The following is a 142,579-nucleotide window of genomic DNA, read 5'->3' as shown; positions in this document are numbered from 1 at the left end:
ATGGTCCCTTAGTAAATCCAGTGTAAACAAATTTGGGGGAAACAGGCATACCACACAGGGTCTCTTATTTTGTTATCAAAGAAACTCATTTTTGTATATTCATTTCAATATATTTTGTATATTTTTGTATATTTCTTTTGGTATTAGAAGCCACAATTTTGGGAGCCTCTATGGACTCTCATTAGGACAGTGTCAAGTCTATATATTTTCACTATATTTTTCTCCTTTCTGTTCAGATTCAGCGTTAAATATATGCTAATCAAGAAGACCTGTTTATGACCTGATTAAGATAATACATATTTCAAACCATACAGTAGCTACATGCACATACATAAAACATATAGAATGTTTTATATTTACTTGAATAAACTCCCCCAGCTTTGGTACATGGTGACAGGTTGTAAATATGTCCATTTGAATAAAATTGATTTTTAAAAATATGCAGTTTTGGTAATTAAATTGTTATGAAATTTAGGGGAAAGAGCACATTTTAAAGAAGCAATAATAGTTTTTGTATATATAAAAATTGTGTCTGAAGGGACGCTTTCAGAAGATCTAAAGTTGAAAATAAAGGATCCTGTTTACAGATGAACTGGTATGTGATGATTCCTTAATTACAGTAATTGGATTATCGCCATTGTGATGCGCTCATCTCATCTTTCTGATCCTCTTTTCACTTGAAGTGACAAGTTCTCTTGTCTAGTTTAAGCCATGAAAGCTGAGGAGGCTTCAAGGTGGTAATGCCAGGTTTCTTTCCAGGTAAATTATACTTTCTCCTATTTAAAGAGGAGCTCATAAAGATCTAAATTCCTTTGGTAGAATAAAACAAACAGCATGTACTCAAGAGAACCATGTCACCAGTTTTAGGCACCCAAGTGAAGTACTTGAAAAACGGCCTCTCTGATGCCACATAACAAAACTGTTTTTAGAAACTTAGAGGAGCTTTATGAGCAATTTGTGCTAAAGCATAGAGATCCACTGAGCATGGAGAATCTACTGGGCATCCCCAAGGCCTTGACCATGTCAAAAGTAACCGTTTCCAATATTTCCTATGGCTGGGGTGCATTTTTAAAAAAATCCAACTGGCCAGTAATGTTGAACTTGCACATTAAGTATAAATTGCAATAAAATAGTTTTATTAGTTAGAAAACAAAAGTAAATGTATCCATGAATTCTGAACACACTGAACTGATGCAATGAAAAATGTTTTCATAAACATTTGGCTAGGTTAACTTTATTTGGCTAGTTTAGCCTAATAAACAAATAGTTATTGTATTTATACAGTTCCTGAGTTTTTAAACTTTAAAGAAATGTGTCCAGAAACTGGGCGCTGTCATACAGAAGGGCTAAGTGGCTTATTTTGTTTTGGGCAGTTAGTTTTAAATAGTGATACTATGGTAAATTTCCTACAACTACACTCCCAAACATTCCTTATGGATGTTTGAATTCTTGTGCAAACTGCTTGGAGAGTAAAAGTAAATGCCGACCAGACAGTTGGGGATTTCGGAATGCCACAATGAAGGAAATACACCTTCCATCAAAATCAGCGGTGCGGAAAAAAGATAGCATCTGAATGCGCAGCCAGCTGAAGCACAGACAATATCTGCATTTGGTTTCACAAAGGCACACAGCTAATGGCCATGGCTACTAAAGGCTACAATATCTCGAGACTATGGGAATGAAAGGTAGAAAGGGTGGGCTATATCAACCACAAATTCTCAGGGTATTTGTGATGTGTGGAGTTTTCACATGCCACATTGCACACATACTGTACGCCTGTATGATGGCCAATGCTGCAGTCCTGGGTGTGCATACTTCGAAGTATGTTCACTGAATACTGTGGGACTTATTTCTTAGGAAACGTACTTAGAAGTGCACTGTAATTCACACTATCAGTTGACTATTTGCACATTCAGTAGCATACCTAGGCTCCCTTCCGCCATCCTCTGGCAAGGAGTTTTTTCCCCCCCCCGCTGTGGTTAATTGGTAATAGCACAAATGTCACATCTAACTTTGCCCTGGGCCCACTGAATATTTATTGCACAATAAACTGATTATACAGATCAGTCAAATCTTGTTTCCCTAATATGTTTCTCTGAGGCGGTTTTTCCTCTAAGACCATATTCCTGCTATTTCATAAAAAAAGCTCTTCTGGAAAGTTTTCTTGAAAAATAAAGCTTGTTAGATAATGGTAATCCCATTTTTTTGTGTCACAGTTTAGTTGTCAAGACATGCTATAAATGCATTATGCAGCAGTTCTTAACAATACTCTGATTAGTCTTGCATATTTTACTCTTTTTAGAAACCAAAATCCAATTATGTGTTTTAAGTTTATAAACCAAGATTACATGATCTGGTTCTCTTCAGAATTAAGGTACAGTATAACTAATCTGCTGAGTATTCCTGTAAATTATTAAAGAATATAAGCACCCTAAATCAGACCAAGGTCTAACTTGTTCAGCATCCTTTTCAATAAACCAGGCAACCAGTTGGTATTATGTGGTCTAACAGAAATTGCCCACTGATCCACTCTTAAACCACTGTCTTACCTTTAAATACAGTGGGCTGTACTTTTGAGTAAAAATGTACAGAACTGTGGTATTAAACACATTTCCTAGGGAAATGAATTCTGCTGGACTCAGACTAACTTCTGAGCGAAATGCTTAGCATTCCTATGGCACTCAAATACAGCCGGATGTTTTAATCTAGGTCATTGTTTCACATGATACACAATTATTTCATTGGTATACTAAATAATATGCAACTTACATAAAAGTTGTTTTTTCTTCATAGATATTGAGTAGGAATATTATTTTTAATGTGTAAACAGCTCCCGGGGCTTCTTGACACATGATGGGGCAATAAAGTTTGTTACAGATCCATGTACCCAGGGAAGGGAGCTGAAGCCAAAAAAATTGAGCTCCCTGAAAACACACACCCAATCCCGAAATGACAGGCTTGCCAAATTCATCCAATAAAATATATTTTAAGGGTTGGAACCTCGTGGCACACTTAGAATGGGAACTTCTCACAAACTAAGTAGTAAACAGGTAGACTGCACTGCCTCAGGATCATGAGGCATCACATTCAATATTTCTCCAAGCACACTCCTTACAAGTCTGCTAATGAATGAGAAGGCTCGTCTGGGATCCTTTGTTGAGGCATCTTGGTTTCTAGAGGCAGGGAATTATTTGTTGTAAGGGAGAAGAACATATTCAGACATCCCAGCCCTTCACCTGCAGTCTGAAGGGATAAACAGTTGGCCCTAGTCACTTGCATTTTGTGAGAATTAGGCCTTTTACTGAGCTCCGAGTCCAAGGACCTTTACATACTTCTATGTGGCATATATACTTTTAAATATATGGGAAGTACCTCCAAACAAAGCTCGCCGTTACAAGGGGAGGAATAAAGAACGGGCCCACGGGGCTTCCCGTCCAAGCCTGCAGGTTTTGGCAGAACTGTGGCGCGGACGTGCGCACGCCCCTTCCCTGCTCGCCTCCTTCTCGAGCTCTGTGAGGGCGCGCGCGGCTGCAGCTGCTGCTAAGTGCCCAATTGCCGGCGCCTCGCTCCGTTTTTTGTTTAGCTTAGCAACGGGCGCTCCCGCCCTCCGTCGGCGGCACCTGGGGGTAGCGAGCGAGGCAGGCCCCAAGCAGCTGCAAGACCAGGAGACTCTCCCGCCTTCTGACGGCGGAGTCTCGCGCCTCGTCGCTCGAGCGTGCGGCTGACTGAAAGAAGGCGCTCCTTCGCTTCCCGAGTCCCTGAGGGAAGCGGCGGCGCTCTGCCGTTCGTGTCTGAGGAGACGCTGAGAAGCTCCTCGGGCCGCCGGGCGGAGGCGGCACCATGAAGGTGGCGGTGCTCGACTTGGGCACTGTGTTTGCCAAACTCTTCAAGCCCTCTTCCTCCTCGTCTCCCCCTTACTCTCCAACCACCACCGCCGCCTCCCCTTCCAGCGGCGCGCCTCCGCCCAAGGCGCTGCTGCCCCTTCCTCCGTCTCCGCTGGGGTCTCTGCCCGCTCGCCCTGCCGCCTTGCAACCCGCAGGGGGCTCGTCTAGCTTAGCGGCAGCCAGTCGAGGCATTCCCGGCGGGGCGGCGAAGTCCCCCGGTGGCGCCGGCGGCAACAGCTCTCCGCGCTCGGCGCCGCCGTCCCTGCCAAGGGAGCCCGGGGCTTGGGCAGCGCCCGCGGGCAAGCAGCTGCTCTTCGTCACTCTGCCCGATATCGGCGAGGAGGGCGCGCCCGAAACCGACCCCCTAGAAGAGGCATCGGAGCCCAGGCAAGTGGGAGTCGTGGGGACGCCGCGACGTGGGGCGCCCTGGCCTCGGGTGGGAAATACCATGTAATGCAGACCCTTTCCCCCTGCGGTAACATAATCTCCGGGTGGATGTAGCTACTTGGCAAACTAGTTGCCTTCTCAAGGGATACATTTTCTCCTTAAGGGGCGAGGAGACGCTAACTCTGCTTCCCTGAGTCCCCTGCTTTTCTGATCAGGTACAGAAGGTGGTAGCCTAACTTCTTCATTGTTTGGGAAGAGAATACAGTATTGTATATGCCACATCGTGAAACAACAACAACAACAATAAATTGGTTAATTATATTATTACTAATATAATTACTAATATCACAGGTGACAAGGGGCAGGCGGGCACACTTTGCAAAATGCTTTCCTGTGTATATGAGGCTGTATAGACATTTTTATTTTGAGAGAGACAGCTTTGTATTTTTGGGGTGGTGAGGGATTTGCTTGCTTTGTTAATTGGAGAAAGGTTTTAAGTTATTTCTCCAAATGCAAGATCTCATTTTTTCTGGTGGTCCAGTTCATCTTGAATAAACCTCATACTCTAGTTTCCAACTTGCAGGATATTTTCCTACACAGTTCCCATGGATACCATTCTATGTCCACTTACTTGGGAATAAGCCCTATTTAACTCAGTGGGGCTTACTTCCAAGTAAATGTGCAATTGATAGAGCTGTAAAAAATGTGTTTTGTCTGTTCCTGGTTTGGAGTTTTGAATTACTTTTATATAAGATCATTTCTTCCATTTACAGATAAATATAGACCGTACATGCCAGTCATAGCTCTAAAGGTGCTGTACAACATACTTTAAAGCAATATGGTATAAAACAATTTTCAGTGTCCTGTGTGAAAGCTTTTAATGTGGGAGAGAAATTTTGTGTGCTGTGACCAACATATGAGCGCTAACTGTGCATGTGAAAACATTTCAGAGTTATTGGCTAGGCTATAAATTCAGAATAAAAACGGCTCTCATCCACTTTCTTTCTACTGTTATTAGTGTTATAAGGGGCAGGGTAAGAGGAATTTGCCCCCATGCATTACGAGACTACCAATGTACAGAGAGGGGACAGTTTAGCCAGAGAGAAGCCATTTTCTTGACTTCATGGTTCAAAAGTCAAGAGAAGCCTATTCTGCCGTATCAAGGTAAATTAATCCCCTGCTGACCCAGACAGTTCCTCCAGACCTCTTGGAAAACACACGCACCCTTTTACATAACCCATTGCTAAATCCTGTCTCACACCCACATGGAAACTTGCATAATCGCACCTCCAGCCAGATAACCAAAAACGATAACGATCACCCATTCTCGGAACTTCCACCCTCCCAAATCCCCGCCTGAGGTGCCCTCCCTTGTACTTTTCATGACCCAGATTCAGCTGAACCATGGACCTTTTTAAGATATATATATTTATCCCTAATAAACTATTCCGTTGTTCCTTTAGTAATGTTATGGTGTCCTCTATCATGTTACCCGATGCATCTCCCTATTCTCTACTCTGTATGAAACTGTATCTATTTACGAAACCGCAATAATATAACCTTGCACTGATACCTTGAACCTTTCTATCAAATTGTACCTGTTTAAAAAATCCTGCCATCCTGAAGAATTAATTGTTTGACTCTACTATTTGCAAAGGTTTCCACTTATGCACCCTTCTAAGCTTTTAGTTCGTTGTCCTTGATAAAATGTTATAAGCTGTCAAACATCGCTCTGAACTGTGAACGTTTTACCGCTGTTAGAATTGTATCCTCTCTGTGTATTATTAGTTACTGTATAATATCTTCTTCTTCTTTAACTTTAAGTGTAGTCTTTTCTCTCTATTGCAAACGTTGAATATTTGTATAAACTTTGTTGCAAGTTAATAGGCACCTCTGTGGCACAACATATTTTACGGACTGTTTCCACTTCTTCTTGATACCACACTGCCACCTAGCCAGTCTAAAAGAGCACGACTCAAATACACACTTTCAGTGAGAACAACAATTTTATTTGATAAACAGGTGTTATCAACAATCTTCCCACATCCGCAGAGTCTTCCTGTCAAACAATAAGGAGACATGCATAATCATTACCTGGACTATCACCATGATATCTTACATCAAGAATTCCATCAACCCCTTTGTCCTCTCGCGATTACCCCCTCCCAGAACCCATTTCCCCACCTTTTATGCAATTCTGTACTATTGGAAATGAAACCTATAAATTTGTGAAGCTTCCTTTGTTCGGGGTCCCTTCACTTCAACTTGCTTGTGTGGACGGATCGCTATTGCAATAGCTTTATTATTTAATTAATAAAGTACCTTGCTTCGTACGTCCTGGTTTGGCCTCTGTTATTTGGTAGGCAGGAGACGCTCAAACTTCGTCTGCCTGCCAGGATACCTGGACTCTTCCTGGGTCAAGGATCCACTTAATTCTAGGACCGTGTAGCTCTGCAAATTTTTACAACAGTTTGGCGACCACTTCGGGGACCCAGTTTTGCCTTGAGCTCCGGGTTCACTGAGGAAGGGGAGCCCAGCGCGCCCTTGCCTCTTTTGCAGGGGGGTAAACCAACCTCAGGACCCGAGGCGCTTGGTAGTAATTGAGAGTCCAAGCGGGACCCCCAGGACGAAGCAACGTTTAAAGGGACAAGGCTGTTTTTTCTTCAGGAACCAGTGGGAAGCTGGAGACAACGGGATTCGACTGAAAGGATCGGTCGTGAGTATTAAAAGGGGACACGCGGTGGGCTGATTACTGCAGCAACTAAAATTCTAAAACTTCACTCTTCACTGTTCTCTCCTTTTCTGTTTCTTATCTTGGGCTCTAGTTGCAGCTAAGCTGTAAAGGCATAAGGGATAAAGAAGAATTAGAGCCTTTGGGATCCGTCCTTTCGTTAAACGAAATACCCAGAAGGACGGACCCAGCTCGCTCCTGCCAATCTGCGCAGGAGTTCTGAGCAATCTACCCAACCTTTTTTCCGTATTCCTCTGCTCTTAATCTTCGGGTGAAGCCGCCCCTAGACACCCCCGATCCCCACCGGGAAGTGACGGGGTTGTTCTAGATCGCAAGGTCACCCGTTCTTTTCAAAAAACCTTCCTTCCAAGGCTAACCACCCGGCATTGCGTGGGCAAGCGTCCAGGGCAGGTAGTCTTTCTATTAGATTGTAAGAGGCAGGAAAGTTGCTGCAGGACCCTAGGCAATTGATGACCAGAAGGGGGTCCTTAGGTATCTAGCTGCACCAGGCCGCCTAGTAGTTAGTGCACGCGAACGGCAGGCAGGAACACCACAAGGACGTGGGGGTGAGTCATAGACTCGGGAAGTTAAGAGTGTCCAGGAACAGGGTCGGGGACCCAGAACTGCAGTATAAAGAGCCAGAATAAACATGGGTGCGCATAATTCAAAGGAATTCCTGTCCCAGACTCCCAGCCGTGGCAAAGCTCAATGGAAGCTTCGCCAAAGTGGGGACTCTGAGGATGAAAGCCCATTACAATTCATATTCGAACATTGGCATGAATTACCTGGGGTGGAAAAACTTGACAAAAATCGGCTAAAAAGACTCTGTCAGAAAGACTGGATCCGCGTCACTGCGGACCATCCAGAGGGGGAAAAATGGATCCCGAGAGGTTCCCTTAATGCCCAGCGAATCTCTGCACTAAGAATAACACTGGAAGACCAATACCCCTTGCAAATTCGATATCTCAACTTATTTGAAAAGGCAAAAATCCTTCTTAAAGGGACTGAAGGTCCAACAGCCCCACAAATGCCAGTAATAACGGAAAGGAGTTCAAGACCCCCACCGTACCAGGAAACAATTATAGAAGAGCCGGTAGACCAGCTCTGCAGCCCTGCCGAAGCCCCGGCACCATCTCCTTCTAACGCAAACAGACAACGGGAGGCTGAGGTCCAAGACTCCCGGAGTGCAGTGGAGGGCGGATCTGTAACTCCTGCCATGCCTAGTCTAAGTCCAGCACCTCAGGGCAACCTCGAAGCCCGAATTCCTGCTGAAGTACCCCCCCAGCTAAGTCCTGTTGCTAGCAGAACTCGTAGTCGTGACCCAGAAACCAATTTAGTGGAGCAACTAGTGACAGTTTTATCGGAATTAAAGGGATCGTCCACAAAGGAAAGAGACCCCATAGAAAAGGAACCAGAGGCTACCGAGAAAACCCAGGGACAATATCCCTTAAGGTCAGTCCCAGTTTCAGATGGGACGAACTTCGTCTATTCCCATGTTCCCTTTTTAACCTCAGACCTACTGAATTGGGCTCAGCAGATGTCGACCTTAAAAGACAATCCTGACATGTGCTATCGTAAAATTGCCATTATTTTTTCTACTCATAATCCCTCCTGGGCAGACGTACACATGCTCCTGAATGGTCTTTTTAATGAGCCCGAACGGGAGGAGATTTTAGAGAAAGCAACAGAAGCCCTAAAATTACCTGATGTCCAACTCAATAAACCTGCAGGGATCGAGCCTCTAACTGCAGCCCAACTTAGAACCGAACCAGAATGGGACTATAACACCACGCCTGGGATTTGGTATCTGAAGGCGTTTCGAAAAGCCATCTTACATGGGATAAGGCTCGCGGGAAAAAAATCTACAAATTGGACTAAGATCAGGGAGGTAACCCAAGAACCTGATGAAACTCCCACCGCCTTCTATACCAGGCTAATAACCGCCTTTCGAACATGGGGGGGGATCGATCCTGATACCCCAGACAACCAAGTAGTGGTGAAAAGCTTCTTTAAAGACCAAGCTTGTCCAGACATCAGAAAATTCCTCTCCCTCCAAGTAGCCTATGAAGGGAAACCCATGAGTGAGATCCTCGGGCTTGCGAAAACCATTTATGATGGAAGGGATGAGAAAAAGAAAAAGGAGGCAAGGAAGGAAAAGGAGGACGATGCTAGAGTCCTCGCCTTGGCTTTGAGTGCAGCCAGTACCGCATATAACCCCCAACCTAGTTACCCCTTCAGAAATTCAAAGGCTCCCACACAACCTAGAGGGATGAACGCACATGCAAATCGACAAGCCTCTCCTTACCAAAGGGCTAACAATGTCCAGCATCGAGAGACCACCTCTCAATGCTTTTTCTGCAATCAAATAGGGCATTTCAAGCGAAATTGTCCATTATTCTTAAATACCGTGGCACCAAAACCAGCTCTAGGGATGGGATCCAATGCAGCACAAAACCCTAACCCGATAGCGCCAAACCCTTTCCAGAATCGGCGCCCATTCCAACTACCGCTGGAATTTAACCAGGAGCAAATGCAACCCACTCTTAATTCAGAGACTAACCAATGACAATTAAACGGGGATCCTTCAAACCTTGCCCTGGTATGCCCGACAATTGCCTTATCAGCCCATGACCCCATATGCACAATCACCATAGATGGCCATGAGTATCAGTGTTTACTAGATACAGGGGCAACTTTCTCAACTTTAAACGACAGTCATCTGAGGTCCAGTCAGCAAAAACAACGTATAATGGGCATTGATGGGATCCCCAGGACATGCGCTCTTTCAGAGCCAGCGAAAGTAACGATAGGGCCCCTGACTGCTGAGCACTCATTTCTACTGACCCCGAGCCCTGTCAACCTACTAGGGCGAGACCTACTATGTAAATTACAGGCAACTATAACTTGCAGCACTGAGGGTATCTACCTCCACATGCCAGAAGAGGCGGCAGTCTCCTTTCAAGGCATTTTAAAGGAAGAAAACCTGACTGATTTAGAAATACCAACCCCTCTGATTGACAAGGTACCAGTTCACCTATGGGGAAATACTAATACCTCTGTGGGACTCTTAAAATCGGCAGATCCCGTTGTTATTAAATACCGCACTGATGTCCCATACCCCTCCATCAAACAGTACCCCTTGCCGCAGGAGGCAATAGAAGGATTGAGGCCAATGATACAGGATTTTATGGATCAAGGCATCCTTGTTCCCTGCGTCAGCCCATACAATAGTCCACTCCTGCCGGTACGCAAGCCATCACCCCCGGGTGCCCCAGTTAAATACAGGCTTGTCCAAGACCTCAGAATTATCAACAACTTTGTGATACCCCGCCACGCCATCACCGCCAACCCTAATACAATTTTGACCGGAATCCCACCAGATAGTACATATTTCAGTGTCATTGATTTATGCTCCGCCTTCTTTTCCATAAGAGTGCATGAGAAAAGCCAATTTCTGTTCGCCTTTACGTGGGAAAAAGGACAGCTGACTTGGACTAGACTCCCACAGGGATATGTAGAGAGCCCAACAATTTTTGCTTGTGCATTGCATAGGGACCTACAAGACCTCTCCTTTCCTGCTGGCTCCTCCCTTTTAATATATGTAGATGACTTGATAATTTGCTCCACCTCCGCAACTAATTGCCACATGGACACCGTCCATCTACTAACCGCCCTTGCCGACAAGGGCCACAAGGTCTCACCAAAAAAACTACAATATTGCCAAACTGAAGTAAAATACTTGGGCCACATAATTGGCCACGGAACAAGAGCTTTGACAACTGAAAGAGTAGATGCTATAGCTAAGGTTCCCCTGCCAAAGACCAAGAAACAGCTCCGCGGGTTTCTAGGAATGAGCGGATTTTGCAGGTCATGGATCCCAGGGTATGGAGAATTAACCAAACCCCTTGTAAAGATGACTAATAAGGACGAACCAGAACCCCTTGAATGGTCCAAAGAAAGCCTACAAAATTTTGAAACTATCAAAAGGGAACTGAGGTCCGCTCCAGCCTTAGGATTGCCAGACTACCGTCTCCCCTTTTCGCTGTTCGTGCATGAACAGAAAGGGGTAGCCTCCGGAGTTCTGACACAAACCTTCAGAGGCCAGGAACGTCCTGTCGCCTACTACAGTATTCAATTAGACCCGGTAGCTAAGGGGACTGTAGGTTGCCTCAGGGCAATTGCTGCCGCTGCGGAATTAGTGGACAGAGCCCTAGAAATCGTTCAAAATCAAGAACTAATCCTAAATGTACCACATGCTGTAGCCACCTTGTTAAACTTACGAAACTGTCAACATTTTAGTAACGAACGACTAAATCAGTACGAAGCTGCCCTGCTCACACCATCCAACGTGCGCATTAAAAGAGTCAATACCCTAAATCCAGCCACCCTACTGCCTCTGCCCGACGACGGGACCCCCCATCACGATTGCACCTTAGCAGTCCGCTTGGCCGAAAGGCCACGGGAAGATTTAGACCACCTTCCCTTGGAAAACCCAGATATCTCAATCTTTACAGATGGAAGTTCCAAGGTCGTGGCTGGAACAAGACAAACTGGGTACGCTGTGGTAACACACGACACCATCCTAGAAGCTGCACCTATAAACCCGCGCTACAGTGCGCAGGCAGCTGAGCTTATTGCCCTTATCAGAGCTTGCGAATTGAGTGAAGGCAAGCGCGTAAATATCTATACTGATTCCAAATATTGTTTCGGACTGGTACACGCTACGGGTACCCTCTGGAAACAGAGGGGATTCCTAACAGCTGCAGGAACACAAATCTCTCACGCACCGCTAGTGAAAAGACTAATGGACTCCATACATTTCCCGAAGGCCATCTCAGTAATACACTGCAAAGCACACACAAATGGCACGGACTTTGTCTCCTTAGGGAATAGTATTGCGGACGCCGCTGCCCAGAAGGCAGCGGCCATGAGAGGGGAAATGTATGAAAATGAATTTCAAGCCATCTTAGTTCCAGCCGATGTAGACTTCAATCGAATGTATCGCACCGCTAGTGTAGAAGAAATAAGCTCATGGCAACAACTGGGGGCACACCAAAGGGACAATGCGTGGGTTTTGCCGGACGGACGTCTAGCAATGCCTAAAGCCTGGGTACCCCGCCACCTCCGGGTTTTACACAATTTCACACACTGGGGAGCAAACCGCCTAGCAGACAGCATCCTTAGGCATTGGTATGCCCCAGGTGCACACCAATTTGCGAAGGCAGTATCCAAAAATTGCACCATCTGCGCCGGATTCAACCCAAAACAAGAACCACGCAAACCACCAGGGTCTAGACCTTGGGCATATATACCCTTTGAAAGCCTACAACTAGATTTTGCAGAACTCCCGAACTGTATGGGGTTTAAACAATTACTTGTCATAACAGACCGACTTTCAGGTTGGCCAGAAGCTTTTCCATGCAAACGAGCAAATGCTCAAACCGTTGCCAAAATCCTCATGCAGGAAATAATTCCCAGATACGGAGTTCCACGTCGATTAGACTCTGACCGTGGGACACATTTCGCTGCAGAGGTAGTTCAGTCTGTCACCAAGGCATTTGGAATTAAATGGGAACTCCACACCCCGTACCATCCGGCCTCTTCAGGTCAGACGGAGCGGATGAATGGACTTATAAAAACCCAATTGGGAAAAATCTGTAAGGCTACCGGGCTAAAATGGATAAATGCTCTTCCGTTAGTCCTACATAATATTCGTAGCCAGCCGAGAGGACTCTTGAAACTATCTCCCTATGAACTCCTGTTCGCCAGACCCTCCCCGACTCATACCACCCAACTCCCCGTCTCTGAGCTAGAGACTGGGGAAAACGAACTGACTGTATATGTTACACAATTACAACGACAACTAAAGAAACTACACCATTATGCAGCAACCTGTCAGAATGTTCCCCTTGATGTCGATGCTCACTCCTTCACGCCTGGACAGTGGATTTGGGTTAAAACTTACAGGCGAGCCACCTTACAACCCCAGTGGGAAGGACCCTACCAGATTCTCCTGACGACCCCAACTGCAATCAAGGTCTCTGAACGTTCTGCCTGGATTCATCACACCTTCTGTAAGTCCGCACCAAACCCCAACGACCTGGGTGACGTTGCAAGGACCTCCCCATCTTCCATCAACTCCACCGAAGACACCGTCCCACTCGACAATCCCGCGCCAGCCATCGAATCCCCCCAAGACCCTCCCGAGGAACCCACCTCGATCCCAATAACAGCCAAGGAAGGTGACCAAGGAGACCTGGAGAAGTGGATGTCAAAGATCCTTGTAGTACCTGAACCAGACGACCCAGATCATCCACCCATACGAATGCAGTTCCGGAAACAGAAATGCCACGACACCGGGAGCGGGACCTGAAACCCCAGTTTTTGTTTTACCTTCCCTTTCTCATACCACCTTCCCAAAACCCAACCCAGTTTTCCCACCCTCCTCCCTTATCTTTCTCAAACCCCAAAACCACCACCCCCTCCCTTCCCTAACTGTATCGTGTCTGTCGAGTTCTTTCTTTATTTTTATACAGATTTTCGCCTCTGCCAACCCGTGAGATGGACCGGACCCTGCTCCTGGGATACTGTCTCGCCTTCATCATCTACGTCGCAGCCCAGCAGCTCAATTGTGGAGAAAATCCTTCTGAGTTCTTCTTCCTGGATCATCGGACCGTCGACTCCTCTGACCCTACTTCCTTGAACAACCTTGGAGACTTCAAATTCTGCCTTCCCGGAACTAAGAGGTGGCTACCACATGCCTTTCGACCCCAACTGCGAGGCACCCAAACCTGGGAATTACTTATAAGGTCTGCCTCCTTCTCTATATTGGGACGTGCTTTCTTTACCCTTGACCATTCCTGGAACCGGTTAACTTGCCACAATGGAACTTCTCATCAGACCCAATGGGGCACCACTATTAAGACTTTTGACCCCGCAGAACAAGGACAAGGACTTTGGGGGGAATACACGGACTCTATGCATTATGACTTTTGGACTTATGGATTCATGTGTACCAATCCATCCACTGCTACGACCATTCAAGGTATCTGCGTTCGAAAATTTTGTTGTATATGGGACATAGGGACGGCATCAACCTGGGAAGGAAATAGGTATGTCGAGGGATGGTTACACTCAGTTGGAGGTGGGGCTAGTACGGAATGGGACCATGTAGGACCCCAGAGATGCGGGGGAGTCTCAACTGACCTACACTTACTCCACCGACAGGACCCTTTACAGCCCCTCGGCACTGCCCCTAGAAACGTCAACCTTACAGGACTTCCCTTGCCCCCGCGCATTTCCGATATCTCTGCATGGCAAAGTAATACGTACGTCCAGCTCCTTCAGCGGGCCGCCCATGCCACGAATTTAACTGACTGCTGGATCTGCACCCATATCCCATCCCACATAGAGCAGGGAGTGCCTTTCGTTGCAAACCCCCTCACCCTCCAACAGTATAAGAGTACCTACCTCCTGAACCGGAACCTTACTTTCTTAAAGCCCACTTCACAGTATATATACCTGAGTGGTGAGTCCCAAGGACCCATTTGTAGAGAATTTACAGGAACTGGAAGCCATGTGGGTTCTAGCAAATGCCCCGTTACGATCTTAATAAACCCCGGAGAGGACCTCACCTTAGTCAGGAATCACACGCATTCCCGTTCTTACCCTGATCTCAAGTCTGCCCTGACAGCCGTCTTGTTCCCGTTCATTCAAGAATCACCCATTGACGGTCTCATAGAAGCCTTTAGCACCGGACGAATTGGGAAACCCCTCAGCGGGCTATTCTGGCTCTGTTCCTCCCGAGGTTATACGTGGGTCAGTATTCACATGAGAGGATCCTGCTTCCTCGGCCACATACACCCAGGGTTCCGGGTAACCCAGGACTTACCTACCGGCCGCTTGAGAAACAGGAGGTCCCCGACTACCCCGTTAAAACCTAAGGCAAAGGCAGAGACCTGGCTCCGCGCAGTGTTCCCAGCCTATGGGGCTTTCTCGAACCATATGGACATCTTAAAACTAACGGATATTTTGTTGCGGTTCATCAATGAATCTGAGGCCGCCACGCTAGCAGTGTTAACAGAACTCACTCAGGTCCGATCCCTCTCTATTCAGAACCGCTTGGCTCTTGATCTCCTCCTGTCAGCGCAGGGCGGGACCTGTAAGCTCATCGGGGCGGAGTGCTGTATGTATGTATCCGATCAGACCCTGAATATAACAGCACACCTCCGAGCCATCGATTCCCTAACAAAAGATCTCCACGAGGTGCAGAATGAAGGGGTCTCAGACTGGGATATCTGGTCGTGGCTTCCCAATGCCTCCTGGCTCAGGGAAATCGTGAAAGGCACCCTTTTTCTAGCTCTATCTTTGATCCTCCTCCTTACCTCCCTTTGCTGTTGCCTCCAATGTTTCCCGGCTATGTTAACTCCCCGCAGACAAAAGCCCTCCCCAACCTCCTTTCAAGCTCCGTTATGTCCTTCCCCTGAGTTCCCCGAGATAGTACCGATGTTCCACCTTGGGAGTGGGGAGTACATTACCCCGGTGTGCGGAAATAATTTTTAATTACTTAAAAATTAATCCGCAGAGAGGGGAAATGTTATAAGGGGCAGGGTAAGAGGAATTTGCCCCCATGCATTACGAGACTACCAATGTACAGAGAGGGGACAGTTTAGCCAGAGAGAAGCCATTTTCTTGACTTCATGGTTCAAAAGTCAAGAGAAGCCTATTCTGCCGTATCAAGGTAAATTAATCCCCTGCTGACCCAGACAGTTCCTCCAGACCTCTTGGAAAACACACGCACCCTTTTACATAACCCATTGCTAAATCCTGTCTCACACCCACATGGAAACTTGCATAATCGCACCTCCAGCCAGATAACCAAAAACGATAACGATCACCCATTCTCGGAACTTCCACCCTCCCAAATCCCCGCCTGAGGTGCCCTCCCTTGTACTTTTCATGACCCAGATTCAGCTGAACCATGGACCTTTTTAAGATATATATATTTATCCCTAATAAACTATTCCGTTGTTCCTTTAGTAATGTTATGGTGTCCTCTATCATGTTACCCGATGCATCTCCCTATTCTCTACTCTGTATGAAACTGTATCTATTTACGAAACCGCAATAATATAACCTTGCACTGATACCTTGAACCTTTCTATCAAATTGTACCTGTTTAAAAAATCCTGCCATCCTGAAGAATTAATTGTTTGACTCTACTATTTGCAAAGGTTTCCACTTATGCACCCTTCTAAGCTTTTAGTTCGTTGTCCTTGATAAAATGTTATAAGCTGTCAAACATCGCTCTGAACTGTGAACGTTTTACCGCTGTTAGAATTGTATCCTCTCTGTGTATTATTAGTTACTGTATAATATCTTCTTCTTCTTTAACTTTAAGTGTAGTCTTTTCTCTCTATTGCAAACGTTGAATATTTGTATAAACTTTGTTGCAAGTTAATAGGCACCTCTGTGGCACAACATATTTTACGGACTGTTTCCACTTCTTCTTGATACCACACTGCCACCTAGCCAGTCTAAAAGAGCACGACTCAAATACACACTTTCAGTGAGAACAACAATTTTATTTGATAAACAGGTGTTATCAACAATCTTCCCACATCCGCAGAGTCTTCCTGTCAAACAATAAGGAGACATGCATAATCATTACCTGGACTATCACCATGATATCTTACATCAAGAATTCCATCAACCCCTTTGTCCTCTCGCGATTACCCCCTCCCAGAACCCATTTCCCCACCTTTTATGCAATTCTGTACTATTGGAAATGAAACCTATAAATTTGTGAAGCTTCCTTTGTTCGGGGTCCCTTCACTTCAACTTGCTTGTGTGGACGGATCGCTATTGCAATAGCTTTATTATTTAATTAATAAAGTACCTTGCTTCGTACGTCCTGGTTTGGCCTCTGTTATTTGGTAGGCAGGAGACGCTCAAACTTCGTCTGCCTGCCAGGATACCTGGACTCTTCCTGGGTCAAGGATCCACTTAATTCTAGGACCGTGTAGCTCTGCAAATTTTTACAACATTAGCATTCACACGTGTATATAGATGAAGGCAGTTAAGCTCAAAAGTGCTTTTAATTTCGTATCTGAAAATGCCCACAGTTACTAATATCAATTTTCAACAGATGAAAAAACTAGTCAATGAACCTTTTCGTAAATTAAAGAATGACCTGCTTCCATTTTGTATTGCTTCAAAACTGATACACTAGAGATTAAAAACATTGCTTGTGAAATTGCTCTGGAGGTTGTGCCTGCGTACCCTTCACATTTGTGTTTCAGGACCAATCTCCATAGAGTTATCACTCTCCCAAGGCACTGTGACTTCTGATTGACATGTCATGGAGCAAATGGGAGAAAGTTGTTGGCTTCATGTTCCATTACAGAGCTTCATAGCAGCATATGACAGGCCAGTGTCAGAAACAGAAGGTGGATCTAGGTGGGCCCTTTGCTCTGATCTAACAAGATGGTTATTGCGGTATTATGTTCCTCATATGAATTTGGAGGCAGCCATTATCACCAAAGGCGCATGATGACTGTGGCCGATAGGGCAATATATCAATATATGGTCCAAAAAGATTTGAAGTCCATATCATGATATTGGTTTCATATTTTTCTGACCTGGAGATATATCACAAATCATGATATGTTTCTGTGTGTTCTATGCAAAAATCACAATGTGGGAAAAATTGTGAAGCCAGCCAGTGCTCCTCTCGATTCCTGCAGCCCCTGTTAACTCTGCCAGCTCAGCTTTCCCCTGCCTCCTGTAATGGGCAGCAAATCACAAGAGCAGGCACCAGCAAAAATCATAGTGCGGGGGAAACTGTGAAGCCAGCCAATGCTGCTACATAGCTCTATCCTTATTTCAGACCTTGTGATATACCGGTATCAGTATATCACAATATTTATCTGGTGATATATGACGATGCTGAAAACCAGATATCACCCAGCCCTGGTGGCTGGTGCAAGGGAGGCTGAAAGTATGGACTCAGGAGACTGAAATTGGGTTCAATTAGACCACAACTTTATTGTTTATGGAAAATAGTAGGTTTGGCTAAGGCAATGGGCATGTATCTAGCACAGGCCCTTGCAAAGCCAGGCAGAGGACTGGGCCAGGTAGATAATGTGCTCCCCCTTTTCATTTTACCCTGGGGACCACTGAAGTCTGATAAGTAAGTATACAATTAATTTTCACAAATGTTATGCTGACCAATAATTTCATTTCAAGGCTTGAGCCGTTATCTGCATATAAAGACAAAAGGGAAAAGAGTTCATTTTACAGATTGTGAATATGCTGGCCGAGGCCCCCTTTGGAATCGGAGGCCCGGGCCAAGTGTCCCATATGGCACCCCCTCTGTCTGGGCCTGATCCAGCATCGGGCAGCCTATCTGCTACCTGATAGGAACCCCATGAAAAGTCACCTCCGACATGGATTGGTTGCCACGAACCCCTGATGGCCACCATTGGGAGAGGTGTATAGGCCCATTGCCCCCCCCCTGTGGACTCCCAGACAGAGTCACACCTCCAGGACCCCTCTATTGGGTTACTTATCTGCTAAAGTTGTGACAGTTGCTATGAAGTAGATGAAAACCTGCAAGCCAGCCAGTTTGCTTGCAGGAGAAAATTTCTCCCTGGTCGCAAATATGGCATCCAAGTAAACCATAGCAAGGTCCATATGCAACTCACCCACTCCTCCACTGGGTGGGTGGATGAGTGAGAAAATCCTTCAACGGTCAACCAAGAGGGCAGCCTGCACCTGGCCGCTCCCTTAAATAGGCCAGGGGCAGGCTGAGCGCAGCTCTTATGCCCTTGATTCCAAGGTCTTGTGAGTGCTGCCTGCCCATACCTGAAAGCTCCATTGTAGCCAGAGGGGGGGGTGTCAGGTGGCCATCCCATCCCCTGGCCATGCAGGAGTACGATGGGCTCCCCAGATGAGCTGCAGCCATGCTGTAAAGTTGGGTCTCCTGATGACAACTATACATGTTTTACTCGACATTTGCTAAGGTGTACGGTATTTAACATCTGCAGACATGCTTCTCTTGATGCTGAGTTTCTTTGCATATGTTTATAAGCAAACCAAATATTTTATTCATATTAGGAAGGTATGTGGTGAACCTGCATTGTCTGCCTTTTAGAAAAGAAAGATACATAAGAGGGAATAAGATATGCTTCTTAGAAGACGAAAGGCTATACCTTCACATTAGCATTTTTTTAATTAGACATTTCCACTTAAGCTTTTAGAAGGAACACCTTAATAAAATATTGATCATTGTAGCCTCCTTAGCCTGAGTTCCAATTCAAGTTTACCTAGACTCCAGAATATGATATTTATTTCAATTGTTATTCAGCCATGTGTGGAATGCATTGCCTCATGAGAATGGGTTTATGGGGGGAAATGGTGCATTTTGTAAAGTTTTGAAACAACAAGTTCAATTATAATGTCCAGCCTTATGCTGCTTTCAACCTGCTGTAATAGTATTTCTTTAAAGACTAGGGGATTTCTGGCTGCCTATAGATGCACACAGGAATGGTTCAGGTTTTCCATTTCAGGATGGACTTTGTGTTCCTTCTCCCCATCATCCTCAAATTACACAGGTACGACCTTCAGTCAAATACTTGTAGCCTTTTCCTTTATACCCCACCATACATCCACCTTTCTCTGCTCCCCACCTCCCACTGTGGTGCCTTGCATGTTGATCTGTAGAAACGTTTGCTTCAGTGTTTTAAAATAAATATATGTATATTAAACCTAAGCCATGTTTTTTTTTGTTTTTTTTACTGCTGCTCTGAGAAAGGAGGAGGCGATTGCTTGGTTGGTACATGCTGTGCACAGCAGCTTCAGTTGCAGACCAGAAGATGGGGTTTCTCTTGAGTTTTTCCGGGGGGGGGGAACTTATACAAAGTTTCCCAAAGTCTTCCCAAAACACAGTGTGTGTGTGCTTTCACAATGGATTTGCCACTACCGTAAACATATGTACACCTGTTCACAGGCTTGGGGTAGGTATTCTTTCCATCCCAGTTTTTTCCCTTGAGGAAGAACTACACATTACCCCACTGCCCACCCCTGCTTATGCCTTGAAAGTTTACTGTCTGCAGCTTCTCCCATGCAAAGCAGCATTTGGAAAAGGTTATTTGCAGGGCATAAGTGAAGGGTTAGCAGGTGGGCTGCTTAATATTTTTATTTATTTATTTAAATCTATATACTTCCCTTGTACACAATTTTTCTGCCACAGCTACACCTTGCCACTCTCCTCCCCAACAGACATTTCCTGTGCTTCCATTACAAATTAATGCCAATATATTGTAATAAACCATAAATTCACGTGAAAGCTTTGACAGTATATTACCGGTTAGTTTCATTTGAATTTGATTTTTTTCAATGACTACTTGTGGGAATTTGGCAAAATGCAAAATCCTAATTGCTGGTGTTAATGTATGCAGGTGATCTTGGCGCATGAACCCATTTGCTTGCCCAGTCACCGTAGGTAAGTTCAAGATGCAGAAGTAGCTAACCTAGTTTGAAAATACGTGTGAAAGCCATCATGTGAATCAATTCTAAATAGCTATTGGAGGCATTTGGCTAGTTCACACTTGCACATTTATCATCTGAAGTCTCAAAGCATCAAGTGATGACTTGTATGTATAAATGACCCCACACAGGTCAAATGCCATAGGTAGAATTTCCATCTTGTGTCACCTCAGATTTTGTGTTTCAGAGTGAAGCCAGTTCAGACAGTCATCATCAAGTGATCTGCATGCACTTGTGAATTAGGCCACTAGATGCAAGTGCCTGGCTCAGGGGGAAAGATAATCTCATGTTCACCAGATTTATAGGTTGATAACAGACTGTTGCTATCCAATATGTACAAGTTTCCAATATGGATGACCTTACTGGTGAACAAATTCAGTTACGTCATATGCATGGAAGGCCTGGTGAAAAAGCATGGGAAACACTGCTCACAAAAGCTATTTTGCAGTACCGGTAGTTATGGAGTACTGTATTTAGTATTAAGTGTTTATAGGAAAGTGGAATATAAAGTAACAATTTAAAACAAAGACCACTAGACCTGCAGCAAGTTTGGTTTTGATGAGTGAAAGTCAATTGCAAACAAATGTTGTGAGCATCATGGGACTAGCTGATGTGATTACAATGTGCTTGTGTGCATGCATTTTTTCCGGTAATGTTACTCCTGAGGTTTCTTTCCTCTATTCAACAGAGACCTGTTTTGCACAGATTTTCTGCTTTCAATTGTAAATGCTCCCTGGTAATGAACAAAACAGCTCTGCCTTGTTGATTTTGGTTGCTAACAGGGATTCACATATTTTGGCATGGTTTATTCATTGTCAGCCCTTATTTGTGGTTGCCATTGACCCATTCTTCTGAGTCCTCCTGAAGGGTGTGTGGTTTCTCTCCTTATGCTGAGCTTTTGTAGATGTCGGCGAGGTAAGATTCTGTCTTCCAAAAAGGCCCAGTGATAACAGAAAAACACCCTTCCCCAAGTTCTCTGTGAATTACAGATAAGAGAGAGGAGGGGTAATTCCGTTCTTCTCCTGGCTGTTGAAGACTGCATAGCAAACATATCTCCTACATCCCCTGGCCACAAAGAACTCAGAATCTTTGTGCTGGTCAGGGCCAAGGGTAGTTGCCAGAGAGAGGAAAGGGCAACTCACTGATGTGTTTCTGGAGTCTGGTCACTAAGAGTCATGCATAGCTTAGTAATGAGTGCTGGGTTGTATTCAACTAAGTTATACTCAGAGTGGACCCATTAAAACCTATGTTATGCATGTCCATTAACATCAATACATCTGGATGGGCAGGGTATAAATAATTATTACAGTGGTACCTCTGGTTACAAACTTAATTCATTCTGGAGGTCCATTCTTAACCTGAAACCGTTCTTAACCTGAAGTACCACTTTAACTAATGGGGCCTGTTGCTGCTGCTGCTGCTGCCGCCGCCGCCCAATTTCTGTTCTCATCCTGAGGTAAAGTTCTTAACCCGAGGTACTACGGTACTTCTGGGTTAGCGGACTCTGTAACCCAAAGTGTTTGTAACCTGAGGTGTTTGTAACCTGAGGTACCACTATATTATTATTATTATTATTATTATTACTACTACTACTATTATTTCTACTCTGAGGGGGGCTAGCACTGAATGAAACCTTTTGTTCAGAAACAAAAACAACACAATAAAGTCTATTCCAAAATATTGCTTCCAAAATATATGCGAAAGCCGCAGCCTCTTGATAGCAGCAACAAGATTTAAAATGTATTCTTCTTTTATTAATGATTATAGAGGGGGAAGTGGTGGTGAGATGTACTGTACTTGTGCTATTTTGCAAGGGCAGCTTGGAATTCATTGGAAACTGAATAATAAATCCACTTGAGAAAACTCAGCAAGACCTTTCATTATATCTGCATTATTACAAGAGTGAGTAGCAGATGCATCAGGCTCATCTGTTGAAGTCTCATGCCTAGCAACCACTTTCATTGTACTTCAAGGTTCTTATGAGGATGAGCACAATATTGGCTGCTTCTACATTAGGCAATTAGCCTGGAATTGACAAAATTTGTTCATTCAGCTTTCACAGAGTATCCAGATGATATTGATGCCAACTCATTGTATCCCAGCAATTTTTGTGGTGGTCTCCTGTCTTTTTTCAGACTTGATTTCTGGCATTAATAAAACAAAACATAACAGCAGTGTCAGCATTCTAGTATGGATTATCAATATAATAGATACTCTTTAGAGCTGCTGGTAATAACTTCCTCTTGCATTTTTTCTTAAAGTAGCTCCAGAATCCCTACATATCTACAGTAGATGTAAGGTCACATAGTTGGACCATAAATAAACAGTTTTAAAAATATCAGCAAATGACATTCCTACTAACACATTTCCAATAAACTTCTTCCAAGGGAAAGCACCTATTTCATAAAACAAGACCATGATAAATATTTTCAGTAGCCAAGCCAAGTGTACAAAGCTTTTTGCTCTGGTCAAAATGTACAAGTGCTTAAGAGGGCATTGCTTTGAATCACATACAGCTAAAAAGTCGTGTTTGGGGAGAAGACAATATCACAATATCACATCAAGGAAATAGAACTCTCAAATGCAATTTTAAAATAATGAAGAAAAAGTGAGGATGGTACATTTTTAACCAGTTACATCAGTTAGATGTCATTCAAATGGCACTATAGCAAAAGGATCCTGCTTCTAATTCAAGCCCACCTTACTTCACATAATGGAGGGACCGATGTTTACCAGGTCTTATATAATATAACCAGTAATATGGTGGCGAGATTATTGCTATCTGCAGCTTGTGCCTTGTTATAAGATTGTATTCTTACCATTCTTAGAGGCGCATGGACCATTTCCAAGATTTTTATTCAACCTTCCGTCCCTTCTGTTTCAGGGACACTTGATCTTGTTATAGTAAATGCTTCCTATCTGATCCCAAAGAAATAAAACACCTCTACCAAGACACTAATTAGCCTCCTTTTTGTGACAGTTAATTAAGCTGATTGCATTTTTCTTAACTTATAAATTATTTATATACAAAATACATTGCAGTCATTTTTCCCCATTGACAATATTCTTTCTTAATACATATGCTGCTGTCAGAACTGAAGTATAGCTAATCATAATTAACTTTTGTTATGAGTTTGAGGTGTGGGGAAGTAGGCTGTATGCAGAGACCTTGCTAACCCCTGGAACCTGGAATTTTAAAATATAAGCCAGGTTAGCTTCCTGTTGAGGTGATCACCTGAGTGATGGACCATTAGGGAGGAACAAAGTAAGTGGATTTGGGTGAGGCAGCCCCTCCCTCAACTCATAGATAGTTAGTTGGAAGGACAAAGCCTGTTATGTGAGCTGGAAGCTGGAAGAACCGCAAGCTGGAAAGACAGAGGAGAAGAAGAAAAAGAAGAAGAGTTTGGATTTGATATCCCACTTTATCACTACCTGAAGGAGTCTCAAAGCGGCTAACATTCTCCTTTCACTTCCTCCCCCACAACAAACACTCTTTGAGGTGAGTGGGGCTGAGAGACTTCAAAGTGTGACTAGCCCAAGGTCACCCAGCAGCTGCATGTGGAGGAGCGTAGACGCGAACCCGGTTCCCCAGATGACAAGTCTACCACTCTTAACCACTACACCACACTGGCAGAGTATGTTTGATTTCTGTTGGAATCCAAAGTGATGGCTATGGGAGAACTTGGGGTAATGCTTTGAAATAACATAATTTAGCATCTCAGCTGAGGAGGGAATGAGGAACAGACGTGAGCAACACACAAGCATCTGCTTTGCTGCTGATTAATGCCCTGATGTTGGGAAAGATTGAGGGCACAAGGAGAAGGGGACAGAGGACGAGATGGTTGGACAGTGTTCTCAAAGCTACTAACATGAGTTTGACCAAACTGCAGGAGACAGTGGAAGACAGGAGTGCCTGGCGTGCTCTGGTCCATGGGGTCACGGAGAGTTGGACATGACTAAACAACAGCAACAAATGTCCAGGAACTCTGAAGGCAGCAACAGAAGATCTGGAGTAAATGGGAAGAAGGCTTCCCACCACCACCTAGAATGATGTGCTGGTCCTTCTACTCCATTAAGTCAGTGACGAGGGGTTGGATTGCACACGTATTCTGATGGATGCACTAATTAATAAAAGTTTGTGATAGATTAATTCGGATGCTTGAGTACTTGATTCTACTGCTGGTTTTTTTTTTTAAATTTGGGAATTAGCTACATGAACTTAAAAATATATACTAATGACTGATTTATTTTCATGGTAATGGGTTTGATGAACCTAGAACTGATTGAAGCAACATGTTGGAAGTAAAAAATTAAAACATGAATGCCTACTAATACTTGAATAATATAATAATAATAATAATAATTTATTATTTATACCCCGCCCATCTGGCCGGGTTCCCCCAGCCACTCTGGGCGGCTTCCAAAAAAACAGAAATTCTAAAATACAGAAATCCATCAAACATTAAAAGCTTCCCTAAACAGGGCTGCCTTGAGATGCCTTCTAAAGGTCTGGTAATTGTTCTCTTTGACCTCTAGTGGGAGGGCATTCCACAGGGTGGGTGCCACTACCGAGAAGGCCCTCTGCCTGGTTCCCTGTAACTTGGCTTCTCGTAATGAGGGAACCGCCAGAAGGCCCTCGGAGCTGGACCTCAGTGTACGGGCAGAACGATGGGGGTGGAGACGCTCCTTCAGGTATACCGGACCGAGGCCATTTAGGGCTTTAAAGGTCAACACCAACACTTTGAATTGTGCTCGGAAACGTACTGGGAGCCAATGTAGGTCTTTTAGGACCGGTGTTATGTGATTTCGGCGGCCGCTCCCAGTCACCAGTCTAGCTGCCGCATTCTGGATTAGTTGTAGTTTCCGGGTCACCTTCAAAGGTAGCCCCACGTAGAGCGCATTGCAGTAGTCCAAGCGAGAGATAACTAGAGCATGCACCACTCTGGAGAGACAGTCACTGGGCAGGTAAGGACTCAGCCTGCGTACCAGATGGAGCTGATAAACAGCTGCCCTGGACACGGAGTTGACCTGTGCCTCCATGGACAGCTGTGAGTCTAAAATGACTCCCAGGCTGCACACCTGGTCTTTCAGGGGCACAGTTACCCCATTCAGGACCAGGGAGTCCTCCACACTCGCCCGCCTCCTGTCCCCCACAAACAGTACTTCTGTCTTGTCAGGATTCAATCTCAATCTGTTAGCCGCCATCCATCCTCCAACCGCCTCCAAGCACTCACACAGGACCTTCACCGCCTTCACTGGTTCTGATTTAAAAGAGAGGTAGAGCTGGGTATCATCAGCATACTGATGGACACCCAGCCCAAACCCCCTGATGATCTCTCCCAGCGGCTGCATATAGATGTTAAAAAGCATGGGGGAGAGGACAGAACCCTGAGGCACCCCACAAGTGAGCGCCCAGGGGTCTGAACACTCATCCCCCACCACCACTTTCTGAACACGGCCCAGGAGGAAGGAGCGGAACCACTGCATGACAGTGCCCCCAGCTCCCAAGCCCTCTAGACGGTCCAGAAGGATGTTATGGTCGATGGTGTCAAAAGCCGCTGAGAGATCCAGCAGAACAAGGAAACAGCTCTTACCTTTGTCCCTAGCCCGCCGGAGATCATCGACCAGTGCGACCAAGGCAGTTTCAGTCCCATGATGAGGCCTGAATCCTGACTGGAAGGGATCCAAATGGTCCGCTTCTTCCAGGCGTGCCTGGAGTTGTTCCGCAACCACTCGCTCAATCACCTTGCCCAAGAATGGAAGATTTGAGACTGGGCGATAGTTGGCCATATTGGCCGGATCTAAAGATGGTTTTTTAAGAAGCGGTTTAATAACCGCCTCTTTCAGCGGGTCTGGGAAGGCTCCCTCATGGAGAGAAGCATTTACCAACCCGCGAAGCCCATCGCCCAGCCCTTCCTGGCTAGCTTTTATAAGCCAGGATGGGCAAGGATCAAGGAGACAGGTGGTTGGTTTCATTCGTCCAAGCAGCCTGTCCACATCCTGAATGACTTGTTTTGACCTGAGGGAATCTATCTACATAATGAATATTTATATTGTTTATGAATTCTGGATTTGGTTTAGTGGCTTATGATTATTTTTTAAAAAAGTATGATATTTATCTGATGAACTTGAATTTGATTGTAGTAGCATAACTGGATTAAAATCTATAGAATGAATTAAGAATTTGTATATAGTATATGCTAGGTTGGTTTTGTTTAAGTACAAAGGCATCTGGAACTGTGTAATATATAGGTGTAATTGCATGACTGCATGCTGGAGGGGGGGGGGGTTGGGAGTGAGGGAGAGATAATACCCTAGGAAGAGAGACAAGAAAGAAACGTGACAGGAACCATCTCTATAGGTTCCTTATTCGACAGATTGCTTGAATGTCTAAATTGCCCATAATATGTGAAAGGTTAACAAATAAGAGACAGGGTATGCTCATTGCAATTAGACAGGACAAGGGAAGAAAACTAGAATTACTATAGTGTAAACCAGGGATGGCCAACTCCCAAGAGACTGTGATCTACTCTCAGAGTGATCTACCCCCTTTCTGGGGGTCCAGGTCAAAGTTGTTGAGCTTTTTTTTAGGGAGGAAGACAGCCGTCCAGTGATCTACCAGTAGATCACAATCTACCTGTTGGATGTGCCTGGTGTAAACAATTTAATTAATAGCGACATCTAGTGGTGATGTGTAATCTCAATATGGCTGCCGAAAACAAAACAATTTCAAGGCATGATGGCATGCTTTGGATGTGCATATGTCAGGCATATGTATCTGAAGAAGTGTGCATGCACACGAAAGCTCATACCAAAATAAAAAACTTAGTTGGCCTTTAAGGTGCTGCTGGAAGGAATTTTTTTTATTTTGTTTCGACTACGTCAGACCAACACGGCTACCTACCTGTAACTAGGCATTTATAGTTTAGTTTAACTGTAGTTTCCCTTTTGTAGTTCAACCTGGAAACTTTGCTTGGAGCAAGCCAAGATCTTAAGCCAGTCTGAAGTTTGCTCATGGCTTGTTCCATACTTGATAACATTCCATTTCTTGGTACTGGGAAACAATGGTTAATGGAATACCTCCTGGAGTATTATTGCAGGGCTGGGGGAAAGGGATGGCACAAGGATGGAACACATGGACACAAGTAGGCTGAACAAACTCTGCAGTAGAGTTAAACTGTCCTCTGCAGAAGAAATGCAGAAGAAATAGAAAACATACCAGCATCACCTCCTCATGAAATGGACTTAAGGCAAGCCAAGTAAAAGATTTAATTTTTTTAAAAAATTGTTTCTAGCTTTGGGGCATCAAGTAACATTTTCTATTTCATTCTAATAGAAGAGCTAAGATTGGACCTAATTCTTCAGAGGTGATAGTACCACTTGGATGTGCTGCTAACATTTGTTCTATCGTGAAACTAATGGAATGGGGTAACAATGCATGATGTTAAAGTGCTGTGATTATAGCTCCTTTTAAAAATGAATAAATTAAAATGCGGTGGTGGTGGTGGTAAGACTGTCAGGTTTTTATGGTATAGCTGCGGAGGGGTGGAGTATTTCATCTTTTCCCCACTATGCAATTTTACCAATCAGAAATTGCCCACAGGGTAAAATAGATATAGATGTGTTTTTCCTTTCATGTGGCAAAAAAAAGTCAGAGGAAAAGTTTTGAGTCTATTCACATGCCCCGCACATCACCAACTACATGGGTCCCTGCAGAGGTAGCATTATTTTACACATCTAGAACTCTCTTTTTGATAATATAATTTGCCCTTAGAGTAGCGTAGAATAAGGTTCCCCAGTTGCCCACTGTGATCTCCTATATTTGTCAAAATAGTATATAATTCCGTCAGTTTCAAGCAAACTCTGCTTGTGGTGCCTCAGACTGTCAGTATTATGTGAGAGGGATTCAAGAGCATAACAGAACTTGAGGACTGTGCAGTTAAAGTCCATCAAATAGCTGTTGCCCTAGTGTAGGGGTTCCTAAATTGTGGTCTAAATTTCATTCAGGTTGCCCACAACATTTCTGTGGATTTGTGATAATAGGTTGAAGAAAGGGTATGTATTAAGCACATTAACATTTTTAGACTGTGATTAGGGGATATTGTACATGAGTGCACTAATTATACATGCTTAATTATACATGCTTTGATCGCAGGCAAATGCCCATTTTTGGCCGCAGTGATGTGCATCTAAGCTTGTAACATCTAACATCTAAACTGTAACATCTACCTGCCCTACCTCTGTCCTGCCTGCAAGGAATGGAAATATGTATGAACTGCACAATTTTGAAAAGAACCATATCTCCCCACTTCTGTATTTTCTGATGTGTATGACTGTTCGGATGGAAATCTGGCATTTCTGACACAAGACTTTATAAACCATTCCAATGAAAGGGCTGCAGGAAGATGCATCATGAATCTCCAACGCCCCTCCCCCTTCCCTCTCTCTCATGCATGCCATGGTGCAGATGCTGTCATAATATTTTGGGTTATCAGAAAGGAATGAACACCTGGAGAAACTGCATAATGCTAAATAACGGTATAATACTAAATGACGTTTTGCTGCCTTTGTTTACTCAAGCTGCTTGCTGACAGACTCGGGATATGATTCCAGCTAGACAGTAGTAGTTGATATCCATGTCCTCTCAGTATCAGACAAATGCATTGTGAATCAACGCTGTGACAGAAGTACATTACTGTATTGTGCAAGTCAGACACACCTTTTCAGATTGCAAACACTGTAGCAAAAATGTAACTGGTAGATTTTGCTTATATAGACAGTATTGCACTCCCCCTTCCCCTTCAATGCAGCTGTTTTAGAATGCTGTTCTCCACAAGATGTGTTTATATCTGGGAAGCGCAGCCCTTTGAAAAGCACTAGGAAAAGAGCATGAGGCAGAAGCAAAGCTGGAACAGCCTCTGGGAGCAGCTTAGTACTGCAGACCTCCCTTCTTTCTCCTCCCCTCTTACACACACACACACACACACACACACACACACACACACACACACACTTTCCTAGAGGGAGATGGAGGACAATGTGCTGAAATGAAACGACACTCTGTGTGTTTGTGAAAGGGAGCGAGCAGAGCTTGTGAGGAGGGAGGGACAGAGAGCCTTCTCCGACTCTGCTTTTTCATGCGCTTTGTTAGCGGGGTACGTTGCCCCTGCCATTTGACTGCGGCTTCCAACCCTCAGCAACGTGAGCAACAACCGGAGCCAGAGCTGGTTATTATAGGGTAAGTCAGAAGTGATGAGGCTTAAGATGGGTATAAATGTACTTGCATATTCTCAGCTCATGGGTCTCTGGCCGTTTGCTCATCCACCTACTCACATTCAGAGCAGTAAACTCGGCCTTAACGTGCACTAGCCTTATGCAGAATTAGTGAAGGGAAGGTGGGGAGCATTGTGCGGCCCCTCCTATGTTTCTGTTGTAGTTCCTTGTAAATGCTGCATTTCCAGCTAGGGGGGTAAACACCCTAATACAGTGCAGAAAGTGAAAATGAACACACTGGAAATACTAAAATGCAAATATGATATTTTAATGGTGCAATGCAAACATAGTCTTCCCTCCATTGCATTTGTACAGTATTCTTAATGCTATATTTTTATTATTATTTCAAATTGAATCTAAGGTGGGGCTATGCTACATTTGGGGAAATGTTTAAAGGATGAGCCATCCCAACCAAGTACTGATTTAAAACCTTGTATGACCTAACCATAGGGATGCGGGTGGCGCTGTGGTCTAAACCACTGAGCCTAGGGCTTGCCGATCAGAAGGTTGGCAGTTCGAATCCCCGTAACGGGGTGAGCTCCCGTTGTTCTGTCCCAGCTCCTGCCCACCTAGCACGTCAAAATGCAAGTAGATAAATAGGTCCCGCTCCGGCAGGAAGGTAAACACGTTTCTGTGCGCTGCTCTGGTTGGCCAGAAGTGGCTTAGTCATGCTGGCCACATGACCCAGAAGCTGTCTGCGGACAAACGTCAGCTCCCTCAGCCTATAGAGCGAGATGAGCGCCGCAACGCCAGAGTCATCTGCAACTGGACCTAACGGTCAGGGGTACCTTTACCTTTACCTTTATGACATAAGCATAACAAGTGCTTGCCTATCCACAGGAGTAATTTTTGAATGAAAGAGCTTAACATGCTTTCTGGTGCTGTATTTCCATACCTTTTTTTGTACTTTAAAATTGTTGGGATCCCTATAGAGTACTACTATCACAGGGATATGATTTCAGGTACATTATCCCACCCCCAAGCAGTATGTGCCTTTTAAAAGGAAGTGGAAGGCCCCAGATTTTCCTTTCAAATGTTCATTGGAAGAATTTGTTGATCATTAACTATATTATGAGTAAATGAATAGTCAAACTTGAACTTCACGGAAGAAAACAGCTTAGATTTTCATCTAAATAGTGACGTTGTGAAAACTCATTATGTATTGCATTGTACGTAATTGTATTTTAAGAAAAGAGACTTCCTTTTATATTGTCACAATATTTTATTTTTCAGAAGTGCACATGCTAAAAAATAGTGATTCACTGGAAGGGGCATATCTACGTGGCTTAAGAAACTGGTGATTGGCTCCCCTGTTGCATGGATTTTTTTCTTTTAAAAAAACCAACCCATGAATTTCTTTCCTATAATATGTGAAGTGGCTTCGTAGCAGGGGCGGGGAGAGGAGGAGAACTTATAATTTTCAACGATTCATTGATTTTATTAAATTTGTGTACTGTTCTTCATCCGTATATCTCAGGGCAGTTCGCAACATAAAAATACAAGACAAAAAACAAAATACACAATAAGAACAAAAAACAAAACAATAATACCCCCTCTCCTCTACCGTCTCCTACAACACTATTTCCTTTCACAATCCCTTTCCCAAGCCCATTTCATTTGGTAAAATCAGGGCTTTTTAAAGCCAGAACTCACTGGCCATAACTATCCCCAGGGCTTTTTTTCAGGGGGAGATCCCAGGAACTCAGTTCCGGCACCTCTCAGGTGGATGCCATTGGCATTCTAAGAGAACCAGGAAGGTGTTCATGGTGAGTTCCGGCACCTATTTTTCTAGAAAAATAGTACTGATAGCCCCTAGTAATAATTATAAATACTAAAAGAGGTTTTCAGAAAAGTGGCTCTGGCTATAGGAGTTGACTGGTGTTTTTTCCCCAGTCAAAGGTGATGTGAAGAAATTAAACCTTTATCAATGCAGAACAACTCCTGCAGTTCAAAAGAGGCATAAACAGAATCACAGGACAGCTTCCCTCAAGTCTGCCTCTTTCCTCTCTTTTTGCCAGAGTTCTACTAAGGGCAGTAACATATTAACAGTAAACACAAAGTTTAAGGTGTTCTGCAAATTTCCTTGACAGACTGAGTACCTTTCATCCTGGCAGGCCTGTTTAGGGAATAGAGATGGGGGTTATGGTGCTGTCTCTCTGCCTCTTGCTCACTTCTCAAAGTGGCCCTCCAGGGGGGAAAACACCTCTTGCTGACTAGGGACATTCCTGCCTAATAAAAGTCCTATGTTATAAGTGATTCAGGGCAGGCTATAATACATGGTCAGCTTCCAAAGAGGCAGTATTAGCAGAACACTCTGTAGCCATGAACACATGGTCTGCTAAATGCTTATACTGTATGTAGGGTCCAATTCAAATGTGAACCCCAGTCTCCTTATTACTGCCACAGGTAAGTAAGTACCCGGTGAGACATACGCCTGTGTGGATTCAAGGTGGAACTTGTAGACACCTACAACTCTCTTAAACCTCTCTTAAATTTTAATATATTTTGATATCTGACGCCTGCACAGTGAAGTTGACATTAGGAAGAATGTGTGTTGGCAGAAGGGGACAAGAGCTGAAATCTTAACCACATACGAGAAAATTGAATTAATTTGGTTTCTCTCCCCCCCCCTTTCTTTTCTTCCAGAAAAGGACTGTCTAAAGGAGACGCAGACCGCTGTTTCCAAGGAAAGAGTGAGGATGGCCTTCCAGCACCTTTTACCAAAAGCGTGCAAGAAGCCATTGATAAATATACATTGTATGTGTTAATGTCTGATATTATTTGAACAACAACATAAGTATGTGTTAAAATAATAAGTTAAAAAAAATTTGTGTGTGTGTGTGTGTTTAACAAGTAGAAATTGATTTTGAAGATCACAGCATTGCAGCATTTCTGGGGCAGCACCTGTCCTATCCACATTATAGCATGGCAATTTGAAATTGGGGGATTTCAAAAGTAGTTTGTAGTGTGGCATTCAGCTTTCATTGGAGGGGGGATAAAGGGATTTAAGTTCTTTAGGGATAGTGCAATTTCCTTTTATGAGCCCAAGTAGATGTTTGAATCCTGGTTAGCTTTTGGTATTGTGACTTGCATTTTCTGCTGAAATCATTCTTCTTTAAGATTTTGTAGTGGAGAAAGAATGCTCAAGGGCACTTTAAGGAAGAAGAATGGACCAGAACAATGGTCTAAAAAGGAGAGTAGTGCAAATCTTCTACACATGAAAGTGTTTGTTTTGTTAGCAAGGTTTTGCAGCAACCCCCCCCCCAAACCTAGGAAACTATGTACAGTCAAACCTTGGTTCCCGAATGCCTCCGTTTTGGAACGTTTCGGCTCCCAAATGTTGTAAACCTGGAAGTAACTGATTTTTTGAAGCCGAATGGCTTCCGGGGAGTTTTTTTTCCTCCATTGACTTTGCTGACCGCCCTTTGATCTTTGGTTGTCAAACATTTCAGAAGTCGAACAGTCTTCCAGAATGGATTACGTTCCACAACCAAGGTTTCACTGTACAAACTGGAATATTCCAAGAAGGTGTGCCTGAATATCAACAACTGATTGTATGAAAAATTGCTGGCCTTTTGGCTTCATTCCTACTTTTCTTTTTCACCTGCATAAATGTGTGGCCTTGTGTATGTCTATGAATTAAGTATGTCTGTCATGCACCAACAGAATCATAAAGAGTCTTGTGATTGTTGGAATGCAGTTCCTATCATCCCTAATCATTAGCCATTCTGGCTAAGGCTGATGGAAATTGGAAGCTGGTCTGCAGGGCCACAGTTTTTCCAATCATGTCCTAATGCTAAACAGAGGTTCACCATTTTGTACGGGGAATTGCATATTTAAATTTTGCCAGTATATTTGAATGAGATATCGACCTTTTGCCCACAAGAGTTAATCAATGGCATTTTATATTTGCTAGCTGCTATTGCTGCTCTTTAGGGCTTTCTGGGGTGGGGTGGGGAGTTATTCTTTATGGTGCCCCAAAGTCCTTAATGAAACACAATTGCTTTCTTAATGAGCCATGATGCCATGACTTACGTTTGAAATTTCTTTCCTTCCACAGTGTCTCTGTTTCGTCACTTTCATCAAGCAGACAGTCAACACCAACAGACTTGAATAATTCTTGGTCTGGGATTCAGAGTTGCACCACTGGCCCATCTACTGAAAGAAGCTCTGTTTACTCCTGGAGAGATGATGTATGTTAGCATTTATTAACAGGTTTTGTGTATCCTCTCCTGAAAAAAATCTGAAGTCTCCACCGCACTTAGCTGAAAATCAAGGTCAATTTTTATACTCAACTATGTTAGAAACTAGTTTTCCACTTGGTGACTTCCTTCACTACACTGAGACTTAACATTGTTTTGCATGGAATAATCCAGGCTTGCTAAACTATTGTTTACCTTCCTTACTGAACACTGTTTCTGCCTTGCGTGCTGCTTTCAGTGCTGTGATCTTCATCAGCCAAGTGCAAATATGGTTGATTTAGATCAGGGGTAGCTAATCTCTGACCCTCCAGATGTTGTTGGACAACCAAAGCCAGCATGGTCAGTGGTCTTAGAAGATGAGAGCTGTAGTCTTGAATAGCATGTTTTAGCTGTCTGTGATCTAAACCAATATTTTTTTAATGCTCAGTCCCAGTGCTACTTTGTCTAGAAAAAGAGGTGCCGGAACTCACCATGAATGCCTCCCTTGTTCTCTTATACATGGCAATGGTGCCCACCTGAGAGGTGCCAGAACTGAGTTCCAGCAGAAAAAAGCCCTGCTCAATCCTCTTCTATACTCCAAATTTTACTTTAGTATTCATCATTTATATCAACTTTAACCTCATCCTCTTCTGCTGTTTATTTATTTTTTGCTATGAATCTGTTTTGTTTATCACATTCTCCTTTGAAACGTTCTTGTAAACCTTGCTCAGGTCATTTTGAGGAACTTGCTACTATGCAAATTAAGACCACAGCCTCAAATTCCAAATCTGAGCACCTCTGTCCTGAAGCAGATGTTGCTGCCCTGAACCTTACTGAACAGTTGATGTTTCCTTTCCCCATGCTGCCACCCACCCACCCCACGCACACACCACAAGTCTCCTCATTTGGTCAACAGCGTTTCTGTAGAAGCTGTTTTGCCCATGCAAACTAGTCCTTTTTTTAAATACTGATAGGAAGAATTTAACAGTCAGGGGCAGTGCCAGATAATTCTTTCCTCCCTTTGCAAATAAAGAATGCTGTGCTAGCTGTAGTAATGATGCAGGTTACTGTCCATAAGATCATGCTATTTGGAGCCAAATTCCTTTGATAGTGAAAGAGTGATATACTTGTGGGTTCATAGGCCTGTGAAGCCATTTGTGTTATTAACCTGCCAGCCCTCATCTTCCTTCCTATCACAGCCATGAGCTAGGAGAAGTGGTTTGTACCACATCATAGGGCCAGGCAGAGATGAGGGGTTCAGATCTCTCCAGCAAGCCCAGCTCGGTGATGTGTGGGGTGTACAACTAAATTTTAATCATTGCAGACCTGTTGAAACGAATGAACGGGACTAAATTAGGTCCATTCATTTCATTGGGTCTTCTCTGAGTAAAACCTAGTTGAATACCAACCAGAGTCATTTCTTCCCAGCACAGCAGTATGCTGGGGATAAAGAAGAATGGTCCACCCACCCCCATTTTTCTTCTTATCACAGTGCTGGGATTGGGGGAGGCTTGCGGTGAGTGTGCCTGAGTGCGTGATGTGCATGTGATATGCATATGAGTGTACTGTGTGAGAGAGGGTGTGAAGTGCACTTGCATCTGTGGTGAGTGTGTGTATGTGTAGCATGTTGCTGTATGTGGGGCAGTGTGTGTGAGAGAGTGATGCAGGTAACACTTTTGGTGATACGTAGCTCTCGGAAAGTTGGCCGACCCCAGACCAATGGAGGAAAGCCTCACCTGTTTTGGTGGAATTCCATTCTCTGAATAAAAATAACATTTAAAAGTTGTGTGACTTTTCCTAAATAACTGCAGTGACAAATATGTAATTTTTTTCCGCTTCAAACATGTATAGAAATATTATTTGAAAATATTAACCTGAAATTCCCAGGAATTTGATAAAGCTAATACACAAAGAGTTCATCAGCTGTTTTGGGATGTGGATGAAATGTTGTTTGAAGGCAAAGTGAGTTCCCAAACGGAGAGTCTAAAGGCAGAATGCAAGGATTGGACTAACAGATCGCTTCACCTAAGGCAAGTATATATGCATGTGGATTAGATAATTTCTTTCTAGAAGCATTTTCACTCAAATATGCGCTTAATTTGCTTTTTATGTGTTGGCTTGAGTAGTGAGCATCTTGTGAGTTGATTAACTGCCTGCCCTTTGAATGGAAGAACCTATAAAGCTGCCCAGTATAATGGCAAGATATTATCTTAATTGCTTCCAGATGGGGTTTCCATGGTGTCTTCCCATTGATAAGTAATCCTAGATATTTAAATCTGAGTACTTGCTCAAGGGTGTGACCATCTAGAGTCCACCTGGACTTGGTCGTCCTCTTGCCAAATACAGTGGCCTTGGTTTTTATCGTAGTTATTTTTAAATGTTCTTTTTTACACAGCTGTCCAGATTTAACCAGCATGCTCCTAAGTCCGATTTTATTCTGAGATAACAAAACTACATCATCTGCATAGAGCAGAATCGACACTTTGCGATTCCCAAGGGTGGGGGAATTAGCATTCACATTAACTTACACTATTTAAAGTTCTGGCTTCCTGGGCTGCAGCGTGCTTTTCAAAAAAATAACCTTGGTTCAGTTGCGTTGCATGTATCTGCATTTTCTTTTCATTTCATTAGCAAACCCTATGTTTGTTCTTTTATGCAGGATTTTGGGGAAACAGCTCGTTTTCCCAAAAGATGAGGGCTTTCAGCATTACCAGGGCAGAACTGCCAGCTCTGTTTACTCCAGGTCCTTACCTACCCTGAGTGAAATCACCAGCAGTATGAAAGAGTAAGTTTTTATTTTAATATTCCAATTTCTATTTGGCTGACATTGTTTTCTGTTAAAATGCGCTAGTACATATTTTACATATTCCCAGAATGTAGAACAACCTTGTTTATCGTGATGGAAGCAGTAACAGGTGTTTCACCCATTAGGAATTAATTATAATCAGTAAAAAACATGGATCATATTTAAACGGAACTATGCAGTAATTGGAATTCAATATTACTACTATGCAACTGCCTTAGCGAAATGAACAGCCATTATTTCTTAAGCTTTGATCTTCAATGCAAAGCTCATACTGTGTATTATGCCATTTTCTTGGTTAAATAATACATTGGACAACTATTGGCGACATGAGACATTTGTCCTGGATACAGGTCTGCAAAGCAGTGCTCAGGCACTGTTGTAGGTGATTAGCAAAAGAAACCCATGGCTTCCCACAGTTGCAACATCCTCCTCTTTCTCATCTATCTGGAAAAATACTGATTTCCTGACTGGGTTAATGCCACTGGAAGACGTTTCTGAAAAACTTGAGATAGTTGCTTTCTTTCCAGACTGTCTTTTTTATTTTATTTTATGCTTCGTGATATTTTTTTTAAAATGCTTTAATTGCTTAATTTTACTTTCCTATAAAAGGATTAGTGTACATTTTATTTTTTCACCTTTTTTTCTTCTGTGGTAAAATTACTGTCTTTAGGTTATGCATCTCAGGCTCTAAACTGATTCCTGCAGCTTTTCCAGTGCAGAAAGCATTCAGCTCTGAATTACCAGAAATTTCTTTAGCGAAATCACCTGTATATTCATTCTTGGAAGAGGAAATCTATGATGCAGAAGGAAAAATTGAAGAGTATCTTGCATTCGACAACAAAGAACTGTAAATGTTTGATTTTTAATGGATTATAATGCACTTTGAAAAGAACCAGATTTACCTCTAAGAACTGTTTCATTTATTATAAAATGGCAAATACTATCATGTCAGACTCCACACCACATTAGTTATGTGTTTAAACTAGTGTACTTAACCTGCCTGCTGTTTGTTTTGGTTACAAAAGAAAAATCCCTAAATCTCCAATCTGCTATGGACTTCCAATCCAGATTGTACCATTGCACCAATTTGCAGCTTAAAATGATCCCTACCAGGCTGCTGTTTGATCCAAAGTTGCTGTTTGCTGAAAACAACTTTCAGAGCCCACCCCCACCCCCCCCAAAAAGAGCCAGGAAAGAGCAATTTTCAGGAGAAAACCCATGTGGAGCCCCCAATCTGGATCACATTCCAAATCAGCTTTTTCTCCAAATAAAAACAGTCACATTATTATTATTAATAATAATTTTATTATTTATACCCTGCCCATCTGGCTGGGTTTCCCCAGCCACTCTGACCAGCTTCCAACAGAACACTAAAAACAGTGTAAAACTTCAAATATTAACAAGTTCCCTAAACATTAAGCACACATGTGCCTTCTGTTGCCGTGGGTTTGACTAGATGACCCTTGGGGGTCCCTTCCGACTCTACAATTCTATGATTGTATGAGTAGTTTATCATCAAATGATAGGGAGTTAGGGCTAATCTGTGTGACCCAGTGGCTAGAAACACATCTGGCTTGTGCAGATCCATGCTTTTTTATGTACATGTCGTATACATGTCATAGGTTTTGTATATAACGTAGTAGGCATCCCTAAATTCATGCAGAATTTAAATATTACACAATTAAAGCTCATTGTTTGGCAGATTTGAAGTAGCACTGTGCCGCTTTTTTATATAACAGGATTGTGTAAATAGAAGTAGACTGTTTTTTATTAATAGATAGTAGTGCTTGGTAATAAAGATTCAATTTGCTTCAATCATTAGTGATGATGAAAAGTTGGAGCAAAAGATATATCAGCTTGCCCAAAAGAGGGTTAAACATGGCATTCCTCCTATTTCCCCCAATGCCTGTATCAAAGATGCTGTGGCTGCGGAGGTTTTCGATCACGTCTGGAAGAATGTAATTCAAGTACTGGAAGAATTAATAAGGAAACACTGGGAATCGTCTATCACAGGTAACTGGAATGTTTATGGAAAAGCCATTTATGAAAACATTCTTAAAAATGGGTGCTTTATATGATCTCTGTGGTTCCAGGAGTTCAACACATTTTAAATATGTTTTAGAAATGTATTGTTATGAGTTGTGGTGGTGGGAGGGGCTGGGGGTATGCCAAGACCCTCCTAACCCCTGGATGCAGCAAGTGGTAAAATGTAAACCAGGCTAGCTTCTTGTTGAAGCGATAGCCTGGGTGATTGGCCATTAAGGGAAGAAAGGAAGTGTTTGAATCCAAAGCTGCGGATATGGGGGAAGCGAGGCTTCTAGGGGATGTTAATGCTGTGAACCCTCCATTGTAGAATCAGGTTGTATATACAGTGGTACCTTGGTTTAAGAACAGCTTAGTTTATGAACAACTTGGATTAAGAACGCTGCAAACCCCGAAGTAGGTGTTTTGGTTTGTGAACTTTGCCTTGGAAGCAGAACATGTTCCGCTTCCTGTTGAGCGTGTTCCATTTTTAAATTGAGTCCCCCACTGCTATGGGAAAGCACGCCTTGGTTTAGAAATGCTTTGGTTTAAGAACGGACTTCATAAACCAAGGTACCACTGTATGTGTAAATAAACCACATAGCAGTCTCCTCTGTGTCTCATTCACAAAAGAAACACAAATCCAGGGTAAGCACCTGAAGGGCCTAGAATCTCACACTGCTCAGAGGCAGGGCTGGTGTGCAGCAGTAGAGATGGTCTGTGCTAACATATCCATATGTATGGTAGCATATTTCTGTATTGACCCAGTTCACATACGATACTGGGGGGGGGGGGCATGATGTGTGTTAACTATGGTTTGTGCACATGTGATTGGGCATATGTAATATGGGCCTATGGTTAGCACTGACTCCTGAGAGGAGAGTGAAATGGTAAGAGCAGGCATCCCCAAACTTCGGCCCTCCAGATGTTTTGGACTATAATTCCCATAATCCCTGACCACTGGTTCTCTTAGATAGGGATCATGGGAGTTGTAGGCCAAAACATCTGGAGGGCCGAAGTTTGGGGATGCTTGAGTAAGAGGAACATGTATTCCTAAGGCTTGCTTTGATTTCCAAACCATGGTTTGGAGGCAGTCAGCATTATTTGCGCATAAAGTTGTTAAATAATCACCAGTTTACTATGCTAAAGCAAATGTTTACATTTATGTCTGATTGAAATTAGGATTTTTATTTTATTTTTTATTTCAATGATGAACTAGAGAATGACAAACAGATGGAGAAATTGAAAGCTACTGGAAGCAAGTTACCACATCTATCCATTTCCCGTGTTGCAATGGATACATCAAGTGTACCCCCATCAAGAGGGTCAGAGGCTCGAGGCACATCTGTTGGTTTGCATTTTGTCCCATCACAGGTAAAAATATCTTCCAACTAGCAGGCATTAGGCAGCATATGAAATCCTGTTTCCTTTTTTATCAGCAGCACACAACTTCTCCAGTCCCTGGGCCCTGTGTGAGGTTTTCCTCTCCATTCCTTCTATCTCGGTGGCTGGTGAGCATGCACAGCCAAGGTCTCTAGCACGCCAGCCACACTTCAACACACACCTCTGCTAATAATAATAATAATAATAATAATAATAATAATAATAATAATATATTATTTATACCCTGCCCATCTGGCTGGGTTTCCCCAGTCACTCTGGGCGGCTCTGCTGTCCTTAAGATGTTGTATGCAGTGCTTTTTTTCTTTTTGTAAAAGAATAAAAGGTGCCCCCGCTCACCATGAAGTTTTTACAGTAAGTAGCAACTAAGTACCACACTTTTAACATTTGGGGCAGGGGGGAGGGAAGGTGCTGGTACTGTGTACCCAGAAAAAAGCACTGGTTGTATGGATTTTCAGCATTCCACAATTGGCCCTTAGCCTTCCTGACATGCAGCAGCTGCTTTTTAGATGTGTATGTACATGTGTGTTTATTTTGTGTGTATACATAAACACAATCAAGACAAACCTCTGGTTCTGCTTATCACTCTTCCTTGACACAATGCATTGCAGTCCTTGAGCCACACAGCTACAAAAAAGAAAGAAAGTGAATTTCTATCATATGTATTTAGTAATGCTGAAGGCCCAGTTTTCATATTATCCACATAGCCTGTACTTCCTGTGGCCAACTCCCATGACCATGTATGAAAGAGGCCTATTGCATCTGTTGCTCATGGCTAGTTTCCATATTTCCATTCAGGGCCATTGATGCTGGCACACAAAGTATTCATGTAATCAAGGCGACCCACATGATGCCATAAATTTTGCAGCAGTTACTATATAGGTTGAAATTTAAATAAACACCCACTCCTGTGCACATCTCTCTATCTACTAATCATTATCATTATTATTATTATTGTTGTTGTTGTTATTATTGTTGTTGTTGTTTGTAACATGTGCAAGATAATTCATAACAAAGTAAAAAAATTCCTTCCAGTAGCACCTTAAAGACCAACTAAGTTTGTCATTGGTATGAGCTTTCGTATGTATGCACACTTCTTCAGATACACTGAAACAGAAGTCTCCAGACCCTTATATATAGTATAGTGAGAGGGTGGGGAGGGGTATTCTCAGAAGGGTGGTGGGAATGGGAGTTTGACTGATGGCTGTGGAAGCTCGTTGATGACTGTTAATGACTGCAATTTGTCTTACAGGAAAAAGCAAGAAGTGAGATGGCTAAAGATAGCTTTATCATGTATAATGAGATAAGAATCCAATGTCTTTGTTCAGGCCAGGTCTCTCCATGGTTCCAAGTTTGGTAATGAGTTGCAGATCAGCAACTTCTCTTTCCAGTCTATTTCTGAAATTCTTTTGTAATAAGACAGCTACTTTGAGATCTTGTATAGAATGTCCTGGGAAACTGAAGTGTTCTCCTACTGGTTTCTCTGTCTTGTGATTCCTGATGTCAGATTTATGTCCATTTATCCTTTGGCGTAGAGTTTGGCCTGTTTGTCCAATATAGAGAGCTGAAGGGCATTGTTGGCATTTGATGGCATACACAATGTTAGAAGATGAGCAATTAAATAGTCCTGAGATGGTATGTTTGATGTTGTTGGGGCCAGTAATGGTGTTGTCCGAGTGTATGTGGCAGCAAAGTTGGCATCTGGGTTTATTGTAGGCTCTGGTACCAGTATCCATGTTAAGTCTGGTGGTTGTATTATTGTGGCTGAGTTGTTGTTAAAGATTGGGTGGCTGTCTGTAGGCAATGAAAGGTCTTCCTCCCAGAGCTTTCTCCTCTCATTATACCGTATATAAGGGTCTGGAGACTTCTGTTTCAGTGTATCAGAAGAAGTGTGCATGCACACGAAAGCTCATACCAATGACAAACTTAGTTGGTCTCTAAGGTGCTACTGGAAGGAATTTTTTAATTTTGTTTCGACTATGCCAGACCAACATAGCTACCTACCTGTAACCAAGATAATTCATGTGTTACTTGTGGCCTGTACAGTAGTACCTCTGGTTACGAACTTAATTTGTTCTGGAGGTCTGTTATCAACTTGAAACCATTCTTATCCTGAGGCGCGCTTTCGCCAATGGGGCCTCCCGCTGCACACGCGCCTCTCGCTCGCATCCGGGGCAAAGGTTGCAACCAGGAGCATCTGGTTAGTGGAGCTCGTAACCCGAAGCGTGTGTAAGGAGGATGGTTTGTAACCAGAGGTATTTCTGTAGGTATGTCTCAACAAAATTACACTAGTCGTTATTATTTATAATAAGAACTGTACTGTGGGGTAATTATGTGTTATTGTGTAAAAATAAAGAGGGATAAGTATAGAATTGGCATCCGTTTCTTCTTCATGCTTTTTGCATAGGATGAAATGTTCTTCAGCATCTGTATTAGGTAACTTTGCACATCTTCAGCCACAATTTTGCACATATTTTAGGCCTTCAGACATATTGTTAAATTACCTCAAAAACATTAAGTGATTTGCTTCTGTTGCTTTCTTTAGATCCACCGGTTTCCCAGCAATTTACACAGTGATTTAAATGGTGTCATGACAATCCAAGCAAAGCCACTGCAACAGAGGCACTCTGGGCTAACAGAAAAGATACAGTATGTGTTGCAAAGACTTACGAGATCGCATTTCACTCTCACAGTGCAAGCTACATTTATTTTTCAACCTATACCTCAACCTACGGCTCTATGAAGCCTTTCTAAAGTCAACATTCAATTTCATGTTAAGTGTTTTAATTTTGGGCCTTGGTGAAATTATTTTATTTTAAATAGAAAGTATAATTAAAGCTGCCTATTCTCTTCTGCGGGGGAAAGGGCTTTTGGGGCAGGCTGCAGAAGGGTTCAATCTTATATAAGTGGCAACTACATTTGCTGAAATTGCTCTTTTTCAGGAATGAGCAGGAAGACAAGCCTCAAGTGAGTTCCAGTGTTAACTCAGCACGAAATCGGCTGGGGCGAATTACTGACAGTAGTGTTCTCTCATGTTCCCGAGTATTGCTTGGATCGTCTAGAAAAACAGCAGGCCACCGTAGGCTACCATCAATAGCTACAGATCCTCTGCGCTCAAAGACCCCCAATGTTTACAGCGATGAAGTCCTTAGGGGGACAAAACTGTGAGGCTTCATTTCTATTCTTCGCTGCCATGACCTTAGTGACACATTAAACTCAAGCGTGGGAATTAGTCAGGGCATGTTTCACCACTCTGTGGTTGCATCTCAGAAACAGGCACTGAGAACAACCCTCTTATATTTTTGTTTCACTCCTACACATTTTGAGGAGTAACTGAAAGTCTGTGAACAGTGAATGGTGAAACCACAGAAACTAGATTAAGGCAGGTAGCCGTGTTGGTCTTATGCAGTCAAAATAAATAAAAAATAGAAATAAAATTGTCCACTAGCACCTTAAGAGACCAGCTTTTGAAGAAGTGTGTATGCACTTGAAAGCTTATACCCAGAACAAATTTAGTTGGTCTCTAAGGTGCTACTGGACAATTATTTATTTATTTATTAATTATTATTATTATTATTATTATTTCCACAGAAACTAGATGCAGGTCTGAGGGGCAGCATTCAGGTTGCAGAATTCAGCCATTCTTGGCACTAAATTTGAATTTGACTAGATGTAGGTTTTAATTTATTTTTAAGCTTGCAGCCCAGTTGTGTGTGCATTAAAAACTAATGGCCATTTTTGAAATGGTTCCATTTGACAATTAAGGGGGAAATAGCATGCACAGTCAATGGGAAACGTGAGCAGTGGTATGACTTCGGCATTGACACATTATTAGAGAACATAATATTTTAAAGGGATGGGTTGTCTCTCACAAAGAACATGATACTATATCTCTCTGTATAACAGGAATTCTGTTGTTGTTGTTAGAATTGTAGAGTTGGAAAGGCCCCAAGGGTCATCTAGTCCAACCCCCTGCAATGCAGGAATCTCAGCTAAAGCATCCATGACAGATGGCCATCCAACCTCTGCTTAAAAACCTCCAAGGAAGGAGAGTCCACCACCTCCTGAGGGAGACTGTTCCACTGTCGAACAGCTTTTACTGTCAGAAAGTTTTTTTTATATGTCAGAATCTCCTTTCTTGTAACTTGAAGCCATTGGTTCAAGTCCTACCCTCCAGATCAGGAGAAAACAAGCATGCTCCTTCTTCCATGTGACAGCCCTTAAGATATTTGAAGATGGCTATCATATCTCTTTTCAGTCTCCTCTTTTCCAAGCTAATCATACCCAGCTCCTTCAAGAGCTCTTCATAAGGCTTGGCTTCCAGACCCTCGACCACCCTTGATAATTAGGAATAGTTTCTGCAGTGACGGAAGGAACCGAAATACATATAATCTCATGTATCCTTATTGTTGTCCCACAGATGTACTGCCTTAGATCGCTTGTCCTCTCCACTTCTGCCTACAGCCCGGAACAAGCTGCCACCTATTACATCAGATGCTGTTGAACAATATCTTTCAGTTCCTGTATCGCAACTAGGCTTTGTAAGAGAGAAGGTATGTGTCATTCTTTGTTTTATACCATTAGCAATTCGGTTGGGAATTTAATAGTATTGTCATTGGAGCACTTTAAATCCTAGAGAAACGCAAGCAAGTACAATTGTTAGTTGCTGGGCTTGGAAATGATAAAATTAGGTTCCAATCTCCTTCCATCTATGAAGCTTGCTGAGTGGCCTTGTAAAAATCATGCTTTCTCATTCTAACTTACAACTTCTACATTAAATCAGCACGACATAATAGCTTTTAATGGTTTCAGCAAAATGTATTTTTCCGTAACTTTTCAAGGATCTTTATTCAGTTTGTTGCTCCTCTGACACTTATCCATATTGGTTCACTTGTTGCACATAGTTACTGCATAATACTTTGTCCACTAGTTTGTTTTGTGTTTAATTGCTTCACTTATGCACCATATGCTTGTTCTTTGTTGGCAGCTTAGTTACAGTTATACCTTCAGACTTCCATTTTCCTGCTGGGAAATATCTAGCTTGCATTCCCTGAATTGGAACTATATTGCCAAATATTACAATGTAGCTTCAGCACTATGGATATGAATTGTCAAAGTAAGTAATAGCAGCATAAGTCCTAAGTCAAGTAAACAGCTGTTCCAACCTCGTGAATGGTAAACTAAGGCCAGAAAAAAAGATGGAATTGTTTACCTTTCAACCTCGCCACCGGCTGAAAAAAATAACAAAAACTGTGGAGAGGAGAAGACTCTTGCTGCCTTCTCTGGGGCCAGTCAGCCCACTGCTGCTTCCAGAGATAGATGCAGACAGGAGCAGCAGATCCATTCTAGACTTTTTAATTCTGCTTGTATCTGTCTCTTCTAATCCATTTGAAGCCCAATTGAAATAGCCTAAGTAAATACAGTAGTTTTAGAAGCTCTTTTCTCGGTGTTTCATGAGTAATGGAAAATTAGCTTTTTGGAAGACAATACAGTGGTACCTCAGGTTAAGAACTTAGCTCGTTCCAGAGGTCCGTTCTTAACCCGAAACGGTTCTTAACCCGAGGCATGCTTTCGCTAATGGGGCCTCCTGCTGGTGCTGCGCCGCTGGCGCGCGATTTCCGTTCTTATCTTGGGGCAATGTTCTTAACCTGGAGCAACCACTTTCTGGTTAGCGGAGTTTGTAACCCGAAGCGTCTGTAACCCGAAGCGTCTGTAACCGAGTTACCACTGTAAATAATCAGTTGAAAAGCAAAAGCATACTCCTGCTAATAATAATTTACACTTTTTCCAGTGATGGGCTTGCTTCTTTTTCTCAACCCTACCCCAAACATTTTCCAGCATAAAGGAAGGTATCCTCATAGCAGAATTTCCAGCGCGGTACCTGATGGTGCAGAACGGCGGCCACTTAGAGAGCGGACTGTCATAATAGACCAGTTTTCAAGACCCAATACTACTCACACATTTCGGGTAGGTATTTGAAAGCTTTTGAGACTCTTAAGAAGAAACAGGAATTGAAATGGGGAGGGGGGGAATACCTCTGTTTTATTCCCTGTTAAACTCTTTAGATTATTCCTATGTGCTTAGTTGTATGCAGTCTTGCAATTCTGGGAGGAATTATTTCCTGCCTTCCAGATACCATTCCTTTAATACAAATTAAAGTCTCCACATTCTTATGCTTCGTAGCCCAAACCATGCTAACCATGCATAACAGAGTTTTTAGCTGACTTGCGATTGCCCTGCACTTTGGGACAACCCTGTTTTACAGGTGCTTGATTTTTTTTATAGAAAAAAAGAGGAAAGGACACCCCCCCAAAAAAAACACCACCCCAGCCTCATAAGAAATGACACAAGATGTTGAGAAGCTGCAGTCTGCTGTGTGTGGAATGAACACCCTGTTTTGTGGTGTTGGGGTGGGGGAATGACCCGAAGCCAGAATATCCCGCTTGCAAAGATATGGATGTTTGCTCGCTGTTTAACCACATTATTGCCTTCAGTGCTGAATAGGAAATTGGAATTACGGTAGTATTGGACATTTTTCAGTGCTCCTTGTGGAATAGTTACATCTTCATAGCTCTTTTTCATGTCAAGATATGCATGCTATATCTTTAACAGACATTAGAAGCACATTGCCCCCTCAAATAATTCTGGGCTCTGTGGTTTGCTAAGGGTTGTTGGGAATTGTTTCTCAGTGGGAGTATACAACAGGGCCCATAATTCTTTGAAGGAAAAGAATGTACTCCAAATGAGCTTTAATAAAGCATGTACAGAGCCATAGTCTTCCCTTGACTTATGGCGGGGCGCGGGCGGATTGCTATAAAGGGTAAAAATCTGTTTTTCTCTTTCAGTCAGATACACCTCATAAAATATCATTGACTCCTATGGATTTTGCTAATCAAATGTGGACAGGACATGGGGTATTGATAGGTAAGACCTCTGTTTTGTTAAAGAAAAGAAGAGGGTTATAGCACAAGATGCCTATCCCCTCAGAACTGTGATTCTCAATTTCAGCACATTAGTATTTGTGGGAGAATGGGATAGATTGAGCAATAAACATTGTACTCTGCATCATAAGTTGAGCCCCCCCAAAAAACAAATGCTGTAAACCATTTGATACTAGTTTGCCTCTATATGAAAGAGGTGCAGCAGCAGGCAAAATTTAATGGAGCAGCAAGGATGGAGAACCTGTGGATGTTGTTGGACTACAACTCCATAATCCTCATCCATTGGCTATGCTGTCTGGGGGTGAATGAGGTTCCAAGGAATAGAAATTAGTATAAATCCAGTAAAGAAGAGACAAGGAACATGTGGTCCCTCCAGATGTTGTTAGATTCTAACAGCATCTGGAGGGACCACATGTTCCCTGTCCCTTCTTAACTGGATTCATACTACTGTACAGTAATTCCTATTCCTTGGTACAATCAAGGATTTTTGATAAATTGGCCATAGACTTTCAATAAATTGGTCAGGGTTTTTTTGCAAAGCAACTATTCACTTATTGTTCAGTACTGCAGCCTGAGTAAACCCCATTATTCAGTTGGAGCCCCAAATGAAGATGTTTAGGGTGGCTCTTTTCAAGAGTTTGTAGCTATACACTTAATTCATCTAAGAACTAAGTCATTGGTTCTTGTATAGCTGTAGAATTGTTCCTGCAGTATTAGCAGAGAGCCAGCAGAGGGCTACCTTTTCACTGGAAAGCACCAATGATAAGCAGTCCTTTTCTCCTGCCACAGAAATTGGTTGTTGCTATTTTGAGATCTCATAAACTCATCATGTGTACGTGTAGAATGACTGTTCATACCAGGTTACAATACCTCCTAGTCCAAGCATATTCTCCAGAACTGTTCTGTTTGTGAAATACACAAGACATGGAAACTCTTCTTCAGTGTAATAAGTAAATTAATTGAAAAACAATCCTTCTTTAACTTTGGTGATGTAGTGAAAAGTGACAGTTTTTTGCAGTATTGAAGTTCACAATCAGTTCATGTTGTCTAGCTATCTATTATGCGTGAAATAATGTATTTTCATGCACATGCACAGGCTACTTTTAATAACAAAACATCCCCAGAGGTATTCTACTTTCTGCTGCCCATGATTATCCTTGTAGGGTAGTGAGTTTTGATAAAACCTCTCAAGCAAGGTCTAGGAACAGAGGGAACTCGGTGCACAGGGAGAGATTCTGAGAACTAGAAAGGACACTGGGTAAGATGCTAAGAGACAGAAAGTGGGCAGACATAGGCAGCAGGCTCACTAGAACCTGAGTTAAGGTTCAGCAAAAGCCTGTGAGAAAGGGCAATGGGGGGGGGGCGGAGTGGCTGGTGAGAGACCGTCTGGTGGGATGGGGGACTTGAGATTGCAAGTGGAAGTAGCTGCATGTTGGCAAGAAGCAGAAATAGTGCTCTGGCTAGACAGGGAGACCGAGAGTCGAGCTGCAGGTGATGATAAATTAGAAAAAGGGTTTTAGTGTTAATAATAATAATAATAATAATAATAATAATAAGCATGGTTTTAATGGGGACCACAGCATCTGGAAGACGTGGTTTAATCCTTCCATTTGCAGTTGCAATCCTGATGGCAACACCTCCCCTTCCCAGCCAAAACAAAATAAAAAAAATCCTTCCAACTAGGCTTGTAGAGACCAACTAGGTTTGTCATAAGGTTGGTCTCTAAGGTGCTACTGGAAGGATTTTTTTAATTTTGTTTTGACTGCGTCAGACCAACATGGCTACCTACCTGTAACTATCCCCTTCCCAGTGTTTGTGCTAATGGGGACTTTTCCTCCAAAGTTAATAGCAGCACTTGGGGGTGGGGGTTGGGGGTTGGTTCATATCAGCGTTGTGGTTGGGGCTGACGAATTAAACCTGAATAGTCCCCCTCTGTGTATGTTGTCCTGATGAAAATCAGGGTTGCCCATGCCTGAATTTTTTTAAAAAACCCTCTGGTGTGCTTTCTAATGATGCATTGTGTAGTTTGGCCCCTGGGGTTAGAAAGCTAAGGGAGAAGAGGGGAGAGTTGGCCTGCCTGAAAGATCCCACACCAATTTGACAGTGGACTGAAATGCAATGATGTGAATGAGGCAGAGACTTGAAGGACTGTGGATTGCAGGAGACGTGGAACTGAGAAAACAAGTGGCTTAGGAAGAAGACAGTGCCAACGCTGGGGAAATCCCTCTGGCAGGGATCAATAAGGGTGTGGATCAGGTAGTTATCATTGGGAAACTGGAATTCATCAAGGTGATTGAGGTCAACCTGTCACCTAACCTGTCACCTAGGGCAGTGGTGTCCAAACTTTTTTCAAAGAGGGCCAGATTTGATGAAGATTTTTTTTTAGGATTGAAGTTGTTGAGGTTTTTACCCAAGGAAATAAACTGCCACATGGGCCAGATTAAACTGACCGGCAGGCCAGATTAGATCCTCGAAACGGACTTTGGACATCCCTGACGTAGGGTATTGCTTGTCAGTCTGGCAAGCCTCTTCTTTCTCTGATTTGCAACGCTAGGCTTATCCCCAATGAAGGTTAATAGAGAGATTGCTCTTGCTACTACCATGCGTAGGGAAATAAAGGATCCACCCCCAGAAACAGCTGGTGGAGAATGAAAACTCATGCACCTCAAACAAGGATTTGTAACCCATATGGTCCCTAATAGCAAGTTTGGCTTCTCTGCTCACAAGCCTTATATGAGGTTGCAGGCTCTTCCTGCGCCTTCTATACTCTTGTCCCTAATTTGCACAGGACTGGGTGTCAGTCCAAAACCAAAAGCATGTCCCTGCTCTGTCTGAAATAGTTGATCTGTACTTAACATATTATTGGCTTCAACTTGTGTATTTTTCGAACAGCTTCCTGTGACATAAGACACTACTATTCCCATTTTACTGAGAGGAAAATGAGGCTAGGAGAGGTCACTCACCAAAAGAATTTGAGCATGAGGCCTTTTGTTTCAAGTGCACTGTATCCACTTGGCCCTCAATATTACCTGATAATGTTTTTGCTTGCAGGTTCACAGTTCCATGCCAAATCATTCCAGAGAAATCCACCTGCAGCTAGAAGAAGATTTCAAGTTGCTTCATAACATATAGCAGAAGGCAAAAAACCCACCAACCAACCTGATCTGTACTTTATGGGACTCTGCAATACTCCTAACTATTATCGGAAGGGATGGCGTTCCAGTATTGTAGTTTTGTGCCTTAGTGTTCTCTGCATACAGCCTGCTTGAAAATTGTTTCACCAAAGACTCATTAGCAAGTGCATCAAGACAGTGGCATATAACAGAATATGAATTGGTGCCAAATTTCCCCCCTAAAGGCATAAGTCAAGTTTAAAAGAAAGTGCCTTCCTGGTTCTGTTCTGTTCTGTTCTGTTTGTTTGTGGACCAGATGCAAGTAGAGCTGAGCCAAATTGTCATGAGCTTTCCTTTCCTTTTTCTGTGGTGAACAAGGGAACCTTAAATAGTTTCCCTGTTTTACATCAAAGTACTGGGGCTCAGGAAGAACTCTGTAAAAGTCCTCAAAGGCTGGTCTTTAATTATCTGAGCTAATTATCTGGGACCCAGGTGGCACTGTGGTTAAACCACTGAGCCTAGGGCTTGCTGATCAGAAGGTTGGCGGTTCGAATCCCTGTGACGGGGTGAGCTCCCGTTGCTTGGTCCCAGCTCCTGCCAACCTAGCAGTTCGAAAGCACGTCAAAATGCAAGTAGATAAATAGGAACCGCTACAGCGGGAAGGTAAACGGCGTTTCCATGTGCTGCTCTGGTTTGCCAGAAGCGGCTTTGTCATGCTGGCCACATGACCTGGAAGCTATACGCCGGCTCCCTCGGCCAATAATGCGAGATGAGCGCGCAACCCCAGAGTCGGTCACGACTGGACCTAATGATCAGGGGTCCCTTTACCTTTACTGGGGCTCAGGAAGAACTCTGTAAAAGTCCTCAAAGGCTGGTCTTTAATTATCTGAGCTAGCCCACAGAACTATGAAGCCTTGGGAGGAAGGGTACTCTTTTCACAGTGAAGCATGTTAAAGAATTTGAGCTAGGCTTTGCCTTGGTACTTTTGGGGAAACTTCCCTGAACTTGGTTGTACAGGCATTAAAATAAACCTTAGCAGGGTTTTCACACATTTCCTTCTAATGAAATTTTGAGGAAGCAAACACTGCAAAAACCAGGAATGGTTTCCACAGGAATGAAAGCGACACCAAAACAGTTGGAGTTGGTTTTAGCTCAGCTGTAGTAATGCAGTCTATAAACCCTTGAAGATTATGATAGGGATAATCAGATTTAATTCCTGGACTCTCTTTGTTATGGTTCCATAAGAAAAAATTATCCTTTCTCTCTGGTTTAGCTTGGGCAATCTCTAAAATTAATTTTTGAAGTGAGGTAGACATAAGTTGCTGCAGTTTGGGTTCAAATATTATTTCCTTTGTGCACAAATTTAGCTATTGCACATTGATTAAACACCGTGAAAAAACAAATCTTGATGCAATCCCATCAAGATCCATTTTGGACAATTGCATCAAGAACCTTTGGTCGTATATTACTGTTGCATAGACACAACATTTTATTCTAAAATCAATGGAGACTTGAGTACTTGTTTCATCTATGTAGTCTACACACAATCTAGATATTTTGCATATTTTTGCCCTCCCCCCCAAAAAGAAGCACTTTTTGAGAAACTTATTTTCATTCTGAAAATAAAAGTCATTGTATATTTCTTGTGCATTACTCCACAGTGTGTCCATTTGAAGCCAGATGTACCACATTGACATAGTAGGGCATATATACCAAGAGAATAACTTCTTTCTTCTCCATTCACCTGGAGCATGTAAAGGGATGAAAATGTATGGATAACCTAACCAAGAGGAGGGTTTTCAAATGTGTATCAAGTAGCCACTGGTGGATAGTAGGATCTGGAATTAATCTACATGGAAAGCAACATGTTGGGGGCAAACATGAATGCTTCTAGGTTGAGAAAAACAAATGGGTTAGTATGCATTCAGCCTATATCACACTGCACAAAGGTACCTTGATTTCATCTTGCATCATTTTAATAAGTTTCCCTATACCCTATTCACATAGTTAATATATAAAACAATAAAAAAATATGAAAACTGGTAAACTACATATATTGAGGTGTAACTGTGGAAATCAAAATGGAAGAATTGCAAAGTTATTTCTATGTAATATATCTTTATATATTTACTTTAATCATATGTTATTTGTTGTTGATTACCATTGCTGCATCTTCCTACCTTTTCTTTGTCATTAATTTGGCATGTCACCATCACCCTGTGAAGGATAATTAGAGGGCTGACCATCACTTATTACCAGTAGTTACTACATCAAGCCTGATGTAGTTACTACATCTTAGCCTGGCATGCTATGGTCCTTGGGGTCATGAAGAGTCGGACACGACTAAACAACAACAACTACATCTAGCACTGTAAAATAGCTCAGATGGATTTGTTCTCAGAAAGAATTAGCAGCAAAATTATATAATAGACCCTCATGGACTGAGCCCACTTGCTGGGCTGCAACTGATACTCTGTTTATTGAGTTTTTTCCTTCCTGAACTTCTTTGATGTCACCTGCTAATGCAAAATGAATTTATTTATCTAGTACTTCAACAACCCTATTAAAAATTTGCTTCATGAGCCAATCAGTCTGTGGAAATGTGTACAGAACCATTTTTGAGGGCTTGCTATTTTCATTACAGTAGTGATAACTCTTGCCATTTAGCAAGTTTGTTTGTAGTGTAAGCATGGGAAGAAACATTGTTTATTTAAAATGACTGGCCAACTCACCCCACAAGTCTTACTTATATGAAATGCATGTGATTAGATCAGAATGCTTCATTGCTGAGCCAATGATTAAAATCCAGGTTGTATTCAAACTGTAAGTGGTCAAGAAAGCTTTTCATAACAGCTTGAGACACATGAATGAAGGACAGATTCTTGAGCAGTGGTTTGTGAGTTAGAACTTGTCCCTGTAGCAGATTCTGGTTTAAAATAAATGTTTAAATAAGCGTATCAGTCTTGTTCTCCAGCACATTTATTTAAAAAATGTTCTTGAGAACAAGAGCCACTTTTGTTCAAATACTTTTATCCAGCTCCTCCAATAGTGATTTAATTTTTAAATTGGCAGGACATAATAGCAGCTCTGTGAATTGCTTCCATTTCCTTTGGTCTGAGAGGATTGTACTGGGCAATAATTTATTAGCTCTGAAGAGTCTGTAATGCAGTGCTCCACTGAGTTTCTTGTCAAGTGTGCTTTATGAAGCCTACCTGGCTGGCTATGGAAACAGCCAGAACAGCCAGAAACTGGGAGGAACTTTAGGGCTTGGTCTCCTTACTGGAAATTTTGAAGGGGGCTGAACAAACTGCCATTCTATTTCACCTGCAGTGCATGCTTTCTGCAAACGCTGTATTTGAAGAACAAATAACAGCTCCATTAAACTATGTCAGAGATGGAAAGGCAAGGAAATGGATGAGAAATGTACTTGCATGATGGGGGGTATTCAAAATATGTTTGTGGCTGTATAACTGGAGAAGGCAAAGTTTGCCTATCTGCAGACTGTTTTCTTAACTGAGAAAGAAACTGGAAATGCTAAAAAGGCAGCTTTATCTCTAAATTCAGGGAGCAGTCTGGTTGCAGCAGCAATAGCCTGTGACTTGCATGTTAATCATACACTGCCTTTTTTGGGAGGCTTGAGAAAAATGAGAGAATTATCAAATGCACAAAACAGTGAGATGACCGAGGCAGTGTATTGGAGGGGCGTCTGCTGCTACTGTGCACAAGAGCCACTTCAACTCTACTCCTTTTTTAATTTTCTGACTCCTAATAATGCAAGGCAAGCTGTCTTGATAATCACTGGAACAAAGTTACACCAGGGGGCAGCCTTCCAGATGTTATTGGACTAAACATTGGCCATGCTGGCTAGGGATGATGTAAGTTGTAGTCCTACAGGATCCAGAGGCCAACCATGTGGGGTGCATAGCTGCCAAGTTATCCCTTTTTTTAAGGGATTTTCCCTTATGCTGAATAGGCTTCCTTGCGAGAAAAGGGAAAACTTGGCAGCTATGGTGGGGTGGTTATATATATCCTGGTTATACTTACAAGATCTATAGCTGCTTTTCTCACTCCCATTGTGTGAACACTTAAAAGGGCTCACAGTTTCCCATCTGTATGCAGAGAAATGTATGTAAGGCATTCACTGCCCTTGATAGTTCTGCCTGGTTGCTTGCATCTTGCCTGGGTTTTCAGAAGAAGCCCTAGTCAGCAGAAGTATGGAAGAAAAGCACCTCATTCACCTTGAGGTTGAGCTGGAAAAATTCAGGAGTCATCTTATGGTTGATAGGATGTCTTGGCTATCATGAAACATTGGTCTTTCTCCTCTCTCCATTGATAAAGGCTGTCACAACTGAAGATGTAAAGCAGGATGGGTAAGTCCACTAGAAACTCTTGGAAGAAGACAGGGGAGGGTACACCTGTCCTGAAGCAAGTGGAACTCAAGTCTGAGATCAGAGATCTGTGTGCTCTACATGAGAGTTATGCTCACCCCTGTCAATATCTTATACCAGCGAGGCTACAGCATCTTGCTCACCTGTTCCCTGGTCAGTGAAATGTGAAGCTGGGTTTTGAGAGAGACTTATTGAGACTGTGACCTACCCAACCATTGAAAATCTGGGTTTTATGTTCTATTTTGCCCAATATTAACTTACAGAGAGGGGAGTAGGTTTCCTGGATGAGTAAGTTTTATAATACCTTAATGCTTTTGTGCTACTGTTTGATTACTACCTGTTCTTGTCTGCTTGCTCTTCTGTTTACCTTGTCTAGTTTGATGTTGAAAGGACATGAACTATTTGAGAAATGACTAATAGGTGACCTTGTATGTTTCCTGAGCCATGGTTTTACTTTTGGAGGATGATTCCATTGTCTGTGCTGAACCCAATTATTTCTTACAGGTTGTAGTCACATGGGATTAGTGTGCATGTATTTACATTAAATATGAGAGGATCAGGAGATCTACCTTCCAGATAAAGACTCGTACCAGGATCAAGACAGTTCATAATGAGGGTCTCTTTTATATCAAGTTATGCCAACTGCACTCATGCCATGATCTACAACAATAAACCACAGAAGATTTAAGATTCGTCCCCATTGTTACAGGACTAATTATCTGTTAATATCCAATGTCATATGTGCTGGTGTCCATTATGACAGTTTGTGAAATTTAATTCTATAGTTTAAATTTATGGAGTTTTGTTTGTTTGTCCTGAACCCACTACTAATTAATTTCACCAGCTGATCCCAGTACCAGTGTTTTTGTGGAAGGAGTGGGACAGAATAATTTATCCCACTTTGTTCAGTCAATGGAGCATATCAGGTTTTTTTTGGTGTGGCAACAACTCTTCATGCGCTGAGCACATCATACATTTTATGTCTGTACAGTGGTACCTCGGTTTATGAACACAATTGGTTCCGGAAGTCTGTTCATAAACTGAAGCGTTCATAAACTGAAGCGAACTTTCCCATTGAAAGTAATGTAAAGTGAATTAATCCGTTCCACATGGGTCCGCGGCGTTCGTAAACCGAAAATTCATAAACCGAGGTGTTCATAAACCGAGGTTCCACTGTATACCTTTCATATAGGAGAGACCAGAGTTTGGACTGCACAAGTGTTCTGTGTGCTTTATGTGGAAATCAAACAAGCTAAACTGCCAGAGCTTACCAACCTTTTTTGGACAAGTGGGCACATTTCAAATGTTCTGAGAGCTGGGGGAGACAGTCAGAAAATGGCTGCCATGGGATGCATGGCATAACACAAAAGGTGAGAAAGTACAGTCATTATTAGTTCTCCTCTGACTGACCCAACCAAAAACCTCAGGTTTACCATGGCAAGTCAGCTATAACCTTGCTGCTCCTGATCTTGGAGATGCAGCTGTTTAAAGCACAAGAACTCTCTTTTCGCAATGTCAATTCTCAGCTGAAGCCTAGGCTGCTAGCCTGTACCCACATAGCTGAGAATAAGCCACATTAAACACAAGGAGACTTCTGAAGTAGACATGTATACCACTGTTCTGTAAGATAACTATATGGTGAATTCTTAATTAGTGCCTGGACATCGGCTGCTGAACAACAGGAGATGTCCGTAAGCCTTTGCACTTTAGACATTTCGCATTTGTCATTCTGGCACTTGCTGTTTAATAGTGTTTGCAAAGGTTATTGTAGAAAATAACTTCTAGGTGGTGTCTCATCTCAGATGAACCCACCACAAGAACTATTCATTCTGGTTGCCAGAAAGGAAGGAAGGGCGCAAACTACAGAAATAATAAGGAAATTATTTTCTAAAATAATTTTAGAAAATAAGAGAGCAGCAGCAGGAAATGTGCACTAAAAGGCAGCAGAAAGCAACAGATGGATATGCTGGTGATCTTCAAGCACGGATAAAGAGGTACCAATTGCAACTAGCAGTAATGAGCGGGCTGCTGCTAAAATAGACCATAGCATACTTTTTTAAAAAAAAGTAAAGCCAAATGATTTGCACTTTGGATAAGAGACTGGGTTTTAAATGAAATATTAAAACGTTTAAAGTATGCTTACACTCCCTTTGAAAAAGAAGATCCTGGGAGCAATAATTAACTTTTTAATTAGAAAAGGATCTAGGCTGCTACTTAGCTAATACAAATATTGAGTGATTTTCTTGGATTATGGGAAATTAAGGCCAAACCAGGTATGCTAGGCATGTATTATGATGTTGAGCATGCCTCTTCAATTAGTTTTTCTGTTTGGTTTGGAGTTGCATAATTGAAGCATTTCTGAATAGTTATTTGGAGAGTTGTCCTTAATCTTCTATTTTACTTCTGGAGTATTAGAAATTGTTGGGACACAACAAAGAAAGAAAGGTTTGCGTAGTTTGTGTAGCTTCTGTACTATCTCCTCCTTCTAAGAAATTTCATTCCCCCCCCCATTTTTCTATACATCTAAAGGTGCAGAGTGGGGTCCATTGTTCATAGAATTGTAGAGTTGGAAGAAACACCGAGAATCAGGGCTTTTAAAAAAAATGGAACATGCCAGAACTGAGTTTCAGCACCTCTCAGGTTAGTGCCATTGTCTTTATAAGAGAACAAGGGAGGCATTAATTGTGAGTTCTGGCACCTCTTTTTCTATTGCCGAGGATCATCTAGTCCAACCCCTGCAATGACCACTCCGGCCCTGTCCTAGATGGTGTCACAGCACCCATACCACACGGCAGCAGAAACTGGGGGTCATACAATCTTCATAACTCTGCTATGTTAGTTTTCACACACACACACACACACCTTGATTGAGGCCTAAACTAATACCGGTAGTTCAAACTTACTGATACATTCTCGTTCAGCAAGTTCACATCACAGTTTTTTCCTGGGAGTTATCTTTTAGTAGAATGTGGCTTTCATGTAGGAAACAGAGTGCACTGAAAGACAGGAACATGCAACCACTGGTTTCTGAATGCTACCATTTTTGACAGGTTTTCTGTGCATTTATTATTTTTGCATAGAGACTGATGTTTGCTTGGCAGATGATGTTGTTTTCGAGGATGAGCATGTGAAATAATCCCCGAAAGTGTGGCTTCATTCGTGTGCTTACATGATGGAGCTGACATCTGATTCCTGGTGCAGGAATTAATTACTAGGTTTATATGGCTATTGAAATCTCATCAGTCTGGATGTGCAACTGTTTTAAATTAGTGGACTGCGTGTGAGGGCAAATTTATCACTTGAGTCCCATGCCAGGGTGTATACTTGTCTAGGATTAACTATATATAACTTTGTGATCTCCAAATATTTTGAGCTACAACTCCCATCATTTCTGACCCAATGGGTGGGGTTAATGGGAGTTGTGGTTCAAAACAGCCAGGTTGATGAAGGCTGTGCTAGGCTGTGTGTGGGTATCAGTCAGCTGCACCCATCAGTCTGGCTTTGTTGATCTCTTTCATTACTTCATTGGCTGGTTTGAAGAACGCATACAACAAATAGTTTAGGTGTGAGGCTCCTGTCCAAAGAACAAAGGCAATTACAGTTGCATCATAGGACTTAGGCATTCTATTGTGTGTTATGGGTGGTTGCTGGAGCTGTGGAGTTGTGCACAGTGTTTTCCAGTATAAGATGGTGATTAAGAGGTCATTGTGTGGTTGCACAGTAGTATCCAGAAAGTGAACCAGATGCCTAGACTGACCATTGGAATTTCTCAAGATCCTCCTTCATATATGCAATGTACAAAAACACACCTTAGCAGGTCAAGGAAAGAACTGGAATGCTGGATCTAAAACATTTCAGCTGGAAGGAAGCATTTAACTACTGAAAAGTTGATGAAACCTCAACAGGCTGCATTCAGCAGAAGTCAGCAGAAGAAGGACCATCTAGGAAGCTTGTAGGTTCCTCTTGCTGTCTACTCTTTCTCATGCAGATACAACAACCTGAAGCGCAAACTGACCTACATCCTGACATTTCCAACTGTTGGGCTGCATAATCTCAATATTTACTATGTAATGCACTGGCTTTTACAGGTCACTGATAGTGATTTGACAAACTTTCCTTGCTTGCTTTGGTTTCTTTCTTGGGTGTTTCCAATGCAGCCACTTCTAACACGGGGATTGCCAAAGTTTGGGGGTCCAGGGCAGAACCGGCCACCAATGGGGTGAGGCGAGGCATCTGTCTCAAGTAGTGGAAGCACAAGAGACGGTGCCACCACCCCCTGCTTCCGCTGCCTTGCAGAGCATTCCACCCTCTCACCAAGGGTGGACAGAGAAGATGAGTAGGGACACCTTAAGGAATACCCTGACTCTTGCCAAGATAAATGAGATCTGGGGCCTTCTTACACACAGTGTTTCTATTCATCTTCCCATGAGCAGACAGCACAAGAAGAAATGCATGCAATTTTGCAAGAGCCGGGGCATTCCAGTGATGGTGGCAGTGTGGTGGTGTGGCAACAGTGGAAGTTGGTAAGGGAGCAGGAAGTCGTAATTCCTGTTTCTCCACCTAAGGGCCACCCCTGCTTTGAATAAAGGTGTGGCAGTATCCAATCAACAAGACACTGTGCAGAGTATAATTAATACTAATCCTTTCACCGTAATGCAGGTAGGTCAGTATTTTTATTTCAATCTTAATTGTTGAGAAATTAAGATAAAGATCACAAACAATCCATTTAATGGATTCCAGAGCATGATGTGTGAAACCAAGAGTTCCTGGCACTGGGCAGGACTCTAATCGAACCCCCAGACTCTCTCCTCACTTTTGACCCAGCTAGCTCCACTGATTGGCTGGTCAGCTCCTCAGCTACCATAGGAATGGTAGCCTCCGGAGGTGGTGTGGCAATGGGCACTGCTGGTTCTCGCTTCCCCTCTGAGATGCCTGGGAGTGCTGGGATGGGTTCCTCATCTGAGTCACTGTCCAGTCTGCCTCCAATTTCCACCTTGGAGTCATCTTCCTCTTCTGACCACACATGCCACTCCTGCGCTGTCCTAGTTGGTGCCACAGCACCCATGACACATAGCAGCTGAAAAATGGGGATAAGACCATCTTATGGCTACCTAATGTAAGTTTTAATACATGGAGAGAGGGGAAGAAATAAGGATTAAATGGGTTCCGAGGCATGGATGTATCCAAGAGTTCCTGGCACTGGGCACACTCTGCTGACTTTTTGGATCTAGGGTGAAGGTTACAATCTGTCCCAACTGTTTAGATAAGTAGAGATTTCTAAGTTACACAGCAGTGTTTTAAGTCATGTGAAACCTTTGGACAGATGAGATTTCTTAACTATGATCATAACAACATTGCCACGTTTTCTTTCATAAAGGTCAAGTTCTGTCCAGTTATATGTTTTGTTGAATACCAAGGCATTATGAAATGTCGTAAGAGACAGCAGTCTAGCAGAGAGCACTCATATGTTAAGGCAGTGGTTCCCAACAGGTGGTCCGGGGACCCCCAGGGGTCCGCGAGCTATGCCAGAGGGGTCCTCAAGATGCTATTAGATGCCAAGCCTCTGGCCCGCCGAAACCGGCGGAACTGCTGCCGCCGGTGCGCAGGCGCCAAGCGAGCCCGGTGGATCAACCGGGGAGCCGCTGAAGGCCCCCCGGCGACCCCACCAGACCGAGGCTGAGTGCGCCCGGCCGGAGACTCGGCAGAACCCCTGGGCCTAGAGGCCCGAAACCGCCTTCCAGGCCGCGGACCCCGCGACGACCGCATGGGCGTTGGAAATGTCTGGCGGAGCAAGCGAGGAGCCGCTGAGGCCCCCCGCAGGCCCGCCGGGCTGAAGCCGAGGGCGCCCGGCCGACGACCGAGCGGAGCTCCGTGGCCCGAGACCTCCCACCACGCAACGATCCTGGGGGGCCTGCCTCGCGACTGCAGTCGCCATCACCCCTAGCTGCCCAAGAGGGGGAAGGAGCCCCCCCCAAGCAAAGGCCCCCGATCCCGCAGCTCCTGCGCGCCACACGGAGAGCCTCGTGGGGACCCGAAGAACAAAGGCCGCACCGAACCTGCTGGCGCTGCTAACGCCGCAAATACAGCCACCCCCAGAGGAGGAGAAAAGAAGAGGGGACGACAGGGAAGAGAGGGCCCCCCCACCACCCTCAACCCAGGTGAAAGGGTTGATGACCCCCAGACAGCCATCACACCGCCGCCACCACAGCCACCACCACACCAACGCCCCCCCCCCCAGAAGGATAAAGAAAAGAGGAAAACAACTGAAAAATAAATAAAACCACTTTTTAATTTTAGGATTAGGAATTAATGTGGGTCCTTGTCACAATAACGGCTCGATGAGGGGTCCCCAAGAAAATTTTGTTGGGAACCCCTGTGTTAAGGAATTATTTTAATCACTCTTGAGGCCTCAAGAATTTCCAGTATAAAGAAATGCACACTCTTCATCCCCCCCCCAATCCTGCCACTTTAAATCCTCCTAAATATTATCACGCGTTATTATCCTGTAGGGGTGTGTAACCCCTCCAGTTCAGGGACCTGATACAGCCCCCCTTAAGCAAATTTTCTGGACTCCCACTGCTTTTTGTAGCAGCAGCAAAAGGACAATACAGTCATACCTTGGTTTAAGTACGCCTTGGTTTGAGTATTTTCAGTTTAAGTACTCTGTGGACCTGTCTGGAATGGATTAATCCACTTTCCATTACTTTCAATGGGAAAGTTCACTTCAGGTTAAGTGCACAGACTTCCAGAACCAATTGTGTTTGTAAACCGAGGTACCACTGTACCTTTAAAGAAGGCACACTCTGATGGGGATGCACAGTCCAGCACCCTGATGGGAATACAGATTTCCTCCTCTCTGGTCATCAGATCGATCATGTGATGAGCAGAGGAATGATACCCTCCTCCCCAGGTGCTGTCCACAGAAGAGAAAGCTGCTTGCTTCTTCTTCTATCCCCACTCTCTCTGTGGGTGGCATGCAGCCCTTGAAGGCTCAGGCCAAGTGTGAGTGTGGCCATTGGCAAAAGCAAACTTAGCGACCCCTTCACTTAGGAAGTCAGAGAATACCCGAAATAATTAATGAGAGGCTGCCTATTTTCCTTTTGATGGTGGTGGTGGTAGTTTAGGCTAGCGGTTTAAAATGGTTCCTTTGCACGGTTGTCTGCATTGCTGATTCAAAGCCAAAGCTTGCACTCCAGCTGGCTGAAAAGTGTTTGGTTAATGCTCAGGGTGTTTTACAAAGGGGAAGACCTGCAGTCAGAAGAAAGCATGTCTGAGTTCAACGGAGGGGACTCCCAGGAAACTCACGCTCCCTCTACAGTGTATTGTGCTCCTTACAGCTGCCTTGAGGACCTTGATGATGAAAACGTCCACATTTCCCACCACGTCACTAGAGACCAGGTCTTTAAGAAGAGCCTGCTGGTTCAGGCCAGTGATGACCCACCCTGTCCAGCATCCTGAATGAATTCGCCATCCAGGTTGGTGGTCAGCCATGACTGCTGCGGGAGCCAATTCTGCAGTTTAAAACTGCGTGCTGTGTGAAGAAATGTTTTCTTTCGCTGGTCCTAATCCTCCCAACATGCAGCTTCGCTGGGTGTCCACGAGTTCTAGTGTGTTACAGTATATGAAAGAGGAAGTAAAACTTCTCTATCCATTTCCTCAGGCCTGGCGTGACTTCAGACCTCCCCTCAGGTCGCCTCTTTCTCGCGTTTCCGCTTGGCTACCGAGCCCCCAAGGCGGCGACCTTTCTCCATCCCCGTGACTCTGTTCCTCCCCGCCCCCGTCTGCACTATTTGACTAGAGGCGGAGGCCATGCCGCTGCGCTTCTCCCTCCCGTGACCTCCTTCTCCTCTCTCGCAGTCCTGCCCCTCGCCGGCTCCGCCTCCGCCTCCTCTTCTCTCCCCGGGGCTTCTTTTCTCAGCAAAACGTTCCGCTTCCCGGAGCAGAGCTACGCCGTCCGCGCTCGGCGACGATGGGGTTTTGGGCGATGGCTCCGGAGGGCGCGCGGTTCTTCTCCTGGGCGCTCGCTCTGCTCGCCGCGCTCGCCACGCTGCTGGCCGTCATGGTCGTCCGCTTGCTGCTCGACCATTACTGGAAATACAAGGAGCTGAAGCCCATCCCGGGGTTCAGACCCTGGTACCCGCTGCTGGGCAACGCGCTACTCTTTGAACGCGAAGGAGAAGGTAAAGGCCGGCGGAGAGGTGGGAAGCGGCTGCAAAGCTTGGAAAGGGTCTTCGGAGGGGGTAAACGAAAGTAGCCTCGTTTCTCAAGGTTTGGAAATAAGCGTCGGTCCATCGTGACCTATAGCCTAAAAGCGGCGAACCATACACGAGGGAGCGGCGCTTCCTAGGATAGGCACAGAAAAGCAGGCACTGTATCTCTCCTTGTACTGTATCTCTTAATTTCAGTAAGCTGAGATGCCCCACAGTCATGTTCTTGTTTGAGGTGTGGCTGAGATGCAGCCATCCATCTTTTTACTGCAAATGTGTGAGTGTATGCTTTACCGGAAAAGGCTGGTTTTAACTTTAATATTCTTTAAAGTTAACTTCTCTCTTGTATTCCACATTGCACTTGTGAACAGGGGTGCCAACTTGAATAAAATGCCCAGACTTACATAATTGATCAAAAGATAAGGCATGCACACATCATTCGAATGGCAATGCCCACCAACTTGGGGGGCATGCCCCCCTCAAATAATTTATTGGGGGGTATCCTCATAAGTATCCGGGCTGCTCTTCCAAAACTAGGCAGAAAGGATGAAGGGGGAAAGTAGAAAGTTTCCTCTGCCTGTCATTGGCTCTGCCCCACCAGCCCCAGTGAGAACTAACCACTAGAGCAGGTAGTATGTCCAACAGGTAGATCGTGATCTACCGGTAGATCACTAGATGTCTGCGGTAGATCACTGGTAGATCACTGGCTCCCCCCAAAGAAGCTCAACAACTTTAAAAATGCTCAACATTTTAGTCCTTTGGCCCCCCAAAACAGGGCTTTCCTCCCGCCTCAGAAAAGTTCAACAACTTTGACCTGAACCCCTAAAAAATGGGGCTTTCCTCATCCCTAAAAAAGCTTAACAACTTTGACCTGAACCCCCCAAAAGGTGGTAGATCACTGCCAGTTTTTAACTCTGTGAGTAGATCACAGTCTCTTCAGAGTTGGCCACCCCTGCACTAAAGCATTTTAGTGCACTGGCTGTCTCTTAACTGTGTATTGGAACACAGCTTTCTTAAAGGCCTCTCGGGCATTGTTCTTGAACAGAGAATTGCAACAGGAGAAGAAAGTGCATGGAGTTTCGCCTCACCATCCTGGATCAGAACATCACCAGCACTCCATGCCACATGCTTGAAGTGGTAGGCAATTTTGTCTGCCTGGGCTCCACCATAACAAGCAACCTCTCCATCGACACTGAGCTGGACAAGCATTTTGGCAAGGCAGCTACGGCAACGGCACACCTCTCCCCAAGGTTGGAGAATGCAATGCTAATATCTAAGACCAATATGAAGGTCTACCAGGCTTGCATGTTGAGCATACTGCTTTATTGAAGGGAGCTGTGGGCAGCTTACAGCTGCCAGGAGTGATGCCTCAGTGCCTTCCACATGCGCTGTATCAGGAATATTTTGGTAGTCACATGGCAGAACAGAGTCTCAAACAAAGATGTGCTCTCCCAAACCCACATTCCCAGCATGTTTGTACTCCTGTCGTAATGATGTCTCCGTCCACAGAATGGAAGATGGCAGGACCCCCAAGGAATATGCTCTTCTGGCAGCTGGCTTCAGGCACCAGGCTCATTGGCATACCAACTTTGTGTTACAAATATGTCTACAAACATGATGTGAAGACTAGCAACTTCAACCCCATCGTGTGGGAATCTCTTGCAGATGATTGCAGTGTCTGGAGACAGACAGTCAGGTCATGCATCCACAGCAGTGACCAGCGAAGGAATGATTGCTGGGAGGAGGGCAGAGAGAAGAAATGCCATGGTGCACCTGTAATAGCAAAACCAGATGCCTTCATCTATCCTGCCTGCAATAAAACATGTCTTTCCTGTCTCTACAACCACAGCAGGTGCTGTAATTCCCCAACAGTTTGACTTTACCCTCGAAGGCACACTTTTCCATTGTCTCCCAAGACATACAGATGCCAGGAGAGAGAGAAAGTATCATCAACATCCCCCTGTGTACTGGCCCCAAAGAAAATGGGCCTGCTGCATTCAACTTCTCCTCTTATGTTTTGGTCTCATTTACTGTACCTCAACGTTCTTGCACCTTGGGTTTCCCTGAATTGAGTGGGTGTGTCTTAAAGGAGTTTCTAAGTACAGTGAGTTGAATGCATTTAAAATGTTCCCTTTGGTTAGGAACCTGCATGCCTGAAGCCTTTTTGGATTTGAGAAGGATTTGGGAAAGGGGGCTGATATGTATATAGCTCCAAGCCCCCTATTCATGTTGAGATTCTTTCTTCAAACATAGAGCCCGCAAAGGGCTTAGGAGCAAGTTCAACTGAATGCTGTTTTACTTTAAAGTAAGCACCGCCGTTTCCAAATAGTTACAATAAATCTCCTAGGTGAATCAAAGTGTTTCCAAACAAAGTGTTTTAAGAGCATGTTACATAAAGTAGCTACATTAAGAGCAGGAAATCAAATACTTTAAGTATCTATCTTGGGAATTGAGTAAATTGGTATGGTTAGGATTTTTTTAGAAGTATTATTATCCAGCTCTCAAAAAAGGTGTTCTTTTATACATTCTTTGTCTCCTGAGCAATTCTGCAATGCTGAACACAGTAGTAGACTTTTTTTTTTTACAACTACCAAACTTATTAGAAATGTGAGCCGCTGCTGTTCTTCTCTGTATACAAAATGTGGCATTCTTTTGTCACATTTGCCACATTGTATGAATTCTTTTTCCAGCCTTGGAAAATGTCATTTAATTGTTTGGTTACTGAATCTGAAGAGAACTCACTGAGCCCAGGCTTTGTCTTGATGGTCCGCCAATCCATCATTTTTGCTTTCTTCAGTTTCTTTAATACGGTCTAGCCTGACTGTGAAGCTCCAGTCAAAATCCCCCTCTCCACTAACCCAACCAGAGTGCCAGCTGTTGCTTTTGGACCTGAAACTATGTTTTGCAACACCCACATTCTGTGAAATAAATTTTCTGCTGTTTGCATAAACAGAAAACATTGATCATGTAAAACACCACACAATGAAGGGGTTTCAGCCTATGTTTCAACTGAATTAGCTTTAGCAAAATCATTTACAAGCATTGTTAATACTGCATTATAAGATGGGGACTGTATTTGCAGAGGTGCAGGTGTATCTTCTCCTATCATGGCTGGATCAGCTGGCCAGTTATATAGACTTTCATTAGAAGAATATATGACAGGGCCTCTTTGCTGGGCTACAACATCTCCTGCCTCATCTATTGCACTCACGTCATTTTAAAGGACTAAGGGTGTCTGTTAGGACAGATCTATTACTTCTTGAGCCACCTGCTTTGCTGTTGCTTCTGGGTCCCTTTCTCCAATTACATGGTCACAGTGATCAAATATGGATTATTTTATATGCTGTGCCACAGTGGGGCCCACTGCCCACTAACAATAGGGAGCCTCTTTGTATGGAATCACCCATGAAGAGGGGTTATTTATATGGTTAAGATGAGTTGTAAGCAAATGTAAATGTGCTCTTATACTTTCTGATGTTTACCAGAACTGATTGAGCATGCTACATGAATTAGAACTTGATGTGAAAGTGGGAGGTTGGAATGAGTCCCTTGTCTCTTGTAATCTGAATTTAGGAAGAGGGTCCTCCTGCTATGTGGTCGTTGCTCTTCTCTTAGAGTAGGTGCTATTCTCATGAGAACAAGTTGCATAGAGGTGGGGATATTGAATGTCTTATTTTCATACCTGATGCATTTCCTTCCCCCCACCCCCATCCCAGCTTTCTTTAAACAGTTGATAGATTACACTGCAGTGTTATGGAATATCCCACTACTACAGCTCTGGATAGGACCACTGCCCTTTCTGATCTTATATCATCCAGAAACCGTAGAGGTGAGTCTCTCATTCTTAGTCTTTACTACAGGTCTGGAGAAGGCCACATTCCATTGGGAATAATCTGCCAAGGGGTGCGTGCATGCCTGTGGTTAAGCGGGGCTGAAGCGGATGGTGAATAGGGCCAAAGTGGGAGCAGAGCCACCCCATTCTCTCATGCACCAACCATTCACATGTGTCGCACAAGCATGTACCTTAGTCATCCATCCTATATTCTCGCATACGCTTCTCACTCCATCCTTCTACTCTCTTGTTAATTTGCATATTCTCTCTCTTTCTGACACCCACACCCCTTTCCATTTTCTCTCTTCCCCTCTTTTTGCCCCTCTTCTCCCCATGGGGCAATTAGACTTAGGAAAACAAGTTTCCCTTAGTCCATGATACCCCCCCCCAAGGTTTGTTTTCCTAGGGTGTATGTGTGTGATTTCACCCCCCCCCCCCAAACGGTGGGGGAAGGATGCATGGGGAGTGTTAACTCTTTCCTCCGCAGCTGCTGCACCTCTCTGAAAATTGCCTTCCACACTGCAATCAGGCTTAGAAAAAATTGCTTGGTGTGCATGGGAGCTAGCCCTCCCAGGCCTAATTCCATCATTGAGATTAGATGTGGATCACAGCATGTGATCCTGCTGCACAGTGCTTTTATTCTTGGAAAAAATAGGTGCCATATTTTTTTAACAACGTCAAAGAGGTGGCCGTGCTGCATACCCTTGAATACCTCCTGTAAAAAAAAGGAATGCTACTGCACCTTTGAAAGAAACCACCCCCTTCATAAAGCAGTCTGAATGAGAATGCAGAATTCAGATGAAAATCTGAGAAGATAACCTAATAACTCTGTTCATCTTCTAAGGCAGGCTTGCTCAGCGTGTCCCCATGAAGATAAACGTAACCCAACAGCCATAGAGTTTCAGTTCTACCAGGTGCTTGATACACCTCCCCCTCTTTTACTCGGAAATAAGTTCCATTGTTTCTAACGGAGCTTGCTCAGTAGTGGATATCTATTTAAGTTCATCCACTGTCCTATGCATACTTACCTGGGAGAAAGCTGCATTAGACCCTTTGGGACGTACTTCTGAAAAGACTCAGATGCAATTGCATATTAAAGGCATTAAATTGCATATTCTTACCTGGGAGTAAGTCCTGTGGAAGCTGCTAGGACTTAATTCTTAATAAATTTAATCAGTGATGCTGGATCCAATCTTGGATCCTGCTAAATTGGAAATACTTCTGTAATCCAAGAACAGGAGTGAGATAAATTGCTTATGTAAAGCTTGAGCTGTACAAAGCCTTGAACTTCATTTTGTACGATCAGCACAAGGATTGCTTTTAATGCAGATATCCAGTTAATGATCCACTAGTCTGAAAACATCAGCAGAGTGCTGTTATCTTTGTTCAGTTGTTGTTGTTTTAAGTATATTATATTATAGTGATATGCATTTTCCATTATATCTGTTTGGATGTATTTTCTAAAAGCAGGTGGAGGTTTTCTTTCTTGGCAGGATTTTGACAATGGCAGCTGCTAAAGGGGTTAAAAAGAGTTCCACCTGCCAGATTCAAGGAATAACTGGGTATAAGGTTTCTATCACTTATGCTGGACAAAAGGATTGTCTGTGGGCAGATACTGTTGGACTATTTGAGTGGGGTTAAACTTGGCAGGGCAGCTTGGTTTTGATTCCCTGAGAGGAAGATTAGAATTCTAGAAGCGGCTAAGAGTGTTTTATGGGTGGTGTAAGACAACAGCCCATCCTAGAAGGATTTTATCTGTCCAGTGACAGGTTTAAAGTGTGAAGTTAAGAAAGATCTTATATACCTCATTACCAATCTGATGTCAGGACCTACCATACCCTCAGGGCATAGTCAAGCTCTGGAATCTAAAGAGAAAGCAAAGGAGCTGCTAAGACTGCTAAATCAACAGCCGTCACTTTGAACTCAACTAGAATATATTTTAGATAGTGAAGGCACCATTGAACAGATAGCATTGGAGGGCAAAGTCAAGAATTTATGTTTTTTAATCTCTTCTGTTGGCAGGTTGTTTTGAGTAGCTCTAAGCACATTACAAAATCCGATCCTTACAGGTTTCTGCATCCTTGGCTGGGCACAGGGCTTCTAACGAGGTAAAGGAAAAGTCACCCCCGGAACATGGGTGCGCAGTGTACCCCTTTGTTGCACCCCTTGGAACACAGTGTAGCTGGTGTGTCCAGTACTGGTTGAGCTGTTAGTCCTCCTCAACACATATATAAGGAATGTGTGAAGGAGGTAATGGGACTGGGGTGATAGGTCATGCCCCCAATATTCCAGTTCTGACTCCACGTGTCCGCCTCCTCATGCGCTATTGAATATGTGAAAAGGGCCCCTCCTTGTGCACAGAGGTATTCACTGCAGATGGGGCCCCCCTTTCAGACGCTCTGCTGAATATGGACTTTGGAGATGGGGCTTCAGCTGCAGTCCTGCTCCATTTTCCTCCCGTTTGGTACCTGGGTTAACTAATTTTTACCAAATGGTGGGGTTTTTTTGGGGGGGGGGGATGGCCAGCTGGGGGCGAGGAGGAATAGAGTGAACTGGAGCACTGCATGCTGCAATGTTTTGTTCCAGGTCCTGCTTGAAGGCATTAATGCATTGTGAGACTTGTGTGCATTTTAAGACTTGTTAGAAGCCCTGTGTCCAGCCAAGGATGTAGAGAAAAAATAATATTCAAGTTTCTGTTTTGCAGCACGGGGAGCAAATGGCGGTCCCGAAGGAAAATGTTAACACCCACCTTCCATTTCACCATTTTAGAAGATTTCCTTGAAGTGATGAATGAACAAGCCAATATCCTTGTTCAGAAACTTGAAAAGCATGTGGACAGGGAGCCATTTGATTGTTTTTTCTACATCACATTGTGTGCCCTTGATGTAATCTGTGGTAAGTGCTGTGGTTGCTGTCGAAGTGTTGCAATAAATGAGGTTTAAACATCCCTGCTCATTTTCTGGAAGAATTGAGCAGAAGTGTTGTTTTCCACTGTTAATAGCTTGTTATTCATTTAAATGCTGATTGAGTGATCCATGATGGAGAACACCAGTGGTTTTCAACCTGTGGGAGATGGCATCATGGGGTGCCTTGAATGATGGTCAGGGGTGCTGCGGGCAACACTGGCCTCTGTCCATCTTTCCTTCCCTCCCTCCGTTGATGCCCCACTCACGTCTCTGCCTCCCAAAGGCTTGTGTGGTTGTTGGTTACAGCAGCCATGGCTACAAGTTGCCCAGGCGAATGGTGCCTCTGGGCTGCCCAGGTATGCTTCCCAGGCCCCTGTGGGGCAGTGTGAGAAGGCACCTCTCTTTGGAGTAGGGGGGGGGGCAGCTCAGAGACCAGGGGTGGCAGGTGCAGCTGCCCAGAGGACTTCCAAGGAGCGGAGAGGGAAGGCTGAGGGAACACTCCACAAGAAGGCTGCCAGCTCTGCAAGCAGGGGGGAGGTCACATAACTGGGTTCGTGAACCCCACAGGGGTGCCACAGAAAGAATTTAGTTAGTCAAGGGAGCTGTGGACTCAAAAAGGTTGAAAACCTCTGATCTGCACTGATCTACACTGATATTTCCCTGATGAGAAGGGAAATAATTCATTGTCAAATTGTAATCAAATTGAATCACTGTTGATTTGTAGTCAGTCTGAATGCAGGTCAGGACTGGGACACAAGCACACATACTATGGGACCAAAAGGGAATCCCAGGAGACAATGACTGCAGGTATGGAATTAGTAAATATTACTACAATTTGACCATATGGCTCAGTGCTTTGCATGTACGGGATTCTGGATTCATATCCTGGCATCCCCAGATGAGTCTAGGAAAACTTCTCTCTGAAACCTGGAAAGTCATTGGAAACCAGTGTAGACAGCATTGAGCTCGATGGGCCAGTGGTGTGACTCGAAGTAAGGTCTTCCTTTTATGTCCTGTTCTTGGTTTGTAGGAGCATGATTCTTTGATTGAGTTCTTTCTTTTCTGTTCCTAGAAACGGCTATGGGCAAGAACATAGGAGCACAACACAATAAGGATTCTGAGTATGTCCGAGCTGTCTACAGGTAGGTGTCAATGTGATCACCTCTTCTAGAAGCAGGGATGGTGAACCACTGGCCTGGCAAAAATCAGAGATGTTGGTAGCTGGAGTCAAACAGCATCAGGAGGGCCATGGGTTCCTCATCTCTGCAGCAGAGCCTTGATCCACAAATACTTTTACTGGGGGCTACACGGAGAAAGGGTCTCTTTTTCCTCCACCATGCAGATAGCCTTCAGTCTGAACTTGACTGTCTGCACGATAAATTTCCAAAGGCCTGCTTTGCACGATCTTCCTCCCTGTCCCTCATTGGAGCTGAATTGCACAATTCAGGGCCTCTATGTGGGTTGAATGCTCATCTAGAAGCTACATTCACACTGGATCTTTGCAGTGGAGGAGCAGGGCACTGCTGTGGTTGTATGTCCCAAACTGGGCTCTGTTTTACACGTGAATCACTTTTCTCTGCATCTCTACATGCCACTCTGATTTGCTCAGCCTACTAGCAATAAATTTGGACTCTTTCATGCACTTTACGGTACTTTCCTAGAAATAAATCCAACATTGTTGCTTGTGGCCCTAGGATGAGTGATCTGATTCACCACAGACAGAAGTCTCCCTGGCTCTGGCCTAACCTTCTGTACCTCATGTTCCAAGAAGGGAGAGAACATCACAGGAGTCTAAAGATACTTCACACCTTTACTGATAATGTAAGCTGCTATGTTTTTCCTTACTATTGCCTGTAGTTTGTTTGATTCCCTTCATTCATTCATCCATCCACCCATCCATCCACCACAGTTTTTTTTTTGATACAACAAAAAAGAAGAAAGGAAAAATACAAACAAGAATAACAATAAACACAAAATTCTCTTAACAAACAATAAAGCATAAATTGATCTTAGAACTATAGACCCGACCTCCCATCTATTCCTTATTTCAGTTATATATTACTTGTTGCCAATACACACTTTTATCATAATTTAACTTATTCTTAATATATCTTAACTCTCATGTCTAACTTGCAACTATTACTGAAACTCCTCAAATGCTGCAACAGAGTTTAAACTACTGTAATTATATTTCGAGTATACTTTAAAAACCTCCGATTTTGAAACAAATTCCTGTTTTGGTTTATTCTTTATTTTTTTCTGATAGACCATCTCATTCTGCATATTCTGCTAGCTTTTGGATCCATTCATGAATAGAGTTTAACAATGTGTACTGATCTAGCACATCACTTATTTCACGGGACAACCGTCACATTATTTGGCACTGCAGGGAGTGCACACATTGTATTATGCAACCTGAAAAATAAACCGCTTTTTGTTTGGCTATCTAAGGTTATTGCAGAAAAAGTTCGTGAATTAAAAAACCAGGAGCAGCATAAAAGCAATGCTGTCAGCAACGGTGATCAAAGCAAGCGCAAAGTCAGGAGAGCTTTTCTCGATATGCTTCTGAATGCCACCGATGACGATGGGAAGAAGTTGAGCTACCTGGACATCCGAGAGGAAGTGGATACATTCATGTTTGAGGTATAGAATGCCCAGTACAAGAGTGCTGGTTTAGGTTGCAGAACTCTACCCATTTACCCGAGAGTAAACCCCATAGAGCTCAATGAACTTTGTATGAGGATTGTATTGTAAGTGACTTCCAGAACTCGGGAAATCTCCAGTTTGAATCTCTTTTCTAGCTGGATGTAGGCAACTCAGTCTCATTTAGGCTGGTAACTACAGTATGGGGGTAATAATTCTGACCACAGGTGGTCATTTCAAACAGAAATGAGGACCTTCAAGCCTGTGGGCCAAATCTTGTCTATGTAGACCCCTCTGTCAGCGGTTCATGGCACTCTCCAAACAATGCCCCTCACCAGTCCTGCTATTTTGCACAGAGGACTTTGTTGATTTTGGTATCAGAAGTTGGTTGACTTCTTCATCTCCTCCTACACCCACCCTTCACTGTAAAGTCCCAGGGCAGTTTATATCTAAAAAGGGATAATACAGCACACTACAGCGAATAAACCAACCCCATCCCATGCAACACAATAGATATATATAAACAAACCAGTTTATAGGTATACCAGTTGGGATGTAGGGGGGTCCTAATGATAATAGCTCATCAGTTGAATGTCCAAGGCAAGAGGTGCATCTTCAGTGGCTACCTCACACGGAAACATCTGATGCACCTCTGCAGGGGGAGAGTTTTGGGGCCATGACAGAGGAGGCTCTGCTATGCTGCTTCTGGGCTTCGTTTTGTTTTCTGGCTTTTAATTATTTTGTGTGTTCTGATTGTTTTTTGAATGTTAGCTATGTTGAGGACTATTTTTTAAATGAAAGGACAAGATATAAATAAAATTAGGTGACACCCTAGAAGCAAAGTTGCAGTGTATGTGTTGTTCTTCTTGTTGTTACTGCTGCTGCTGTTGTTGTAGTAGTAGTAGTATTAGCCAATCTGACTGGGTTGCCACAGCCATTCTAGGCGGCTCCCAACAAAATATTAAAAACACAATAAAACATAGCTAGATAGGCATATCAACCATTCTGAGAAAACCTTTTCAGATATGGGAATGAGTGTCAGTCTGCCTTTGGCACATGGGTAGTGACCAGGGCTGGAAGAATCCCTGGCATCTACTGTTGCCTATACACTTAATTTATTGAAATATTCACTCTTCTGTATGAGGCTGGTGCCTTAGAAGTTTAGATGTGTGCAAAACCAAAGGTGGCAGGAGCTAGAGGATTTGAAATATTTTGTTCAGGTCCTGGAAAGGGCCATCAGCTGAGATTTCTTTTTTGTGTGCGTGATAAAACATTAGACCTTTAATTCTTTCTTCCAAGGGTCATGATACTACCGCTGCTGCCATGAATTGGTGCATTTACTTGCTTGGGTGTGATCCAGAAGTCCAAAGAAAAGTTCACCGGGAACTGGATGACGTTTTTGGTGAGTTTTTCTTTCCTCTGGGTGTGAACCTGGGTAAGTGTTGTATCTAAGTAAGTATCTAAGTTGTATCTAAGTGTTGTTTATCTAAGTAAATGCTCATAAATGTCTCATAATTCCTCTAACACAGAGATGGGGAACCTCTGGGCCACAAGTACAGGTCCCAGTTTGGCCCATGAGGCTGTTTTCACCAAACCACACCCACCTGCCCCACACCTGATGTCCTTTGTGACTTTGAGACTGGAGCAGAGGTGGATGTGGCTACAAGAGGACAATTGGCAGCTTAAAGGGTGAATGACCACTGGGATTAACTGTCCTAAGGCGTTCCCAGGCATGCAAGGGGGCTCTTCATCAGGGGCCGTCAGCTGAACAACGTCTGCTGAGGAAAAAAGTCTGGTTGCAAAGGTGGTTTGGATCCAAAGCACATTTGCAAGTAGATCTCAAAGGGGATTCCTGTAACTGCCATTGCAGTTGATTGCGGGTTACAGCAAGCCCTTGTAAATTCTGAAAGATGGGCAGCCCCACCCAAAATTGAACCGTGGTGAGAAGATTAAGGGTCTTACCCCCTCGTCGGATCCAGTTCCCCATCCCCATTGTAAATCAAGTTGGGAACCTATGGTCCTGCAGACATTCCTAGAAGTCCAGTTCCCTTTAACCTCAGCCAGAAGGCCAATCTCCACTTCAGCTCCAAACATTACACCTTTTAGGTATTGTCTGCACTGGCTTGTCCTACTCATCAAAGCCTCCCAGATAACATTCTGCAGGTTCAATCTTTGAGTGCTTGGAAGTGCTGTCCTCTAGTGGCCTCAGAGGCTAGCAACGCCTTCTGCTGACAAAAAGTCATTCTGGAGTCAGGGGCCAGACCTTTTGCTTTTTTGTGCTGTGGTCTTTGCAGCTCTAGTGTGGTCAGACCTTATGCCAGCAAAAAAGAAGCCCAGATGAGCTGGTTCTTAGCATAAGTGCAGAAATGATTTATGGCGGTTAGTGGGTTAGACCCCACAATGCCTCCTGCTCCACCATAACTTAAAATAGGTGTCAGAATAACACATGTTTCTTCTCAGGGGACTCCGATCGTTATGTTACCATGGACGATTTGAAGCAACTACGGTATCTGGATTGTGTTATTAAAGAAGCTCTTCGCCTCTTTCCTTCCGTTCCATTTTTTGCCCGTACACTGAGTGAGGAATGTTATATAAGTAAGTAGTTCAGGTTGGTTAATGCATTGATGCACTGTAGCTATAAGCTTAGTACTAATGGGAGTCGTTCTGGAAGAAGAGACTAACAAATATCTCTTTTTCTTTGGCAGGAGGGTTTAAGGTACCAAAAGGGGTTGATGTCATAATTGTGCCCTATGCACTGCATAGAGACCCTGATGTCTTCCCGGAGCCTGACGAATTCAGACCTGAGCGATTTTTTCCTGAGTACACAGCTGGGAGGCACCCATATGCATATGTACCTTTCTCTGCTGGGCTCAGGAATTGTATTGGTATGTATGAGAGTAAAAAATAATAATCTGTATCTCTTCAGAACTCCAGAGCACAGTATGCTTCCATTACTGATCTTTCAAAGGGAGATTTTTGTCATAGTACTTAGAGCAAGGCCTACAAATGTGTTGTTGTTGTTGTTGTTGTTGTTGTTGTTGTTGTTGTTGTTGTCGTCGTCAGGACTGGCCCTAGCTTTAGGCAACCTGAGGTGATTGCTTCAGGCAAGCATTGTTAGAGGGTGGCAAACTGGTGCCCCTTGGGGTCTGCCACATGACCGGCTGGCCAGCCATGGTCCTGCTATTGCCCCGTGAGGCCTTCCACCTTCTCCATCGCTCCAGAAAGGAAAAAAGGGGCGGGGGCGGGTAATGAGTCAGTAGCAGAAGGCGTCTAAAGGTGATGATTATCCAACAGCAAAGCTGAAAGATTATGCAATCTACTAAAGCCCCAGCAACACTGCACATCTAAAGTAGTGTTATACCATCTTAAATGGTGATGGCTTCTCCCAAAGAATCCTGGGAGCTTTACTTTGTTAAGGGATCTGAGAGTTGTTCAGGAAACCTCTCTTTCCATCAGAGAGCTATAGTTCCAAGTTCCCTAGGCAGAGTGATCAATTGTTAAACTACTCTTAAGTGAGGGACTTCCGGTCTACCGCCATTGCTGTTTGGAGAGAATTGATATGTTTTTATTTTTTATTTTGTCTTTTTTGTGCTTTTTTTGTATTTTGTATTGTTTTAAAATAAATAAATATTATTTGAGAGGGAAAGTGACTGAAGTGAATGCACCTGAGTTTAAGTTATATGAATGGAGATTATGCCTATCTATAAGGAAGAACAGTAAGAGCTGTCTGGCAGTGGAACAGACTCCCCTCAAGAGGGAGTGGAATCTTTTTCCTTGGAGTTTTGTTTTTTAGCAGAGATTGGATGGCCTTCTGTCATGGATGCTTTAGTTGAGATTCCTGCATTGCAGGGGTTTGGACTCGATGACCCTCAGGGTCCCTTCCAACTCTACAGTTCTATGATTTTATGATGCTAAACCTCTTCAAGCATTTCACACACTCATTCCAGTGGCTTTATATACATCACCTCTCCCCCCCATACTACCTTCTTCGTAATTTTGAATAAACATCTGAATAATTATATATATATATTACACACACACACACAATTATATATAAATAAGTGTTTAAAAATTCTTAAATTAACCCAAAATGTTATTCTTATTTCAAACAATACCGATTATAAAGGGGACAGGACAATTCAAAGAATGGCAAAAGGAACTGCAAAGATTTGTCTGGCAGGGGAAGAAGCCAAGAATAAAATATAAAATTTTGATTGATAAGAAAGAAAGAGGTGGATTCTCCATGCCGGACTTAAAAACATATTTTGAAGCGTCCTGTCTATGCTGGATAAAAGATTGGATAACATTGGGAAACACGGACTTGTTAGATTTAGAAGGATTCAACAACAGAGCCGGTTGGCACGCATATTTATGGTATGACAAGAAAAGCACATATAAAGGATTTACAAATCACGTGATAAGAAGATCATTGTTTGAAGTATGGGAAAGGAATAAAATGCTGTTAGAGACTAAGACTCCATGGTGGATTTCACCAGTGGATGTATTTACTGTGAAAAAGGTGAACATGGAAGGAGAGAGATTAACATATGAAAAAATTCTAAGGAAATCAGAACAAGGATGGAAATTGAAAACATATGAAGAAATTAAAGACTCTTTAACTAGTTGGTTGCAATACCACCAAATAAATGACATATTTTCTAAAGACAAAGAGATAGGTTTTGAGGACAAAAAGTCCAAATTCCATATAGAGCTGCTAGAAGGCAAAACAAAATTATTGTCTAGAATGTATGATTTGTTGTTAGAATGGTATACAAAAGATGAACTGACAAAAGAGGCGATGATTAAGTAGGCAAAAGACTTTGGGCATAATATAGATTATGATTGTTGGTTGAAGCTGTGGAACCAAACGTTAAAATTTACTGCATGTACCACACTGAAAGAGAATATTTGGATAATGATATATAGATGGTATTTAACTCCAGTGAAATTATCTAAAATGTATAGAATGAATAATAGAATATGCTGGAAATGTAAGGAGAGGGAGGGAGATTTCTATCACATGTGGTGGAAGTGCGATAAGGTTAAAGAATTTTGGGAAATGATATACAATGAACTGAAGAAAATCTTTAAATACACCTTTCCCAAAAAACCTGAATCATTTCTGTTAGGAATAATAGGTCAAGAAATTAAAAGAGAGGACAATGTATTATTTTTATATGCAACAACCGCGGCTAGGACTTTATTAGCCCAAAAATGGAAGACACAGGAATTACCGACGATTGGAGAGTGGCAGAAAAAAATGATGGACTACGGTGAACTAGCGAGACTTACTAGCGGGATCCGGAACCAGGGGGAAGCAAAGTTCCTAAAAGACTGGAGTAAATATGTGGATTACATGGAAAAGAACTGTAGAAGTTTAAAAACTCTTGCAGGGTTGAAGTAAATCCTGCGAATTGAACTTAAGGGGAAGAAATAAAGAAACTGCGAGATAAGCTTTGGTTAGAAAACCTTATGAGGGGATGGAGGGAGGTCACAGTAGAATACATGTTATTGTGTTATTTGTTAGTTTGATTGGATGTTTAAGTGTGTATCAATTGGAAAATTTAATAAAATGTTATATAAAAAAATAAAAATTCTTAAATTAATTTTACAGCCTGACCTCAGTGTCACATGTCAATAATAATAATAATAATAATAATAATAATAATAATAATAATAATTTATACCCTGCCCACCCTGGGCAGCTCCCAACAGAATATTAAAAATGTGCTAAAACATCATAATAAATACATATTATTGCTCTGGTTAATCTTGGTCTATCTTGTCTTCACTTTCCAATGTATAGCACAGTTGTACCTGGATCTAAAGGTTATTTCTGCACTATTAATCCACCCCTTCCAGTTTTTCACTCACTCCTGCCAGTGGTTTTAAATCCGTCACCATCTGGATAAGTATAGAAAAATGTTTTTTTTTTATGAATCTGAGACTCTGACCTCAGTGTGACATGGCTCATATTGAATAATAATAAATATGTATTATTCCTCTGGTTAATTGTATCTTGTCATCGCTTTCCAACCCCTCTGCAGGCCAGCGCTTTGCACAGATGGAAGAAAAGGCTATTTTAGCCACCATTCTACGGCGCTTTTGTGTTGAAAGTACGCAGCAACGCGATCAACTTGGCCCTGTAGGAGAACTGATTCTTCGTCCAAATAAGGGCATCTGGATTCAGTTGAAAAACAGATCGTCTTCTGGCTCTTAAAATAAGAAACATTGCATTTGGACTACTTCAGAAGAAACACTTGATTTTCAGAGCAAGACATTTCAGACTGCCCAACCCTACTAGGACTTCTTTTTGTTAACCAAAATTGTGCTGTTGCCTTCAAAAAGTCAGTAGCTGCAATCTAGAAGCTGATGCTTGTTCAATTGATGGGATATTCCAAATGGCTTTGGAATTCTTAGGCTTCAACCTAGGTTGCAATAGCTGATTTTTCTTATCCTAAAGAAAATGAGCAATTGGTTTTATTCTTTAAAACTCCTTTATTCATTATTTATGCACATAAATAAGAAAATAGAGATACCGAAGTATATATTTTAAGGATGTATGACTATAATAATAAAAATTGAAAGTATGGATGAAATTACACCTGAACACCAGAGCAATCTTTTCTTATTGGCTATCATGGACCCAGGTGGGATTAGGACCACCTAGTGCTCAGGCTTCACAGAACCATTTAACTTAAGAAGCTAAAGATTTGACATTAGTGAAAAACTATCAACTTATTTATTTATTGAACAATGATTATAAGTTATTCACGTTAATTTTGTCCAAAATATTAAAAACGATTTTACAGGTTCTCAATCATCATGATCAATGTGGATTCTGCCTAAAAGACAGTTAAGAGATAATGTGTTTGATATTTTGGAATATCTGAATTTGTGTTTGATATTTTGGAATATCTGAATTTTCATAATGAGAGGCAAGCTGTTTTGATATTTTTGGATGCAGAGAAAGCCTTTGAAATGGGTATTTTTGTTTTGTTTAGAGTATTGCAAGATATGAACTTTGGAGATAACTTTCTTAAATGGGTAAAATCGATTTATGCATCATGACAGTCTAGATAAATGTTAATAGGGAACTGATAAAACCCTTTGAGATACAGAAGGGGACAAGGCAAGGGTGTCCATTTTCCTTGCTACTTTTCATCCTGGTCTTGGAAGTCTTGCTTAGAGACATTAGACAAGATGAGAGAATTATGGGAGTAAAGATAAGAAAAGAAACTTATAATGATGACTTCATGTAATAATATTAATGATACTAATAATACTAATAATATATTTATACCCCGCCCATCTGGCTGGGTTTCCCCAGCCACTCTGGGCGGCTCCCAACAGAATTAAAAGCACAATAAAACATTAAAAACTTCCCTAAACAAGGCTGCCTTCAAATGTCATGTTAGTTTTGGAAAATCTACTACAGCGAATGAAAATTCTTATGGTTAAGCCAAATGATTTTGGTATGTTAGCAGGCTTTTAGGTCACTCACCAGAAAATGAAAATATTGTCAAGGGAACATGTCAACAGAAGATCAGAAGGTTTTGATGAAGAAGAAAGGGCTTCAAATTGGGGGTGGAGTAAAATATTTGGGTATTACTATGACAAATATGAAATGTATGTTGTTTCAAAATAATTATGTTAAGACATGGACTGAAATAAAAAAAGACTGGTCAAGATGGGAGATGATAAAATTGTCATTGAGTAGAATCTCAGTGATAAAGATGAATGTTTTGCCTAGAATGAGGTTTTTATTTCAAAAATTTTGACTAATGATTTATCATTTTAACAATGGTAAAAAGTTTTTATTTATTTTATGGTAGAGGAAGAAACCACGGGTTAAAATTAAAGTACAGTGGTACCTTGGAAGTTGAACGGAATCCGTTCTGGAAGTCTGTTCGACTTCCAAAACGTTTGGAAACCAAGGCGCAGCTTCTGATTGGCTGGAGGAAGTTCGGGAGCCAAAACATTCAAGTCACAAGGCGTTCATCAACCAAGGTAGGACTGTATTGCAATATACAAATTAAAGGGGAGGATTAGGCATACCTGACTTGAATTTAAGCTTTACCACTTGTTGCTTAGTGTGGATAAAGGATTGGGTGACACTGAAAAACAAGACACACTTGGAACTAGGAGGACATGATCTAACGTTTGACTGGCATGGGTGTTTGTGGTATGATAAACTTAATATGGATCTCAAAAACCTATGTTATGTACAAAGACACCTTCATGGATTTCACCACAATAAGCTTCTTATAGAAAAGAGATAGGGAAAGGGTTGACTTATTGAGAGCTATTAGAGTGGAGTCAATTAACTAAAAGTAAAACAAGGGAATGGTTAACAGTGGTAGGTTAGAGATTCCAGTGGTTATCTCATTCACAACTAGCAGAGAGATTAAAATTGGATGAAAGGGCTAAGATTTACATTGTGCTATGGTATATATATACATATTTGTTGTTGTTTAGTCGTTTAGTCGTGTCCGACTCTTTGTGACCCCATGAACCAGAGCACACCAGGCACTCCTGTCTTGCACTGCCTCTCTCTCTATATACAGTATATATATATATATATATATATACACACATACACATACAGTATATATATATATATATATATATATATATATATATATATATATATATATATAATGATGTATTGATGTTTTTTAACTGGTGACATTTTATCATGCCTGGTGGAAATGTAAAAAAAACCCCTAAGAAATATTGGATGCAAATACATACATGGATACAGAAGATTTTAAAAGTTAACATATAATTGAAACTGGAACTTTTCCTGCTAAGAAGAATGGATATGCAATTAGAAAAGGACTATGGAATGTTATTTCAACACATGACTGCAGCGGTGAGACTTTTATATGCACAAAGATGGAAAGATTCATCATCCACAGCTTCACATCTCACTGCTGTATGAGTGCCTTCCAGAACTGGGCAATGAACAAGAGTTCCTTGGTCGGAGATGATCCAATGCCAAGCCTGCCCTGCCCTAGTTAGAGCAGTAGCACCCGAAAATGGGGATAATGCCATCTTCATACCTAACCTAAGTAATTTTTAATACCTGTAGAGAGATAGGAGATTAAATGGATTCTGATGGATGATGGGTGTATCCCATAGTTCCTGGCACTGGGCATACTCTGCTGGCCTTTTGGATGTAGGGTAAATGTGACTACCTGTCCCAACTGTTTATATAAGTAGATATAAGTCACACAACAGTCTTTTAAGCCCCATGAAACCTTTGGACAGATGAGATTTCTTAACTATGAGCATGTTTTCTTTCACTGGACCTGATTCTGTGTGCAGCTGCCGCCTGGAATGTGGAAATTGAATAGCCTTCCCAATCTCTTGATCTTTATGTGAGCAAAAGCTTCGTCTGCAATGTTTTCTTTTTTTCCCTAGCATGAAGATAAAGGCTACTTCCAGACTGTAGCTATTTTATGGGAAGGATTCAACTGCAAACCACAAATTCAGGTTTGTGCAGTTAAGGGAATTAAGGAGCTCTGTCACAATGGACTAATATATGTGGGTGTTTGTGGGTGTGCAAGGAGAAGCAGTAAAAGTGGATGTGGGCCACATTGCTTCACAGATCTGCTTAAGCACCGAGGTAGGGTAGTAATGGGGTTCAGGCAGGGGCGTAGCCAGGATCAAAACTAGGGGGGGGCAAGCCATGGTCGTTCAGGGGCGGGGCCAAGGCACGGGAGGGGAGGGGCCACGAAGTGGTAATGTGGGCGGGGCTACAGGCCAGCGGGCCTGATGACATCGTGGCAGTGGCGGAGGCAGCGGCCACCTTGTGCTTCTGGGGCTGGCAGCGTTGGCGGCTACCCTGCTTGGCTGGAGAGGACGGGAGGGTCGGGCAGGCGAGAGGGGGTGGCAGGGCGGGCGAGGGCGAGGCAAGGCATGGCCGCAGCCACGACAGCTCCGAGGCATTGCTGCATATCAGCATAATATTTCAACCATGGTTCAAGCCCCACCTTAGGAAAAAATTCCTGCATTGCAGGGGGTTGGACTAGATGACCCTTGTGGTCCCTTCCGACTACAATTCTATTATTCTATTGATATATTACCATAGCATATGCATCATTCTGCTTTCTTGAATTGTCCTACTCCTAGGCATAGCAGCCAACTCCTAGAGGCCTAGGTGCCTCCCCCCCCCCCAAATTACTGGTAAATACCATATTTGAAAGAGTCATCCCCCCATGTTGATGGGCTTTCTATGTGGGGCTTATCTGCCCCCCCGTATTTTATTAAGGATGGAAGAGGGAGGGAAGGAAGGAAGGAAGAAATAGAGAGAGGGATAACTCATATTTGTGGGTGTCTCTGGATGACGCTGTGATGCTGGAACTCTGCAGCAAGAGGACGGGAGGGTCGGGCAGGCGAGAGGGGGTGGCAGGGCGGGCGAGGGCGAGGCAAGGCATGGCTGCAGCCACGACGGCTCCGAGGCGTTGCTGCATATCAGCATAATATTTCAACCATGGTTCAAGCCCCACCTTAGGAAAAAATTCCTGCATTGCAGGGGGTTGGACTAGATGACCCTTGTGGTCCCTTCCAACTACAATTCTATTGATATATTACCATAGCATATGCATCATTCTGCTTTCTTGAATTGTCCTACTCCTAGGCATAGCAGCCAACTCCTAGAGGCCTAGGTGCCTCCCCCCCCCAATTACTGGTAAATACCGTATTTGAAAGAGTCATCCCCCCATGTTGATGGGCTTTCTATGTGGGGCTTATCTGCCCCCCCCTTATTTTATTAAGGATGGAAGAGGGAGGGAAGGAAGGAAGAAATAGAGAGAGGGATAACTCATATTTGTGGGTGCCTCTGGGTGACGCTGTGATGCTGGAACTCTGCATGTACAGGAGCCTTGTAAGCAGCTTTCTCTCTTCTTGATTTACAGCAGGCACGTCCAACAGGTAGATTGTGATCTACCAGTAGATCACTGGATGTCTGTGGTAGATCACTGGTAGGTCACTGGCACCCCTAAAAAAAGCTCACCCAAAATTTTCCTCCTCCCTAAAAAAAGTTGAACTATGACCTGAAGCCCTAAACAAAAATGGGCCTCCCCCCAGACTGGAACACCACTGCTTTTTATAAACATCACTGTGTCTGTCAAAGCTACAGCCCCCCCTTTCTTATTCACTTCCTTTTAGCCTTGCAGAGCCACCTTAGTCAAATTGAATCCTCTGAGTCTGCACCCTCATTAAATCGCCAATAGAACTCTTAATGCTCCTGAATGCTCATTAACAACTCCCACTTAAGAACAATAGGGTGAAATGGTCAGCTATCGAATCTTGCCTGGGGATATCTGCTCCATTGTCTTAACTGCTTAACTACTGGTAGCCACTTTGCTTTATTTATTTGATGTGTTTTTGTTACAGCTGTGCCCCCCCCCAGCAAGCGGAGACTTAGCTGCTCTTGCTAAAGCAAAGCCCTTTCCACTTCAGTTTTTGGAGGGGAAAAGTGCTGGTTATGGTCTGTAAAATACATTAATTTTTTGCTTCTAGGGGGGGGCAGCTGCCCCCTCCTGCCCCCCCTTGCCTACGCCCATGGGTTCAGGGCTTCTGCAAGATGGAGATTTAACCTGGCTGCCAGCCATGTGAAATACAAGAAAGGGCTGTAGCTCAGTTCCAATCTGCTTTGCATGTGCAACATCCCAGGATCAATGCCCATCATCTCTAGATAGTATAAAGATTCGTGTCTGAAACTGGTGAGTTGCTGCCAGTAGTGTAGACACTGAGCTGGATAAACCAGTGGTCTGACTCTGAATAAGGCAGTTTTCTACATGTTCTTATGAAAATGAGAAGAACAAGGGCTCACTCCATCGGCTTTAATGTGACAGGCCAGTTTCTTCAGGCCTCCCCTCCCCCCAACTATCACCTGGGAACAGCCATTTCATCAGGCTGCCTCAGTGGGAGAGAGAGGAAGCAGGGTTCATTGCATCTGCTTTACATCCTGCCTATGGGCATGTTGTTGTTGTTTAGTCATTTAGTCGTGTCCAACTCTTCGTAACCCCATGGACCAGAGCACGCCAGGCACTCCTGTCTTCCACTGCCTCCCGCAGTTTGGTCAAACTCACGTTGGTAGCTTCGAGAACACTGTCCAACCATCTCGTCCTCTGTTGTCCCATTCTCCTTGAGCCCTCAATCTTTCCCAGCATCAGGGTCTTTTCCAGGGAGTCTTCTCTTCTCATGAGGTGTCCAAAGTATTGGAGCCTCAGCTTCAGGATCTGTCCTTCCGGTGAGCACTCAGGGCTGATATCCTTAAGAATGGATGTTGAGCTTCAGACAGTATTGTGCACTCTCCTCTTTCACCCTCATTAAAAGGTTCTTTAATTCCTTCTCACTTTCTCCTCACTATGCCCATGGGCATAGCCAGGATTTTTTTTGGGGGGGGCAGGCTTTATGTTTGGGAAGCAGAACCGAGTTATCTGTGATGCAATTGGTCAGCTGGTTAAGTGTTTTTATTTATTTACTTGATTTGGGGGGCAACTGCCCCCCTGCCCCCTGGCTACGCCTATGCTTCTGCCTCTGAACTATACCAGCTGGTCACCACCAGATGCCTGTGGGAAACCTGCAAGCAGGACCCAAATGCAGAAGCACATGGCGCTCCAGACGATATTCAGAAGCATGCCGCCTCCAACCATGGAGGCCGAACACAGCCTCCAGCATGGCTAGTAGTAGCCATTGATAGCCTTGAAATTATCTAGTCCTCCTTTAAAGCCATTCAGGTTGGTGGTCAGCCATGGCTCCTGTTGGAGCCAATCCACATTTTAAATTGCGCGCTGTGTGAAATCCTTTCTTCTGCCTGTCCAAAATCCACGAGTTCTAGTGTTATATGAGAGAGGGAGTAAAACTTTTCTCTATATCCGTCTCCTCAGGCCTCGCACGCGTCTATATCCTGCCCTCACGTCGCCTTTTCGCTAAGCTAGTAAGCCCCCCAAGGCGGCCACCTTTCTTCAGAGCGCACTCCGCCCAGTTTGAATGGAAACTGAGCCCATCCCGCCCGTTTCTCCTTCTTCCCTCTCGCACTCCTTCCCATCCCGGGCTCCGCCTCCTCTCGCCTTGAGGTTTCTGCCCTGAGCAGAGCGCTTCCCCGAGGAGAGCGACGCCGTCCGCGCTCGGCAACTCTCGGCGACGATGGTCCTTTGGGCAATGGCTCCGGAGGGCGCGCGGCTCTTCTCCTGGGCGCTCGCCCTGTTCGCTCTGCTCGCCACGCTGCTGGCCGTCTTGCTCGCCCGCTTGCTGCTCGACCAGTACTGGAAATACACGGAGCTGAAGCCCATCCCGGGGTTCAGTCCCTGGTACCCGCTGCTGGGCAACGCGCTGCTCTTTGAACGCGATGGGGAAGGTAAAAGGCTGGTGCGCCAAAGGCAAGCGGGCAGAGAGCGCGCGCACAGTTTTCCGAGGCGGGTGGGAAGGGAGGGAGAGAGGGAGAGAGGGAGAGAGGGAGAGAGAGAGAGAGAGAGAGAGAGAGAGAGAGAGAGAGAGTGAGTCACCACCTGCAGTGATCAAGGAGCCCAAGAAAGTAAAATCTCTCACTGCCTCCATTTCTTCCCCTTCTATTTGCCAGGAGGTGATAGGACCAGTGGCCATTATCTTGATTTTTTGGATGTTGAGCTTCAGACCATATTTTGCGCTCTCCTCTTTCACCCTCATTAAAAGGTTCTTTAATTCCTCTTCACTTTCTGCCATCAAGGTTGTGTCATCTGCATATCTGAGGTTGTTGATATTTCTTCCGGAAATCTTAATTTCGGCTTGGGATTCATCTAGTCCAGCCTTTCGCATGATGAATTCTGCATATAAGTTAAATAAGCAGGGAGACAATATACAACCTTGTCGCACTCCTTTCCCAATTTTGAACCAATCATTTGTTCCATATCCAGTGCTACTGGAAGGATTTTTTTTTTTTACTGCGTCAGACCAACATGGCTACCTACCTATTAACTAGTTCATTAGAACAAGTAGCCTAGAGGTGGGATCACTGAATTTATCCTGTTCAAACCAGATGCATGTCTTTCTAGCCTTCTTTCGGCAAATGATGCATTACTTTGAAGACTTCCGGAATATCTCACTGCTACAGCTTTGGGTAGGACCACTGCCCTTTGTCATCTTATATCATCCAGAAACTATAGAGGTGAGTCTCTCATGCCTAGTCTTCTCTGCAGGGCTGGAGAACTCACCACCACCACCAAAGGCCCCATTCTCTTGGGTTTAGCATGCCTGAAGTGGGTGGTGCTGTAGCAGGTGATGAACAGGGGGAAAGTGTAAGTAAAAAATGTAGGGGGAGCAGAGCCAACCCAAAATATGGGTTGTAGTTTTGAATCAATGTGTGGAGATCAAGAGGTGTAGTCACAGTGGGTGTCATTCCCCTTCCTGCCATTTTGTGCGTGTGTGTGGTGCACAGTGCTTTGGTCAATACGATTTCCCATCGTCAGAGTGCAGGGCTTCAGGGCCCTGTAGAGGTCCTTACCATTCTGATGTCAGGATCTGGCATACCTTGGGGCATAATCAAACTCGGGGGAACTAAACAGAAAGCAAATAAGCTGCTACCTACCTTGCAAACAGCTTAGAGGGATTTATGGTCAAGTCTGCTAAAACACTAGCCGTCACTTGGAACTCAAAAAGAACACATTTTACATTTTCTCTCTCTTTGGCAGGTTGTTTTGAGTAGCTCTAAGCATATTACAAAATCCCATCCTTACAAGTTTCTGCATCCTTGGCTGGGCACAGGGCTTCTAACGAGGTAAAGGAAAAAGCACCCCTGGAACGTGGTTGGGCAGTGTACCCTTTTGGAAACACAGCATAGCTGGCGTGTCCAGTACTGGATGAACTATGAATCTTGTTCACAAGTCTCACCATAGACGTATAATGAATGTGTGAAGGAGGAAGTGGAGATGACGTCATAGGCACACCTGAAATCCATCCCACTGCCCACTCTCTGCCTGCATGTGTACTACTGAAAAGAGCCATTCCCTGTGTACAGAAGTGTATTTTGTAGATGGGAGGCTCCTTTCAGATACTTAGCTGTGTGTGTGGACTTTGGGTGCAGTCCTGCTTTATTTCTCTCCTGTTCAGTACCTGTGCAACCTAATAAAATGGCCAGCTGGGGACAAGGGGGGATGGAGTGTCTGGAAAGCTGAACAGGAACACTGCACACTGCAATGTTTTGTTCCAGGTCCTGCTTGAAGGCATTGCATGTATTTTTGCTTTGAGATTTGTTTGTGTAGATAATGTTTAAGTTTTCCCCCCGCAGCACTGGAGGCAAATGGCGGTCCCGAAGGAAAATGTTAACACCCACCTTCCATTTCACCATTTTAGAAGATTTCCTCGATGTGATGAATGAACAAGCCAATATCCTTGTTCAGAAACTTGAAAAGCATGTGGACAGGGAGCCATTTGATTGCTTTTTCTACATCACATTGTGTGCCCTTGATGTAATCTGTGGTAAGTGCTGTGGTTGCTGTCGAAGTGTTGCAATAAATGAGGTTTAAACATCCCTCTCAATTTCTGGAAGAATTTACCTTTTTGTGAGGCCTGAACAGAAGAGTTGTCATCTATATTGAGCACATTTCATTATTATTATTTTTTAAAAAGAATCATGAAGTCATAGAACTGGAGAGTTGGAAGATATCCCAACTGTCATCTAGTCCAATCCCCTGCAATGCAGGAATCACAGCTAAAGAATCATAGACAGGTGGCCACCCTACCTCCTGTCAAGAGGAGTCCACAACCTTCAAACCTTTCATGGATTGTAGGAGCAGGATTCTTTAATTGATTTATATTTCCTTTGCTCCTAGAAACAGCTATGGGCAAGAGCATAGGAGCACAACACAATCAGGATTCTGAGTATGTCAGAGCTGTCTACCGGTAGGTGCCAATGTGATTATTCTAGCAGCAGGGATGGGGAACCTGTAGTTTGCCAAAGGTCAGAGATGCTGGCGGCCGGAGTCAAACAGCATCAGGAGAGCCACAGCTCTCCCCATCTCTGCAGCAGAGCCTTGACCCGCAAATACTTTTACTGGGGGCTAGATGGAGAAAAAGACTCTCCCCCTTCCACAATGCAGGTAGCCTTTAGCTTTAACTTGACGGTCTGCATGATAAATTTGCAAAGGCCTGCTTTGCATGATCTTCATCCCCACCCATCTTTTTGGAAGCAGATTGCACCTCTGTATGGGCTTATGTAGAAGCCCTGTGCAGTGGAGGAGCTGAACACTGCCCCAGCTCTATGTCATGAACTGGAACTCTGATTGTCTGTTTCATGTGTCATCCATATTTTTCTGCCTTTCAACATGGCACTCAACTTTGCTCAGCCTAGTATCAAGAAATCTGGGCTCTTTGCTGTACTTCTCATCAGTTTCCTGGAGATATCCCCAGCCTTGTTGCTTGTTACCCTAGGATGAGTGTTCTGATTCAAGAAAGACAGAGGTCTCCTTGGCTCTGGCCTGACTTTCTGTATCATATGTCCAGAGATGGAAGAGAACATTACAGGAACCTGAAGATACTTCACAGCTTTACTGATAATGTAAGCTGCTGAGTTTTATCTTTTTGCATTATATTTCATAGACACAGGTACTAAAATGTGTTCTGCTAAGATTCACAGGGGTGCCCCCTGCCCCAGACTCCAGAGCCCTGTTCAGGGCTTGTTAGTCTGGGCATGTGTGGGCAAAAGTTTGCAAAGGGATATGTTGGGCCAGCCCCCAACATTGGTGGACTGTACCCTCTCCATTCCCAATCTTGGTGCATTTAGAGCAATGATCTAATGAAGGCTTGCAGGTGTACTTTCCTAAACTCACTTTCAAGACTCCTGAAATTTGGAATCCCACATTCAGGCTCCCTAACGGATTTCATGGCTGAGTCAGGATTCAAACTCAAGCTTGAGTCCAACACTAACTACAGTGCCTCATTGTCACCATTTTGTTATTGTCGGTACATCAAGTGTGTCTTCATAGCTAAGTCCAGGCCACAACAGAGATAGCTGATTGTTTTATTTGGCACTGCAGAGGTTGCACACATTGGATTATGCAACCTGAGAAATGAATGGCTTTTTTGTTTTTATTATCTAAGGTTATTGCAGAAAAAGTTCAAGAACTAAAAAACCAGGAGCGGCATAGAAGCAACGGTGAGCAAAGCAGGCGCAAAGTCAGGAGAGCGTTTCTTGATATGCTTCTGAATGCCACAGATGGCGATGGGAAGAAGTTGAGCTACCTGGACATTCGAGAGGAAGTGGATACATTCATGTTTGAGGTAGACAAGAGTGCTGGCGTAGTGTGGTGGTTAAGGATGCAATCCCATTGAACTGAATGAGCCTTATTTCCAAGTAGACATGTTAGAAGGATTGCATTGTAAGAGAAAGGAAGGTCTACAATGGGTGCCCCAAAGGCAAGACGATCTGCCTGCTGCCTACCGGTAGAGGGAGGCACTTCCAAAGAGACTCTTGCTTTTCATCAGCTAAGTAATGGGAAGCAGACGTAGGTTACAAAATAAATTAAAGTGGCATCCTGGAAGCAAAGCTAGGGAAAATCTGTCTCATAGCTAGATAGGTGTGGTAACCATTCTACTAAGACCTTTTCAGAAATGGGAGTGACTCAGGCGTGTCAGTTTGCATTTGGCACATGGGAAGTGACCCAGCTGCCTAGTCTTGCCAATGCACTTAAAATTTTGAAGTATTCATTCTTGTGTATGAGACAGTGCCTTTGAATTTCGGAATTCTGCTATGAAAAACAGTTGCAGGTACCAGAGGATTGGAACTCCTTTTTTTTCCAGGCGCTTGAATGGGTCATCAATATAATGGCCCAGAATTCTTTTATGTTGTTGTTGTTGGGAAAACATTTTCTCTCTCTAATTCTTTCTTCCAAGGGTCATGATACCACTGCTGCAGCAATGAACTGGTGTATTTATTTGCTTGCTCGTCATCCAGAAGCCCAAAGAAAAGTTCACCGTGAACTGGATGATGTTTTTGGTGAGTTTTCCTTTCCCCTGGGTATAAACTTGGACAAGTGTGGGATGCAGGACTATTTCTAGGTAAGTGGTCACAAATATCACATAGTTCTTCTAACACTGAGTTGGGGAACCTCAGGCCCACAAATACAGATTCCAGTTTGGATCTTTGCAGCTCCAATGTGGTCAGATCGTGTGCAAGCAGAAAGGTGTGCCACCCTAAGCCTAAAGCACAGAAATGAATTATGGCAGTTACTGGACCCAAACTGTTCCCAGCTCCATCATCATATAAAATAGTTGTCAGACCGTCAAGGTTAAGGATGCATATTTTGCTTGTTATAAATAAGTTGTGTTTCTCTAACCGCCTCTTGTTATCTTATCAGGGGACTCGGATCGTAACATCACAATGGACGATTTGAAGCAACTACGGTATCTGGATTGTGCTATTAAAGAAGCTCTTCGCCTCTTCCCATCTGTTCCATTTTTTGCCCGTACACTGCTTGAGGAATGTTATATTAGTAAGTAGCCCAAGTGGCTTGATGCGCTGTGGCTGTAAGCTCAGTGTTGGGTGGTTCTACAAGAAGAAACTTTCATGAATATCTGTTCTTTGGCAGGAGGATTTCGGATACCAAAAGGGGTTGATGCCTTCATTGTGCCCTATGCACTGCATAGAGACCCTGACGTATTCCCGGAGCCTGAGGAATTCAGACCTGAGCGATTTTCCCCTGAGAACGCAGCTGGGAGGCACCCATATGCATATGTGCCTTTCTCTGCTGGGCCCAGGAACTGTATTGGTATGTAAAAGAATAAATAAAGAATAAAAAAGAGGTAAAAAATCAACTATTGGCACCCTTAATGAACCACAGTTTGTAGGATTCTTTGGGGAAGCCATGACTGTTAGCAATATTATAGTGTTTTAAATGTACAGTGCAGATGTACCTAGGTTTAAAGGTTATTTGTACACCATTAATCCACCCCTTCTAGTTTTTCACTCAATCCTACCAGTGGCTGTTAGTCCACCACCATCTGTATAACTATAAAAATGTTTAAAAATTTAAAAATGAACCTGAGAACCTGACCTTGGTGTCTCATGGCTCATACTCAATAATAATAAATATGTATTATTGCTCTGGTTATTTTTTTTATCTTGTCATCGCTTTCCAACTCCTCTGCAGGTCAGCGCTTTGCACAGATGGAAGAAAAGACTATTTTAGCCACCATTCTACGGTGCTTTTGTGTTGAAAGTATGCAGCAACGCGATCAACTCTGCCCTGTAGGAGAACTGATTCTTCGTCCAAATAAGGGCATCTGGATTCAGTTGAAAAGGAGATCGTCCTCTGGCTCTTAAAACAAGAAACTTCAGGGAAATTCCTTACCACACCACATTAGGACTTTTTTTTTTTTTTGTAAAAACCAGGCATCCCCAAACTGTGGCCCTCCAGATGTTTTGGCCTACAACTCCCATGATCCCTAGATAACAGGACCAGTGGTCAGGGATAATGGGAATTGTAGTCCAAAACATCTGGAGGGCCGAAGTTTGGGGATGCCTGGTAAAAACTGTTGGTTTTCAGAGCAGGACATTTCAGACTGCCCAACACTACTAGGACTTCTTTCTTAACAAAATCTGTGTTTTTGCTTTTTAAAAGCCAACAGCTGCAATCCGGAATCTGATGCTTGTTCAATTGATGGGATATTGCAAATGGCTATGGGATTTGTAGGCTTCATAGTAGGTTGCTACTATATGAATTTTCTTAATCCTAAAATAAATAAATAAAATAAGCAGAGTGTTTTAATTACTAAAACTCCTTTATTTTGAAATGTATGCACATAAGAAATATTGATAATACAGATATTGAAAATATATTTTAATGGATATAATAAAAGACATTGGAAGTAGAGATTAGACATGAACATCACAGCAATCTTGGGGCCGCCTATCCTGGACTCAGAGCAAAGGGAGCCAGGTGGCGCTGTGGGTTAAACCACAGAGTCTAGGGCTTGCTGATCAGAAGGTTGGCGGTTCAAATCCCTGCAACGGGGTGGGCTCCCATTGCTCGGTTCCAGCTCCTGCCCACCTAGCAGTTCGAAAGCACATCAAAGTGCAAGTAGATAAATAGGGACCGCTCCGGTGGGAAGGTAAACGCCGTTTCCATGTGCTGCTCTGGTTTGCCAGAAGCAGCGTTGTCATGCTGGCCACATGACCCGGAAGCTGTCTGCGGACAAACGCCGGCTCCCTCGGCCTATAGAGCGAGATGAGCGCCGCAGCCCCAGAGTCGGACATGACTGGACCTGATGGTCAGGGGCCCCTTTTTCCTTTACCTAGTGCACTATAGTTGCTTCACAGAAACATTTAACAAGGCACCCGCACCACAGAATTTTCATCTATACTTTTCTGTGTGAAGGGCATTTGCCATTTTACTTCTGACTTTTATAGGCATCATATGCAAATTCCTATGTGTCTTCACAGGCCACTGATAATGATTTGACGGACTTGATCACTGTGTTTGCTTGATCTGGTTTGGCAAACCAGAGAAATAATTGTGAATAATACCATATCCCAATTGGGGGGAGAAAATTGGAATGGATCTAAAGAGAGTGCTTCCTATTTTGGGGCAGAATAAAATCTCAGCAAATTCAGATTGAACAATTAGCGCTGTTTTGGAGCTATTGCAAAAGCAACCCCCAAAGATCAGGCTTTTTGCGATAAGGAAATGACAGGAAAATGCACTAGGAAGTCTGGGTTAACACTTGCTTGATACAACATTGTTGTATCTCCCCACAACAAATCAGGATGCATTTCATTTTGTCACTGAATCTCTTTGTGGACAAGATGAATTCTCACTATCTCATCTAATCTCTCTGCAAACAAATCAGGATGAATGCTCACTAAAGAGGTCCTCTGGAAGCGACCTCAGTGTCATCCAACACTACGTCTACAGGGAATTTAGAAGCCACCTTTTGTCTGCTCTGTGCTTGATTGCTTTGGATAAAGAAGGAGTGGCAGTATCCAATCAAGAGAAAGTTCTGCAGACTATATTTTTTTAATGCTCCCACTTTAATGGAGGTAAGTCAATATTTTTGGTTTAATTTTAAAGGTTGAGAAAGTGAGGTAGAGATTGCAAATCATCCATTAAATGGATTCTAAAACATGGTGTGTGTATCCAAGAGTTTCCAGCACTGGGCACTCTGCTTGCTTCTTGGAACTAGGGTAAATTACAACTTGTCCCAACTGTTTACGTAAGTAGACATTCTTAAATTATGCATCCCTATGAAATTTCTGGACAGATGAGTTTTCCTAACTATGATCACAATAGCATGGCTGTGTTTTCTTTCATTGGGCCTGATACTGTAAGTAGCAGTACCCCGGAAGGTGGAAAATTTAATAGATGAAGCATTCCCCATCTCTTGATCTTTATGTGAGCAAAAGCTTCATCTGCAGTGATTTATTTTTCTAGCATGAAGATAAAGGCTACCTCCAGACTGTTGCTATTTTATAGGAAGGATTCAAGCGTGTACCAGAAATTCAGGTTTGTGCAGTTACGTGAATTAAGGAGCTCTTTTCGCAGTGGACTAATATATGTTTGTGCATGTGGGCGTGGGTGTGCAAGGAGAAGCAATAAAAGTGGATGTGGTCATGCTGTATCACAAATCTTCTGCCTTAGCATCAATGTAGGATAATAAAGGGATTCAAGGGCTTCTGCAAGATGAAGAGGTCACCTGGCTATTAGCCATGTGAGAAATGAGGAAGAGCTGTGCCTTAGTGGGAGAGATCCACTTTGCATGCATGACACCCCAGGTTCAATGTCCATCATCCCCAGATATGACTGGGAAATATTCCTGCCAGAAACTCTGGTGAGTTGCTGCCAGTCAGTGTAGACAATATTGACCTAGATGGAACAGTATCCTGACTTGGTACAGAACTTTTGACATATTCTGATGAAAACATGAAGATAAAGCAATAATTATTTCTGAAACTCAAGTCCATTCATAGAATAGTAGAGTTGGAAGGGACTCCAAGGGTCATCAAGTGCAACTCCCTGCAATGGAAGAATCTTAGCTAAAGCATTCATCAAGAGAAATCTGTAGGGAAGTGGATGAGAAGATGTATATTTTTCACTGTTTTATCCATACATTTCAGAACCTTTGGAAATGGTGCACATTAAGTGAGGCTGCCTGTGGATTTTTTTGTTCCTTGGCTGTCCCAGGCCACAGTGCAGCGTTAAAAGCTACTATGGAAACCATGCAGGTCAAGACTTGTCCAGTTCTATATTTTGTTAAATGACAAGGCACTGCGAAATGTAATATAGTACTAAGCTAAAGACCAACAGATGACACTCATATGCCAAGGCATTACCTTGTTGTATCTTATATTCTTTATTCAGAAGTGGCCACAATAATTCCCAGTACAAAGAAATGCCAACTCTTTTAATTTGCCCACCAATTCCTCCAAAATCCTTTCCGGCTTTATTATCTTTGAGTGTCTGCCTCCCTAGTTCAGGGACCTGGTGCAGGCCCCCCCCCCATTTTCTGCTTTTCGTGGCAGCAGTAAAGGACAATACATTTAAAGAAGACATGGAGGGCAGGTGAGCCCAGCACCCTGAATTAAAGCAGCTGGAGTCCCTGGAATAGGGGACCTCAAGAGGCCCAAACTTAATAGCATCTGATCATGAGAAACAAAACATCACTCGCTCCTTTTTCTACTAAATGAAAGTAGAACATTGCTGAAATTTTAGCATCGATACAAAAGTTATGAAGAAGTATGAAGAAGTACTTTCTTTTGCTTCTCTAAAATCCTGCATCATTCAGCTTCCCTTGATGTGCACCAGCTCTAGTGCTGCATGAGGGAGAGGAAGAAAAACATTTTCTCTAGATCCACTTTCCGCCAGGTCTGGCCCTGGCCTGATTTCATACCCTTCGGTCATGTCTCCTGTTGCTCGCCTTTTCTCTTAAGCTAACAAGCCCCCAAGACGGACACTTTTTTTTCAGAGAGGGGTTACTCCATCCCCTTGACAATTTAGCTCCCCCCTCCCCCAAGTCTTCACTGTTTAAGAGAGATGGAGGTGATTACTTCGCTGTCCTAGTCCTGCCCCTCCCCGGGCTCCGCCTTGCCTTACCTTGGAGCCTTTCATCCAAGCAACCGGCTTCCCTGGAGCCGAGGGAGGCCATCCGTGCTCGGCTGCTCTCGCCGAGGATGGCTCCGGAGGACGATCGACTCTTTTCCTGGGCGGCTGCGGCGCTCGCCCTGCTACTGGCCGTCTGCGTCGCTTGCTTCCTGCTGGACCAGTGTTGGAAATACATGGAGATGAAGCACATCCCCGGGCTCCGTCCCTGGTACCCGCTGCTGGGCAACGTGCTGCTCTTTGAACACGATGGGGAAGGTAAAAGGCAGGCAGGCAGGCAGGCAGGCAGGCAGGCAGGCAGGCAGGCAGAGAAAGCGCGCACGGAGTTTTCCCAGGCAGGTGGGGCGAAAGAAATCGAATAGGCTACTAGCCCCCATTTCTCAAGGTTTTGGCGGTCTTCACCTCCCCACTGTGCCACATTCGGGAAAGGTACAAATAGGAGGCATTGCGAAATAGCCTCGCTGCGCCTCCTCCAAACGCATCTGCCCCCCCAGGAGGTGGCTGAGATTCTGCCTTTCCATGTATCTCTTAATTTTAGTAAGGTGAGATGCCCCGTCTCCACTCGGAAACGAACCTTAACCCAGGCATCCCCAAACTGCGGCCCTCCAGATGTTTTGGCCTACAGCTCCCATGATCCCTAGCTAACCTGACCAGTGGTCGGGGAAGATGTGAATTGTAGTCCAAAACATCTGGAGAGCCGAAGTTTGGAGATGCCTGCCTTAACCATTTCCATTCCATGTATGCAGTATCGGGGTGATTTCGATGTAGTGATCCCCCTTTTTTTACTGTAGACGTGTGAGTAATTTTTCCTTTAATATTCTCTGAACTACTCTTATATTCCACATTGCACTTCCTCATTCCGCCGGTGCAAGAAAGTCTGGACTCCGGATCAGCTGTGAATATTGATTCAAGGGTGTGATATTGTGTGTGCAGCATAATTTGGGAAGAATTGGAAATTCATAAATAGGGCCGTAGGTCATTTCTGTATATACCCTGCTTATCTAGAAGCATTATCTTCAACATCCAGAGGCTCGATGTTGAGAGCTGCATAACAGAAAGTAGCAAGTTTCCCCCACTGGGAAATGCACTTTCATTTCCCCCTCTTCACAGAATTGTAGATTTGGAAGCAACCCAAAGGCCACCTAGTCCAACACCCCTGCAATGTAAGAATCACAGGTATGATTTCTAGATTTACTGTAGCATGCAGTTTATGGCTACGATCCAGCGCACCCATCCTTATAATTAGCATCACCATCATTATCAGTTTAGTATCCCATAAGGTAGCAGTGTTATGCTATAGCAGAAAACAACAATGAAAAAAGTCCCATGATACATTAATGACTTCACAGTTTTTAAAATGGATCCTGTGATATTTGTAGTTAAAATTTCAAAACATTAAAGGAAGGGAATCAATTTATGGGTTTTGTCTCAGGTGCCAAAATGCCTTGGGATTTGCTCCAAAGTAGACGTAGCTAGGCTTGCAACCGCGAGCTTGCACAAGCTCTTCTGCTGAAGAAATTTAATGAATAATAAAACAAACGCCCTCAACATGGCAAATCGGTGGGGCTTACTTTGGAGTTGACCCATTTAGGTTTCCACCGTGAGCCTATTCAGGCACTAGCAGTCTAGCACTCTCTCAAGGCTCAAGCTCCGCCTCAGACTCCCTCCCTGCCCGGCTTTCTTGCTCTCCTCCTCCCTCGAGCCAACACGTCAGCTTTCCTCCAGCAGCTTGCCTTCACCATCCCTCGCCCGGCTCAGAAAATGACGCCTCCACGTTAGGCTCTGCCTGGGTTGAGCTGCTCGTCAGAAACCACCTCCCCGGGAACCTCTTGGGGTTCTCCCCCCACACTGTGTTTGCCGCCTCTGTTTCGCTCCGCCTGCCTCCAATGAGGCATCATCACCTCACCTTATTCATATTCATATTTATATACATGGGCATACCCAGCATGGGGCAGGGGGGCAGCTGCCCCCCTAGAAGCAGGGCAGCTGGAGAGGACAGGCAGGGACGCTGCCTGCTGTGCTCCGCCTCAGCCTGCTTGGCTGAAGTGAAACGGCAGCAGCGGCAGCGAAACTGCTTCCGTTGAAAAAACAACTGCACTTGTCAAAATCCTGCCAAAGGAAGGGGGGGCTTTTAAAATAAATAAATAAATAAATAAATAAATAAATAAATCAGAGCCGATATTATGGCATTTGCTTTTTGAAAAACACTCAGCTAAGATCTTCAGACAGAATATCTGCATTAAACATAATCCTCATGCTCATCCTACAAAATGAAGTTCATGGTTTTCTCGAGTGCACGCATTGGAAAAACTATTTCTCTCTCTCTCATGTTCTTGGATTGCAGTAGTATTTTTCAGAAGGATCCCAAATCTGATCTAGCACCTTTCTTTATATTTCTTAGGAATTAAGCCTTAGCGGCTTCCATGGGACTTATTCCCAGGAGTCTTTAGAATGCAATGGGGTTGATGGGAGTTGGGGTCAACAACACCTGGAAGGCTACAGGTTCTCTCCACTCCTGATTTAAATGATGCAGTGCAGCAAAAGGAAGAGCAGCCACATTTGCTCTCCCAGTCCCATCATCTGTCCCCCCCACCACCTCATTTTCTCTGAAGCACAGCTGACACCCTCCTTGCCACAGCAAGCAAAGGAGGTAGATTGAAGCAGATGGGCTGAATGGGTGGGAGCAAGAAATATACTAGCTGCTTTGTTCCTTGGAATTCTAGGCTTCAGCCCTATAATCCACATTCTGGAATACATGAAGAAATAATAAAGAGGGGGTACGTGTGTAGAGTGCCGTTCCTTTAAGATGGGTTCACAGCAGCCCTCGTGGGTGGGTGGGTGGGCAGATGCAAAATTGGGCAGGTCTCCAGCACTTGCAAGAGCGAGACAGAAGAGAAAATTCCAGCAGGACACCTGTTGAAATTCCTTCTTCAACACGTACTAGAGTTCTGCCATATTTTGCATCTAGCCAACCTACTTACAGACTAGGTTCTCCTGGCAGAAGGAAGGGCCCTCAGGCAGGCTGGAATCAGGCCCCTTTTGCTAGGATCTTAATAGCACAGTCATTAACCTGCTAAAACTGGTCTTACAAATAAAGGTGGACATGGTGATAGGGAAACAGAGCTGACACAGGGAAAGAAGCATCTGACATTTGTGTCGGAGACAGATTGTGTTGCTATCTGCTACGGAGGCAGGCCTTCCACTTGGAAAATGACACGATGCCACTAGCTGCCTGTGATGCAGCAGGAGCCAAGAACAGGTGCCAAATGTGGTTTTCAGTGCAACATGCACCTTCCTGAGAATCTCAACTGCTTTTGCAATTATCAAAGAACATTTGAAAATACATGAGTAATTCGCAGTATACACTAGATGCCAAATGAGCTGAGTCAAGTTCATGTCCTTTTGACCTCCACACATTGATTGAGCTTTCTGGACAGATGTGTGCATGAGCTGTGCACTCACATCCTTACTCTGTACTCTAAAAAGAAGAAAATGAAAACACAAGTTGTAGAGGGGAGCCCTATGACAGACAGGCTCTGGGTCTGCCTCCTGGTGACTCAGCAACCAGTGGGAGCTAGTGAGTCCATCAGCCAATCAGGAGAGTGTGGAATTCAAGTTAGATGCATAGGAAGGCAAAGTCAAGAAGTTACATTTTTGTTTGCTTCTGTTGTCAGGTAGTGTTGAGGAGCTCTAAACACCTTGCAAAACCCTTTATCTACACATTTTTGCATCCTTGGCTGGGCACAGGACTCCTAACGAGGTAAATGGCCCCAGAACATAAGTGAAAATTATACCCTTTTGTCCAATTCTTTGGAATACAATGTAGCTGGTGTGTTCAGAGCCGGTTGGGTTATCAGTCCTGCCACACATATATAATGAATGTGTGAAGGAGGAAGTGGGACTGGGGTTACAGGGCACACCCATGACAGCTCACTGGCCACATGACACCTGCACACGTGTGTAGTGTGTGGACTTTGGAGGTGGGCTGTTGGGTGTAGTGTTGCTCGATTCTCAAGAAAAGTACTGAAGAGCTGATTGGTGCTGACTTCAAGACCTGCTTTTAGCAGAGGTCAGCTGCTCTCCACTGGTTGGCTATAGTGGGCTTTGAAGGCAGCACCAAGCAGCTGATTGATACTGACTTTAAGGCTCCTGGTGGTTTATTTGCAGCCACATCTCTACCTGTCCCACACAGATGACACTATGTATCCTTGCATAGCTCAGTTGGTTAGAGCAGGCATAGGCAACCTTGGCTCTCCAGATGTTTTGGAACTACAACTCCCATGATCCCTGACCCTGTTAGCTAGGGATCATGGGAGTTGTAGTTCCAAAACATCTGGAGAGCCAAGATTGCCTATGCCTGGGTTAGAGCATGGTGCTGATAACACCAAGGTCTCAGGTTTGATTCCTATATGGGACAGCCGCATATTCCTGCATTGCAGGGGGCTGGACTAGATGATCCTCAGGGTCTCTTCCAGCTCTACAATTCTATGATTCAATGTGAGGGCAAAAATGAAATGGCCTCATGGGCAAAATTGAAACCTCACCCCTGTATTAACGAGCATAAACTAGTTGGGGGAATCTGCACTGAACTGGAAGTTTTGGAGTGGTAGCTGGAGCAGGAAAGAGATAAGAGTTTAGGAAGAAAAAGCCTTAGGAGGTGGCCACTCACTCACTGCTGATTAATCCAGAATTGGCATTGAGATCCATGGCTGATTGCTTGAACACGTCCATACTAATGACCTCAGTCTGCTAAGTGCTGGTCTTTATGTGGTCAAGCATCCTTTTATGTAGCCTAGGCAAGGGGGGCACCAGCCGATTCAGTGGAACCCCAAGGTTTGCAGTGCCTAGTCTTTATTGCAGGGATGGGGAGACAACATGGAAAGAAACCAGTAAAAAACACATTGAAGACTGAACATGATCAGTGACTATGGACTGTTGACTGACTGTTAGGGGAAAAAATGGTCAGTTGGGGGTGAGGAAGAATGGAGTGTCTGGAAACGTGAACAGGAGCACTGCACACTGCAATGTTTTGTTCCAGGTTCTGCTTGAAGGCATTCATGTTTCAGTCTTTGTTTTGCAGCACTGGAGGCAAATGGCGGTCCCGAAGGAAAATGTTAACACCCACCTTCCATTTTACCATCTTAGAAAATTTCCTCGAAGTGATGAATGAACAAGCCAATATCCTTGTTCAGAAACTTAAAAAACATGTGGACAAGGAGCCGTTCGATTGCACTTTATACATTACTCTGTGTGCCCTTGATGTAATTTGTGGTAAGTGCAGTTGCTGCTGTCAAAGTGTTGCAGTAAATGAGGTTTAAGCATCCCTGCTCATTTGTTGGACAAATGGACATTTTTGTTAGATCTGACCAGAAGAGTTGTTCTCCTTGTAACAATTTATCTAAATTAGACGCATGCCATTTTAAAAATAACGTGAATAGCTTGTTATTCATTTAAATTCTGTCAACACTGAGCTTGATGGGCCCTCTGCTCCAATTATGTCCCATTCTTGGTTTCTAGGAGAATGATTCTTCATTTGATTTCTCTCTCCCTTCTGTTCCTAGAAACAGCTATGGGCAAGAACATAGGAGCACAACACAATAAGGATTCTGAATATGTCCGAGCTGTCTACAGGTAGTTGTTAGTGGGGTGATGCATTCCAGCAGCAAGGATTTGGAACCTGTGGCCTGTTAATGGTCAGGGATGCTGATAGTTGGAGTCTCAAAAGCATCTGGAGGGCCACAGGTTTCCACCTCTGAAGCAGAGCCTTGATCTGCAGTGTCTTATTGGGGGGTTACATGGAAAAAAGGGGCCTTTCCCTTCCACCATACAGAAAGAATAATAATAATAATAATAATAATAATAATAATAATAATAATAATATATCCTGCCCACCTGGCTGGGTTTCCCCAGCCACTCTGGGCAGCTCCCAACAGAATATTATTATTATTAATAATAAAAGCAATAAAAGATCAAACATTAAAAACTTCCCTGAACAGGGCTGCCTTCAGATGTCTTCTGAAAGTCAGATAGTTGTTTATTTCCTTGACATCTGATGGGAGAGTGTTCCACAGGGTGGGCGCCACTACGGAGAAGGCCCTCTGCCTGGTTCCTTGTAACCTCACTTCTCGGAGTGAGGGAACCGCCAGAAGGCCCTCAGAGCTGGACCTCAGTGGAGGGTGGAGATGCTCCTTCAGCCTTTAACCTGAACTTGACTGTCTGCATGAAAAACTTGTAAAGGCCTGCTTTGTACAATCTTCCTCCCTACCCTTCCTTTAGGAGGCGGATTGCGCGAACCGGGTTGAATGATTATGTAGAAGCCCCATTCACACTGGAGGTGACCTGCGCAGTAGAGGGGCTGAAAACAGCCCGAGCTGTATGTCCTGAGCTGGGGCTCTGTGTATCTGTTTCACATGTATACCATATTTCTCTGTGTCTTTACATGACAATAATTTGCTCAGATTAGTAGCAATACATCTGGGCTCTTTCCTGTACTTCTCGTCATTTTCTTAGGGGTATACCCAGCTTTGTCGCTTGTTACCCTAGGATGAGTGTTCTGATTCAACAAAGACAGAAGTGTCCCTGACTCTGGCCTGACCTTCTGTACCCCATGTTCCAAGATGGAAGAGAACATTACAGGAGTCTGAAGATACTTCACAGCTTTACTGATAATGTAAACTTCTATTTCATAGGCACAGATACCAAAAGGTATTCTGCTAATATTCACAATTGTGACCCTCCCAGACTTTGGAGCCCTGCTCAGAGCATGTCAGGCTGGGCATGTGTGGGCAAAAGTTTGCCCTCTCCACTCCCAGCCTTTGTGTGTTTAGGGAAAACATCTAATGACGGCTTGAGGGTGTTTTTTTCCGGAACTCGCTTACAAGGCTTCTGAAATCTGGAGCGCCACATTATCAGTGTTCCAGATTGTGAAGAATGTTGTGTATTCAGGCAATTGTGCTCCCAAGTTCCCTTCACATGGCTGCATTCAATGTACGAAGGTTAGCTTTGAGACATTGGGGGGCAGGACGGAAGTGACACCCATTTTCTTCTACACCCCTTGGCTCCTGAATGTCCAGGATGACATGCCACGAAGAGCACTATTTTCTGGAGTTTATGTGATTCCATCCATCCATCACAGTTATATTTTTCCCTGTGGTAACAGTGTGCATGTGGGAATTCCCATTTTATCTTCACCACATGCTTGCAAGGCAGGCTGTTCTATGAGAGAATGACTCAACCTTCAGGCTACCTATTGGGGTTCATGGCTGAGTTGAGATTCAAACTCAAGCTTCAGTTCAACACTCCCCACTGTGCCTCACCAGCAACAGTTTGTTATTGCCAAGACATCAAATGCATTTTCATAATTGGGTATACGCACCTAGCACATTGCTAGGTTCAGGGGGCAACAGAGAAAGCTAGTCATGTTATTTGGTACTGCAGTGAGTGCACACATTGGATCCCACAATCTGAGAAATGAATGGCTTTTTTGTTTTTATTATCCAAGGTCATTGCAGAAAAAGCTCAAGAACTAAAAAACCAGGAGCAGCATAAAAGCAATACTGTCAGCAACGGTGAGCAAAGCAGGCACAAAGTCAGGAGAGCTTTTCTCGATATGCTTCTGAATGCCACCGATGACGATGGGAAGAAGTTGAGCTACCTGGACATCCGAGAGGAAGTGGATACATTCATGTTTGAGGTATAGAATGCCCAGTACAAGAGTGCTGGCATAACATGGTGGTTAAGGATGCTATCCTGTACCCATATATCTGAGAGTAAACCCCATTGAACTCAATGGTGTTTATTTCTAAATAGAGAGGTGTAAGGGTTAAGAGGCTGTTCTACAAGTCAAGAAATCTCTGGCTATAGGCAAATGCCTACACATGGGAGCTGCCATAAGATACTTCAGCTTAGTGCTGAAAAAAGTACCTCTATTATTTAATAGAAAATAATTGTTTCAGATATGTGTTTGCTAATTTAACACATGTAAAACTTTGCTGTAGAAAATACATATCTGAAGCTGCCCTTTGCCATACCCGATCAGTCTGGTATTCTCTTCCAGTGGAGCCTAAATAAATTCTCAATGACGCATCTTATTTCATTAACAATACATGGGCATGAAATGAATCATTGCCTGATATTAATTCGCTTTAATAAAGACAACAAAGAACCACTTGCACACAAACAGTTGCCAGGCAGATTGCTTAATGGCAGTTCAGTGAGTATAATTAAAATCTGACTTGATCCACCGATAACTTTGTTGTGTGTGTTTGCCCTCTGGTGGTTATAGCGGTACTGAGGCATGGTTGTATATTTATTAATTATTTAATTCCATTTATGAATTCCTTCCTTTTTAAACATCTCAGAAGTGCTTTCACAATACAAAGAATTTAAGAATATCATGTATAAAACAGTTCCAAATCCAGATATAGATGGGGATAAAAATAATAATCCCCATTTAAAATGCTCGTTGAGAGAGGAAGGTTTTCGGTGGGCAAGAAGGATCTATCTGCCTGCTGTCTAGTGGAGTCAGTTCCAAAGGAACTCTTGTTTTCAGTTGACTGAGACATGGGAAGTGGGGGGTCAGTTACAATGCAATGAGCAAAAACAAAGGAAAGCATGTTTTTATACAAGAGATTGTTTTTCTATGAAATATGCTATTGTTTTATACATGACACATTTAGGATTGTGTGAAAGCAGGAAAGGTGGGATAAAAATAAAATAATATCACATGTCATATATCCTATATAAGAAAATGAAGCTACTGAAAAGCCAAGCTTCAGTGTATATGTCTGCCTCGTATTTAGATAGGTGTGTTAACCATCCTACCAATATCTTTTCAGAGTGACTCAGGAGTGTCAATTTGTCTTTAGCACACGGAAAGTGACCAGGCCTGGAAGAAACTCTAGCACTTGGTGTTCCTAATACACTTAATTTCCCCCCAAACACTTACAAGACTTATTCTTGTGTATGTGGCTGGTGCCTTCAAATTTTGGGTTTGTGCTAAGAAAAACTGCTGCGTGTTTCAGAGGGTGTGAAAGACTTTGTTTAGGCCTTGGATTGGGCCACCATTGTAATGGCTGAGGATCCTATTTTTGTGCTAAAACATTCATTTTTTCCTCCAAGGGCCATGATACTACCGCTGCTGCCATGAAGTGGTGTATTTACTTGCTTGCAAGTCATCCAGAAGCCCAAAGAAAAGTTCACCATGAACTAGATGAGGCTTTTGGTAAGTTTTTTTCTTTTCCTTTGTTTGGGTATTGTGAGGGGGAAAGGGTACAGAGAGCCCCCCCCCATCTTGAGGAGCAGCTCATCCACCAGCAGTAGCGTCAGCGGGGAGGGGGAAGAGTCCAGTGAGGAAGGAGGAAGGAGGAGACGGGGCTCTAGCAGCATAGGAGAGCTCCTGCTGCACGTGGGAGAGGAAGAGAGAGAGGGGGAAGAGGGGGAGAAGGAAAACATGGAAAGGTGACCCTTTTTCCCTCCGGTTCCGGAATTACGCAGGAGGATACGCGGGAGGAGATTAGGGGTGCCCAGACTCTTATGTTGGAAGAGGACGCGGAGCGCGCCATTCCAGGGTTCTGGGTCAGACTGAGCGGATGTATCCTGTATAGCTCTAGCACTGTAAATAGCCTGCACTTAATAAAAGCATGAAAAGGCAAAGGTCTGGAGAGTCGTTACTCTAGAGTAGTCGCAACGCATCGCCTGTGACAGGTATAAACTTGGGTAAATATGGTATGCAGGTACCGGTATATTTCTGGGTACTCACGAATATTTCTTGATTCTTCTAATGCAGAGATGGAGAACCTCTTGAAAAATATTGAGGCTTAACATGCATATAATATTTTGTGGAGATTTCCATTTGCAGAGAATTGTAGCAAACCACCTGTGGTTTAAGAGCAGGGGTCAGCAAACTTTTTCAGCAGGGGGCTGGTCCACTGTCTTTCAGACCTTGTGGGAGGCCGGAATATATTTTGATTTTTTTAAAATGAATTCCTATGCCTCACAGATAACCCAGAGATGCATTTTAAATAAAAGCACACATTCTAATGTAAAAACAGCAGGCAGGCCCCACAAATAACTCAGAGATGCATTTTAAATAAAAGGACACATTCTACTCATGTAAAAACACGCTGATTCCCAAACCATGCGTGGGCCGATTTTGGAGGCGATTGGGTTGTATCCGGCCCCCGGGCCTTAGTTTGCCTACCCATGCTTAGGAGCAATGTGTTGATTTGTATTTACAATGTATTTTCACCAAACCATACCCACTTGCCCCTCCATCTCTAACAGGAAACATTTAAATAATAAACTCTGTTGGTGGGGTCTACTCTGGCTTGGCATATTTCTCAAAGGCTCCCAGATAACATTCTGCAGATACAATCAATGATGTGTAGCATCCTTTCCCTTCACCAGACAATGACGCTCCACTGGTTTCTCTAAAGAGGGACCACCTATAAAAGGATTGCAGCTAGTCCCATACGTAAAACAAAAGAGATGGAAATTAGTTATTTAGTTAGTTATTTTGCTGGCAGAGTGGGGCCATGAGTGCTTGGAAGCCCTGACCTTTAGTAGCTTCAGCAGCTGGCAACTCCTTCTGCTGACAAAACACTGTTCTGAAGTCAGGAGGCTGGCCTAATACTTTTTATGCTTTATCTCAACCTCTGGCTTAGGAAGACATGCTGACTTGCATCCTAAGCCTAAGCACAGAAATGAATTATGGCAGTGACTGAGCTAGTCCCACAAATGTCCCCTGTTCCACCATCCTTTAAAAACAGGTGTCAGAACTTCAAAGTTAAGATGCATGGTTATAAATAACACTTTTTTCTCTAACTGCTTCTTTGTTATCTTATCAGGGGACTCGGATCGTAACATGACAATGGACGATTTGAAGCAACTACGGTATCTGGATTGTGCTCTTCGCCTTTTCCCTTCTGTTCCGTTTTTTGGCCGTACGCTGAGCGAGGAATGTTATATTAGTAAGTATTTCAAGTGGGTTTATTTATTTATTTATTAAATTTGTATAGCGCCCTATACCCATAGATCTCAGAGAAGATTCACAACCTAAAATCACAATACAGTATTTTAAAAAAACATAATAAAAATGAAAACAACCCAATAATCTGCCCCCCTTCCACAACACATTTTAAAGGGGCATCTGATGTCAATCAGCCAAAGGCCAGGTTAAAGAGGAACATTTTTGCCTGGTGGCAAAAGATGAATAATAAAGGCGCCAGCTGAATCTCCTTGGGGAGATCATTCCACAAATACGGAGCCATTGCAGCTTGATGCCTTGATGTACTGTGGTTATAAGCTTAGTGTTAGCATGGCTGGTTTTACAAGAAGTTTTCATGACTATCCATTGTTCTTTGGCAGGAGGCATAGCTGCCAAGTTATCCCTTTTTTACAGGGATTTTCCCTTATGCTGAATAGGCTTCCTCGTGAGAAAAGTGAAAACTTGGCAGCTATGGCAGGAGGATTCAGGATACCAAAAGGAACGGATGTCATAATTGGATCTTTCGTGCTGCACAGAGACCATGTTGCCTTCCCGGAGCCTGAGGAATTCAGACCTGAGCGATTTTTCACTGAGAACGCAGCTGGGCGGCACCCATATGCATACGTGCCGTTCTCTGCAGGGCCAAGGAACTGTATAGGTAAGTGCGAGAGTTAAAAGTCTGTATCTCTTCAGAACTCCAGAGCACAGTATGCTTCTATCACTGATCTTTCAAAAGAGGATTTTTGTCATAGCACTTAGGAGCAAGGCCTAAAATGGCATTCTTGTTGTCTGGCCCTACCTTTAGGCAACCTGAGGTAATTGCCTCAGGCAGCTGGTTTGAGGGGGTGGTGAGAGGGCGATGAATCAGTGCCCTCCTGGACACCTCACCTGACCTTTCTGGCCTGCCTTGGCCCTGCTGCCACCAAGGATGCTTTCCACCTCCTCCCTCTCACCAGTGCTCTAGAAAGGAATAGGGGGGTAATGAGTTAGTAGCAGGAAGTCTCTAATGGAGATGATTACGGTATATAGCAGCAAAGCTGAAAGGAAGGGGAATCTAGTGAGGCCCCAGAAGCGCTATACATTTAAAGCAGTATTATACCACTTTAAACAGTCATGGCTTCCCCCAAACAATCTTGGGAGCTGTGTTTTGTTAAGGGTGCTGAGAGTTGTTAGGAAACACTTAGTGCCCTCAGAGATGCCCTTCCAGAGCGATTCATTCTTAAACCATTCTGAGAATTGTAGCTGTGTGAGGGGGATAGATTTTCCTAACTATTCTCAGCATCCTTAACAAACCATAGCCCCCAGAATTCTTTAGGAAAGCCATGGCTGTTAGTTTTATAACGGACAGTGCAAACACACCTAAGTCTAAAGGTTATTTCAGCACCAATACTATGAGCCCCCACCTTCCACTTTTTCTTTCCTTCCATTGGCTTGCCCCTCCCCACACGCTGTTTCTTTGGGTGGATTTGATTATACATCTGTATAGAAAAACATTTAAGTGTTTAAGAATTTAAAATTGAGTTTTGGGAACCTGACCTCAGTGTGAAGTGTTGAATAACAATAAATATGCATTACTGCTGTGGTTAATTGCATCTTGACATTCCTTTTAACTCCCCTGCAGGTCAGCGCTTTGCAAAGATGGAAGAAATGGTGATTCTAGCTACCATCCTGCGGTACTTCTTTATTGAAAGTACACAGCGATCAACTCTGCCCTGTAGGAGAACTGATTCTTTGCCCAAATAAGGGCATCTGGATTGAGCTGAAAATGAGATTGACTTCCTGCTCTTAAAATAAGAAACCTCAGGGAAATTCCTTACCACACTGCATTAGGACTACTTAAGTAAAAACTATCAATTTTCATAGCCAGACTTTTCAGAGTGCCTGATGCGACTATGACTTGTTTTTTAAACTGCCCAGGGTGGCTGGGGCAACCCAGTCAGATGGGCAGCATACAAATAATAAAATTATTATTATTATTAACCAAGGTGGTGGTGTTTCTTTTTAAAAGCAAACAGCTGCAATCCAGGTTTGCCTTTCCCTTCTCAAGAGGGAGACTTCAGGAGAGAGGACTGCTTTGTGTTTCTGGGATTTCCGGAACTGGAAATCCTTTTCTTAGCAGGTATTGGAAGTCTGACTTGAGAGAGAGATTTTAAAAAAAATTAATTTGGGAACCCCTCTGTCCTGATGGAGAGAAATTTGGAATGGATCTAAATAATCAGGGTGCTGCCAGGCTGTCTCCGATTCAATCTCATACCAGCAAATTCAGGTTGAACAATTAAAGCTGATTTGGAGCTCTTGTAAAACAAGCCTGCTTCCTCAAAAATCCAGGTTGTTGTTGTTGTTGTTGTTGTTGTTGTTGTTGTTGTTTTTACTACAAGGAAGGTGAAAGCACATTGGAAAGCCTGGAATAACACTTGCTTGACCCAATGTTGTCTTATGTCCCGCAAAACAAATCAGGACGAATTCTCATTGTCTCGCCAGAATTCTCTCTGCAAACAAATCAGGATAAATGCTTATTAAAGAAGTCCTCTGGAAGTGACCTCAGTATCATCCAACACAATGTGGTGTTGAGAAGTCACCTTTTGTCTGTTCTGTGATTCATTGCTTTGGATAAAGGAGTGGCAGTATCCAATCAAGAAGTCTGCAGGCTATAATCAACCCTCTCACTTTAATGCAGGTATGCCAATATTTTTATTTAATTTTTAAAGTTAAGAGATTAAGGTAGAAATCATGAATCATCCATTAAATTGATTTCAGAGCATGATGTTTGTATCCAAGTAGTATTCCTGACACTGGGCAGGAGTCTAATCAAACCCCCAGACTCTCTCCCCACTTTTGACCCAGCTAGCTCCACTGATTGGCTGGTCAGCTCCTCAGCTACCATAGGAATGGTAGGCTCCGGAGGTGGTGTGGCAATGGGCACTGCTGGTTCTCTCTTCCCCTCTGGGATGCCTGGGATGGGTTCCTCATCTGAGTCACTGTCCAGTCTGCCTCTGCTCTCCCCCTTGGCGTCATCTTCCTCTTCTGACCACACATGCCACTCCTGCGCTGTCCTAGTTGGTGCCACAGCACCCATGACACATAGCAGCTGAAAAATGGGGATAATACCATCTTATGGCTACCCAATGTAACTTTTAATACATGGAGAGAGGGGAAGAGATAAGGATTAAATGGGTTCAGAAGCATGGGTGTATTCAAGAGTTCCTGGCACTGGGTACATACAGTTTGGGTACATACAGTACTCTGCTGACTTTTTGGACCTAGGGTGAAGATTACAATCTGTCCCAACTGTTTGCGTAAACAGAGATTTCTAAGGTACACAGCAGTCTTTTTAAGCTTCATGACACTTTTGGACAGATGAGGTAAGAAAACTATGACCATAATAGCATTGCCAAGTTTTCATTTTTCTTTTATGCCCGATTCTCTGTGTAGTAACAGCCTGACATGTGGAAATTTAACAGATGGCGCCTTCCCCATCTCTTGACCTTTATTATGAGCAAAAGCTCTATCTGAAACATATTCTTTTTCTAGCATGAAGATAAAGGCTGCCTCCAGAAAGTTGCTATATATTATGAGAGGGATTCAAGCGCACACCAGAAATTTAGGGGGAGGGGGTTTGCATTAAATTCCAGTATTTTTTGCATTAAAGTCCAGTACACACTGGACTTGTGTACTGTAAATGGGTGTGTAAGAGAAGGAATAGAAGTGGATGTGGTCATACTGTTCCACAGATCTTCTGCCTCAGCATCTATGTGAGGTAGTAAAGCGATTAGAACTTCTGCAAAATGAGGGCAATACCCGGCTATCAGCTATGTGGAACATGAGGGAGGGCTGTAGCTCAGTGGGAGAGTATTCACTCTGCATGCACGAAGTCCCAGGTTCAATCCTGGCATCTCCAGATAGGTCTGGAAAAGGTTCCTGCCGAAACCTTGGATACTTGCAGCCACTCTGTTTATATCAGGCATGTCAAACCTGCGGCCCTCCAGATGTTTTGGCTTACAACTCCCATGATCCCTAGCTAGCAGGACCAGTGGTTGGGGAAGATGGGAATTGTAGTCCAAAACATCTGGAGGGCTGCAGGTTTGACATGCCTGGTTTAGATGATACAGATGGAACAGACGTCTGTGCTATTTGGCTGCCCCAGAACAGTGCAGAGTTTAAAGCTACTATCATGTGCGTAGCGGGAGGTGGGCAGTTGCCCCCCCATCAAGTAAAACAATAGAAATACAGTACTTAACTAACTGACCATTCACATCGGTTCTGCCCCCCCCCCAAACAAAAATCTTGCCCCTCCAAAAAAATCCTGGCTACGCCCATGGCAGCTCCCCGCCCTAAATCAAGTAAGAAAATAAAAATACTTAACTAACTGACCAATCGCCTTGCTGATAGCTCGGTTCTCCAGTCCTCCCCCCCCCCCCAACATAAATCCTGGCTACGCCCATGGCTACTATGGTACTTATGTATGCCAAGACTTGTCCAGTGTTTTAATTTATTCAACCGTTTAGGCATTATGAAATGTAAAGAGAAACCAAGGACCAAAAGATGACACTCATATTTGGAGGAACCATCTTCATCAGTGTTGAGTACTGTAACTGAGTTCTTGGTTCGCAAGAGGTCACATGAACTTCCAATATTAAGAAATGCCCGCCCCTTTTATCCCCGTCTATCACTTCCATGCCACTACACTATCCTGTTTCGACGGAGAGGGAGCGCATCCCGCCCTTCTCTGACCGCCCCGCTTCTCCCTCCCATGACCTCCTTCTCCCCTCTCGCAGTCCTGCCTCTCCCCGGCTCCGCCTCATCCTCTCGCCCCGGGGCTTCTTTTCTCAGCAAAACGTTCCGCTTTCCCGAGCACAGCGACGCCGTCCGCGCTCGGCGACGATGGGCTTTTGGGCGATGGCTCCGGAGGGCGCGCGGCTCTTCTCCTGGGCGCTCGCCCTGCTTGCCGCGCTCGCCACGCTCTTGCTCGCCCGCTTGCTGCTCGACCAGTACTGGAAATACAGGGAGCTGAAGCACATCCCGGGGTTCAGTCCCTGGTACCCGCTGCTGGGCAACGCGCTGCTCCTTGATCGCGATCGGAAAGGTAAAGGCAGGCAGGTGGCGAAGCGCCCTCTTCCTCCCATTCCTTCGGGCAGCTGATGCGCGCAAGCAGCGCAAAAAGGCAGCACCAGCAAGCCCGCGCCCCGCTACACCTGAGGCTCTGCCTTTTCTTTTGCTCTTTATTTCCGTAAGGATTTCCGACCCACACGACACGTACTTCAGTCATTTCCTTTTGTGCAATGTCTGTTTGCCGCAGTTGTGTGAGTTTATGCGTGAATTAAAAAAGGCAAGAAAGCAGGTTGATTTATATTTTTTTAAAAAAAGCTCAACTGTCAATTAATTTATTATTGAATGAAATACTGTATCTTCAGCTGTTCCAGATGAAACTACATAGAAAAGCGGGAGGGGGGGGCAGGTCACCCCAATTAAAAAAACCCCTCAAAAAATAAGAAGGAAATAAAAGAGAAGGATGAAACTCCCATGTGATTGAAGAATGAGGCTGCATCAGGAGGTGTTGGTGGGTGGCATAAAATGAGTTTGGAAGTTTTTCTGAATGCTCTGTTTAGGATCCTTGGTAGTTCCTTAAAGAGCTAAAATGTTAGACTTAAAGGAATCCTGAAGTCTAAAGCAAGCATGCTAATGAGGAAGCCCTCAGAACTTCATTCTATGTAGGCAAATCATACTGGGGCCAATTATCTTCTATAGTATGAAGTCCATATTTTGTAGCATGCTGAATCAGCTCTGGTGATATCGGAAGTAATTATCCTCCACATCCCAACCAAATCTAATAGAGGCTACCTGAAGCCTGTTTAAGGCATGTTGGAAACATCTCAAAAGGTTGTCCCTTCTCCATTACAGTACTGAACACAAGCCCTGTAGATAATGAACTGTGAGTGGGGTGCGGGTACAGTACTCCACTTTCATGCCACTATGTCAGTGGTTGCCAACCTTTTCGGACCCATGGGCACATTTGTCGGCTGGAGAGATTATTGTGAGCACCACTTCCGTGCCACCCCCTATTTTATCGGCTACAGCAGAATCATTTCCAATTTCATAGGGGGGGGGGGGAAGGGTACCTTGTGGCACCAGGAAGGGCTTTGTTGGTACATGGCCACCCACAGGCACCACATTGACAACCTCTGCCCTCCCTGTCCATTTGTATTTGGGCAGAGCTACAGGCATGCTTCAAGATAGTGCAGCATGACCCATAGGAGTTGAACTGCAAAACTTTTAGATAACTCTTGAACAAGCAGTTTGTGGCATTTGCATATTGCCCTTCATGAAATTGTACACAGCGCAGTCACAATATGAAACTATGACAAAACACAATGGCATAATTAAAACCCCACAAAAAGGACAGTAAACATAATTGCAGCAAGAAACTACAGCTGTTTCCTGTCCTAGCTAAATTTTCTACACATGATTTAAAAAACAAAACAAAAAACCCAAACAAACAGGAAGAGCATTTGAACAGGACCTTCATGTATTTCCACCCGGGGTGTCATTGTCAGGAGGCTTTTTACCAACAGTGTTAAGTCAAGGGAAACAGGTTTGTGCTGCTCTGCCTGCTCCCAAGATTGCAACTCCTTACCTTGTATCAAGAGCAAGATTGGCTTTGCAATGTAACTGGAAGCCCTTGGGTCCTCCATGAGCTCCCCACTCAAATGTTCTCCCAATATGTAAGGAGTTGGAGGACAGAGCCAAGCAACCCGGTGCAATGTTAGAATGCCCACTACTACCCATTAATCATGTGGAATCATCCCTTTGTATGGAACCACCCATAAATGGGGATCATTTATATGGTCAAAATGAATTCTAAGCAAATGTAAACTATACTCTTAGACTTTCACATAATTGTTCCCTGTGAATACCAGGAGGTGGGAGACTGGAATCTGCCCCTCATCTCTTGCAATCTTAATTTGGCTATGTAACTATTAATCTCAGTTTAGGGCAGGGTGCTGTTCTCATGAGAATAAGTAGCATAGATGTGGGATCATTGACTTTCTCATTTTCAAATTGCATGCATGTTTTTCCCCAGGTTCCTTTTCTCAGCTGATGCATGGCACTGAATTGTTGCGGAATAGCCCACTGCTACTCGTTTGGGTAGGACCATTGCCCTTTCTAATTTTATATCATCCAGATACTGTAGAGGTGAGTCTCCCAATGTTAGTCTTCATGGCAGGGCAGGAGAAGTCTCCCGCCCCCCACCACCCAGGGCTGCATTCATGGGGAATAAACTGTCAATGGGTATATGTCAGCAGTGGGTGGGGCCAGTGGCAGAGGAAGCTGCTTGGGCACTGGCGGATGAAGGTGGGGGCAGGGGGAGTGGTCCGCAATGGGTGCCATTAGGGGGAAGGGGTGCCATCGTGGCTGCTCCCCAGGACGCGCACCGCGCCATCCCGGGATACACGCCACACGCCGTGCAACCCTGGGACGCATGCTATGCCCCCACGGGTGGTGTATCACACCCCTGCGCTGCACGTCATGGCCCCACGGCCCTGCGGGTGGTGCGCCATGCCCTGGAACACACGCCATGCGCCAGCCATGCCCCTGCCAGTTCTCCATTCTGGGGGGCTGCAGCATGTAACTCCGCCACTGTGCTCAGGTGCCTGGGGTGGCATGCCCAGGGGCAGGGCAAGCCACCCATAGGGGCAGGGTGCACCACGGGGCTCCGGAGTCTGCCTGTCTTATTCAGCTGCCCTACAGCGGGGTGGGAGGCAGCGGGTGGATTGTTTGGACAGCGCGGAGAGACACGTGGCTCGGGTGCACTGCAGGCCCTGCGGTGAGTGCCGCCCGACATTTTGTCACCCCCCTCAGTGGTGTCTGCTAAAACTATAGAAACACCCACCCACCCATTTTCTCTCACACACCATCCATCACCTTGGCTACCTTACCTTAGTGCAGTGTTTCTCAACCTTTTTTTGGCCACGGCACACTTGTTCCGTGAAAAAAAATCATGAGGCACACCACCATTAAAAAGGTTAAAAAATTTAACTCTGTGCCGCCCTATATTATAATTATGACTGTAAGAAACACTTGCCAAATATTGCTTTCTGGCAGGTCAGCATTGTGTATTGGCGGCCACCAGGCTCGTTTGCATTGAGCTTTGGGAAAGAGGAGGAGAAATATTGCTTTCCAGCGGGTCAGTGTTGTGAATTGGCGGCCGCCAGGCTCGTTTGCACTGAGCTTTGGGAAAGAGGAGGAGAAATATTGCTTTCCAGCGGGTCAGTGTTGTGAATTGGCGGCCGCCAGGCATGTGACAATGCAAATCGCCCTTCTCGTCGCCGCACATCATGGCACACCAGCCAGCGTCTCGCGGCACACTAGTGTGCCGCGGAACAGTGGTTGAGAAACACTGCCTTAGTGGACTGTAAGTTGCGTAGCGGTATTCTAGGTTGTCCCTTGGCATTATTATGTCGTGAAAGACTTTTGCGAGAAAAATCATAGATCTTTCACATGCACACCTTGGATGCACGCATGGAGAGAGAGAAAATAGGGAAAGAATGTTGACATTCATCTGGTGACCTGGTATAATCTGAGTAGACATCAAAATGGTGATAGATGGAGCTGTACACATTGCTCAGAGTATCCAAGTAAAGTTCATTTTCAGCCTGGTACTATCAGTGCAATCCTGTGAGTATTTCCTCGGAAATAGGTTCCATTGAGTCTCATGGGGCTTTATTGATAGTGTATGTTTTGCAAATTTATGCACACTTATCTGGGAGAAAGCCACATTAGTCTCATAGGAACTAAACTTGCACCACTGATGCAGATTAGAGATTGTAGTTTCTGATTTCAGGATCTCTCATACCTCGGGGCATAATCAACATCGGAAAATAAAGATAAAGCAAACCTGCCTTGCAAACCACTTTAGTCAAGCCCACTAAATCAGTAAGTCACTTTGAACTCAAATAGAATCTGTTTCAGATAGTTGACTTACTTTGAAGGTCAAATTGAACAGATAGCATAGAAGGGCAAAGTCAATAATTTATGCCCTTGATCTCTTTTGTTGGCAGGTTGTATTGAGTAGCTCTAAGCATATTACAAAATCCTATCTCTACAAGTTTTTGCATCCTTGGCTGGGCACAGGACTTCTAACAAGGTAAATCAAAAACAACCCAGAACATGGGCGAGGCAGTGTACCCTTTTGTCACACCTTGTGTAGGTGGAGTGTATGGCACTGATTGAGCTATTAGTCCTGTTCTGAAGGCCTACCCCACACATTTAATGAATGTATGAAGGTGGAAGCCAGACTGAGATCATAGGCCACATACCCAACATTCCACTGATTATGTGAAAAGGGTCTCTCCTTGTGCACAGAGGTATTTATTGCAGACTAGTGTCATTCAGCCCGTTAAATAAACGGGCACTAGAACATATGTGAGAGGAGCGGCGGGGCCGCGGCCTTCCCTCCCTCTCTACGCTCGGCCGCGGGGTGTGCTGAGAACGCAAGTAAACAAACTCGCTCTCCTGTCGTGCCCCGCAGCTGAGCGCAGGGAGGGAGGGAAGGCTGCGGCCCCGCCGCTCCTCTCACGGGCCAGATAGGGTTGTCAGGAGGAGGAGGGGGCGGTCCCTTTCCCTCTTCCCCTCGCGCCATTAGTCGGGAGGCGAGGCGCGGAACGGTGGTTTGGAGGGGAAGCCGTTGAGGGAGAGAGAACCGCATTCCGCCCCCCCCTGGCTCAAGGGCACGAGTGAGTGCGCGGGGACGGGGAGTGCGCGGAGGCAGAGGGTTGAGGGGGGGGGGAGCACGTGTGTGTGTGCGTCCAGTCTCTGCGTCCAGTCCCTGTGTCCGTGGGGCACATGCGCAGTAGTGCGGACACAGGGGCACAGGGACTTTATTATATAGGATGGGAGGCCCCTTTCAGATGCTCTGCTGATTGTGTGGACTTTGGAGATGGGGCTACAGGTGCAGTCCTGCTGCATTTCCCTCCTTTTCAGTACCTGTGCTAACTAATTTTTAATCAAGAAAAGAAGGATTGAAGAGGTAATTGGTGCTGACTTCAAGACCTGCTTTTGGCAGAGGTCAACTGCCCTGTGGAGTTCCTCACTGGGAACGCAGTAGTGTAGCTTATTATAGTGGGCTGGAAGGCAGCACCAAGCAGCTGATTGATACTGACTTTTAGGCTCCTGATGGGTCATTTATAGCCATGTCTCTAGCTGTCCAACATAGATGGCATCATGTGAGTGGAAAGTGAACCTGGTTTTTGAGAAATGGCCTCATGGGCAAAATTGGAACCTCACCCCTGTGTTAAGGAGCATAAAACTTGTTGAAGGAATTTGAACGTGCTTCCTGAAGGGGTAGATGATTTGAGGTCATTTTATGTGTCTAAAATACCAATTGCTGAGAAATAGGCAATGTTGCAAGTTGGAAACGGATGTTTTGACGGGAAGGAATTTCCAAAACAGTAAAGTTCAGGACTGTATTAAGTCTGGAAATGTAAGTCTTCCATGGCACTGAGGTAGTGAACTGGAAGTTCTGCCTGGTGTCTGGAAGAGGAAAGAGATAAGAGTGTGGGAGGAAAAAGCCTTAAGAGGGTCACATCATAACTGATAAATCCAGAATTGGCATTTTAGAGCGATGACTTGGGGGTTTGAAAAAAGTGTTTTAGTGCATGAACATCAACATATATCATACTAGTGATTTCATTTCACCAAGCACTGGTCCTTATGTGGTCAAAAAGACACCATTATGTAGCCCAAATAAAGGTGGTATCAGCAGGTTCAGGGGAACCCAGGGTTTGCAATAGCAAATCTTTTTGTGGTGGATGGAACCAAGGGAAAACAGCTTATTGAGGACTGAGCGTGCTCAGTGACTGTGGAATGTTGGCTGAATGTTAGAGAAAAAAATGACCAGTTGGAGGCAAGGCAGAATGGAGTGACTGGAAACCTGAACAGGTGCACTCCAATATTGTATTGCAGGTTCTGCTTGAAGACATTACATGCATATTGTTTTGAAATTTGTTTGTGTAGAGAAGGATCATACTTAAGTCTTTGTTTTGCAGCACTGGAAGCAAATGGCGGTCCCGAAGGAAAATGTTAACGCCCACCTTCCATTTCACCATCTTAGACGATTTCCTTGAAGTGATGAATGAACAAGCCACTATCCTTGTTCAGAAACTTGAAAAGCATGTGGACAAGGAGCCATTTGATTGCACTTTATACATCACATTGTGTACCCTTGATGTAATTTGTGGTAAGTGCTGCAGTAAATGAGGTTTAAACACCCCTGCTCATTTGTTGGAAGAATGGACTCTTTGGTGAGATCTGACCAGAAGAGTTGTTCACCTTGGAATAATATTACTTATATTTTGCTTTCTAAATTGGGCATATTTGCATAATACGAATAGCTTGTTATTCATTTAAATGCTGATTGCACAATCCAGTGGAGAACGGGGATTTAAAATATACACTGATGGTGTTGGAAAATAAAAAAACAGATTGTGATCAGTTTGAATAATTGTTGATTTGCCATCAGTCTGAATACAGGTCATGATTGGGACACAAACACACAATACTATGGGAGGAAATGAGAAGTTCTGGATACAGTTGCTGTAGTAGTGGTGCTGTGTTAGTACAAGACACACTTGACTATGAACTGACCATTGGTAAAGTGCAGCAGATCTTGGGTTCAAATCCTGGCTGGGAAACACCCTGGCTCTGAAACTTGGAAAACCACTGGACGTCAGTATGACTTGATATTTGGTTGCTCCCTGTGTTCCCTTTATGTCCCACTCTTGCTTTGTAGGCAAATGATTCTTTAATTGATTTCTTTCTCTCCTGTTCCTAGAAACAGCCATGGGCAAGAACATAGGAGCACAACAGAATAAGGATTCCGAGTATGTCCAAGCTGTCTACAGGTAGGTGTCAATGTGATGGTCTATTCCAGCAGTAGGGAATAGAGATGGTAGTTGGACTCTAGCCACATTTCAAGGGCTGCAGGTCCCCCCCCACCTTCAATGGAGCCTTGGTCCGCAGATACTAAGAGAAAAAGTCTCTTTCCCTTCCATGATGCAGACAACCCTCCAGCTTTAACTTGACTGTCTGCATGATAAACCTTCGAAGGTCTGCTTTGTATGAGCTTCCTCCATGCACCTCTTTTTTGGAGGTGGGTTGCAGAAACTGGGCCTCTCTGTGGGTTGATGTAGAAGCCACATTAACCCTGCAGGCGATACGGGCAGTTCAGAGTGCTGTCCCAGCTGTATGCCATAGCATATCTGTTTCACATGTTAACTATTTTTCTCTGTCTCTTTACATGACAGCCTAGTTGCAAGAAATCTGGGTTCTTTGCTGTACTTTACAGCACTTTTCTAGAAAGCTTTGTTGCTTGTTACCCTAGGATGAGTGATCTGATTCATAAAAGACAGAGGTCTCCTTGGTTCTGGTCTGACCTTTTGTACCTCATGTTCCGACAAGGAAGAGAACATTACAGGACCCTGAAGATACTTCATAACTTTACTGATAATGTAAGCTGTTGCATTTTATGCATGATGTTTCATAGACACTGATATCAAAGTGATTTCTGCTAATATTCACAATTGTGGCTCTCCCAGCTCAAGAGCCCTGTTCAGGGCGTGTTCACAGGGTGTATGTGGGGCCTCCCATTTTATCTTCTTTTACCTGTCAAGTAGGCTCTGCTAAGAAACCGATTTCTCCCTAGTGGTTGTCTTTCAATTCAGAATGCAGATAAGATTTCAGTTTAAAATCAGTCTCTCTGTGAGGAGTTAAAACAAAATAAAAACAAAATAGAAAAAATCCTTCCAGTAGCACTTTAGAGACCAACTAACTTTGTCATTGGTATGAGCTTTCGTGTGCATGCACACTTCTTCAGATACACTGAAACAGAAGTGAGGAGTTGTCACTTAGAATTCTTTTGATACAAGGGATAAAATGACCTTCATAGATTTACTCAGTCAAGCGTCCATTTTCATGCAGTGCATTTACATCCAGACAGCTTTTACGGAGATATCTGAAATGCCTTGTATCCTGATTTTATGTATGTTTACCCAGAAGTATGTTTTTGCCCATGGTTTGCAGTGTCCTTAGGGCACTTTAGACAAGTTGGGTGCAATTGGATATATTCCTCTTTTTGCTTGTCAGCACAATGCACTTCGCTAGGTCCAGGGTGCAACAGAGATAGCTTATCACCTTATATGACACTGCAGGGAGTACACACATTGGATTATGCAACTTGAGATATGAATGACTTTTCTTTTGTTTTTACTGTCTAAGGTTATTGCAGAAAAGGCTCATGAACTAAAAATTCAAGAGCAGCATAAAAGTGAGGTTGTTGGCAACAGCAAGCAAAGCAAGCACAAAGTCAGGAGAGCGTTCCTTGATATGCTTCTGAATGCCATTGATGATGATGGGAATAAGATGAACTACCTGGACATTCGAGAGGAAGTGGATACATTCATGTTTGAGGTACAGAATGCCCTGTAGTGTATAAGAGTGCTGGTTGTCCACCCCTGACTTAAAGGATCACAACAAGGTAATGTATGTGAACAAAGACAAGACCTATATAACGTTAAGCGTCTTTTTATCAGATGACTTGGTACTGTAGTTTGGTTGCCATCCATCTGTCTTGGGAGACATTGGAGGTGTGTCCCTTTGGGGGTAAAGTCAAATTCTTGGAAGGTTGCAGTGCCTGTGGTGGCTGTAGAGATCGATATGGAAGAAACATGTTTTGTTGCAGCTGGGGCACATGAAGGCATCCGGTTGTGCTGCTGCAGAAGCACCATGGCATTTCTTCTCTCTACACTTCTCCCAGTGGTCATTCCTCGTCTGGTCACTGCTGTGGTTGCACTACCTGCCTGTCTGTCTCCAGGCACTGCAGTCATCTGCAAGGGATTCCCACACGGCAGATATTGCCAGCCTTCATGCCATGTTTGTGTGGGATATGTCAGTCAAATACACATTCTAAGAAAGGACTAACTGCCTCTATGTGACAGTCAGTTTTGTCAGTTGCTCTGCTGCTGATAGGAGTGTTAAGTAGTAAATGCTCTGATGGAGTCTTTTTAGGACTCACTAATATCTGGTATATAGTTTATATGTTATGTAGCCTAAGTATGTACTCAATGAATCGAACAGTAAAGTAGTTTATGTTATTATCATTCAGATTCATGTGTTTTTTTCTTTAAGAGGGGAAAAGGGATTATCAACCAGGAAGGCAAGAAGGCAGGAAAGTAGAAGGCATAATTATTAAAAGGACTCAAATGAGCTTGCTGCTGTGTAAACTCAAACAAGGAATTGTTTAACTCTGCTATATTATATAAACGTTTCTACAGTTTGCAGATGTCTTTGTTGTGCAGAGTTGGTCTGGCAACACAGAGGCAGATTTAGGGGAGCATGGCTGGTTTGGTTGCAACTCTCACAACGTTGACAGACAGATTGTTAATGGTAGTTCAGTGAATATAATTAAACTGTGACTTTATCCACTGGTAAAAAATTAGCAATATTGTTGTGTATTTGCCCTCTGGTGGTTATAAAGGCACTGAAGCATGCTTGCTAATTTACTAATTATTCAATTCCATTTATGAAGTCTTTCCTTTAAAATATCTTGTAACTCTTTAACAATACAAACAATTTAAAAACATCACATATAAAACAGTTACAAATCCATATGTAGACCGGGATCAATGATCCCCAGTTAAAATGCTTGTTGAGAAAGGAAGGTCTTCAACTGGGCACCCAAAAGACAAGAGGGACCTTCCTGTTGTCTTGTGGGAGGCAGCTCCAAAGGGACTTGTTGTTCCTTAAGACATGGGAAGCTGGGGTGAGTTGCAATGGAGTAATCAACAACAAAGGAAGCATGTTTTTATACAACAAATTGTTTTTGTATTAAATTTTCTATTCTTAATTTTTATGACATTTTTTGGAATTGTGTGAAAGCAGGAAAGGCAGGATATAAATAGAATGAAGTAGCACTTTAGAAGCAAAGCTTCAGTTTATATGTCTGTCTTATTGCTAGACAGGAGTATTAGCTGTTCAAACAAGATCTTTTCAGATTACGGGAGTGTCATTTTGCCTTTGGCACGTGGGAAGTGACCAGGCCTGGCAGATTCCCTGGCACCTGGTATTCCCAATATACAGTACTTTAAATTCTGAAAGACTTACTATTGTGTATAGGCTGGTGTCTTTGAATTTTGGGTTTGAACTAGTTTGTTTGGGCCCTAGACTGGACCATCATAATAATGGTTAAGAATTCTAATTTTTATGAGAACATGTTAGACCTCTTAAATTCTTTCTTCCAAGGGTCATGATACTACCACTGCTGCCATGAACTGGTGTATTTACTTGCTTGCAAGTCATCCAGAAGCCCAAAGGAAGGTTCACCATGAATTAGATGAAATTTTTGGTGAGTCTTTCTTTCCTGTGGGTATAAGCCTGGGCAAGTTTAGAATGCAGGGCTACTTCTAAGTAAGTGCTCATGACTATCACCTGATTCCTCTAATGCAGAGATGGGGACTCTTTTGCCTGGGGGCCTAATTTGGCCCAGCACGGACCCCAGTTAGGCCCATGAGGCTGTTTTCCCTCAAACCATACCCACCTGCTGCACATTTGATGTCATATGTGACTTAGAGTCTGGAGTAGGTAAGGCTGTGGTTACAGAGGGAGCTTAAAGTGAGAATGACTGCTGGGATTGGTTGCCCTAAGAAGTTCCTAGAGAGCAATTCTGTCAACGGGGGGGGGGGGGAGAGAAATGTCTGCTTGCAGATGTAGTTTTTGAAACCATGCAGTGTTTGCAAACAGGCATCAAAGGAGATTTATGTAATTGCTAGTTGGCTGGCTGGGGGTTACAGCAAGATCCTGTGAACTTTGAATGGTGGGCAGCCCCACCGACTTTCAAAATTTATCTGTATTGAGAAGATTAAGGGTCTAGTCCCCTGGTCAGTTCTTGTTCCCCACCACTGCTCTAAATCAGGAGGGGAACCTATGGTCCTGCAGACATTCCTAGAACCCCAACTTGCTTTAACCTCAGCTAGAATGGCCAGTGTTTAAGAAAGATGGGATATATACTCCACTCACTTCTTCTGGAGAGCCACAGTCTCCCCACTCCAGCTCTCAGAGGACAGCTTTAAACAAGAAACCTCTTTGGTGGGGCCTACACTGGCTTGGCTTACTTGTCATTCTGCGGATAGAATCCATGATGCATATGATCCTGTTTATTCACCCAGTAATGGCCATCCATTGGTGTAGCTCTCTTAACCAGATCTCCTTGGACAGCTCAGTTAGCCCAGCCTTGGATAGCTCAGTTAGTTAGCATGACACTGGTAATGCCAAGATCCCTGTATGGGACAGCTGCATATTCCTACAATGCAGAGGGTTGAACTAGATGATCCTCAGGGTCCCTTTGAACTCTATGATTCCTATATAAGATGTGCTGTGGTCTTCACAACTTCAGTGTGGTCAGACCTTCTGCTAGCAACAAGGAAGTCTTGATGAGTCAGTGTGTTGTTTTATCATAACCCATGGCTTAGGAAAGCGTGCTGACTTAAAGCTATCCAGGCTAACTTCCTGAGAATAAGCACAGAAATGAATTATGGAAGTAACTGATCTAGACCTAAAATTGCCATCTGGTCCATCACCATTTAAAATAGTTGTAAGAACTTCAGTGTTAGGACACATGTTTTGCTGGTTATAAATAACACATTTTTTTTCTTGCTGCCACTGGTTTTATAAGGGGACTCTGATCGTCATATCACAATGGACGACATGAAGCAACTACGGTATCTGGATTGTGTTATTAAAGAAGCTCTTCGCCTTTTCCCTTCTGTTCCACTTTTTGCTCGCAAAATGAGTGAAGAATGTTATATTAGTAAGTACTGTAGTCCAAGTGGGTTTCTGGCTTGATGAGCTATGGCTATAAACTCAGGGCTAATGGGGGGCTATTTCATGAATATCTGTTCTTTTTTTGCAGGAGGATTCAGGGTACCAAAGGGGGTAAATGCCCTAATTCTTCCCTTTGCACTGCACAGAGACCCTGATGTCTTCCCAGAGCCTGAGGAATTCAGACCTGAGCGATTTTCCCCTGAGAACGCAGCTGGACGGCACCCATATGCATACGTGCCTTTCTCTGCTGGGCCAAGGAACTGTATTGGTAGGTACACGAGTCAAAAATCTGTATCTGGAAAGGGAAAAAAGGGGCCATCAGTCAGTGGCAGGGAGAGTTTAAAGGGGAAGATTATTTAGACATTGGCACTAGGCATTTAAAGCAGTGTCGTATCCATTTAAACAGTCTGGCTTCCTCCAAAGCATCCTGGGAGCTGTAGTTTAAGGGTGCTACAAGTTGTTTAGAAAGCTCTGGTAATTGTAGCTCTGTGAGGGGAATTGGCATCTTCCAATAAGTCACAGCATCCTTAACAAACTACAGTTCCCAGGATTCTTTGGGGGGCGGGTTGCCATGACTTGTTAACAGTATCATAGGGCTTTAAATGTATAGTGTGAATGCTCCTCAGTCTAAAGTTATTTCTACATCAATATTATCAGTCCATCCCTTCCAGTTTTTCACTTACTCCTTCCACTGGCTGCAATTCCACTGCCTCCCCCTCTCCATGTTTGTTTGGTGGTTTTGTATAATTACAGAAAAATGTTTAAGGATTTAACAATGAATCCGAAAACCTGACAATGTCACATGACTCATGCTGAATAATAATAAATATGTATTGCAGTATTGCTCTGGTTAATTGTATCTTGTCATCGCTTTCCTATCCCTCTGCAGGTCAGCGCTTTGCACAGATGGAAGAAAAGACTATTTTAGCCACCATCCTACGGCGCTTCTGTGTTGAAAGTGCACAGCGACGTGATCAACTTGACCCTGTAGGAGAACTGATTCTTCGTCCAGATAAAGGCATCTGGATTCAATTGAAAAGGAGATAGTCCTCTGGCTCTTAAAACAAGAAACCTCAGGGAAATTCCTTACTATCCTGCATTAGAACTGTTTCAGACTGCCCAACCCTTCCTGGACTTCATTTTTTTTAACCAAGATTGTGTTGTTGCTTATTACAAGCCAGTGGCTGCATTTTAGAAGTGGGTGATTGTTCAAATGATTGTTCCAATTGTCTTTGGAATTTGTAGGCTTCAGCCTAGGTTGCCACTAGCTGACTTTCCTTAATCCTAAAGAAGATGAGCAATATGATTATTTTCTCCCTAGAAAAACTCATTTATTTTAATATTTAAAGACCTTAAATATAATATGAGAAAAATTAGACCTGTGTTTTGTAACCATACAGACAGGATGGAGGATCTGCTACTGCTTAGCCTCTGGTTTGCCCCTGCCCAATTTCATTATAAAGTCCCCTATAGTCTAGATCAAGTGCTATATCCTATGGTGATTTTGCCTGAGGATGGTATCTAAGTAACTCATTCAAAAAGCACACGGGTCTTTACTTGAGCAATGGTATTTGCCATATATTTCCAGGTGAAGGTTAATGGATTTTACACACACATGCATTGTTTCTGTTGTCCACCTCCCTCCCTCCCTCCCTCTCTCCCTCTCCCTCTCTCTCTCTCTCTCTCTCTCTCTCTCTCTCTCTCTCACACACACACACACACACACACATACATACACACTTTTAGTGTAAGTGACCTGATCAAGGATGTCAAAAGCATGGAGTGTTCCAGCACTGGCAGAGGAATGGGGGTGCTGAGGGAGTGGATCGCCCCCAGCACCACTATTCCTGTAGGGTGCCATCGTGGCAGCCCCCCTGGACACTAGCTGTGCACCCCCTGCATACCGGGTGCCACGCCCCCATAATGTGTGCCACCCCCCACCTGCTCTCCGCCCCCGGTAGCGGAGCATGCAGCTTCACCACTGTGTTCCAGAAAAGAGATTGAACCTTCAATGCTAAGGGAACTAAGGTAGAAATGGCCAGTCGGCTAAAGTGTCCATAAATGTATATACATATACATGCTGCATTATACAGCTATTACCCAGCTCTAGTAAACAGTTATTTACAAGTTTACATTGTGTGTCTGCTTCCGTTTTTTACCCATTACTCATTTTATTGCTGTTTGTTACCTGTGTAAATTCAACTGCTTTGCTGCCTACCTCCTGAACATTTCAAAAACAAACTGAGATCAGTTTAATAAAACTGAATATGACACTAAAACAAACAAACAAACACATAAATAAATAAATAAATAAATAAAGATGGAAACAGTGGAAATTGCCAGTGTTAAATTACTCATCCCATGTCTGGAACAGAAATCATCTAGTGAATACGATCAGTTCTGTTGTTCTTGTTGCTTTCAGTCTGCAAACAATACAGAATTGATTACACACCCACCCACACCTCATTTGCATTGTGTCCTTTGCACTGAAATGAAGGGGATAGAATAACATCATGACAGCATAATTTATGTACATTACATAATCACATAAATTATGTTTCTTACATAATTTCCCCACAGCAGATAGCAAGGGAAATAACAGGTTTTGGCAGAAGGCGAACTGCAGTGGAACAGAAACAGCCTTGCATTTGACAAAGATGGTTGAATGGAAGGCGATGCCTTCTTACATCCCTACTCCATACCTTCCAAGACTTTTCTTCTAGAATGGGCTGAGGAACCCCTGACCACATGGGTGCCATTGGACTCTCAACTCCCATCTAGATATCATCACTGGTGGTGATGGATGATGGGAGCAGCATTTGGAGGGCCACAGTCCCTCCATCTTTGTTGTAGCTTTACAAGTCTATCCTGTGACAGGGGTTGGGTTGTTCAGACTCCTATGTCTGGAGATAAAAGTGGTCCCTGAGAATAAAGAAGCTAGTCATCCCTGAAATAGATGAGCGACACATTTGTGCATATATATTTTTTAAAAACCCACCAATGGGCAAGAATCACTCAGTTTCTTCCTCCTCAGCATCTCTGCTCATAGCCTCTATTTCTGTTTCTCAAAAGGCTCCCACCTGAGAGGTGCCAGAACCAAGTTTGAGCTGAAAAAAGCCTTGGTGCATAAGCAGGCTGATGCGGGGGGAGGTGATTCTTCCAAGAACTGAGCCAAAATTCAATCATTCATAAATCTGCCCATGCAAAACATGGGGACTGCTTTAGGAAAATGCAGGCCTGTGGAGCTTAAACAGAATACAGATAAATATTGATCAATCTGAAGAGAACAGGACATGTTCCTGTGTGGGCACATGCTCACATGTGTGTGCTTGTGGACTGGACCAGGACCTGCTGCTTCCTGACAGAAAAGTTAAGGTACCTAGAACCAAAGGTGGACCCACATGTTTCAGCACTTTAGGCAGAAAATCCCACGAGTGCCTCTCTTGGCAGAACCACCCCCAACAATAAATTAAATAACTGAAATTGTGCTGCCCTTTCATGAGAGCCAAAACTGGTGGGCCTGAGGCAGCTGCCATTAGGAGGAGATGTTCATGAATGTTCTGGTAGATCAGGGGTCAGCAGGGGGCCGGTCCACTGTCCCTCAGACCTTGTGGGGGGGCGGACTTTATTTTGGAGAAAAGAAATGAATGAATTCCCATGCCCCACAAATAACCCAGAGATGCATTTTAAATAAAAGCGCACATTCTACTCATGTAAAAGCACGCTGATTCCCGGACCGCCCGCGGGCCGGATTTAGAAGACGATAGGGCCAGATCTGGCCCCTGGGCCTTAGTTTGCTTACCCATGTTGTAGATTTTGATGCATTCCTTTTCTATGCAATGTAGTACCCATAGTAAACACCAGATGGCTTAGCTCATATAAATGGGAGAAAATAAAATTTTTCAGAAAAGAAAAAAAACTACCCTCCTGTGCCACCGGTTAGATTACGTCAGTTGTGAATCGTTTTCATGAAGACAGAAGCAGTATTTACTGTGTGAGCTTTCCTCAAAAGTAAATATCACAGGCAGATAAACATTGGCAGAGGCAGCATGACTTATCACAAGTGGAATGTGTACATTTCCCCCTCCCCACCCCATTTTTGGGTACTGCAAATTGCATTTGTTCAGAAAGAAAAGTTACAAGTGCAGCAACTATCTCCAGGTAATGAATTTCCTTTCTTGCTTTCAAATAAAATATACATCTACTGCAGGGCTTATATTAGATAGCTGGAAGCAAATCAAAAGTATTAGTAGTAATTAAACCCCACACCTCTAGCTGGGTTTTCCTAGCCACTCTGGATATCTTATAACATATATTAAAAATTGTAAAAAATTGTCAGAAATCAGGCTTTGTTAATGTTAGACGCATACTTAAAAAAAAAATCTTACTAAAGCTGTGGCATTTAATCAACTAATGGGCTGATATAAAAGTATAGCACTAACTGCAGTAACTCATTATAATAAGTCTTAGCTGATAGTTTATACAGATAGGAACAAAAATTATTCATCTTTATATACCGTACTTTTTGAAATTACTGTCAATGTTAATTACAACTTTTGATGCCCATTTGGTTAAACTCCTCCTGAGACCTTGGAAATGTGAGCTTTTGGAAAATCCCACTATTTATAGTACACTATTTATAGTACACTTTAGAAATGGGCATTGAATATTTTATTGCTTTTTTTTTTTAGGATGGCATGGATTTCTCAAACATGTTCTTTCATTCTGTTATTTTCTTCAGTCTCTAGTGGTAAGTACGTGTAGATTGCTTTTTGTATGTGAATATTTGTAAAGATATACCTAAATGACTTCATCGGACCAAGCTCAGAAAATAAAATGTGGAACGTTAATAGTTTATCTAACAAATAATACTGGAGGAAATCCAAATACTCTGAATTATTAATTCTAGGGTAGCCAAATTTCAAAATATTTTGCATCCTCCAATGTTTTTCTCCAGAGGAAGCTGGGGGTTTCAGTGGTGACTAATGGTGCCTCTCTCACAATTTTGCTGGACAGTGTTAAATTCATACTGGAGATTTAGGTTTGAGCAATACAGTAAATTAAAACACTCAATTGCCCTTTACTTAAAAAGAAAGAAAGAAACAGCCTTTTTGTGTTTAGGAAAGTTTCCAACAGTGACAGTGCTGGAAGGGGAAATGGGACATTCCAGGATCAAATCAGAAGCTGGAATGTTTTTGGCAATTCTGGGAATGCCCCAGGAAAGTTGGGACACTTGAAGGGTATGCGCCAGTAAGTTAACTTGTCAGCTGTGAGGGCAGATGCTGTTCTGTTGCCAGCATTGAAATAAAATTAAACTGCCAGTAGGTCTTTGCGCATGAAATAAAGGAGGATGTCATTTTTTTTCTTTTTTGTATCAGGCAGCAAAATGTATTGCGCTAGTCTTGGAGCTGATTGGGGGTGGGGAATTGTTACAACTCATAAATAATGAGGTGGAGCAATGAGCTCTCATCTACTCCAGTCATGACATTGTGCTCTACTTAAACCTGCTCTGGCCGCCTATAAAGGCATGGCTACTCTTCCTGATATAAAAACCCAGGAAGGAGCAAAAGGAACTGTCGTTTTGTAGAGCATCCCATTAGTGCAAAGGTTTCTATTTGCTCAATGGGACTTCCCCTCTCCTCCTCCTATGCACCCCCTAAATCTGTTCTGGGGTTTCTCCAATCCTCGGGGGGGGGAGATCTGGGAGGGTGAGGGATGAGTGTGCACTAGATGTGCAAGTGGAAATCCTTGCACTGGTGGGACATGTTAGTTGGATACTATAATTTTTAACTTCCTGTATTCTTCAGAGGAACTCATGAATGTAAAGCTGGTTTATAAATGAAAAGGGTTGATGTGACCAAAAGAACCTGAAGCTCAGGGGGTTGAAAGTGGCTGGGTGTCTGAAGTAGGGATGCTTGCGGATTTCGTTTGTTCCACACTTTGATGCTGGCAAAACCGGTTTGCATTCCCTGACCCACTGTACAGAGACACAACAAAACAGTCCATTGGATTTTGCCATTCTCCAAACCTTGGAAAATGAGCTCAGAAAATGCACAAAATGTGCAAAATACCCTCACTCATTTAAACACACATACACACACAAAATGCAACCAGAAATATGCAAAATGTTGCAAAAAGGACTATGGCAAAAGCTTTTAATAGCAACTAGAAGCCTAACATCAGCCATCTTCTGCCTGTCTACCCCTGCTTTGGAAAACAGCAACAACTATGAACCATGAACATGTGCTAACATTTTGCATTTTTGTGTCTCAGAATGTGTGTCTGAAATCTACGAAAACACATATTTTGAAGGAGGAGATATCTCTAAGGTTTATGCTCCCAATGCAGACTACTGCCAAATGGTGTGCACGTATCACCCAAAGTGTCTATTATTTTCCTACTTTCCAGGAGACTGGGTGAAAGATACTGGAAGGTAAAATTCACATTACATCTCTGATTTGTTTGTTTATTTGTTCGTTCATTTAGTGGCATCTATATACAAGTGACATTAACCTTTGTTTGCTTTTATAATTTCTCTTTCTGATTTATATATATTATAAAATGAAATAATAATGCTCTCTCTCTCTCTCTCTCTCACACACACACACACACACGAGACATTATGATGTAATATACTCAAACAGGACAGGTACCTCCTATCCTGAGCTGAGTGTAATTGGATTTCAACAGCAGGGGAACAGTTATGGGAGGGGAAGGTTGGTGGTTCATTTTGTTTGTTTTTACCCAGAGATGGGGTTTCTTTCTTTCTTTTTGCATAGTTCAGAAATGCACACTATAAATAAATATAAAGGGGAAGAAAAAATAATTGTATGCTGTAAATGAAGGGGTCCTTTCCAACTCTTTGATTCTATGATTCTATAATCTGTTTCTCTTCCCCTTTCCTTAATGTCAGGTTTGCATGCTTCCTGAAAGAAACTGATACTCAAGCGTTGCCAAGGATACCCAGCAAAGGGGTCATCTCTGGACATTCCCGGAAACAATGTCCTCGAGTCACTGGTAAGGTCTGCTGGTTCGGAGACCCTACATAGGAAGCAGCCTTATACCAAGTCAGACTATTGGGCCATCAAGCTCAGTGTTGTCTACATCAGTGGTGGGGAACCTCCAGCTTGAAGGCCCAATTCCCCCCCTTCAGGCCTTCCCACCTGACCTACACCTGGTGCCCGATATCTGATGTCAGACATGGGGCAGGTAGGGACATGGCTTGGCTGAAAGGGGTTTTTCAGGCAGTGGAAGTCAGCTGATCAGTGGTGCCTGCAAAGTCCTGTGCACTGTGGTCTGCATGTGTCAACAATCATTTGATTCCTGGGCTTGCAAAGCACTATGCACTGGGCCTTGCAAGAGACAATGACCAGACAATTGGGCTTGCAAAGCACAGCGCCTTTGCTCTCATGGTATGATTTCAAACCATGCAAGCAAAATCTTGACATCAATGAGACATCAGGTGATTGACAAATAGCTAGGACCACCTACTTCTCAACCTTGGCCCCTGGTGGGGTGGGGGAAATAAGGATCTGCTCCTATGCATCTTTACTCAGAAGCAAATCCCACTGTGAACTACTACTACTTCTGCTATACATGTGAATTGGTGCCCTGCCTGAGTAGGATCTGCTTCCCAGGCTGTCAGGTTCTGAGATCTAGGGGGAACAGGCTGTCAGCTCAGTGGAAGACCACATAACTAAGAAGTTGGATCTGGGTCCTGGGCTTTATAAGGTGTGATGCATTGGGATTGGCCCTTGGGACTAGTACTGGCATCTAGGGGTTGCCCTTGAAGTCTGGACCTCTGCCTCTTAGGCTCACTGTTGAAACAGAGCAGTGTGGGCCTTGGGATAAGGCACTGAAGCCTGGTTGCTGGGAGAGAGAGAGGCCTCTAGATGCCTTGCTATTGGTGTTTCAGATTGCTGTTGTCCTTCTTTCCCCCTCCAGCTTGCAGCAAGGAAATCCATGAAGGGTTGGATATGCGAGGAGAAAACTACAATATAACCACTGAAGACAGCTATGACCACTGCCAAAAAAGATGCACCAATGAGAATCACTGCCATTTTTTCACATACACCACAGCTTCTTTTCACGATGCACGTTTCCGGTAATTAATTCCAATATGCTTTTTAATTGGACCCAATGGACTTCTCAGTGCTATGGATCAGATAGTTAAAGTTTTTCTGTATATGGCAAGTGGACTACAATGACTCTGATGCCTTTGCAAGGCAGGAAAACAGGGACCGCAGGCTGTTTGCTCCAGGATCAATCATCTGCCCATAGAATTAAAGGTAACAAATTGTCCCTTACCCATCCCTGGCATTTGGCCACCATGCAATGTGGCCTTTAGGCTGCATAAATTTCCCCATCCCACATAGTGGCATCAAAGGCTTCTTCTATGCCAGCCCTTGGCCTGGATTCAGGTCCCTGTACTAGCGTGAGGGCATAAATACTGTTTCTTATATTACTTCTGGGGTAATAAATATGGTCATTAGGCTGTGATATTCATGCCCTTGCCCCCCCCCCCAATCCAGTTAAAGTTGATTTTGAAACTTCTATGACATGAATTAGTTCTCAGGTTCCAATGGAACCAGGGATTGTGGATTTGTTGCTCCTTAACAAGCTATGATCAATGGCCTACCTGTTGTTGGCTTGCCAACCATCACATCAGAGAATGCCATACTATTCAATCCAGATAAAACACAATGAACCAGAAAATTTCCATGCTTCAATGAAAGGACGTATTTAAAGGCAATTCTCATATTTCTGCACTCTAAGTTTAGAGATCTGCTCAAAATTCCACAAACTCTCCTGTACAGATCATGTATTTTTGTCAGTTTTTATAAAATTGTGCTGGCCATGTTGAGATTATATAAATTAGTTATGGTCTTTGGCTCATGGTGTATAGACCCTAAGGCTGCAATCCTCTACCCATATACCTGGGAGCAAGCCCCTTTGATCTCATTTGGACTTACCACTGGGTAGACATGCATTGGATTGCATTAGCGGTAGTGCTTGCTGCCTAAATCCATCCTTCTTGCAGTAGCTAGTAGTACTTTATATTGTCATAAAATGGTATTAAATTGTCTGCAATAGCACAAACTGGATTAATCTATTTCAGAACAGTCAGTTTCAATATTCTCTACTGTGGATTTAAATGTGCTAATGACCCAGCATTTGGGAGTCAAATACAGATTGTTCGCAGTGGAATTGCATTACTCACTAATCTTAATGAAATGAAAAAAAATCTTGCTCAAATCCGTTTGCAAGATACGTTACAGAGAATGGCAAGTCCTTGTGCTTTTTCTCCTCCTTGTTCAAAACTTAACAATGAACCGTCATACATTTATTTTGTACATTTATTTATCTCTATTCATTTATTTCCTTAAAAATGACAAGCAGTATGCTGCTATAATTTGATGCACATATATCAACATTCTATTGCAATCATTTTTCAAGCAGAATGCATATGAGTAGAGCATTATTAATCACTTCACAGGCTGAAATATTTTATAGCAGCATTATTCTGATACCTGTCTACCTTCAAAGTACTGTCACTGTGATGCTTGTGGATTGCTATTCTAATAAGAATTCAAATCCAGAAGCACACGATCAAAATTAGTATCTGCTTTGGTCTTTTTTAAAGTTGCTCTCTATTTTCCACACTTTAGGAGATGGATCAGGTTCTGGATCATTTCCTTTAGTAAAGCTTTTAACCAAACAAAACATACAACTATCTGGATTTTGCTTCTCTAATGCAGGCCTCTCTATCTGGCGCTCTCCTCAGGGCTTGCCCCTCTCCCTTGACCATGTCCCTCCTGGCTCCTGGCTTCATTCTACAGCTTCCTGACCTGTTTTTTCCTGACTAGACTATACCCCTGAACTATGCCTCTTGTTTGTCTGGAGATGTGTCTGTGTCTCTCTGTGTAGAAAAATCTCATTTTTTGTTTGGTTGGAATGTAGCTGATTGTACAAAGGTAAGAGTCACATCCATTGCATCAAATGCCTTTTTCTCTGGTCCCACCCACCATTGGCATGCAGACCCCTTAAGTTTGTTCTTGAGGGAACATGGCCCTCAGGCTGAAAAAGGATCCCTATGCCTGACAAAGAGGAAGGCAACAAATTTGGAAAACAATCAATCTGAGGCTAGATAATTATTTCCTTTCCTTCGACTGGGTTCCTGTTTCATGCTAACAGTTTAAATCTCCTTTCTCATTCAGCAATAAATGCTACTTGAAATATAGTGCCAAGGGAACACCAACCAGTATAAGGTATCTAAGTGGCGTTATGTCAGGATTCTCATTAAAGGCCTGTCAACTTGCCAATACAGGTAAATAAATATGTATATATTAAAAGGAAACAGTAGGGAGAGTATATTGTAGAGTATTTTGATACAATGCCATAGGTGTAAATAAATATATACCCCATACAGGAGCCATTTTCAACCTGGTGACCTCTAGATGTTGCTGGACTCAAGGTTTCATCAGCCTCAACCAACATGGCCAATGGTCATAGATGATGGGAGTTGTAGTCCAACAATATTGGGAGGGCACCAGTTTGAGCCCCGAATACTGCAGGGTTCTGACATGTACAAGATGATGACATGGATGTGAATATGAAAAAGAATGATTATAGTAAAGGTTATTATCCATTGTGCCAATAACATATTTGAGTTATAATATAGTCAAATCTTATCCTGTTTTGCTAATTTATTCTCACAACAATCTTGTGAAGTAGTTATGCTAAAATATAACGACTTGCACAAGCCATTGAATGAGCTTTGTTGCTGAGTTGAGACTACGGATTCAGGGAATGAAGGGTCAAACAGTGTCACAATACACAAGTTCTGGAGAATTTGACTCCACAACTCTCAGGCCAAAGTGATATTATATGTATGTGTATTTCTTGATTTCATGGATGAGTTTGACTATACACATTCATTTTCTGTGCAGAGTGTCGGATGGAAATTTTTCAGAAGGTGTTTTCTGGTGTTACGGTTGCAAGAGTTCTGACACCTGATGCCTTTGTATGCAGAACAATTTGTACTTACAACCCAGTCTGCTTATTCTTTACCTTTTATGGTAGTGATGGAGATGTAAAAAACCCAAAGTGAGTATTACTTTCAAGTAGTCTGAAGACATCATGCTTCCTAATAACATGTTTGAAATTGTAACAATCTTTTGGAAATATTTATCCTTAGCCCTGGTGGATGAGTCAATGAATACTTGGGGTGTGTGCATGTGGCAGCCTGCCTCCAGTTTCTCCACTCAACTGATTGTTGAGCACTACAGTTCCCATCATTCCTGACCTCTGACTGTGCTAGCTGGGGATGATGGGAGCTGTAGTACAAAAACAGCTGGAAACCCAAGTTTGGGAAACCCTGGTTTACAGAATCAGAGGATATGATATATTCAGAATGCAGCTGAAGAAGCCTAGAAGTGCTTTCAGTATGCGATCAATACTATCGCTGATGAGTTTGTGTTTTTGCTTTAGATTTACTTGCCAAATGATGAAATCGAGAAATGGCACACCAGAGAGTTTTGTAGAAAGACGAGTTATGTCAGGTTTCAGTCTTCTAAACTGCCCGAGAGCTACACCAGGTAATGCATAAGTTATGCTGTCCACAAAACAATTTCATGATTGATGAATTCCTTGCCCTTTTCATGATAACGTACTGTTTTTATTTTATTTCGTTTACAATGGTTACGAACAAAATGGCAGCCTGTCATTTTACGACTCACAACAATTTAAACTTCCTGGGGGAGCAAGTGAAGGCAGACTATGTCGAAGGAATCAAGGAATGCCAACAGCTTTGCACAGACACGGTCCGCTGCCAGTTTTTTACTTACGATCCAGACCCAACATTGTGCAACCGAGAAGGGTTAGTTTCTGAAATAAATCAACAAACGAACATCCCATAATATTAAGATTTACCCATAATTTTTTCCTTGCTGAGCAATATTTGAAAATTGAATCCACCTTCGTTTCTTTTCTTGATAGCAAATGTAAATGCTACTTAAGAATGACTGCTGATGGGGCACCGAATAAAATTGTGATTGAGACGGGAAAGGTTTCCGGCTATTCTTTAAGACTGTGTCAAGTTAAAGACAACCCCGGTGAGTCAAAGTTGAAAGTATGTGGTTAACTTTTCTGCATGTGGGCTTCTTAAAGCATCTGGCTGGCTGGCTGTGGCCTCTAGATGCTAGACGGGTTCGCAGGGGTGGGCGGCCTGGTGGCAGAGTGTTGCAGTGGCATGGCTGCTGCTTACCAGAATGGTGCTGAGGGTGGTGCTGAGGCAGACCTGTGTGGGTGCTCTGGTGGAACCAACTGAGTACATTATAACAGATGGGTGACATGCAATGGTTTATCATTTGAGCAAATTTGACAGGAAAGCATCATAGCTGCCAAGTTTTCCCTTTTCTCACGAGGAAGCCTATTCAGCATAAGGGAAAATCCCTTAAAAAAAGGGATAACTTGGCAGCTATGGAAAGCATAACATGATAATTCCTATTTGATGCCAACTGAAGTAACCAGTGAGGAAACCAAGTCTATAACACTATGGATTTTGAGATAAAAAAATTAATATTCAAAGTTTGTGCTGAAAAATTGAGAAAAATCAGATAAAATCTGCTTTTGTTATAATATAATAAGGTGCCTGTCAGAGGTGTTTGCGGCTACTCTTGAGTAAAGACGCTCCACTCCGTCTTGTCTTTCAGAGTTTTATTGTGCATATTATTTACAGTGCAAAGATCTCAGCAAACATGACTGCTCAGTCCGTGTCAGAACTCCGCAATGGCTCCTTCCGGGTTCTCGCCCAGCAAAAAAGCCTGGGCCCCCCAATGGCCCTATGGGTGGTCACGCGCCTCAATTCAGGCGTTGGAGGGAACGGTCTCCTTTCTGGCGGCCCTGTGTCCGACATCTCTCCAGACTCCTCCTTCCGTGGCCCTCTCTCATAAGGGCTCCGATGCCTGACAGAGCCCTCTCTCCTCCCCGCTCACTTCCTCATTCCTTTCTCCTGACTCGCTGCTTGTGCTGACGCTGGGTGAGGAGCTCGTCAGAATGACAGGGGGCGGGTCTCTGTAAGGCATCCCCCTGACAGTGCCTTATACACAGGGCAGCCTATTGTCCATCTCCCAATATTGTCTCCTCTGAGGTCTCTAATCTGCAATGCTCTGCTGTAAATTTATATATTATACAGCGATATAGAATAACCTATGGCTATATACACAGTGTAGCCCAGTTCAGGAACAAAAACGGCCTATAACCCAGAATTAACAACTTTCATTAGATACCTTTATATCTCTTCTAACTCTGTAAAGCACTACTTCTTCTGTTTTATGAACCAGATTCTATCTGTTCAAAATGCTGCTCATGTCCCTGAACTTTCTGTGGTCACTCTGCACAAATATTTCTGTACAAACATTTATGGGGTAGTTCTATCTAGCTATCAAGTGCCCATCAACTTCTGTTTGCTGGTTTATGTTTACTCTTCTTCTTAAAAGGGAGTAGGCCTCTTAGACCTTAATTTGTGCTTGGACAAAACTTGCAATTTCCAGTTCTCTTAGTTTCTTATTTTTTTTTTCATTCTGAAATTTAGTTCTTCACATTTACAAAGCAGTTTTGCCACTTATTTATTTATAACCCCTCATGGAAATTCACCAACATTTAGGTGAAATCCCTCCTAATATATGAATTTTGTATTAAGTTTTGATTCAAATGCACATTTTTTTGCAAGTAGTTTCCCTAACACAATGCACGTTCATAACTTACTTTCACTAATATATGTGAACTTGATTGAGAGTACCTGCATTGTAGGAGTAGAAATTTCACCCTTTCCCGCTTCTTCATCTAACTTGTAGCTGCTCTTAGCTCTGATAGGGAAGCTTACTGTTTTGTGAGGGAGATGGAGAATAGTTAGATATCCTGAGTTCCATGCCACCTTCGAAAATGTATCACTTTCCTTACTGGGGCTGACAGCAGCTTTGTTTAAGTTTGGATTGGGAAAAAGCAAAACAATGAAAGAACTAAACACTCCTCTGCTTCTGCACTACTGCCCCAATCCTTGTGGGAAGGGACATTCCTGTACCTGCTGCTTGGTTAAAATGAAAACATCAGGATGCCAGTGACCGGCTGTCCCAAATCATGTCTGGTTAGCATTTGAATTGCTAAAGTCACATCCAGTTTGACTTTGAAAACAAGGGAAAGGACTCCGTGGTGGATTGAATTGGTCTTCTCCCTGTAAGTTACAGGCCACAGACTCCTTTTGTCTTAATGTATCCCACAAAGGCCTGAGAAACACACAAGATTGCACCTGGTGGATACAAGGAGAACTGGAACCGTTAGGAGTTTGGATAATCCTAATTCAGAGTATCAGTGATGAAATATAGTGGTGACAAAATTCTAGAAGACCATTGGGAGGTTGGGGTCAATTCATTTGCCTCAGTTTAATTGAACTTGCATGCCTGTTGTGGTAAAAGCCCACATATAGCCCTTGAGAGATGGCATAAAAGAAAGTTTGTTTTTTTAAAAAAATAATAAAAATAAAATTTATATAAAAAATAAACTTCAAAGTTTTATAATTTTAATCAACCTATGTAATCTGTTGCAATAAACAAAAACTATGTGGTAAATATTTGCACTAAAAAAAACATTGTTGAGATTTAAGTATTTTCTTAGTATGTGTGCAGCAATCTGTGGCAAATAATCGGATTGTTGGAGGAACAAATTCATCTTCTGGAGAATGGCCCTGGCAAGTCAGTTTGCATGCAAAGTTATCTCTTCAGAGTCATCTGTGTGGTGGTTCAATCATCAGCGACCAATGGATAGTGACTGCAGCCCATTGTGCAGAAGAGTGAGTAAAACCTCTGTGAAGTAAGCAAAACTGAATTGTTTAAATGTTTTCTAAGTAGCAAGGGATGAGCCTTGAGAAGAGTGGGTGAGATCCAGTTATATCCAATGCAGGAAGAAGACCTCTTGTCCAATGGGACTTCTGGTTTCTCCCTTCCACCCCTCCATCTGTTCCAGACCTCCTGGAGTAAATTTGCTGCATGCATGTTTGTGAGGGAAGGATAGAGAAGTCCCATTATGCTAACGTATGCCCCCGCATTGCTATATTTGATGTTTCCCAGTAGCAGCAGTGGCCTGGCAATGAGGCACATTTCCTAAAAATAGCCGCTCTGTGTTGAATTCTGCAGGCATCTGATGCCTGGAGAAAACCATGTGAAGAGACCCAGGAATGGGCGGCAGCAGCAAGTCTAGAAACAGCAGAGGCCATAGAGTGTCCATGCAGTGGCTGGCCATTGCGCACCCCTTGCAATGCCTCGCAAACCCCTTGCGATGCTGCCTGCCCGCCTTTCGCGCGCCACCCCACTGGGCTTCCTCCAAGCCAGCTGAGGTGGCGCTTTTGTCTGAGCATCTATCTTTGCCTCCAGCCTCCTTCCTCCTCCTTCCTCACCCACTGAATGGCATGGAGTGGCTGTCCTGCACTCCCACTGCTCTCTGGCTGCTTGTTCCAGAAAATGTGGGAATGAGTGGCTTTCCCCACTTTCTGCTGTTAGTCCTGTTTTCATGTACTGTCATTTGAGTGAATGAGTGCCTCTCCATTAATCCAGGATGCATGGAGTGAGGTGAACTGCTTCCCTTTGTGCGTGTTAGCCTTGCTTTTGTGCTCGCTTGCTCTCCCTCTCTCACCATTGTGTGGCATGTTGCATTTAGGTCAGCAAACTGAGAGGGCATTTTTGGCTATGGGTGTTTGTGTGGAGCTGGTGGCACCTTCTCCTAAACTGCAAATAAATAAGCCAAGTAGCTGCATGCACAGTAGGTCTGGCTTTTCTTCCCATGAGCTTGAATGCAAGTGATATAGATATAAAAGAACCCTGTTCTTTTAGGAGTAAAATATGACGGTGGAGCACCATTCTATAGTTTGCCTCAGGTGGCAAAATATCTTGGACCATCCCTGCCCTGCAGTATTAGTGAAAACTGTCCATCTCACTAGAGAGATGACTGTACATGAAATTACTGGACTGCTAGTGGGAAAACTTAATAGTGGGGTAGGAGGGCAGGGGGAAAACACACACCTGGCAACCAATGCACCCCTTTGGTTTCAGATTGCATGGGTAGACAGGTCTAAAACGCTCGGGACACAAATTTTCATGGTCCTCTAGCAGCTATGGTGTCTCATTTACCAGAAGTAATGTATTTAGCAGGGGTAGGCAAACTAAGGCCCGGGGACCAGATCTGGCCAAATTGCCTTCTAAATCCGGCCCGCAGACAGTCCGGGAATCAGCATGTTTTTACATGAGTAGAATGTGTCTTTTTATTTAAAATGCATCTCTGTGTTATTTGTGGGGCCTGCCTGGTGTTTTGACATCAGTAGAATGTGTGCTTTTATTTAAAATGCATCTCTGGGTTATTTGTGGGGAATAGGAATTCGTTCTCCCCCCCCCCAAATATATATAGTCCAGCCCATCACAAGGTCTGAGGGACAGTGGACTGGCCCCCTACTGAAAATGTTTGCTGACCCCTGGTATTTAGTGTTAACTCTGGAAGTGTATACTTGATTCTGACCAAACTAACCTACCTGGTGTATATCATGCTCTAGGAGGCTTAATTTGGTCAGAATCAGGTATGCACTTCCAGAGGTGCATTGGTTGCCAAATATATAGGCAATATTTTCAGCTCTGCTACCCCACTATAACGATTAGATTAGATGGATCCTTGGGCTGATCCGGCAGAAGGGAAAGACTACTGAGACTTCAAGAAAGGCATGGGCATGTTATAAATGGCTTCCAGATGTTATGGGGCACCAAAAAAGCACAAAAAGTATTGGGGAGAATTAGGGGCTACAAGAATAGAAATGAAAAGAATGCAATACAATACAATACAATACAATACAATACAGTATATCAAAACACAAAGAAATAGCTGGATTTCTGTGTGGCCTGGATCTTAGGTCAGCCTTTCTACATCAATGGAAAACATCCTCATATTCAAAGCTTCAAATAAGCCTGATCTTTTAAAATTGTTTCTCTGCTTAGCCTTCTGGTAACAGATGTTTGGCGTGTTTATGCGGGCATTTTGAAGCAGTCGGAAATAAATAAAGACACCCCCTTCTTCAGAGTTCAAGAGATTATTGTCCACCCTAAGTATGAGCTATCAGAGACGGGATATGACATCGCTTTAATGAAACTGGACAGGCCGATGAACTTCAGTGGTACGTGAAACTTTTAAGTTTACTGCAAAATCCTAAATGTTATCTTAAGGAGGAACTCGGCATTGCTACCAATAAAGCTAAAGTAACTTGACTGCAGTAGCTTTTAACCAGCTACTGTTCCAACCAAGTAAAAATTACGATTGGCATTCTTACAGGAATGTGATGTAGTTTTAAATGAATTCTCTTTCCTCCACATTTAACTATCTACTTTTCCTTTAAATGGAAACTCAGCTTTACAGCAACCTATATGCTTACCATCTGAAGACAGAATGAATACAGAATTCACCAACTGCTGGGTGACTGGATGGGGTTACACAAAAGAGAGAGGTATTGAAAAAAATAAAACTAAGAAATGTGAAATACTTATCTTTGGAAATGATTATGCTGAATCCAGAAAAGATGAAGTCATGCCAGGGAAAAATCCACATGCTCTGGAGGGGAGGGTTTCCTGTGACCAATAGGGTAGCCATTGCACTGATACACAATCTAGAAGCTTTCAATTTTGCACTGCCTACAAATATATAAATGTTTTAAACGTATAATATGCGTGGGGCCTTAATTTGATATTAGAAACGATGCACTTAGTTGATTTCCCCAAAGGAGTCACACCAGTGATGTGCAGGCAGGGCAGTTCTGTAACCAGTGGAAGTTGCATGAAAAGAAGCAGGCCAGAGCAGTGCATAGAATCATAGATAGGGAAGGGACCTCAAAGGTAATCTAAGGCAACCATTTGCCAATGCAGCATGCTTGATCTGCAGTCATTCTCTGCATGTGTACAGATAAAGCAGACAGCCTACGTAGTGGGTGCGTGGATATTTCAGGCTCCTGGGAGCCTCTGTAGTTTCTTGTGACAATTTAGGCACACAGTCTGGGAATTACTGAGCTAGGAAGAATTGGCAACATTGTTGACATCTCTCTCTCCCCTTCCTGCTTTGTGTCCCGTTTCCGTCATTTGTACCACTGTAGGTGAGATACAAGATGCTCTGCAAAAAGTCAGCATCCCCCTAATATCCAATGTAGAATGCCAGTCACGATACCAAGAACACAGGATAACTGACGAGATGATGTGTGCTGGCTACAGAGAAGGTGGCAGGGATGCTTGTAAGGTAACAGCCTCCTTTGTGTTACTTAGGATTTACGTCATTTACAAATGTTGAGCAGTTTAATTGCCAATGTATCCTGGGAATTGTAGTTTGGTGAATGAAGGTGCTAAAAATCCCTTGCTGTCTCTCCTACTACAGTTCCCAAGGTTCCCTGGGAATAGTTAAAGAAATAAGCATGTGCCAATCTGCGCCATATATTCTCTCTCCATTTACTTTTCAAGCTAACTTATGACATGAGCAGTCTAATCTTTAACATCTGCTTTGGTCTGTAGCAGTGTAAGCGGAACTGGCCATTTCTGTCCCACTTTTCAGGAAATCAGTGTAACCATTAAATATGGTGGGTCCTGCTTTCTATTGTTCTCTGTAGATGGGCCGGGACAAAAAGGTTCCATTACATGTAGGGTGCAGTGAGCAGACTTGCTGGCACTGACTAAAGGGTTAAAGTAAAACCATTCCATGTACCTTTGCCTGGCAAGAAGGCCATTTTCATTTCCTTTGAAAAATTAAAGGTAGCATCAAACAATGAACATGTGAAGAAATGACGTGGGTTTGGGTGCTTAGTTAATGCCAATTCTGCTGACCATGCATAAATTAACTCTTTATTTACTCTTGGTTTGAATGGCAAAACTATTAAAGTTCATTGGATTGAAATCAGCACTTGCAATGCATTTGAGAATTACCACCATTTTACATTTAAACAGATTACGAACAGATTATTTTTGAGTTCTGGTGATGTTACTCTAATGAGCAACCCTGTTGCAGTTTGTTTATACTCAGAAAAAGAGCTGCTATTGCAGTTGTTAATTTGGATGTCCCATTCAAGACCAGGACTCTCACATAACCAAAATACTGACAATATGTGTGTTTCTTCTCTCTCTCACTCTAGGGAGATTCAGGTGGTCCTCTCTCATGTAAACATCAGGGAAGCTGGTATTTGGTTGGTGTTACCAGCTGGGGTGAGGGATGTGCTCGTCCAGGTCAACCGGGAGTTTACACTAATGTGGCTAAGTTTGTAGACTGGATTCTCGAAAAAGCCTCATAAAAAAAATGTCCAGTGACCTAAACGT

General features: G+C 43.4%; 6 protein-coding genes and 1 pseudogene across 23 annotated transcripts in view; all 7 read left to right on the top strand.

Annotated features, from left to right (window-relative positions):
* Nucleotides 1-592, top strand: part of TLR3 (toll like receptor 3) — a 16,155-nt gene extending 15,563 nt beyond the window's left edge. For all 3 annotated transcript variants that reach the window (XM_035113539.3, XM_035113541.3, XM_088660954.1), the window contains one exon: nt 1-592. This exon is cut by the window's left edge and continues 1,287 nt beyond it. The gene's annotated coding sequence lies outside the window, so the exon portion shown is untranslated.
* Nucleotides 593-1,122: 530 nt separating this feature from the next.
* FAM149A (family with sequence similarity 149 member A) lies at nt 1,123-52,869 on the top strand. Of its 10 annotated transcripts, none has more exons than XR_015947868.1 (15): nt 1,123-4,271; nt 32,470-32,580; nt 33,884-34,016; nt 35,892-36,034; nt 36,664-36,789; nt 37,481-37,657; nt 38,633-38,823; nt 40,049-40,206; nt 42,779-42,882; nt 43,176-43,397; nt 44,654-44,786; nt 46,072-46,200; nt 47,079-47,157; nt 50,226-50,739; nt 51,158-51,929. XR_015947868.1 is itself a non-coding variant. In XM_060278771.2 (14 exons), exons 1-14 carry the CDS (start codon nt 3,841-3,843, stop codon nt 50,297-50,299), a joined length of 2,208 nt encoding a protein of 735 aa, XP_060134754.2. In that variant the 5' UTR covers nt 1,123-3,840; the 3' UTR covers nt 50,300-52,869. The 10 variants fall into 10 exon arrangements, 7 of the variants coding, with proteins under 7 accessions (XP_060134754.2, XP_088517082.1, XP_088517086.1 ...); XR_015947870.1 differs by lacking the exon at nt 1,123-4,271 and adding an exon at nt 29,572-29,788 and having other exon boundaries at nt 40,052-40,206; XR_015947869.1 differs by having other exon boundaries at nt 46,025-46,200; nt 50,226-51,929.
* A 9,159-nt stretch (nt 52,870-62,028) lies between these two features.
* On the top strand, nt 62,029-78,865 carry LOC118083468 (cytochrome P450 4V2). 2 transcript variants are annotated; one of them, XM_035111925.3, is made up of 11 exons: nt 62,029-62,855; nt 66,599-66,711; nt 68,737-68,822; nt 69,419-69,609; nt 70,693-70,762; nt 71,315-71,441; nt 72,072-72,263; nt 73,563-73,665; nt 74,724-74,858; nt 74,969-75,148; nt 78,311-78,865. In XM_035111925.3, exons 1-11 carry the CDS (start codon nt 62,645-62,647, stop codon nt 78,481-78,483), a joined length of 1,581 nt encoding a protein of 526 aa, XP_034967816.3. In that variant the 5' UTR covers nt 62,029-62,644; the 3' UTR covers nt 78,484-78,865. The 2 variants fall into 2 exon arrangements, with proteins under 2 accessions (XP_034967816.3, XP_060134755.2); XM_060278772.2 differs by having other exon boundaries at nt 62,470-62,873.
* A 6,496-nt stretch (nt 78,866-85,361) lies between these two features.
* On the top strand, nt 85,362-92,008 carry LOC118083470 (cytochrome P450 4V2). Its single transcript, XM_088660953.1, has 11 exons — nt 85,362-85,635; nt 86,309-86,421; nt 86,945-87,030; nt 87,541-87,731; nt 88,085-88,154; nt 88,683-88,809; nt 89,352-89,531; nt 90,144-90,246; nt 90,608-90,742; nt 90,839-91,018; nt 91,400-92,008. Exons 1-11 carry the CDS (start codon nt 85,425-85,427, stop codon nt 91,570-91,572), a joined length of 1,569 nt encoding a protein of 522 aa, XP_088517079.1. The 5' UTR covers nt 85,362-85,424; the 3' UTR covers nt 91,573-92,008.
* A 6,931-nt stretch (nt 92,009-98,939) lies between these two features.
* On the top strand, nt 98,940-108,311 carry LOC118083471 (cytochrome P450 4V2-like; annotated as a pseudogene). Its single transcript, XR_015947867.1, has 9 exons — nt 98,940-99,104; nt 100,425-100,615; nt 100,906-100,975; nt 101,888-102,014; nt 102,846-103,037; nt 104,465-104,567; nt 106,192-106,314; nt 106,810-106,989; nt 107,953-108,311. The product of XR_015947867.1 is annotated as a cytochrome P450 4V2-like (transcript).
* Nucleotides 108,312-108,875: 564 nt separating this feature from the next.
* Nucleotides 108,876-125,332, top strand: LOC118083469 (cytochrome P450 4V2-like). 4 transcript variants are annotated; one of them, XM_088660951.1, is made up of 11 exons: nt 108,876-109,008; nt 113,410-113,522; nt 115,388-115,473; nt 117,374-117,564; nt 118,159-118,228; nt 118,708-118,834; nt 119,601-119,792; nt 121,623-121,725; nt 123,052-123,186; nt 123,289-123,468; nt 124,090-125,332. In XM_088660951.1, exons 2-11 carry the CDS (start codon nt 113,427-113,429, stop codon nt 124,245-124,247), a joined length of 1,338 nt encoding a protein of 445 aa, XP_088517077.1. In that variant the 5' UTR covers nt 108,876-109,008; nt 113,410-113,426; the 3' UTR covers nt 124,248-125,332. The 4 variants fall into 4 exon arrangements, with proteins under 4 accessions (XP_088517077.1, XP_088517076.1, XP_088517078.1 ...); XM_088660950.1 differs by lacking the exon at nt 108,876-109,008 and adding an exon at nt 111,122-111,414 and having other exon boundaries at nt 123,347-123,468; XM_088660949.1 differs by lacking the exon at nt 108,876-109,008 and adding an exon at nt 111,187-111,414.
* A 1,925-nt stretch (nt 125,333-127,257) lies between these two features.
* The window catches only part of KLKB1 (kallikrein B1), a 21,251-nt gene continuing 5,929 nt past the window's right edge, over nt 127,258-142,579 (top strand). Inside the window, exons 1-15 of one of the 2 annotated variants that reach the window (XM_088659493.1) lie at nt 127,258-127,361; nt 127,892-127,950; nt 129,474-129,633; nt 130,114-130,217; nt 131,145-131,304; nt 133,418-133,527; nt 134,150-134,306; nt 134,691-134,797; nt 134,919-135,078; nt 135,198-135,313; nt 137,874-138,048; nt 140,234-140,409; nt 140,641-140,736; nt 141,376-141,515; nt 142,214-142,579. The exon at nt 142,214-142,579 is cut by the window's right edge and continues 5,929 nt beyond it. In XM_088659493.1, the coding sequence (XP_088515619.1) occupies nt 127,893-127,950; nt 129,474-129,633; nt 130,114-130,217; nt 131,145-131,304; nt 133,418-133,527; nt 134,150-134,306; nt 134,691-134,797; nt 134,919-135,078; nt 135,198-135,313; nt 137,874-138,048; nt 140,234-140,409; nt 140,641-140,736; nt 141,376-141,515; nt 142,214-142,528 (2,034 nt within the window). In that variant the 5' untranslated portion in view covers nt 127,258-127,361; nt 127,892 and the 3' untranslated portion in view covers nt 142,529-142,579. The remainder of the gene's footprint in view (nt 127,362-127,891; nt 127,951-129,473; nt 129,634-130,113; nt 130,218-131,144; nt 131,305-133,417; nt 133,528-134,149; nt 134,307-134,690; nt 134,798-134,918; nt 135,079-135,197; nt 135,314-137,873; nt 138,049-140,233; nt 140,410-140,640; nt 140,737-141,375; nt 141,516-142,213) is intronic. The other variant, XM_088659497.1, reaches the window with a different exon arrangement.

The sequence above is a fragment of the Zootoca vivipara genome, chromosome Z1 (assembly GCF_965207765.1).
Source record: "Zootoca vivipara chromosome Z1, rZooViv2.hap1.1, whole genome shotgun sequence".
In the NCBI taxonomy this organism is placed as follows: domain Eukaryota; kingdom Metazoa; phylum Chordata; class Lepidosauria; order Squamata; family Lacertidae; genus Zootoca; species Zootoca vivipara.
The sequence above is the reverse complement of the archived record's forward strand: the minus strand, read 5'-3'. Positions and strand labels throughout refer to the sequence as shown.

Bases quoted from the DNA above. Each gene is read 5' to 3' on its own strand.
- FAM149A (XM_088660956.1), top strand. From the start codon at position 3,841: ATGAAGGTGGCGGTGCTCGACTTGGGCACTGTGTTTGCCAAACTCTTC. The intron at 40,207-42,778 runs GTAAAAATATCT...TGCTTTCTTTAG, and splicing joins TGCATTTTGTCCCATCACAG to ATCCACCGGTTTCCCAGCAA. The intron at 46,201-47,078 runs GTAGGTATTTGA...TTTCTCTTTCAG, and splicing joins ATACTACTCACACATTTCGG to TCAGATACACCTCATAAAAT.
- LOC118083468 (XM_060278772.2), top strand. From the start codon at position 62,645: ATGGGGTTTTGGGCGATGGCTCCGGAGGGCGCGCGGTTCTTCTCCTGG. The intron at 70,763-71,314 runs GTAGGTGTCAAT...TTGTGGCCCTAG, and splicing joins TATGTCCGAGCTGTCTACAG to GATGAGTGATCTGATTCACC. The intron at 73,666-74,723 runs GTGAGTTTTTCT...GTTTCTTCTCAG, and splicing joins GGAACTGGATGACGTTTTTG to GGGACTCCGATCGTTATGTT.
- LOC118083470 (XM_088660953.1), top strand. From the start codon at position 85,425: ATGGTCCTTTGGGCAATGGCTCCGGAGGGCGCGCGGCTCTTCTCCTGG. The intron at 87,031-87,540 runs GTAAAGGAAAAA...TTCCCCCCGCAG, and splicing joins GGCACAGGGCTTCTAACGAG to CACTGGAGGCAAATGGCGGT. The intron at 88,155-88,682 runs GTAGGTGCCAAT...TTGTTACCCTAG, and splicing joins TATGTCAGAGCTGTCTACCG to GATGAGTGTTCTGATTCAAG.
- LOC118083469 (XM_088660949.1), top strand. From the start codon at position 111,213: ATGGGCTTTTGGGCGATGGCTCCGGAGGGCGCGCGGCTCTTCTCCTGG. The intron at 111,415-113,409 runs GTAAAGGCAGGC...GTTTTTCCCCAG, and splicing joins CCTTGATCGCGATCGGAAAG to GTTCCTTTTCTCAGCTGATG. The intron at 115,474-117,373 runs GTAAATCAAAAA...TTTGTTTTGCAG, and splicing joins GGCACAGGACTTCTAACAAG to CACTGGAAGCAAATGGCGGT.